This window comes from Mercenaria mercenaria, chromosome 1, assembly GCF_021730395.1.
Source record: "Mercenaria mercenaria strain notata chromosome 1, MADL_Memer_1, whole genome shotgun sequence".
Lineage (NCBI taxonomy): Eukaryota > Metazoa > Mollusca > Bivalvia > Venerida > Veneridae > Mercenaria > Mercenaria mercenaria.
Genome location: NC_069361.1, coordinates 32103709 through 32244961, shown reverse-complemented (window position 1 = coordinate 32244961; position 141253 = coordinate 32103709). Strand labels below are relative to the sequence as shown.

At 35.3% G+C, this 141253-nt stretch overlaps 5 protein-coding genes across 8 annotated transcripts; 2 read left to right on the top strand and 3 right to left on the bottom strand.

Annotated features, from left to right (window-relative positions):
- Positions 1–43423: 43423 nt before the first annotated feature.
- LOC123545684 (uncharacterized) lies at positions 43424–59100 on the bottom strand. The gene is made up of 7 exons (XM_045332000.2): positions 58966–59100; positions 57092–57195; positions 48503–48743; positions 48193–48263; positions 47623–47887; positions 46366–46581; positions 43424–43749 (listed from the first exon to the last, which is right to left on the bottom strand). The coding sequence occupies exons 2-7, from the start codon at positions 57191–57193 to the stop codon at positions 43544–43546; spliced, it is 1101 nt and encodes a 366-aa protein (XP_045187935.2). The 5' UTR covers positions 57194–57195; positions 58966–59100; the 3' UTR covers positions 43424–43543.
- Positions 49840–56583, top strand: LOC123551831 (uncharacterized). 3 transcript variants are annotated; one of them, XM_045341041.2, is made up of 3 exons: positions 49840–50073; positions 51475–51948; positions 54136–56583. In XM_045341041.2, the coding sequence occupies exons 2-3, from the start codon at positions 51477–51479 to the stop codon at positions 55125–55127; spliced, it is 1464 nt and encodes a 487-aa protein (XP_045196976.2). In that variant the 5' UTR covers positions 49840–50073; positions 51475–51476; the 3' UTR covers positions 55128–56583. The 3 variants fall into 3 exon arrangements, with proteins under 3 accessions (XP_045196976.2, XP_045196975.2, XP_053399678.1); XM_045341040.2 differs by having other exon boundaries at positions 49840–50097; XM_053543703.1 differs by having other exon boundaries at positions 49841–51948.
- A 1186-nt stretch (positions 59101–60286) lies between the features above and the next one.
- LOC123541889 (tyrosyl-DNA phosphodiesterase 1-like) lies at positions 60287–99622 on the top strand. The gene is made up of 16 exons (XM_045327514.2): positions 60287–60429; positions 66893–66996; positions 68840–69640; positions 71154–71582; positions 75946–75989; positions 77119–77174; positions 77729–77825; positions 86025–86059; positions 87011–87103; positions 87637–87804; positions 90133–90394; positions 91494–91609; positions 92376–92483; positions 93165–93267; positions 93935–94040; positions 98850–99622. The coding sequence occupies exons 2-16, from the start codon at positions 66894–66896 to the stop codon at positions 98927–98929; spliced, it is 2601 nt and encodes an 866-aa protein (XP_045183449.2). The 5' UTR covers positions 60287–60429; position 66893; the 3' UTR covers positions 98930–99622.
- A 3063-nt stretch (positions 99623–102685) lies between these two features.
- Positions 102686–114439, bottom strand: LOC123541899 (retinol dehydrogenase 14-like). 2 transcript variants are annotated; one of them, XM_045327523.2, is made up of 7 exons: positions 114284–114439; positions 110207–110347; positions 109502–109693; positions 107979–108137; positions 107373–107492; positions 106808–107024; positions 102686–102813 (listed from the first exon to the last, which is right to left on the bottom strand). In XM_045327523.2, exons 1-7 carry the CDS (start codon positions 114366–114368, stop codon positions 102720–102722), a joined length of 1008 nt encoding a protein of 335 aa, XP_045183458.2. In that variant the 5' UTR covers positions 114369–114439; the 3' UTR covers positions 102686–102719. The 2 variants fall into 2 exon arrangements, with proteins under 2 accessions (XP_045183458.2, XP_053399669.1); XM_053543694.1 differs by lacking the exon at positions 114284–114439 and adding an exon at positions 110502–110831.
- A 4963-nt stretch (positions 114440–119402) lies between these two features.
- LOC123523576 (retinol dehydrogenase 13-like) lies at positions 119403–139738 on the bottom strand. The gene is made up of 7 exons (XM_053543676.1): positions 139601–139738; positions 136146–136286; positions 135563–135754; positions 133801–133959; positions 130299–130418; positions 129669–129870; positions 119403–125343 (listed from the first exon to the last, which is right to left on the bottom strand). Exons 1-7 carry the CDS (start codon positions 139683–139685, stop codon positions 125238–125240), a joined length of 1005 nt encoding a protein of 334 aa, XP_053399651.1. The 5' UTR covers positions 139686–139738; the 3' UTR covers positions 119403–125237.
- Positions 139739–141253: the final 1515 nt, after the last annotated feature.

Below are 141253 nucleotides of genomic sequence, written 5' to 3'. Positions count from 1 at the left end.
ATCTATGTAAAATCAAGTGACCCCTGGGGCGGGGTCATGATTTGAACAAATTTAGTAGAGGTCCACTAGGCAATGCTACATGTCAAATAACTAAGCTCTAGGGCTTCTGGTTTCTGAGAAGAAGATTTTTTAAGATTTTCCTATGTAAAATCAAGTGACCCCTGGGGCAGGGTCAATTTTGACCCCGGGGTCATGATTTGAACAAATTTGGTAGAGGTCCACTAGGCAATGCTTCACACCAAATATCTAAGCTCTAGAGCTTCTGGTTTTTGAGAAGAAGATTTTTAAAGTTTTTCCTTTTGGTTGCCATGGCAACCAGAGTTCTGCATGGAATTCAATTCTTTGAACAATTTTGTAGAGATTCACCCAAGGAACATTCCTGTGAAGTTTGGATGAAATTGGCCTAGCGGTTTATGAGGAAATGTCGTTTAAAGTAAAAGTTTACGGACGGACAACGGACGACGGACGACGGACGCCGGACGGTGAACGATCAGAATAGCTCACCCTGAGCCTTTGGCTCTGGTGAGCTAATAATATCGTTATACAGTTTTTAGTAGATAATACTTTAATATTTGATAAACACACTGCCAAAAATTATTAGATTCTGTTGAAAAAATCCATATTTGATCGGGACCGTAGCAAACTCATCGTAACCAGTTTCTTGGTCAGTAAAAGTGACCCTTTTTGCTATCAACAGACTAAAGATATTCTACAGGACCCAAAGACATAAGAATGAATTTGGACATTTGTCTCAAAACACCAGCAGTTGATTGGTTGTTTTAGAGAACAAACTTGAAATTAACCAATGACAAGGCTGCTTTCTGAGAAAATGGTCCTCAACTCAGTTTTGCATTATTGAATCATTCACTTTTCTATTTGTTACTATGGATATTTCGTGTGTTTGGCCTAAAACAAAAATATTGTTTCCGGTTTCCTGGCCTACCATAAAGATTTGGCCCGACCCTAAATGTTTTATGGCCTTGGATATTTTTTTGTAACTTTGTAACAAAAAGTTGCAACACTGCACTTTTTATCTTTTAAACATAGTCAGTGGTGTTCGAAATCAACTTATTGATGCTCGAAAGGCATAGCCCCCTTATTTGTATTCATATTTTGACAGAAATAGTTTCCAAAATAAATTCCAAAAACAAGAAGAGAATTACCGACCTATGTACTATACTTTATTCAGCATGTTACCGGAAACAAACATTCTTGTTAGGCCTAATGTGAAGACATGCATATTTTTTTTTTCAGAGAACATTATTTTATTGTAGGGATAACGCATGTTTTTTTCGTTTTATAACATCTGGAGAATCCCGAGGGATTCTGAAGATGTTATAACACGAAAAGAACATGCGCTAACGCTATTCTAGCATAAAACGCGTAAAAACCAAGTAAATGAATATATTATCACTCAACGTCATTAAATTTCCATGAAATGCGCGGTAAACTCTACGTTGTTTTTTCACAGCGCGTGAGCGCGAGAATCTCTCTGTTAACACACGTTTTCTCTTCTGTTACAAGGCAGTCTGAAAGACAGCTAAATCCCCCGCCACTGCTATGGATAGTGAAAGGGTAAACCTTTGATTTTAGCTGTGACCTTGACCTTGAACTGACATGGCTGACTCATGAATTCTGCACAACGTCTTGATGAGGTGATCATTTGACCCAAGTTTCATGAAAATCCTTCAAGGGGTTTATGAGATACAGAGCTCAAACCTTTGACCTTCAGTTGTGACCTTGACCTTGAGTTGACATGGCTGACTCTGAGTTCTTGATGAGGTGATAATTTGACCCAAGTTTGATAAAATCCTTCAAGGGGTTTAGGAGATACAGAGTGGACACCAAATGGAAGGCTTTAACCTTCGACCCTTAGTTGTGAACTTGACCTTGAGCTGGCATGGTTGACTCATAATTTCTGCACATTGTTCTGATGAGGTAATCATTTGACCCAAGTTTTATAAAATTCCTTCAAGGGGTTTAGGAGATATAGAGCGGACACGAAATGGAAGACTCAAACCTTTGACCTTCAGTTGTGACCTTGACCTTAAGCCGACATGGCTGACTCATAAGTTCTGCACATCACCTTGATGAGGTGATCGTTTGACCCAAGTTTGATGAAAATCCTTCAAGGGGTTTAGGAGATATAGAGCGGACACGAAATGGAAGGCTCAAACCTTTGACCCTAAGTTGTGACCTTGACCTTGAGCCGGCATGACTGATTCATGGGTTCTGCACATTGTCTTGATGAGGTGATCATTTGACCCAAGTTTTATAAAATTCCTTCAAGGGGTTTAAGAGATATAGAGCGGACACAAAATGGAAGGCTCAAACCTTTGACCCTGAGTTGTGACCTTGACCTTGAGCTGGCATGGCTAACTCATAAGTTCTGCACATCGTCTTGATGAGGTGATCTTTTGACCCAAGTTTTATAAAATTCCTTCAAGGGGTTTAGGAGATATAGAGCGGACACAAAATGGCAGGCTCAAACCTTTGACCTTGAGTTGTGACCTTGACCTTGAACCGACAAGGCTGACTTATGGGTTCTGCACAACGTCTTGATGAAGTGATCATTTGACCCACGTTTGATGAAAATCCTTCAAGGGGTTTAGGAGATATGGAGCGGACACGAAAGTTTTACGGACGGAGGAACGGACGGAAGGACGGACGCAGACGATTCCTATAATCCCTCCGCCACGGCGGGGGATTAAAAACACCCCAGAAAAGGGACAAAAACAGCAGTTTTATGCTAGAATATATAAATAATGAGAAAAACAGTATGATTGCTTAGATGTTTTTCTTATAATGTGGCTACTTGTATCTAACCTATTTATATCAAACTGCATTTTCCCGGTTAAATGATATACTATGCTAATCTGTCGTATGACTGTAGACAAAATATTTACAAATGTACTTTTACACAGGTTTCAAAGTCAACAAAGTACATTACTATTTGACAGGCTACCTTATTAGTACATGTTAAATTTGATTCTGCATTATAAACGATAAGCCTATGTACAATTGCTTTGACGTTACGTAAAGGCGGAACAATAGCGGTATGGTAAATGTGTATGTTACCGGATGTGACCACTGGGAAAACCGCATTGTGACACGACAGTAAAACGTAGATATACGTCATCGTTGTGGTTTAGAAATTTATATTTTGGTATGAAACACATGGTTTTGTTTAAAGTGCGTGTGAAGACTATAAACTAAACACGCCCATATGCTTCATACCCAAATTTGAACTATTAAACCACAGTCTATTTCTTAATGAAAGGGAATGTAAGGTGGACATAAGCATTTTTACACCACTTAGTACTCTTAAACGATTGCATTTGATGAAATGAAATGACAGAAGTTAATTGGCTTTTCCAAAACGGGGCTACAAATATCACAACGTTTGGATGTACGATTGCTTACAGACTTTTAGATTACACCGGACATTAGTCATAAGACACTTTCATGATGATGCATGCTGTTATAAATATATGCCGTAAGTTAAAAAGTTTATCGTAAAAACGTTTAAGTAATGCAAAACTGAATCGAATCAGTGTAAACAATGTTAAAGAAAGTCCAAACAAAAATGTATTTATATGATATAAATAGCGGTTTAGCAGTTTCCATTTAGTATCAACAGTACTAAGTCGCGATTTATTTCTTAAGTAAACAAACTGCGTTTATATCTGACAAATGAATATTTTTAGACTGAAAGAAAATTGACATTAGAACATGATTTAATCACACAAAACATGAAAAAGTCTTACAGAGTAATTATTGACCTATCATCCCAAAGGTCTATGACCATGGTGTAAATAAAAATCAGCTCAGAAAAAAAACATATTCGGTCACAATCTGTGTTGGCTTATAGTTTGATTTGTTATTTGAATATAAATCTTTTATTACGTTAGTTTGCAAAAATATACAGAATGATACACACACATGACGTTACAAAGAGTAAAACAGCTTTGTTAGATTTATAGATACATTTCACTTAAAATATTACACTCAATGTCTTTATAAAAATCACATTGTTTAAGATATCGCATCTTATTAAATATATATTAAAACATTTTGGTTCAATTCCTACACATCTGAGCTCTGAACCGTGGTAAATTAGGTGAAAAACCACTCGAAGTCCTTATTTATTTTTATTCTTACAATGTCATTGAAATGTTTTGATAAAATTTTGCTGGGCTTCATTTATCCAAGTAGTAATGAACCGGACGTCATGCGACCATTTCACGTCATACTAGTATTGGACTTCATAATGCTCTCTTACCGGTCCGCGCGTCAACCGTTGTTTATTACAGATTCTAACATGATCTAAGTCATTTTCCGAGCTGAATATTTTGTATTATTATACAACAATACATTTTCCTGACGTCACAATTATTACGTCAAAACGTTAGACGGCATACAATCGCGCAGGAAAAGAAATCAACAGAAAATAGGTAAATACGAGTATTTGATGGATGCCGTCAAGGATGTACTTAAAAGTCCTTCGTAACGTGTTAGAATCGAAATAATATATCTCATTTAGTGATTTGCTTTTGAATAAAGTCATTGTTTGTCGTTCTGATGCGTATTATTATATCACTCGAGCTACGCCCCTGTGATATGATTCCTTATTTCTTAAATGTACAGAGATTGACTACTTTCTTCTTTGTTTAACTAGCTATGTTAGAATGTGCAAATTATTCGATGGTAAATCGCTCATTTTTTATGAGATCGATTTATTGAATGCAAGTATACTAGTACGACTTTGTGAAAACATGAACGATATAATAATAATAAATGTATTTTTCTATGAATGATTCCACTCAATTATTTTTTGTGACCACGAACCTTTTAATCTAATTACCTAAGCGCCTGGATACTTGTAACCCAATATAATAACACATTAATCACAGTAATGCGACAAATATGCACAATCTATTTCCATGTACCGATCACCTCCCTTTTAATTGCGCTAACTGACATTTATTCAGAAAAATGATATATTCGATTGCGGATAATGCCACAAAAGTGTACAAAGTGTTGTCTTATTAAAAAATGAATATTACACACATTTAACGGTAATTTTGATAAAAAAGGAAGGATCGATAGCTGTATATAAACCACAATGAATATTTTTCTCTTTTTTTTTGTGAAATATATTATTTATTTATATTATTTCAATTTTGCATTCCTATAAAGATAAATCATATAACAATTTTGTCAGGTTTCATTAAAAAATTGTAACTGCTAAGAGCATTTTTATCAAAATAACGGAAGTCGTTGTGCATGAATAAACTTGAGAGCAAACCTGCTATTGTTACTATAAATTGATAGATATTAACACAAAACACTTAAATCCCAAAAATCTTAAAATTCTATGAAAAATGGAGCGAAATCTGACGACTAAAAGGAAATTTGCTGAAAATATTCTTTATATGAGTTGTCTGCCCCTGACAAGAGAAGGTGCGAAAAGTCAGTGTTCCATATCCAGATCTGTATTTGACATAACCTTCAATCATTTTATGTTCCTGGCTTGTTTCTACTAAAAAGTGCAAGATCGAATGACTTATAAGCTTAGCTATAAACAGTAACCTTAAGTTTTATTTTGATTTTCTATCTTCTGACTGGAAGTCATTTCTTAATTAAAATCATCTAGTAATGTGTCTATCTAATAGCTTAAAAATCCATACGCCACAATGCATTTACAGCTTATTTGGCAATATGAATTGAAATAACTCAGTTTTTAAAATCTTTAACATATCAAAATAAAAGAAGAAGAAATACAAATTTCTGTGAAGTTTCCATTTTTTCTATTTTCCTTATGTTTTAACTTCCGCGTAATACTAAGCATAATTAAATAATTTCAACTTACTGCCAAGTGAAATTTTATCCGAAGTTCAGTTGCAAGTTGCAACCAGTTCTCACCAAGCAAACGTTAGGCCTATGGTACATTAATATATGCTATATTGCCGTTGAAAGAAACCAATAGATAACCATCTCCTTGACGATCTGATTCAATAACATTCCTTACCTTCTGCCTTAATCCTCAATTTAAGTGCAAAAATCTAAAATCCTTTCCAAAAGCCCTGTATGACTCCGCTTCCGTTTGTATGAGCGATTCCGTGATAAAAACTTCTTTGCACAATTGTTAGAGTCTCGCGTACATAATAAAATTTCTTTTATAAAAATCGTTGCATAAATATGTCTTTTGTAGATGTTCTCAAAATACAAGATGGCGTCGTTTTGAAAAAAATGTCCAAAAAGAAGTCCGGCAAAAATTTATTTCGTCAATGGCCTAATAATGCAAAGTCTATTATTAACCTAAATATGCCTGTTATTTCGTATGAAGTTAGGGTAAATATCTCTATACTAATCGAAACCTCTAACTTCATAGTACTTTTCATACTATTTAGACCGCTACCAGTGGATCAATTTAGAAAGACTATTAGTTACGCTGCTTGCATCTTATCACTAACAAACTGTGTAAAGATTTTATCTTGCTGACTATCCTTTACTTCCATGCTATAGTCGACACATTTTGTAAATTTACAATGCTACTTTCAGTACAGACTGGAATCCTGCAATCATTTGTTTGGTCATAATGTTTTGTTTATAATTGATTTACACCAGCCATAAAATGCACAATGACCTGTATTTTGACTGAATCACTAAACACAAAAGTTCATTTATACAGGTTATGAACTGGTTTTGAATCATTTCTGTTCTATACTTTCGAAAATCATCAGATTTTACGATGTCAGAAATGTCTTAAAACTTCGGCTTTCATCCTATTTCCTTTTGCATTTAGGTAAAATGATCCTACAACAAACTGCTGGATAAACAAATAAATATAAAGATAGATAATATAAATGTATATATATGAATTAACATGGTAGTGGTTGATGCTGCTGCTGATGATGATGATTATGATGATGATGATGATTATTATTATTATGTTTAACAAAATGGCAAAGGCTATAGTTGAATAAGTGTACATTTTATGCATAAGAATGAATTTTTAGAACTGCTGTTTGTAAAGATGATGATGATGATGATAAATTACAGGCACACATTTTGTAGTGAATAATTATACAAGCATAATTATGAATACGTATACAATAAAATTGTTGCTTGATGGTGATGATGAAGATGATGATGATACTATGGTAGTATTTGATAATAATGATTGTGTGATGGATATAAGTACAAATAAATATATATAAATAATAGATAAATATAAATGTATACATAGATATATTTATATAATAAAAACTGCAGTGGTTGTTGTTGTTGTTGTTGATGATGATGATGATGATGATAATTATATGGTAGTGTTTGATGATGATGCTGATGATGATGATGTTCACAAACATGATAAAGGCTAAAGTTGAATAAGTGTACATTTTATACATAAGAATGAATTTTTTAAAATGTTGTTTGTAAAGATGATGATGATGATGTTTACAAACATGATAAAGGCTATAGTTGAATAAGTGTACATTTTATACATAAGAATGAATTTTTTGAAATGCTGTTTGTAAAGATTATGATGATGATGTTTACAAACATGATAAAGGCTATAGTTGAATAAGTGTACATTTTATACATAAGGATGAATTTTTTAAAATGTTGTTTGTAAAGATGATGATGATGAAGTTTACAAACATGATAAAGGCTATAGTTGAATAGGTGTACATTTTATACATAAGAATGAATTTTTTGAAATGCTGTTTGTAAAGATGATGATGAGTGTGATGATAATTATGATAATGAATAATTATACATGCATAATTACGTATATGTATACCAAACAATGTTGTTTGATGATGACGATGATGATGTTGATGCTGATGAAAATAACATGATTAATTCAGATAATAATACCGAGAATAAATGTATATGCTTTAATATTCATATATAATTATATATCAGAAAATTGTTGTTTGTATTGATGATGGTGGTGATGATGATGATGATATTGGTAAAAACCTACAGGCACATAGTTTGTAGTGAATAAGTATACATGCCTACATGTTAATAAAAAGAATTTACTACTGGTAGTGATAATTATGATGACATTAATAATGATGTTAAATATCATAAATTTAATAAAATACTCTCCATTTGTGTAAATGATTCTGAATTACAGTTTGATAATAAAAGTGAATCGTTATATTTAGAAGAAACTCATTATTACACATTAACAATGCATCTAAAGCTACACTGTTTAGACAAAATTAAAATTATACATATAAATTATTCTCACTTATGCTACATATCATCTGTAAATACTTCTATAAGAGTAGCCAGGTGCTTCATTGTTTGCATTTGAATTTTTATATTGACTTGAAATTTTAAAAAGAAGAGAATTTATTGCCATCTGTGGGTATATCATCTGCAGAAAAGTTAATGTTGTTGTTGATGATGTTGTTGTTGTTGTTGTTGTTGTGTACTTTTAATTATATCATGTCAAAATAAAATTTATATATACTTAAATTTTATCCATGGTAAAATTTATCCATACATGGAAATATTTCAAGATAACCATATCATTGTGGGAAATCATTTTGAAAATTAATACACATAAATCAATAAACACAAATAAGGAGACCAAAATAATGATAAAATAAGTTCACTTCAAGTGTTAATTTATTATGACAATATGAAACTTACAAATATGAACTAGGTTTATCTATGTTCCATATCATCTATAGATTTTAATACTTTTTAAGAATATCCATGTCCATCTCTATTTGTATTTGAATATCTATATTAACTTGAAATTTAAAAAGCAAGTAATTATTTTATTGTTATTTATGAGTATCATCTGAAAAAAAATCATGTTGTTGTTGTTGTTGTTTTTGTGTACTTTTAGCTTCCATCATGACAACATGAAATTTACATATACTTAAATTTTATCTATGGGAAATATCACCTATGTATAGATCTAAACAAATCACACCAGGATTTTACTTCTTAAAGTATGAATTTAATCCATTTTAAACTTACAGACATAAATAAAGATCATCTCTGAACAAAATAATTAGAAACTGATATTTGTTTTGTGAAAAAACCATGTCACTTTTGTACCATATAGTAGCATGCAAATTATTATTTTGTGTATATTCTAATCATGTGGATACTTGATAGACATGGAACTATATTAATTTGTATACTAGCTTTATATTCTAAATGTTGTTGATGCGGTGTACTTTTTGTTACATCATGCATGAAACTTATATATAGATTGTATCTATGAGATATCATCCATGTAAATCTATAGATCAAACAACAATATACCATGATTTTACTTCTACTACTTTACCATACTGCAGCATGAACACTATTATTTTTGTGTATATTCTAATAAAGTATTATACTTAATACATATGAAACTATGTTAATTGGTAAACTTGCTTTATATTCTATATAGTAGTCTCAGGCTAGAATTCTATATACTGAGAGAGCAGAAAACGTTATTCAAGTTCACTTCAAGCTTTTTTGAAGAATATGTATATTTAGGATCACAAACAATGCTTGTGGTTGTAATTTGTTCATTTAAAATGGTTGTAAGATTTAAAAAGTAATTTTAAAAAAGACATGTTACACATGCTGTCTCAATAATTGCATTTACAATTTAGAACATGCAATTTATTTTAATATTCTAACACATTTTACTTACTAAACAATATATTGTAGCTTATCTGTCCATGATCTGGGAACCACCTTGGCAAATCAATTCTTCCACAATATATATCTCTACTAGTCTATTATCCAGTTCCTAACAATATATCTTTGCTTTATATTCTCATACCCTTTAATGAATTCAGAAAGGCTAGCCAACATCAAAGTGAAAAACACCTGTATTTTTCATTTTTCAGCACTGTTCTGGGAATGCACAATTAATATCCCGAATAATTATTTTGTAACTGTAGGACTAGTGCATATTTTCTACGTGAAATGTAAATGTAATACCTTTCAAATGCATTTCTAAGTCACAATTTAGTCCTAACTAGAAGGTGTTTTTGTCTCCCCCTATGTATACCTTTAGCTCTGGCGGCTATTTTGTGCACCGAAGTGGAACGTGTCGGCGATATGCACAACTAGGCTTGGTACTGATTACTCCTGTGCAGTTTCGTCGAAATCACGTCCAGAGTGTAAGGCAGACTTTAACAACTATGTCAAGAACCTGGTAGATAAAAAAAACCCAAAGACCACCCGAAGAAATGTCGGACTTACTAGTATATTAATAGTAAGAAATGCGATAGTAGCGGCGTGGCACCTCTGAAGTCTACAGATAACATTATCTACTCTGACAACCAAACAAAGGCGAACCTCGTGAACGATCAGTTTAGCTCAGTCTTTAACAAGAATGAATCCAAGACCTCACTCAAAGACAAGGGACCTAGCCCATACCCTGCTATGCCCAAGATCAACATTACACCAGCTGGTGATGAAAAAATACTCCTGGACCTTAAACCATTCAAGGCAACAGGACAGGACCAACTACCTACACGGCTACTGAGAGAACTTGTGCATGAACTTACACCTGTGTTCATCAAGTTTTTTCCAGACATCAGTTGACAGTAGCACCATACCTGAGGACTGGAAGACACGAATGTGGTTCCCATCTTCAAGAAGGGTGAGAAGTTCAAACCATCTAACTATCGCCCAGTATCTTTAACCTCCGTCACTTGTAAAGTTCTTGAACATATCATTTCAAGCACTATAATGAAACATCTAGATCTCAACAAAATTCTCAACGAAGATCCTGCGAGTCCCAACTGATACTTACTATACAAGACCTTGCCAAAAACAACGACAACAAAGAACAAACAGACATAATACTACTAGATTTCTCTAAAGCTTTCGACAAGGTCCTTCATTTTCGACTACTACACAAACTGGACTTTTATGGCATCCGGGGTACTACTCACCAGTGGATTGGTGACTTACTATGCTGTAGGACCCAGCAAGTCATCCTTGAAGGGTCAGTTCCAGCACAGCCCCAGTTCTTTCTGGTGTTTCTCAAGGAAGCGAGCTAGGTCCTTTGCTGTTCCTTTTATTCATCAATGACCTGCCTGACTTCATATCCAACCAATCTACTGCACGCCAAGTCTCTGCAATTTGACCTGGATAAATTGCAAGAGTGGGAATCGGATTGGATGATGGAATTCCAGCCCCAGAAGTGCCAGGTCATCCACATTTCAAACAGAAGAAACATTATAGAAATGCCATATAACATCCATGGTAACACTTTAGAATCAGTCGACTCAGCAAAATATCCTGGACTCTACATACACAAATCTCTGAGCTGGAGCAACCATATTAACTCCCTGTGAAGAAAGCAAACAACACCAGAGCCTTCGTCTCTAGAAATACTTACCAGTGCCCGAAAGCAACAAAAGACCTTTGCTACAAGACATTTGTTCGTCCAATAGTTGAATATGGAAGTGTTATCTGGGACCCATACACCAAAGACAACATAAACAAACTTGAAATGGTCCAGCGAAGATCAACAAGGTATGTGACTGGGGACTACCACAGATCAAGTAGCGTGACAGAGATGCTTCAGAAACTGCAGTGGCCTACACTACTAGAACGGCAAGCGCAGTCCAGCGTTTTAACAGCACTGTAAAATATATGTTTTTAACTAGCACAGGACGTTCTTGTTTCACCCATGTAAATAACACGGTACGACGATACGCCAGAGAGCGGTTATGTACCTAACTGGAAGAAGAAGAAGACATCTGTCCAGCAGTTTGACCTGTGAAAGCCGGACAATATTTTTCTATTTTTAACTCTGGTGGCCATTCTGTGCAGCGAAGCACAACGTGCCAGCGATATGCACAACTAGACTTAGTACTGATCACTCCTGTGAAGTATCGTCGAAATCAAGCCAGCAGTTTGACCTGTGAAAGCCGGAAAAGATTTTTCTAATTTTAGCACTTGCGGCCATTTTGTGCAGTGAAGCGAAACGTGCCGGCGATATGCACAACTAGGATTGGTACTGATCACTTCTGTGAAGTTTCGACGAAATCCGGCCAACAGTTTGGCCTGTGAAAGCCGGGCAAGATTTTTCTATTTTTAGCTTTTACGGCCATTTTATGCAGCGAAGCGGAACGTGCCGGTAGGTTTAGTACTGATCATTCCAGCGAAGTTTCGTCGGCCAGCAGTTTGACCTGTGTAGGCCGGCCGGACGGACGGACGGACGGACAGACAGATGGCGAAGTCCAAAACAGTATGTCTCCCCCGCTATGGGGAAGATATAATTACACTTAACTAATCTATTCCATTCATAAACACATGTTGTAAACAGTAACAATACAATCGCTTCCGTTATGTAAATCATGAAAGCCAATGAAATACACATGTATTTTGCCAGCCCAATCAAATAACCAATCATAATTCGCTATGTTTCACCACTGTCAATCAAAGTCCATTTGTACACATTGGCGATATAGCACTAACTTGTTTACCATACAGTATCAAAATGAAAAGGTCAATCTTGTCGTGAAGTTCACATCACAATAAAATGCGCACTTGCGATCTAATTATCTTACTAATCATTACTTTTCTTTTCAAACCTTTACTCCTACTTTCTTTTCTTTCCTTTTCTATAGGTCACTAGGTTGCCTCACCCTACAGTATATTCAATCCAGGTATTACTTAATGTCTATAACTTAATCTTATATAGGGCGAGGGTAGGACCTTTTGTTGGATGAAGATAAAGGGTCTAAGACGCTTCACAACTTTTGAGCTGATAACCTGGATGGTTTTGATTCTTCTTCTAGTGGGCGATGTTCACTAGAACCCAGAACCTGGCTCAAACGGTAGTCCACCTTTTCTTAATCGTCGTTTTGATATCAATGATGGTTTTAAGAAGTCATTATCTTAGGTACATTATAATGTTCAGAGTTTTTTTCCATAAACGAGATATATTACAAGGAGAACTCCAGCATTCCGATGTAATCTCTTTTACTAAAACTTGGTAGTAATTATACTGAGTCTGACTCTATATGTTTGATAATTATGCAGCACTTTTCAGAAATTACAGACCAGGAGAATTTATGTTAAATGTCATACCGGTATCCCAGCTATCAGGAGACCTGATCTACAGATTGCTGTTATTCTTTATGGTACATTTTATCGCCCTCCAAACTATCCCCCTCTTCTTTTGTCAAATTTAGAAATACTTTATGGCCTTGCCTTTGACACAAACATAAATAGTGTAACCGTCAAAGGTGACTTTAATTGAGATAATTATGTTAACCCTTACCCTGCTAAATTTCTATAATGAATTTGTCCATCGTTCAATTTGGACAGTACCATTAACTGTTAAAAGGTGTTAAAAAGATACTGACTGGATGGCGAACAGTGCAGATCTTTATCAGACTGCACGGATGTGCATGCTGGTCATGATCTACACTTATCGCAAAGGCAGAATCAGTCGTGTTCAGCGTGATAAGGGTTAAAACCGGCAACACATAGAAAACTAAACGACCTAGCACCACAAAACAACATGAAACAGATCATAAATGAGCCAACTCATATCACTGAAACATCTCACTCTGTTATTGACCTTTTTCTGATATCCTCTCTGTATGTAGTGTTTACACATCTAGAGTAGGAGATCCTTGTCTTGACATCTTAGATTCAATTGCTTCGTTTATTGTTGTCTTAATTGCTCCAAACCTAACTCAATAAAGTATAAACGCAATATATGGAAATTCGACCAGGGGGACCATGACAACCTGAGACGAGAAGAGCATCTATTAATTAAGACTCCCTGGCTGATGATTGTATTGGTACATATGTAGAAAATATTACTGATACATTTCTATCCATATCTAAAAAGCACATTCCAAACAAGATAGTAACAATAAGACATTCAGACCCTACATGGATGCATAACGACATAAGAAAACATATAAGAAAGGGAAAGAGAGCATATGACAAGGCCAAACGAAGCCAAAATGAACACTTACAAACAAATAAGAAACAAAACTACACAATTATCACGAAACGCAAAACACAACTTTCAGAAAAATGATCAATTAAACTACAGACAAAAAATCTTAAAACATCCGACTATTGGAAGTTACTAAAACAATTCATATCACCATCCAAAACACATCAGTTCCACTTTTATATGACAGTGGTATTCCAGTTAAAAGAGTTAAAAGAGATACAGATAAAGCAAACTTGCTTAACAATTTCTTTCAGTCTCAAACATTACTTTACGACAATAACAAAATACGGCAACACATGCAAATAAATACAACCCATCCAAAACTTGGACTAATTATCATCACCGAGAAAGAAGTAACAGAAACACTCTAATCGCTCTCAGTATATAAAGCTGCAGGGCCTGAAAACGTGAACAACAGAAACCCGATGGAACTCTCACAGGAGCTTGTAAGACCACTTTGTCAGCTTTTTACCATATCCATTTACACTGGTCGAATGCCATCCGAATGAAAATTGGCACATGTATGTGTTGTTTATAAGAAAAGTGACCCACAGCTAGTTTCCAGCTACAGACAAATATCGTTTCTAAGCACAATCAGCAAAGTACTAGAAAAATTATTCATAACGATAGTGTAACTTCTTTTACAGCAAATAACACTAGGTATCTCAGCACTTCAATCTGGATTTGTTCCCAATGACTCAACTACCAACCAACTTGTTTCTATATATAATACTTTTTGCCAAGCATTAGATGAAGATAAAGAAGTCTGTACAGTCGTCTGTGATATATCTAAAGCTTATGACTTCGTATGGCACAGTGGTCCTTTGTTCAAGCTGGAATCTGCCGGTGTATCTAGATGCCTGTTATATTGGTTTCGTGACTATTTATCTGAGAGAAAGCAGAAAATGGTTCTTTCTGGAGGTTCTTCTTAAACGGTTTATATCTCAGCAGGTGTGCCAACCCCTATTCTTGGTCCTCTTCTTTTCATCGTCTTTATTAATGACGTTGTTCTCAATATCAGTTCAACTAACAACCTCTTTGCTGATGATACTAGCTTGAACATTGTTGTTGACAACCCGATCACTGCAGCCGAAACCCTAAATTCAGACGTTATGAAAATAGACGAGTGGGCAAATGAGTGGCTTGTCGACTTCAACCCTAAAAAACAGAATTTCTTCTCATTTCTTGTAAAATTAACAAACCCTACATCCTTCTTTGTATATGCATGGTTTTCCAATCAATGAGATGACGTCTCACAAGCATCTTGGAGTTGTATTTTTAAACGACGAAAACTGGCACGAACATATAGACAGTATCAAAGAAAAGGCATGGAAACGAATCAACATAATGAGAACCTTTAATTTTATTCTTGACCGCAAGTCTCTTGTCTTTTATACGACTTCTTCTGGAGTATTCTGATGTCATTTGGGATAACATAATCCAGCACGATAAATTTTAACTAGCGAAAATCAAACTTGAAGCATGCAGAATTGTCACAGGAGCCACAAAACTTGTTTCCTTTGCCAATCTTTACAAAGAGACTGGCTTCCAACCCCTTAAAGTCAGAAGACAAAAACACAAACTCACCCTATTTGTACAAAATGAAAAATCATTTAACTCCAGAGTATCTTTCTTAATTGTACCTGAAACTGTTGCACAAACATCCGTAAACAATCTTAGAAATACCAGTGATTCCAGAAACATGCTTTGTTACACTCAGTTCTTTGCTTATTCTTTTCTATCATCAACTGTCAGTGACTGAAACCAACTACCGTTAGAACACAGAAATTCTCCAACATTAAGTATCTTCAAAGAACGGCTTTATTCTGGTGTATTGAAAGTCCCAAGTCATTATTATGTAGGTGGTCGTAAATTCCAGATCCTTCATGGCAGACGTAGGGCACACTGTAGCTCTCTTAATGGACATTTATTTTCAAAACATATTGTAAACAGCCCATTGTTTGTATGTGGTGAGGTAGAAAATACTTATCATTTCTTTTTCAGCTGTCCCAATTATCGGTTTATTTTATTTATTGTGTTGAGTTTAACGTCGCACCGACACAATTTTAGGTCATATGGCGACTTTTTAGCTTTGATGGTTGAGGAAGACCCCAGGTGCCCCTCCGTGCATTATTTCATCACGAGCGGTAACCTTGGTAGAACCACCGACCTTCCGTAAGCCAGCTGGATGGCTTTGTCACATGAAGAATTCAACGCCCCGGTGAGGCTTGAACCAACATTGATGGGGGGCAAGTGATTTGAAGTCAGCGACCTTAACCACTCGGCCACGAAGGCACCCAATTATCAAAGAGAGCGCACAGAACGTCAAAACTATATTATAATAACCACTGTTACACTAAATACGCTGTTACATTGCGATTCCTCAGTTACAAGCACATTAAATAATACAATTTTTCTACATGTACATAAGTATATACAAAAGACAAAGAGATTTGATATGTAGTTTTTGAGTCGGCTAAAGGCTGAAAGCCTTTTGACGAGTCCTTGCTGTTCAGCGATTCTCTAAATGGACCGAATAACACGTGAAGGGATGTAGTTCCATTAGATTTCTCAAACTTCAAACAGTTCACTGCATGAATGAAGTTAAGTTGTGTCAATTCCCTTTGCTATGACCAATATACGATGTAATCTGTTATATTTATGACTTGTAATTGTGCAATACTCGAATGTAACTCATTAAGCATAAATGTGCATTTTAAGAATTGCGCAGGCTTACAAAGCTTGGGTAACATCAAACGAAAGACAAAAAATACTTCCACAGGGCTCCAGATAAGATGCGTATTAGCGTAAATTACGTATAGAAATAATGCAAATACGCATGTCTAATAAATTCTAAGCGTATAAAAACGTAGATAAAATTACAGAAACGCACACAATGCTTTTTTAAAAACAAAATCTGAATCGTCTGGATGCGTTAGGTAACATAGCCGATCAGCCTTAATTCTCCCACATTGAACGTAAACACGCATCGTATGATTTCTATAAACTTTGAGTGGGTTGAATTTTGCAGTCAGTAAACGGATAAATTATCGGAAGAAGAAGCTCTTACTGGTTTGTTTAGTTACTACTGATATTAAAAATGATTTTAATTCTTATTTTTCGAGAAATAAACAAATCGGCGAAACATTAAATTGTATTTTCTTGTAGTTTTTGAAATCGAAAGTAGATCGTCTATGTTTGGCTGCTTTCACGAAACGAAACAACTTTTTATGAAAAGATTTAAATAAGAGGTAATTTAACCGTAAACTTCAATGTCAGATACTGCCAATTGTTGCTAAATGTCTTCGTATCATCACAATTTGTAAAATATATTGGTGAAACTGGAGAAAAGTGTAATCGTATCCGGATATAATATTTTGGGTAAATATCAAGCTGTGTTATGAAATTTTAAGAAAAAAAATAAAAACAAACTGAAACTGGTAGACTATACTGTCAGTACATCAATCATTAGCCGACTCAGGCCCTTCAGGCCTTTGATTATTTATTCATTTCTTGAACACTTACAGCTGTAATAATGGCTTTTTGTATTCGAGGTTCTTTGTCAGTTTAGCCCTTCTTCATAGCTTTAACGAAGTCCTAAAACTCCGCATTCCTGACCTATCAACCTCATTTCGTCTATTTCGCTTCCTTCTTTCCTATCCTATCTTCTTAGAAATCATTACATACTAAAGTTTTACAGTTTAGATTCAGTTCATATAAACATTTCAATATTTTATCCAAAAATGAAAAAAAAATGTCAGTCTATTTTAAAATATCAAAAACCATTATATAAACGAAGAAACTGCAAGCAGAACATGTATGCTGGATTAATTATTTTGTTACCATTGAAATTACATTATGTATATTGTGAGTTTCTAAAAAAAGCTTATAGCTTCCTACTCAATCCTTTATGTTTGTATATTTGTAAAACTGTAACAATTATAACTATATCAATAAATACTCTTTAAACCAACTGCTGAGCAACAAATGTTTTAATTCATTTGCTTTAAGATGATTTAATTTGAAACAAGATTTCAACGGCTGTGTCTCCCACACAGGCACTTGGTTGCGCTGATAGTATTTTTCCTAAATCGGCCTGTACCTACTGTGTGTTTAAATACGTGCACCAGTACTCCCTGTATTCAAAACGTTGACTTACTGTAAGAGAATCCCCTTTTTAAATATTGTTAAACATTTATGTGTTGGTATATTAGTCAAATATAAGGTAACACAGTGGAGGCCATTTTAGGTAACAGAACTACAGCTGACTAGCTTGACAGGTTTCGCAAACGGTAGTAAGCCACTAATTTAACGTGGTGCGATTGGTGTACATGTCGATTTTGCTTCCACAGCAAGAACGACTACATTGACACGTTGACAGGGATTGTACAAGAACTGTCATTACATTTTTCCCCAGACATCATGTTGGATCTCCAAAAATGGTAATGACTGATTTAGTCTGTTGTTGTACATATTGTTTTTCTATTGCTTTTGTTGTTGGATTTTACGTCGCACCGACACAATTTAGGTCATGTGTCGACTTTCCAGCTTTGATAATGGAGGAAGACCAAAAGTGTCCCTCCGTGCATAATTTCACCTGGGTAGAACCACTGACCTTGCGTAAGCAAGCTGGATGGCTTCCTCACATGAAGAATTCAACACCCCAAATGAGGCTCGAAACTACATCGATGAAGCGCAGGTGATTTGAAGTCAGCGACCTTAACCATTAGGCCATGGGGGCCCCTTTTACTATCGAAAAAGAATGTCTCTTGAAATGGACATTACCCTAATTTTGTATTTACGCATGTATATTGAGTGACACTGCCTAAGAAATTTTCTTTTTCATTGTGCTGCGAGTCACATTCACAAAATTAAAGTGCTGTTGGTATTTTTCTAACTTCTGATGTTGTTGGAGGAATACGTACCGTGTGGCTCTAGGTATTATCTCATCATATACCTGGGTAGAACCACCTACATTGAGACACATGGGTAGAACCACCCACCTTCCATTTACAAGGAGGGATTCCTCGCGTGAAAGATTTCTACACCAAAGCAGGGCTAGTAATCCACAACGGTGAAGAGCATGTAAATATAACCCTTCAGCTATTGAGTCTGTCATTTTTACTTACCAGTAATATCTAGAGTAATGGCATAACTTTTTTAGGTTTGACTGGATTACAAGACCACAAACACTAGTACATTGTACCACTCTATTTCGTTTTCAAAGTTTTACTAATTTCTACCTGTTTCTGTATAACCACGTGTATACATACTTCCAACAGGTTTATGTTGCTACTTCTTCCATGATATAGAATTTTGGACTTCTACACAATACCATGCAATTACAATGTATCTGCGCCATATTACAGAACTTGGAAGATAACCAGAAAAATAAAATAAAAAATGATCGTAATATTTTACTGCTGTTCGAATGTGGCTATGGTTTCTTCTATGGGTGCTGACTTCAATCCACGGCTTAGGCGTATGTTCTTTTTGACGATTTAATGAAAGAGATTGTGTCTGAAATCATTTGTCCTCAAACACTGATTCATATGTGGAAGTTGGCAGTTACTTGTGAAAACAGGTTTATACTGGTTAAAAATGAATGGTAAGGTTTCAACTACCCTTTCCTTTTATCTTTTACCTAATGGAAATTCTGTTGAAAAAAATGCTATACAAAACCACAAAAAATAAACAAGCAAACTGCAACTTGCATTTCAGTAAATGTAGTGTATCTTGTATGATAGGGGTAATCATTGATAAATTTACATGGAACTGCATTTTATGCATAACAACTTAGACTATTATTATTATACCAGATTATACCAGATTTGCTAATTACTGGCACAAGGTATGTAAATTAAGTATGGAAATGAGATAAAATTGACTGTATCTTATAACCCATTGCTTTAAACTTTTGTGACAAAATAAACAAATACCAACAATACACTTAATAAAATTATGCCATTTTAAATATTGCCGTTAAGTCAGTTAACACAATATGGAACAAAGAAGAAATGTGCATAAATACATTTACAATATATAGTTAAACAAGAGGGCCATGAAGGCCTTATATCGGCCACCATAGTTTCACACCTGGTATGATCAATTTTGCTGGAACACTCTGGTGAAATTTTAAAATTGTGCTATCAGTTTCTAAGAATACTTTATACATTTTCCACAATTATTGCTTTAAGGATGTAGACATGTTCCTTGCAGAAATGTTTCTAAGAAATATCTCAGAAACTATAGGGTCATCCAACCAACATTACTGTGAACATAATAATTATTATGAATGAAAGCTATTGCTTTCACAATACATTTTCGAATTTTCGATAATGCCATATATAGAAACTATCCAGGGAAAAATAGTGATAATATTTGAAATACATTATCAAGTTCATCTACGTATGCTATACACTGATATGCAACATTTTATTTTGATGGAACAAGAGTACTAAATAGGTAATCAAGCAGCACTTCCGGAGCGAAAAGAATAAATACTCAATTTTTTCCCAGTTAAAGGGTAATTTTCATGTTTTATGTAAGCCAGTATTGATATTTTGGTAGCATTTTCAACTTGGAAGATAACCAGTAAAATTTAAAAAAAAATATTTTACTGCTTATGGTTTCTCCTGTAGGCTTAAAACAACCAAACTCTAGCCCCCCATCCCCCACCCTGCTTAGCTCAGTAGGGAGAGCACAGATATACAGATCGCGGGGCCCTGATTTCTATCCATGGCTAAGGCATATGTTCTTTTTGACGATTTGATGGAAGAGGTTGTGTCTGAAATCATTTGTCCTCAAACACTGATTCATATGTGCAAAAGGTTGGCAGTTACTTGTGAAAAACAGGTTTGTACAAGTTCAAAATGAGCGCTGGTAAGGTTAACTACCCTTGGATATTTACTATGATGGAACAAGAGTACTAAATTGGTATATAGAACATATAGTAAATTTATTTACTACTGTACAGCCTATGGAAATAAATTAGTGGTTCACAACCGTTTGCAAAACCAGTAGAACTCGCCACAGCAGTTCCGTTAAGAGAATGACCTGAAATTTTACTTATATACCAAAACATAAAATTTTAAGATTATTTATAAAAGGGATTTTCTAACAGTAAATCAACTTTTTGAATACAGGGAGTACTGGAGCACGTATTAAAACCACCAAACAGTAGGTTCATGCCAATTTAGGAATACCATCAGTGCAACCAAGTGCCTTTGGTCTCCAATACAGTTATTTTTCTTCTATTTCCGCTTCTTACGGCTAACTTCACGAGCCTAAAATAAGTGTCACGTGTACCGAGCGTTACTAATTATTAAACTGTATATAATTTTTCTCAAGCTATCTGCTTTTGATTACTATAAAACGTGTATAATGAATTTTTATTAAGCTGCCTTGCTTCTGATTAGTTTGACCAATGATTTGTAAATAATTGTTTGAAACATAAATCAACTAAAATCAAACAGATAATCAATTCAATCCGTGGTCCTTATTGTTCACTTACTGGTATCAAACAGCCTATATTTCTGACATTTTCCACAACCCACCTAGGTCCAAACCTTAAAACTATTTCAAACGAAATGTTTCAAACACCTAACAATTTTGTCCTAAACCAATGTTTTAAACCTTGTCTCAGACCTACCAAGGTTCAGCACTATAACCTTAAACCATCAGTTTATACTGCGACCCGGACCAATAAGATAATATTGCTATCAAGAGGACCCAGCGAGGATGAGCCTAAGCTGCAAATATGAGGGTGCCTCGCCTAAATTATTTATTACCAAAGTCCCAGTAATAATTATGGCTTATTTATTATTTTTCTCCAATTTGTCTTCGATCTGCACTCTCCAAGTTCTGTCGACGATCTGCCCAAACTGGATGTGCAGTGTGTATTTATATGACCATATGACGTCACTTGCATACGGACATACCTCTGACTTTTACATAGACCAAATACAAATACAAATACATGGCATTTATATAGCGCAAAAATTATAAAATATTCTATTGCGCTTTACAATTACATAACACACATTTAACATATATACATACAAAATATGAACAGGATTCTAGAACTTAGATTTAAAGATTTGGACATGTATAAATACTATTTTACACCACTTCTGATATTTTGTATTTTAACAAGACTACACTCATTGTTCATGAAACTGCCTAAATAAATGTGTTTTCAGTTTTGATCTAAAGCTGGCTTCAGACTGAATGTTTTTCAGATAGCTAGGCAGATCGTTCCACCATTTGGGACCAACGACTGCCATAGATCTGTCTGCTAATTTTGTTCGCCGTCTAGGGATGTTAAAGTTAGTGTCACTTTGTGAGCGAAGTCTGTATCGTTGTCGAGGAGGTACAAACATTTCCCTCAGATATACTGGAGCTGTACCATTGATGACACGGAAGAATATTACTAAAACTTTGAACATGACTCTAGCCTTAACTGGAAGCCAGTGTAATTCTTTCAGAAGTTCGGTACTTGGTTTTTCATAGGAAGCATTCTTGACTACTCTAGCGGCATGATTTTGGACTCGCTGTAGTTTATTGATTTGGTAGGCTGGAATTTCTGTAAATAAACTGTTGCAGAAGTCAATGTGAGAATGAACCAATCCATGCACTAATGATTCAGTTGACTTTTGTGTGAGATGTTTCCGTATTGCCCTAAGGTTTCGTAACTGTACATGAGCTATCTGACATTTTTTCTGAATGTGATGGTCAAAGTTGAGTGTATTGGTCATAGTTACACCTAGGTCTCTGACGTGATCGACGCATTTTACGTCACACCCACCAACGTTTACACTTGTGATGTTCAATTTCGCTAACTGTTGTCTTGTTCCATACATAATAATTTCAGTTTTAGATTGATTCATTTTCAGTTTGAAGGTTGTCATCCATTTTATGATTTCATTGAGACAACTGTCGAGTTGTTGAAGAACAGTTGTCTCATTTTGAGAATTTCCCGCTTGAATTTTTAACGCAATCTTGTGGTCGTCTGCGTATCCATAGAGATCAGCTGGATATTTCTGCACCACTCGGTTGAGAGCCGATATAGAAGAGGAAGAAGAAGAAGAATGTTTATTTGTACTAAAACCCTCAAAAGGGTCATTGACAAAGCATCAATATAACATAGTGATGAAAAACATTGCAAAGCATGACAAGATGGCGAGATAGCATGTGTATTTGCGCAAGGTACTCTTTAGTAGGATTTATGATTTCTATAGGTTGTCGAAATGAGGCAACATTTAAAGAGAATAAAACATAAATTCGAAGCACACTTTCACATGATATCTCGTTAGGGAGAGGCAGTGTAATGCAAAATAGTACAATAAAATAAAACATTATATATTATTCTCTACTATAGCAATGACTTTACGCTGGTGAAAACTCCCAAATATATTTAAAATAACCATAGAGGGATTTGCTCTTTAACAGAAAGAACATACACCCCGATCCGTCAAAATCTTATGTAAATGTACCATCAACAAGAGCGCGCGTGTCCTACCGAAACGAAAATGTAGAGCACAGCTTGGTGATAAGTACTTAAGCAATAATATTTAACAAACAGCTTAGGACTTTTCAGCAACGTAATCATTCTCAGAAACAATTAATCCATTACAATACTAACTAACATGTAAATTGCCAAAACATTCCATATCAAGAAACAATCGTGACAGTAAATATACCTACATGTACAGCCGCATTAGTTTATAATGAGATCTATAACATCTATAACACCTATAGTGCACTGTGCAGCTCTTGGCGTTTTTTGAAACCATGATATGCAAACAAACTTAGATTTCGTATTTCTGATACATTTTCAGATGTCATTAAAGCAATAAATTTAAAATTACTAGGATGGTTCCAATAGTATTTCTTGATATATTTAACACGCAGTTCTTTGAATATGTTACATTCAAGTACAAAATGGTACTCGTCCTCTAGAACGTTACAAAGTGGGCATATACGTTCATTAAAAGGGACACAAACCGGCTTTCTCCATCTACCAGATTCAACAGCTAATCTATGAGATGACATTCGTAAACGTGATAAAGCTATTCTATATTTACGAATAGTGATAACATCTAAGTATTTGCTAAAACTAAAGCTAACTATTTTTCTAAAGAATATAGCTCTTGTCGATTCTTCCAATCTGTTATTAAAATCAATCAGTCATAGGTCTCTTATTCTTTGCCTTAGAATGAAAATAAAATATTCTTTGTTTTCGACACCTTGATTCAGCCATACATGTTCAAAACCTAGCTTTACAAGTATTCGCTTAACATTTGCTACCCAGTTTGTTATGTTTGGGTCATTAACAGTGTCTTTTTTTAACATTAAGTATGTTTGCTTAATATATTTAGATTCTGTGCATGTGCATATTTTTAACCAATATTTTATAATATTGAAAATCCTATATGAAACTATGCTTTGTCTTCCAAGTTCGCCATATACAAAGTCATTTTGTGTTGCTGTTTTAACACCCAATAGTCTTTTACAAAAACTAAGATAAGTTCTTTCTACCTGCGGTGCTTTGTAGAAACCCCACACCTCTGAAGAATACGTTAAAATTGGCATAATTAATTTGTCGAACAGATCTAATGTGTGTCTAGGTGACAAGTCTGTAAACTTATATAAATACTTATTCATTTTGAATATCGCCTTTAAAGCTTGTCCAGCTAACAGTTTGTCATGCTCGTAGTATGAGCCACCTGAGGTAAATAGCACACCCAGATATTTGAAGCTTGATACAATCTCTAATTTTTTATCGTTATACATAAAACATAAGTTCTGTGGCAATCTGCCTGTATTTCTAAACACCATCATTTTTGTTTTCTTTGTGTTTACTAATAATTTCCATCTTTGACAATATTCTGCTAAGATATTTAACGAATCCTGTAATTCAGTTGCGCTTTTTGCAAATAAAATGATATCATCGGCATATAACAACAAACATATTTTTATCATACCAACATCAATACCCTCTATACCTTTATCATTAAATGTTTGTTCTAAATCATTCAAATACATACTAAAGAGAAAGGGCGAAAGACTTTCACCCTGTCGTACCCCTAAACTGCAGGAAAACGCATCACTTACATTATTATAGCTTTTCATTCGTGACCTGACATTATTATACATAGATTTTATAACATTTAATATATTTCCTGTTACACCATATTGCAATAATTTATACCATAAGACCTCCCTAACAACAAAGTCGAAAGTCTTTTGAAAATCAACAAAAGCACAGTACAAATTATCCTTATTATTTAAACAATGATTTATCAGACCATTTAGAACAAAAATATTATCAGTTGTGCCCATGTGTTTCCTAAATCCAGCCTGGGCTTCAACGTAGATGGAATAGTTTTCAGCCCAGCGATCAAGTCTGTTATTTAAAATAAGGCTAAACAGTTATATACAGGGTAAAGATCACTGGTCCGGCACAAGAACCCTGCGGGACACCAAACCTCAGTGGCTCCGTGTCAGATGCTGACTGTTCAACTAAAACTTTCATTGTTCTGTTCGTGAGATAAGATTCTATCCATTTCAAGGGAGTGCTATGTATACCAAATTCATCTTGAAGGATTTGAATCAGTATCGGGATATCGATGGTATCGAACGCTGCACTCAAGTCGATCATGACCACGATTGTTATTTGATTTTCATCTATGGTTTCCAAAAGATCATTATACATTTTGACCATTGCTGTTTCAACCCCATGACATTTTCTATAGGCACTTTGGTAAGCTGGGAGGAGATTGTTAGCTTCAATATGCTTGTTGATTTGATTTAGTGCAGCTTTTTCAAGAATTTTGGAGAGGAATGTTAAATTTGACACTTGGCGATAGTTTTGCAGTTCAAGTGGGAGACCTTTCTTCTTCAACAAAGGTTTTATCACAGCACTTTTCCATTCCTCAGGGAACACACCAGATAGCAGTGATCGATTTACAATTTCTGTCACAACGGGAGCAAGTTGTGAAAAATGCTCCTTTAATTTCTTAGTTGGTATCACATCAAGTTCACAAGTTGTAGATTTTGATGCATATACAAGTTTCAAAATATCGTTTTCGGAAAGTGGTTTGAACGCAGTAAATGTATTCATAATCACAGGTGGATTTGAGTAGGAAGAATTACCATTGGGTGTTTCAGTTGATATGTTGTCAAGATTATTTCTCAACTTGATTATTTTATCAGCAAAGTATCGTAGAAAGTCATTTGCCAAAGATACTGCACTTGTGTGTAATGGGAGCGGATTGTCCTTCGACCTTCCCAGTAAATCGGATGTTACAGCATATAGCTTTTTGATGTTTCCTTCAGCTTCTCCAATCTTGTTATGGTAGTACTCATCCTTGGCCCTAAAAAGTTCAGCACTATATACATTTCTTACACCACTATACACTTTCTTTGAAAGGTCAGATTTGTCATTCATAAAGATTTTGTCTATTGATCGTTTGTATTGTTTCAGCTGTTTTAGGTATCCAGAGTACCAAGGAACTGTCGGTCTACAGAGAATAGTTCTTTCCTTTAGAGGGGCATGTTTCTGAACAATGTCGGACGTGATTCTAGTGAACTCAGACACAAGATCATTGACATTGGACGAGTTCACTACAATGTTATTTAATTGACCGAATTCTGATTGTAATATGTCACTGGATACAGATTTCCAATTTCGAGATTTGATTTTTTTCCTGGTCAAGGGAGGGCGACACTGTTCGATGTTACAACTTACAAAGCAGTGGTCAGAGATGTAATAGTCTGGCAAAGGTTCTGAGACATTCACACGTTTGTCTTCTAGCTTTGTGATCATCAGGTCAAGAATATGACCACCAGAATGAGTAGGAGCATTGACATGTTGAACCAGTCCAAAAGATCTCAAACACTGCTGAAATTGTTTTGTGTAGCAGTCTGACTTATTATCCATGTGGATGTTAAAGTCACCTAACAGCACCAGAGACTCGGATCTTGTCGTTATTTGTTCAAGAAACTCACTGAATTCTGTCATAAACATAGCCTGAGTTACTGGGTGTCTCTCCGAATATGGCGGTCTATATATACCAAAGATGTAGAGGATGAATGACTGACTACGTACTTTCCATTCAGCACATTCAAAGGACTGAAAGGTTTCTGCTGTGTATACCAATTGTTTCAAATACAATTTACCGATATATACTTACATCTGGACTTTGTCATTTGTATCGAGGTAAGACTACCAATTTCTTATGATATTTCAATGATAAACAACTTACATTTTACAAGAGTTCGCTGGCCAAAGCCTTCAATGATTGCAAATTATCTTGACACTGAAGCATTAGCCAGTCAGATGCTTTACAATCACAAAATAAAAAAACATCAGAAAAGCTGATTCCGAATGTTTATAAAAGTAACATTTTTGCATATTCAGGCATTACATGTACTTATAAAAATGATGAAAGAAAGAGACATGGTTATTAGCCCCTTAACAATATTAGTAAAATACGAGACGCTAAAAAGTAAGTAGGGAATGGATACTTTATTCTCTGTACCTCTGCAGGCATCGGCGCCTTCATAAATTACATCCATTTTCACACCGGTAAATGTTAAAGAAATGATAAAAAAGAGAAATCAAACATTTTCACTAGTTGAAATCCTACAGGTATGTTATGTTTCGTTTACTACGCATACTGTGTACACGTATAATATGACCAGCCTTTCAGTTGTTCCTCTAATATGATACTGTTATGGTTATAACCATCATCGCCTGGACAAAATGGCATAAATAAGATATTATAAAAATGATTTATTACAAGTATTGCAATCATTTCTTTGTGTGCTGGAGAAGCATTAAGTATATACGTAAATGCTAATACTAATTACTTACAAAGGATCTTTCATTACTGAATGTTTGTAAAGATGTGGGTCCTGTTACATTTTTCGTTATAGAAATTGGGGTTGTTTTCACAAAAATGCTATAATGTTTTCCTTTGCACGAAATATGAAGGCGTCTAATTAATGTTTCCATAATAGATGTTAAGAACATAGTATCGTCATTTCTACGATAAGAACATGAAAGAAACTTATTATGTTGTTGTTACGAATAAACATTTTAAGAATGTAGTTTTTTTCTACAATTAGGATTTTTTTTCATACTCTGTGAGCTTGAATAACATTAGTTTCTAAGAGAAATAAGAGCAGGAAAAGCACAGGTCATCGCACTTGTTTTTATTTTATAGGTCATTTTCTTCACACACTGTTTAAGCATTTCCGAAATTAAGTAAAATTGAAAAAAATGGGGGTACTTTATAAATCGTAATAGGACATAAGGCAGTGCCTCAATCGGGGATCGTTACAGTCCATTAGCTTGCCCAGAAATATGCGTTTGTATCAATTTAAAGGTAGATTTTGGAATAAAAAACAATACTGCACATATTTGTACTGACTTGCAAGACGTTGCGGTTCGGACAAGTTATGTGGACGCTTATTACGCTCAAGGAAAAGCGTATTCTTGCAAAAAATCCAAAGTCAGACGCTCTGTGCACGTGCCGGAAGACCACATTTTTTAATTCGATAGTATATCTCATTCGGTATATATTGCATGTTACCGTAGAGGATCGATCCCAATTTTCGTTGCTTCGCGACGAAAATCGGTAGGATCGATTCCCTATTATATCACATTTAATGTTATATCGGATTTCTGGCTACTATGAATGCTAGGTGATATCAGTAATATGAAAAAGGCAAAGCCTCTGAGCGAGCGTAGCTTAAACGACAAAGAAACTATTCACTGCTTAAAACTATTCCGAGAACCTATTCACTTGAAAAGAAACAAAACTTTAGTGTCATTATAACCGTAACAGTGGATATCATACGTTGCAAAATTTATGGAAAGCCGGTGTCATGGTGACGTCATTACCTGTTTGCGGCGTTCATATGGCTTTATGCTTATTAATGACATTTTAACCCATTTTCTGGCCAATGCTTAATCTTTTAAAAGAAAATTATATTTTTTTCTACCAACTGGAAATCTTTCTTGCATTATTTTTGAGTGATGGATAATATTCAGCAATCAAATGAAGTTCTGTATTCACTGCCAACAAAGCATTTCCTGTGAGCACCTGTCCTCTAGGGGCATGCACTTCGTAAAATAAAAGCAAAATTGAAATTATTTCCTTAACATATTCTTTTTTTTTAAAGACACCTAATGAACATAGAGATTGTAACTCAAATATAAAATGAAATTTTTTTTAAAAAATCCCGACTTTGACGCAAGTAGAACAAAATGGCGGCGCCCAGACGCGAAGAAAATTTTTCAGCTACATCACTTTTCCCCATTCGGCACACCTTTGTTATATTCACCTACACATTGCCGTAAGGCGAGCTACGCGCTCGCTATTATATAAGCATAAATATCACTAATAAATTTCTTTTATTTTTACATGCTGACTTAATTATCCTACTTACACTTTTTCAATGGAGAAAAAAAACGTTGTATTTAAATCTAATATATCTATTTGAAACACGCTATGAAAAGCGAGCTCAAAGAAATCGGATTTAGCTAAAAATAGTATGCATCATTTATTTGTCACAAAGAAACTATTCACTAGTCACAAGAATTCAGGAGAACCTATTCACTTGAAAAAGTCTACATTTAGTGTCACCATGCCTATAACAGTGAATGTCATACGTTGCAAAATTTATGGGAAGCCGGTGTCACGGTGACGTCATTACCGCGTTTCCCGTTTCTTTCTGCTTATTAATGACATTTTTTCCATTTTCTGGCCGATGCTTGATCTTTTAAATGAAAATAATATTTTTTTTCAAACAACTGGAAATCATTCTTTCATTATTGTTGATGAATAATTTTTAGCAATTGAATGAAGTTCTGTATTCACTCCGGAAAGAAGTATTTCCTGTGAGCACCTGTCCGCTAGGGTGCGCTTTTTAAGAACTTCCGACGAAACTTTTCAAATCCATCACCAAGTGTGAAAGTATACTTGCGTTACCGTAAAGCTCGATTCTCGAGCTCTTCGAGCTCGCTATAAAAAAAATGTTAAAATTTTAAATATATTTTGCTGCTCTTCCAAAATGGAAAGGAAAAGAGATGGGGTCATCGTGCATCTAAGAGATATATTTAGAGAAAAAGTTAAAAACCTGGAGAACTTTGATATTTTTAGTACTTTTTGTTTAAGAACGCTCGCTACAGTTTCGTAATGTTTTTCCCAATAATAGATTTTGATGAAATGTTCTGTATTACAAGATCATGTTATGATGTATTGAAAAATGAAATAAAAATACTAGGTCACCAGCTTTGTTTCAATTTTATTTGCCTCTAGATATGATGCTATTTTTAACATTTTTTCAAAATTTCTATACTCCTAAAATATATTTCAGTAAAGTACAATAACCGGCATAAATTTGATATCTTAGCATTTTTATAACGGAAAACAATATATCCATTTGAAACATGCTCAGAGAAATCAAAAGAAAATGATTTTGTTAAAAAAAAGGAATACTTGTTGAACAGACCCAAGGGGTATTTTTGCATATTTTTGGCAATTTTAAGTTGGTATTTCTGCTATTTTATCGAGTTTCACATAATAAAATTAAATCAAACTATGCACATACATTTGGTCATGTCTACCTAATCTAAAACAAAAAAGAAAATTGATAGGTCACCATATAAGATATGGCTTAAATCAAATTACAACGAGGTGGGGTGTGGCGGGCATTTATACAACGCAGGTTGGTAGGAAATACGTCATCAATTTTTATTTCAAACAAGGGCATATATTCAGCCAAACTCTTGACAGTATTCTGTATTTGTCCACAGCTTAAGGCAAAGACATTTAACAAAAGGATCAAATGACACAAGGTCGCTCACCTCAGAAACATTTGGAATAAACTCGCTGAAAGTATGACTGTAGAAACTTTTTTTCTGTATTTCTATAGGAAGAAATCATTTCGGCTGCCGCATCCTTTACCTTTAACATATTGATCTTAAAAGCAGTAGGTGTTATCCACTCCATTTAGCCATTCATTTCACTAGGTTTGAAGAGTGCAGGTTAAAGGCTTCTGGACAAATGCTACGGAAACTCTTTCAGTGTTTTAGCAAATGACTTATAGATATATCAAATTATCAAACGGCAAATTTCTTAATAAGATGATTTTAACATGTTTCTGAAGTATTTTGATGTCATAGAATGATGTAAGTTTCCGCCTTTCTCCGAACAAAACCCATCGTTTACGAATACGGATGTACGGTATGGGTACGGTACGGGATTAGAAACGGCTGTGACTAAAAACAGAGAATGTTTCTCATTGCAGAGTTGGTGCAGCCGTTCTGCGCCTGCGCGGAATTATTATCAAATGGAACGCATGGCAAAAATACTCATTTTTTTGCATGTCCGCACGCATTTAGTGTATAATGTGCATAATATACTGACTAAAGGTTAGGGTTAGAATCACCATGGTTACAAAATATATACATTTAAGGTATTTTTGTTCAAATTTAGTTAATCCGGTATATACCGGAGTCTGTAATATATAACGGGCGCACCAACTCTGTATTTAGTCACAGCCAAAAACAGAACTGGTGCGCCTGTGATATAGTACAGACTCCGGTATATACCCGATTAACCAAATTTGAACGAAAATATCTTAAATGTATATATTTTTAACCATGGTGATACTAACCCTAACATTTAGTCAGTATATTATGCATATTGTACACAAAATTGCGTAATTTTTCCGTGCGCGGCTAATTAACAATCATTCCGGGCATGCGCAGAACGGCTGCACAAGCTCTGTCATGAGAAACATCGATTAGGTAGCAAGGTACACTTAGATGCGAAAATTTTGGGCACGGACGGTCTTACATGTAGCGAGTCGCAATATTGCACTTCCCCTATGAGCAAAATTTGGGTGGCTATTTTATAAATTGCGTGCATGTTTTGTGCTTTTAATTAATGGCAAGATCAGGATTCTCATACAAGAATAAAGAAAGTTATCAAAGCGAAAGGTTTACATCATCCATGAAAAATAGCGTGCCAAAATCATCAATTTTGCACCTTTTGAACAGTCTACAATGATCCCGCTGCAAGAACACTGTCCAATTTTATTGCATTTCTTAATTTAATAGTCCTTACTGAACGTCAGGACATAAACGGAATGGGGGCCCATCCAGCTCGTTTTTTTCGGAAAATAACGAAAATGTTCCTAAATATCAATCAACAAGCACAGAACCCTTCCGTGAATTGAATTTTTCCGCGAAATGGTGTCTCATTGATCATACAAAGCTACCAGCAGTTAGTTTTCCAACTGACATCAGAATTTTACATGTATCGGCTGTATAAATTTTCTAAAGAATTAATAATCATTATCTCTCATCTTAATTTACAGACATCCAAAATCACGATGTTCTCTTTATAACAAATATTGACGGGGGTCAAAATTCGAAAGTGTACCCTGCTACCTTAGAAACAACCAAATTGGCACGGTGTTGGGGTCAATATCGACCCGTCCGGAAAAACTGTCGCGAGCGCCTTTAAATTTATACTTCCTTGATAAGATATGTTTAAAACTTTTATTCTAACTGTAGATTATCACTGTATATATCGGTCAGAAAAATATCAGAACCAAACCTGATCTACTTAAATAGTATTTGAAATTACCTACCTCTACCTCATTATCATCTTACATCAGATTATAGCAAATGCCGGTCAAAATAAAGGTCATTTATTTTTCGCAACAAGTAGAATCTGTTTGTTTGAATTGTTCAGTTGTTAGCCATATTTTGATGATTTAGCATTTATTTTTAGCATTAATTTTGTAAGAAAGAAATATTCAAAGAAACATTTTTTCAAAATGGCGGATACCCTGAAAAAAATCGCTCGTACATTCTTAAGAAAGTATTTTTCATCTGTCTTTAATTCAGGCACTGTTTGTTTTGGATTTAGCCCGCTTTTTTCAATAGTATTTTAGTCATGTAACGGCGGTCGGTTAACCTTCTTATGGTGGAGGACGAAATAACTCCTGACAGAATGTCTATTATCTAATCGTCATTTTAACAGAAAATATGAAAAAAATCTTGTATATTAATTTTATACTTCATTCATTTTCGATCGTAGTCTTCTTTCTCAAAACATACAATATTTACACTTTCGTAGACTTTCCTCAAACAGTGTTCAATAAATCATAATTCTTTTTATTGCCAGTGCAAAGTTTAAATTCAAATTTTATTACTGACTGAAATGCAATAAATGCATTTGCAGTGTCATTTTGTAATCACATATGAATACAGGCATCATTTTGCTATCATTAATACGTAAGAAGTACGTATTCTAAAGTTCAGTTTTGACCTTTGACCTGTCTTTGACATTGAAAGTTACCTTGAAATGACTATTGGATATTACAGTACCAAAATATTTTTTGCAGTTGACCCATATATAAATATTAGCATATGTCATGCATTGTCATCTGAGGTCAGTTTTTCAGATATGAAGACAGATTTCAATAAAAATATAAATAAGCATGGAAATAATTTTTCTAGATACTTTTATCAATTTTATCAATAAAATACTCAAATGCGTTGAAACACAATACTTTAACCAATTTAGGGAGTACTGAGAAATCATAGAAGGCGACAGCCCCTTTTAAATTTCATGTTTGGTCCTAAGGACCACTTTTATATTAATATCCGAGCACTGATGAAGAGTGCCATCAGAAGTCACATTTTCTTCAGATATTGGCAAACACATTAGGCCAACCTGCTATGCCTAAGCCAATATGACAATTCAAGAAAACCCAATATTGGTCTAGTGATTTTACTGTAAATAATGCTAATCAGGCCTGGTACAATTTTAAAAATATTTTTACCAAGGTGATGGAGTCTATTGCTCCTGTAAAGTAAAATCGTCTAGCAACGGTCAGAACCATGGATGGATTCTGAAATTATTTCCTTAATTACTTTAATTAATGAAAGGGATAAAAGCCTGTACAATTTTAACAAGAGGGCCAAAATGGCCCTAGGTCGCTCACCTGAGTAACACACCATAACAGTGTAAACATGTTTTACCTAGTGATTTCATGGAGACAAATATTCTGACCAATTTTCATTAAGATTGGACCAAAAAAACGTGGCCTCTTGAGTGTGAACAAGCATTTTCTTTGATTTGACCTAGTGACCTAGTTTTCACCCCACATGACCCAGGTTCGAACTTGTCCAAAATTTCATAAAAAACAAACATTCTGACAAAGTTTCGAGAAGATTGGAGAAAAAAAGTGGCCTCTAGAGTGTATACAAGCTTTTCCTTTGATTTGACCTAGTGCCCTAGTTGTTGACCTTACGAGACCCAGATTTGAAATCAACCAAGACTTCATAATAACAAACATTCTGACTGAGTTTTATGAAGATAAAATCAAAAATGTGCCCCCTAGGGTGTAAACAAGCTTATTCTTTGATTTGACCTAGTGACCTAGTGTTTGACCGCACATGACCAAGATTAATTCATCCGATATATTATGCAAACAAACATTCTGACCAAGTTTCATGCGCATCAAATGAACAAGAGTGTAAACAAGTTTTTCCTTTTGATTTGACCTGGTGACCTAGTTTTCGACCCCGAATGACCCAGTTCCGGACTTGGCCTAGAAATCATCAAGATAAAAATTCTGACCAAGTTTCATGAAGATAGGGTCCTCTATATGGCCTCTAGGTTGTTAACAAGCTTTTCCTTTGATTTGACCTGATGACCTTGTTTTTGACCCGACATGACCCAGTCTTGATCCAGGACTACAGATCATCAAGATAATCATTCTGCGCAAGTTTGTGTAAAAGCAAAGCATAAATGAAACCTCTATATGGCTGAAAGTGACAAAATAAAAATTGTCTCTAAAAACTCTAGAACACACGATGGAATATAGTCGGTTTTCAAAAGGAACCGAGATCTTATTGTGACTTAAGTTGTATGTAAGTGTGGTTAAAATCAAATATAATATGTCACTTCTATCGTGTTCACAAGGTAAAAAATAACAAATTTTAGCTCTTTCAGGGGTCAGTCAGGGACCGTAACTCCGGAACCTACAATTGGATCTGACAGATTCATCATGGAATCCAAGATTTATTGTTGTTGAAAATATTTTGCAAGTTTGTATCAAATTAAACCATAAATGAAGTCTATATATATCTGCAAAAGCCAAAATAGCAAATTTTGGACATTTAAGGGGCCATGATGAGATCTGGCCAATTTTCGAAAGGAACTGAGGTATTATGCCAATACAAGTTATGTGCAAGTTTGATTAAAGTTGGTTTCAAAATGTGGTCTCTATCGTGTTCACAAGCCAAAAATAGCAAATTTTGGCCATTTAAGGGGCAATAACTCTTAAACCCATGACTGTATCTAATCAGTTTTCGAAAGGATCCGAGATATTATGCCAATACAAGTTGTATGCAAGTTTGATTAAAGTTGATTGCAAAATGTGGTCTCTATCGTGTTCACAAGCCAAAAATAGCAAATTTTGGCCATTTAAGGGACAATAACTCTGGAACCCATGATGGGATCTGGCCAGTTTTTGAAAGGAACTGAGCTATTATGCCATTACAAGTTGTGTGCATGTTTGATTAAAGTTGACTGCAAAATGTGGTCTCTATCGTGTTCACAAGCCAAAAATAGCAAAGTTTGGCCCTTTAAGGGGGCCATAGCTCTAGAACACATGATGGGATCTAGCCAGTTTTCAAAAGAAACTGAGATATCATGCCAATACAAGTTGTGTGCAAGTTTGATTAAAATTGATTGCAATATGTGGTCTCGTCGTGTTCACAAGAAATTTGGACGGACGGACGGACGACGGACGAAGGGCAATCACAGAAGCTCACCTGTCACTGTCACTACGTGACAAGCTAAAAAGCACAAAAGCACTGCTTTTTAAAAACAGTTTTGTTATTTTAGAAACAATGTGCAAGATACCGTGTAACAGGCAAAAGCTGACTACATAACCAGTAAATTAAAAGAAGAAAAAAATAGTCCTAAAACGTTGTGGCAACAACTTAAAAATTTGTGGTACAGTAACAAAACAAAAAACTGTCCAAATGTTTTCAAAATTAAAAATGTTTTTTCCTATGATGCAAAACAAATTGCCTCTCAATCTTCGCAGAACAAATTACCGGTAAATAACATTTAGAATTGGTGTATAGTCTTTTTACATCATAGTTTACTCATCATAATATTTAGAATAAAGGAATTAAAACAGTTTTTCACCGACTCAGCATGAAACTATTGTGATTGCTTGTTTCTTTATATAGAGTTACAATGGCTGTGCACTGAGGCGGCGATTTATTATTATTATCACTATTATTGTTGGTGTTGTTGTTGTTTTTGTTACAATAACTATGCACAGATGTGATTTGTTATCTTTATTGTTATTATTTTTATAAGTAGTAGTTTATTAGGCATTTTTTTTTCATCAAGAGTATTACACCACCTTAGATAGGTTGCTTTTAACTCATGGTGTATTACTTTAGTCAAAAATTGTAATCATGTTTGTAAAACACTAAATTAAACAAAATATATTGACGATTAAAATCTTATCTACATTGTTAAAATATGAATGTCAGGTGTCAAACGGATACTTTTATAGAAACATGTGAATTCATCTCCATGATCACTTAGAACTATGGTGGCTAATTCAGGACATTTCGCAGTGGCATGCGCGTAGTTTTAGTAGCACATTTTGTTGTGTCGTCCTGCCGCCCGCGCTAACGCACCATAAGGAAATTTTGAAAGCGGCATGAAACAAAAAATGCAACAGAACAAAACATTTCATTTTGAGTGGGTGTGCGCGACATATGTTAAGATTTTGTTTGTCGCGTTGGCGCGCGCCCCAAAACGACACTGAAAACTTTTTAAAGTTTCATTATGGCACGTGCACACCAAGATGTAAAAGATTTGGAAATGTGCTACATAAACAGCGTACACGCTAACGCGACAAGTCCTAAATCATATATCATATAACACAACACAACAGAACAGAAGTTCCAATGCACACCTGCAAAATGAATTAATTATCGCACCGATTAAATACTGAACAATAACTATTTATCTCTAAATGTTAGCCGTGAACAACGTAATAGCAAGCCAGGGAAGATAACACATTTCAGATGTTGATAATTGTCCTGCAAAACCAGAAATAGCAAACCCTTTAGCTTTCATTATCTTTGATACATACATGTCATAGCAAACGCCAACACACGGCTACTAAACGCTAGCGCCACCACCAAATTGTGGTGATAAGGAAAAGAGCTATCGGCATTTCCGTGGTGCAGCTATCGCCCGTTTTTACTTGTAAACAAGTGAGTAAAATTTATATTTTATCTTATATTTTCATTGATAAAACGTTTTTCGAAAATCAGAGAATGTAGTTCCGTGTAACAACACTTTTACAACAGGTTGGCTGTAATTTCATTAAAATATTATGCAAATTGTGGTGCCAGGAGCTTTTCTCCCGAATTTGACAGTGGCATATTTTCATATCGGCCAGTATTCGAACATCATTCCGATGATTAGACACACTGTAAGAACATACCTGCGCATGCAAATGGTGTAGAAATGAATTACACTTATTCCCATACACAAAAGAATTACGAAACATACAGTAAAAAATTACAACATGACTATTTTTGGAAGTGGTGGCGCTATCATTCAAGTGGTGGCGCTATACAGTAGTGGTGGCGCTGTTATATATAATTAGTGGCTGATATATTCAATTTTAATACATGAAAATGTCTGTCTGCAATCCACGGAAATTTTTACAATAATGGATGTTATCAACCTATCCCACACTACACCCAAATTACGTTACTCAACAAAATACATGTAGTAACCTCTACATGATCGCAAAATAATCTACATGTATATGGATTTGACAGATTGTACATCTAAGCTCTATTGATTAATCATATTCAATCGATTGGAACTGAAAATGCACTGTACTCACTTTTCAGAAATAATTGTGACAGTAAGGTCTTTTGTTTACAATGACATGCAAACGACGTATAAAAACAAAGGGAAGTAACATTCAGAATCTTAATATAACAAATAAATTCTACACTATCTTCAGATTATTTCCTGGACACAAATCTTTCTTTGAAATAAAAGTATTGCTGCTATTTTTCTTGACCTGAATTTAAAGTACACTTAGGTTTGTATTTAAGTAGAATATTTAAAGGTTAGAAATAATTCTACATTTAGTAACGCTTTAAACAATGGAAAATATTTACTTTGACTACAAGAGTCCCAAGGGTCTGTGAGTATTTTGTTCTCTTTTTTTTTCTTAGATAGAGAATGTTTCATCAAGGTATATAAACTATGATCGTGTTTTTCTTTCTTTAATAACATAATTCCTTGCAGGAAAATTATCAGTTAGAGAATGTTGGTGTTTGTTTTGTTCCGGATGCGTTAGCAGTTCGTATTATTGTATGCCGTAACAGCGCCACCACTACTGTATAGCGCCATCACTAGAGTAATAGCGCCACCACTTTTAAAAATCCTGGTATATTTCTTCTAACCTGAGATTCTATTATTCATGGTGTGTGCTTATATAGTTATTTATCACTTCTACACCATTTGCATGCGCAGGTATGTTCTTACAGTGTGTCTATACATCAGAATGATGTTCGAATACTGGCCGATATGAAAATGTGCCACTGTCAGATTCGGGAGAAAAGCTCCTGACACCACAATTTGCATATTATTTTAATGAAATCACAGCCAACCTGTAGTAAAAGTGTTGTTACACGGAACTACATTCTCTGATTTTCGAAAAAAGTTCTATCAATAAAAATAGAAGATAAAATATAAATTTTACTCACGTGTTTACAAGTAGAAACGGGCGATAGCTGCACCACGGAAATGTCGATAGCTCTTTTCGTTATCACCACAATTTGGTGGTGGCGCTAGCGTTTAGTAGCCGTGCAACAGTAACTAGCTTTTCTGTAATCTTAAGTACGTACTCTCCTGGATAGAATGCGACACCATTGGTCATAGTAACACTACCGTCGCTACATGGTGATTCCTTAAGTAGCACCATTTCACAAAACTGAATGTTACTCATTGCTAGAGCAGGAGTGCAACCAGATGGTAATCTATTATTGTATAGTATTTGGTGTAGAAAACCAGAAACAAGCACATATGTGTATTCTATTTTGTCAGATATTTCTACACTAAGAGGAACCTCATCAAGCGTTGTTCGTTTGTTAAAGTCTACTGTCTTATCTGTAAACAACTTGTAATCGTCATACTGAGAGGTAGGTTGTCTAACATATTTTATAAAATTTAACCTAAGTACGAAGTAATTGTCTTCAACAGCCATACCGAGCACTTCTTCAGAACATAGGTCGGCACTAGTCTCATTATTGTGCAAAACTAAATGACGGACAGTTGCAATAATCTCATCTTCCGATGGAAGCTTGGACCCGGCTGTTTGGTAAAGGATTTTCAACCTGTAATCGAAGCGGGTACCATTCACTTTTGAAATCACTGACTGGCAAGAGTCACCCACTCTGATATATGTCCCTGGGTATACTTTCAAAACGCATTCTCTCTGTGAAAAGGTATTTTTAGATTAAATTTACTGTGTGTAAACGTAATATTTTATATAACATGCATATTAAAACTTCTTAACAAATGAAAGAAATTTGAAGAGATTTATTAATGTTAATCTAGAGATATTCTTCTTTGATATTCCCCTGAAACGAAGAGCATATACATAGATGTAGGAAAATACTTTACGTTTGATGTAAATTGTGTATGGTAGTATCCCAACAGTTAGTTTAAACATATTTATTTCTAAAATAGAGTACATATATTGGTACATATGTCATAAAATGGTGAAGGCAAAACAGGAAAAGATAAGAATGAAAGACAAGTCTTATAATCAAAACAGTTGACACATGGTTCGAGTCTCCGTTTTACAATAAATAAATCATAACACGTAATTTTAGATGATTCCAAAACTGTCAAATCAATATGTTTGTTTCTGGAAATAAACTGTCAGATCGATGAAAATGTTATGCTCATATAGCAATATTTTAATTATGTATGTGAGATACAATAACAACATTGTATGAAAAAGGTTATTTTGCATTTACATTTAGAAAATTAATAGAAAATTAAATAAAATTTTAATTGATCTTACCAGCAAATTATCGTAGACCATTCCGTGCTGACACTTTTCCTTTTTATCTCCTGATCCATGCTGTTGTTTCGTACTCAAAACTTCTGATTTTAGCACCATTGAAAACTTCTCCACATTTCTGATATCATTTTGCCTTGCAAAACAAGATTCGTGGTCCTCGTTGCAAGCTAGGCAGAAGACATTCCTATACACTCCTATATTACCTCTGACAGGAGCATAAGTTTTGCGACATTTGTTTTCGTAGTCATGGTAACCTACGGGACAAGACGATATGAGACTGCTGTTGTCAATATAAGGTTGGGCGGCCCCGGAAGTGACTTTCCATTTCAGCATACATCTGTTTCCAAGGGTACTTCTTATCCTATTTAACAGGAGCTTCCCTCCCCTTGAAGGAGAGGGGATAAGAAAACTCGCCAAAAGAACAGATTCACAAATTAAATGAGTTTCCCACAGATTAGCATTTACAAAATCATTGTTACATTTCGCGCAATAAATGTTCCTATAGTTTCGCCTTGTGGTGTGACTGTATACTGGAATGATTTCATCTAGCTGATCATTGTTTGGCTTTAAGCATTTTGTTCTTATTTCATCGTTTTTGTTCTGCCTTTCCTTACTAGGACAATTCTGTACTAATGAATACCTGTCCATATCGTTGACAAATAAAGATGATTTTGAATATCCTGTAGACGTTTTGACACAGTCACTCATTAAAATATCGTTTTCTTTGCTTCCAGTGAAGTTTCCAGTTTCTGTTCCAGCACCTATGCAGCAACTTCCGGTAGCACGGCAGGTGTTCGCGCAGTCACAGGGAATACAGCACCTATTTAACAGATGGCTTGTATATCCATCAGTTTCATTGGTTGAGCAAGTCGCGACAGGGCAAAATGTCTTAATCGTTTTCAGTGGCGCATTTATATGAGCCGTGCCATGACAAAACCAACATAGTGGGTTTTCGACCAGCATGGATCCAGACCAGCCTGCGCACCCGCGCAGTCTGGCCAGGCTCCATGCTGTTCACTTTTAAAGCCTATTGGAATTGGAAAAACTGTTAGCGAACAGCATGGATCCTGACCAGACTACGCGGATGCGCAGGCTGGTCTAGATCCATGCTGGTCGCAAAGCCTCTATGTTGGTTTTCCCATGGCACGGCTCATATCAAGTATGAAACTGGTATTAGCAGATGTCATTCGACCATTAACATTACCACCAAGTCGAAGAGTTGTCACGCCGTTCATTCTTGAAATTACTAAACAAGTAAATACAAATGTTTCTTGCATACCAGACGGGGATTTCCGGTATTTTTACCGGTGCTGGAAAACTCCATCTTACACCCCGGGGTGTAAGATGACTCTCGTGCTGTAAATGACGTATTACGAACTACATATATGTAGAAGATTTATGTAGTAATTGATATTTTATTTATAAAACGGAATAAAAATTCAATACCTTGACTGTTCCTATTAGTTCCTGATAGTATATTTCTCGATTCAAATCACGTTATTTTATCAAAAATTCATAACGTTACGCTGCAAATGATAAAACAAAACCGGAACTAAACATTGTTATTTGTTTTGAAACGTCATGACGTCTTTCCTGTTTACGGACGTTGGTTTCCCGCGCTTTGTTTAAATACACTGCTATAAGAAATAGTTCTAAAAGGAAAGCCGTTCGATTGATTTTATTTTTATTATTATTTCTTGAAATCGGTATGCAAGAAAAAGAATCAATCACTGGTCGCGGGTAAAGATGGGAATATCCGGCACGAGGGTAACTGTTTAGGCGGTAACTCGGCTGGAAAGCCTCGTTACCGCCTAAACAGTTACCCTCGTGCCGGATATTCCCATCTTTACCCGCGACCAGTGAAAGATTATTATAATCTATGAAAGAACACATCATTATTTGCTGATATTTGATCTAAAGTTTAAGAGCAGTTCTGTATCAAACAACTGCAATATCTGAAACTTTTGTCCACATCATTTGAGGTTCACATATATATAACGGTCTTATGATACCACATTGCTGTAGTTTTATACAGTATTTAAAGTAAATGCAGTACACACAACTTATCTTAAATAATATAAACCAATGTAGATTTTCCTGAAAATAATCACATGTAGCTCAAAGAATGCTGTTTTATAACGACAAACAAAGGAATGAATTAAAATCACAAGAAAGCTGTGAAGCGCTAAACAATGGCTTGAGAAATAAATTTATTCGCTTCTTTGTTACATTGTTATATTGGTCTGTGACAGTATCAAGTTTTCCCGACAACTACCCTCCGCTAAAACGTACACTAAAGTGAAAAGCTGTTTAATTTTTAGATACCACTTATAGGTAAAGTGACAGAAATCATTAGAAGTATTAAACACATGCTGATTTGACATAGAATTACATACTAGTTATGAAAGGTGAAATTCATTAGTATACGCTTAACAGGGAGATAGCTTTTTTCTCACATATGTCAGCCACTCTTTAGAAAACGTATTCATAAATAGCTCATGCCGTAGAATAAGTGATGGGATATTAATTTCTTAATTGTGATTTGACGGCTCTGTTTCGGTTGTGTGTGTATCTCGTAAACCTATTTAGAAGTATTAAGAATGACTTGGAAATGGTATTGTGGTTGCAAATATACCCGAGGTCGTGATAAGTAGCTTTTTTCGTTGAGAATATCAAATTTCGCTTCTAAAATATATGATTTAGAAATATATTAGGGGCACTTTGTATAAAAATGTGAAAAAAATGTCGTAAAGATGTGTCATCTAATACTTAACTTTGCTTTGTTTAAGTATAAGCTGTGTCCATATGACCAGATTAGTCGGATTCGGTTGCTATATATGCATACAATAGGTACTATATTTACCGAAACCAATTACAATGTCTTATTTTGAGTTCTTCTGTAAAATATTGACTTTTTTCTATTGTTCTTATCTATGCAGAACTCGGAAGTTCTCCTTTCTTTAGGGTTTGTTTGATATAAATTCATTTCTGCATAAAGTTGTGTATGTTTTATAGGATCAATGATAAGTATAGAATTATTATTTGGAAAGAAGTAATGAAACAATGAAGAAAATCTAGATTCTACACTGGACAAGTTTTACAAAGTTTCCGCTATGTATATATTTTTCAATGTTAGAAGAACATTTTATACCAACCTCTGCATAGGAAGATTTTCACATTCTTACCCTCTTACAAGAGTATTCAGTTCAATAGACGAAGCGGGTTATTTTTTCAACTTATACTCACATTTATTACAACAACCAGACATCCTGTCAAATAAAGATAATACAAACAATTTTCCTTTTTAAAAGCATTTGTTTTATCAAAAGATAACAAAAGAAATTACTCAAACATAACAATATCAGGATTAAAAAGATTTCAAATTTAATATATTCTTCTTCTTTTGTTTTGCTGTACTTTCTTTTCGACATCTCTCTGGTCAAGTCTTCTCCGCTTTCTACAATTACCCTTTGCATTTCTTACACTTGTAACTTTATTCTTTGGCACTCCCTTAAAAATGTCGTCTGCTACCAACAACACTGGCAATACTCCTCCATCGTTGTCAATATCCATCTTTTCTTCGTCACGTGCTGAAATGGATGAGATAAAATCTATAAATAGATCCTTTGAAAGAATGGAACGTAATAATGGCTTGAGTGTGGGATAACACAAAAGAACTCACGTCCCCTGGCATCGATTTAATCTAAACTCAGTTACACATAAATTGAATGGACTCAATTTCCACAGGTACACAACACTCGAAGACGTCTGTCGAAACTATGAAAAAATATATACCAGACCCATGCTTTAATATATCGAAACAAAGGTTAGAAGAGGCTATACGCCTGCAGAATAAATTTCATGAGGGCTAGCCCGAGTGACTTACTTATGCACGTTGCGTATAACCGAATTATATTGCTGGTATATGTTAAAACATGGTTCTGCTATATATTACTTCGATTCTATAATGTTATGTAAACAAGCAGATGAAATAGGGAAGCACTATTCCATAGCCTATGTATGACACCAAATATAGTAGTTGACGCTAACGCATAAACGTGCTTAAACAGTTTAACGTCCCGCGGAATTACTTTGGAGAGCTTAGATGTCTAGTGAGTTACTGTAATTACTAATTATCAATGCAGTGTATATGAATTGAGTGTAACACAATTCTGTTATTCCATTTTGATTCTGATAACGTCCTCTACATAAGATAGTAGATCAAAGTACTGTTCCTGGACTCCTGTACGGCGTCTAGGTATATGTTGACGATGTAACTCATTGCAGACTTGGAGCGGTCTTCTGCGCATGCCCGAAAGTGATTATCAGTTGTAGCGCACGGCAAAAATATGCATATTTTTGCATGTCCGCATGCATTTAGTGTACAATATGCATAAAATACTGACTAAAGGTTAGGGTTAGAATCACCATGGTTACAAAATATATACATTTAAGATATTTTCGTTCAAATTTAGTTAATCCGGTATGTACCGGAGTCTGTAATTTATACCGGCGCTCCAAGTCTGCATTGTCATATGTTGACGTGACGTCAGTATTGCCGTGTTTATACGAAACTGTGTATTGATATTTCATGTTAGAATCTTTATTCTAATATATTTGCCTCTGTTAAAACACGCTTAATCTATCATGACGTCACGTTAACTTGCGGTGACGTCAATGTTTTTGTTGCGAACAAAAAAGACCGCTACAATATTTTATCTACTGTTTTAGATTAATTAAGGCTATATTTCTTAAATAAATTCTGGAAAAAAACGGCTTGTGTTTCACAAGTAAATATGAACAAGTAGAAAAAAATCCGTATTGTACCTTTTGTATTGTAAGTAAGTAATCTTTATTAAAGTCTCATCAGTGTCATAGTTGTTCAAAGTATATACAAATATAACAGATCAGCATAAGTACATTGCTACTCCTATGCGGAGTTATAAGAGACTACAGTATTGAAATGTATAATAATATATGAAACGGAAACATCAATTATCTAAAAGGCTGAAAATATCTTTGCTAATCTGTTTATTAAAAACTGCCATAAAATGAAAAGTGTAAGAAACTGGTACAGGAAATAAATACTAATGCACGCTAGTAAGGAAATAATGGTATGAAAACTGTATGCCCTCTGATCAGATCAGGGAGAACTTGATTAGCAAGGAGCAAAGATCTTTCAGCACGTACATAATACTCTATATGAACTAAAACATCAGTACATTATTTACAAGGTATGAATTATTTTCAAATTAAAAGATGCCTCCGCTGCAAAATAGGAAAACTGGTTTTGGCACAAAGTCTTACTAAATTAGAGTTAGAAAATTAAAAAAAAAAACTTTTTTTCTTCTTCTGACAATACGTGAATATTTAACAGCTTTCTGAAAAAGAGGTACTCTTAAGTCGTTATAAGTGTTGCACTGTAAAAATACATGATGTTCATTTTCTGCAGCATTACAAATTAGACATTTTCTGAGACCTTCTGTTAAACCTTCATAACGACCAGTTTCAATGCGGATACGGGAAACTCCGCACCTAAATATACAAAAAGCCAACCGATGTGTACCCGGTAAACATAATTTTACTATAGTGCTCAGCTTCATATTTTGTCTTGAAACGTTTATATGACCTAAGCTTATTTTTCCCTCTTCCAGATGAACCAATAACATTATTAACTCTGTTAGACCATTTATTTGAAAAAAATCGTCAGTAAGTGCATTCTGAATCTGTTTCACAAAAGCTACAGGAACTGCTTCATAACAAACAAAAAGGTAGAGGTATATAATAAAAGGGTCATTATAACAGTAGCTAGATCTGGGATTTTGTATTCGGCTCTCGTGGATTTTGCAAGGTCGAGTCACACTCTCGTGAGATTCGATCTGGCAAAAATCCACTCGAGCCTAATACAGCATCCCAGATCGAAATCCTGTTATAATAACCCTATTATATCTATTGAAATCTAGTAAAACTTACATTCTAACAATCTTGGTATTGTTAAACCAAAGCGCTATATATGTATTTTATACTTCTTTGGTTAACCAGTCAAATTTTTCAGGCCAACTAAATTAAAATACTTTATATGTTATTGTGATTATTGATTTCTACATCTTCAATTTCTTTGTTTTATATGTCACATGATCTAAATAATCCATGGCTTTGAAATAAAATTTTGAAACCAAATATATTTCCCTTATCTTTTTTCTCACCTCTTTGGCTGCCAAATCCGGCGAAAGGGCAGTTAGAACGCCTGCCAGTTAACATTGTATCGCCAGATCCAGTCAGCATTGTATCGCAAAATCCAGTCAGCATTGTGTCGCCACATCCAGACAACATTGTATAGCCAAATCCTATACCATGGGCGTCATATCCAATCTCCATTGGCTCAGTAATTTCAACAGTATCCATGGGAGAGTGTGGTCGACCTTAAAGAAGTTTTTCATTCAGTCGGATAATGTTCAATATAAGCATTTATTTACAACAGTATGCAGATTATATATGAACGTACATGTATTGATTATAAGGATCTTAATGACTGCCTGACATGGTTTCCCTTAATTCGAGGGACAGCGTGGTATGGAAAACCGGGCGCTAGCAAGTTTTTTATTATGCATGCTGTCCCGAGAGTTTGAAATACACCGGCCTCACTCTGGCAAACATTTTAGATCATTCTTTTTGCCTATCATTATTGTTATTGCAACATTTTCTAAGATGTTGTAAATTAAAAACCGCTCATAGTTATACACCATGTTGTCATAACATAGCATCAACTTATGGCAATAATATGCGCACGTGTAGCTTATCTTTTCCTAAAGATGATCCCTTATCTGTCCACTCTAGGTACTCACGAATAATATATGTTTATTTCTATATGTTTTTAATGTTGTGAAACAATGTGTCTTCTAACAAAAGAGGCAAGAAAATACATTTGAACCGCTCCATGAGGAAACCAACATAGTGCGTTTCCGACCAGCATGGATCCCGACCAGCCAAGATCCATGCTGTTCGCTTTCAAAGCCTATTGCAATTAGAGAAACCGTTAGCGAACAACTTGATCCTAAACAGACTGCGCGGATGCTTTTCACATGGCGCGGCTCATTTAAGGTTGTGGACAATTTCAGTGCAAATATACACGGCGTTTCGGTATTCTTTGGACGATAACGTAGCTCATACGAGCACCTGACTGTACTCTCATACTACAGAATGGCGAAATTGTATACAGAGAATACATGAAAATTACCGAATACGGGTCCACTACCTTAAATCTAAAGTATGTCCCAGTCTTAGTCTCCAGAAACTAACACATATATTGAACTGGTCTGAAGTCTGTTTGTCAATCTATAAAAATAACACTTGAGATTTTAAAGGGATTTTGATAAAATTCGTGTTTCCTCAGTGATCTATAAAGGTAGCCAAATTCTTTTGATATAATCCGTAAATAGAAAAGAACCTAGGTAGGTAATCACCTCTTGCATCCTTCATGAGAGGTAACCCTAACATCACAGTCGCACAGTCATCGTTTGTATCCATCGCAGAATAAACACTTGGCGATGTATTCAAGACGGTGGACTTTTTGTAGGCACCATCTCCTCTATCATACTGAGGAAAAGGTGATGGCACCGAAGGAGAGCCTCTGTCTGAGGAATTAAATGAAGGTTCTGGAGAAGCGATGTGTGTCGAACTGTTTCTAGCTGTGATCACAGGAGCAGAAAATGTTGAGATCTTGCAGTCCTGAAAAATAAGTCAGCAGTAACATTCAGATATTTCTGCAAGTATCTATGACCTTGAGTTCAAGAAAAGATTGACAGGGTGAGCCGAATGAGAAACGAAAATAAAGTTAAGATACAGAGAATGGACATGAAAGCATTATCAGAATCATTGCTATAGATAAGGGAGAGAATAAACTTTGATAACAAATGAGTTAGATGTAAAATGAAATGTACGGTGGAATGAAATACAAATGTACAAGGAAATCACACTTTAAAATGGAGAGGAAATTATTGAAATTTGAAATGTATAGAAGTATAAAAGGATACCTTAAAGTCAGGTGAAAATATTGAAGAAGAAGGTGTAGGCGTAGAGACAAATGATCTATTTGTAGTAAAGACTGAAAGCAATAGACAAAAGAAAGTCAGACAAAATGATAGTTTAACAATACAGACTGAGAATATCCTTGTAATCTGGTAAAAAGAAATGACTTAAACATTTCTTTACGTGTAAGTTAAGGAAAATTAGTTGGGTGACTTTAACAATGACAAAGTAAAATGCATATTACAAGTCAAAGATGTACGTCTTGTTAAAGAACCTGTCGTGTGAAAAGTAACAGTGCCTAACATATCGTTTTACCTTGGTTTGTAGCACTTTGTCCAGCTGTATTGTCGTCTGTATCATCTAAGGTGAGGTCAATAACTGCTGCTGCCGGGGTATCGACTGCTGCAGCTTGTCTCACTTCAGATGCGCTCTTCAAGTTTGCAATGCGCAACGATGTGCTGTTTGAACTCGCCTGAGAGGTATCTGAGGATGCGGGGAAGGCGGTATTACTTGAACTTGCTAGGTCCAAGCTGCCTTTTGATTTTCGCAGAAGACTCTGTTTAATAATAAGATTGGCCTTTGAAAATAAAACATGTTTCAACTTCATTTTACACGTTTTGTTTGAACTTTCGGACATAGAATCCGCTTTTACAAATCCTTCGTATAATATTCTATTAAAGGAATTGTCCCTAAAGTTATTTTTATATATAATTTAGGAAAACACAGGTAAAAAAAGGGTAGATGAAAAATTAAAGTCCTTAAACTCAATGTAGAAGTAACGTTCTCACATTTTGCTGACATGCTTAGTTAAAATAGACACATGTGCATGGTTTCTTACTTTGACAGTGTGTATAAGTTAACTAACCTGACCTACGTATGCCAGGTTAGGATAACACCTATTATTACATACTCGTTTCTATACCCCGTTAAGTTACACTGGTACCGGAAACGTCAATATTTTTCCATACACTGACGCCTGAATTTCATATCGGGTGCGTGATGTAATTCTGTGTGTGTTGTTGCACTATTTTTTTTCTATTTAGTTCAGTATTGCTAGTCTCATTCAGGCTATTGAACAAATTTATGATATTTACATTATATCTGTACTTGTAGATGCGTATGTAATAAAAAGGTTATTATCTTTGCATCGGGAAATATGCACTCGTTCTTCAGCGGAAGAATATTGCGCTCCTCCTAAAGTCGCGCAATATTTCCACTGAAGACCTCGTGCATATTTCCCGATACAAAGCTAATAACCTATAAATACTTGCTATAAAATGCCACAATTTCACCTTTCTTTATTGACGTTACTCGTTTTTGTCACGGACAAGGTATGATAATTGGAGTTTGAGGGTCAAATTCTTGACAGAATGATTATTCATATAATTTCGAGACCTCGCATATAGTCATAGCGATTACAACAGCAAGATTTAGTTCGACAAATGGATTCTTTCTGTTTCATTTAATTTATTTCGTAAATCAGAATAGATAAAGCATGAATCTATTTCATGACAAAATGCCTGAGTAACCCTCATTATTGGAGGTTGGGGTGAAAGAAAGTATGAAATATTTCAATTAAATTATTGTGAAAACAACACTGAAATATCCAATTTTGTGTTTCGTTGTTTTTAACTTGAATGTGAATAAATGTGATTTGAACGTAGTGAAATTTATTTGAGTCACTCTAGTCACTTCGCTTAGGTCCCAGTCTAGAAGGTGGCATCTCGGACGACAACGATCTTTCTATCGATTCGTTGGTATTCATAATTAGCGTGGGTGCATCACGTGATCGCCCACTGCTGATAACGGAAACATTGCCGCAGCTATTTAATTTTGAACAAGAATTTGTGTTTTTTGGGACAGTTATCGTCAGGATACATAAAGCAGCTGAGTATTTGTTTCATTAAAGGGTAACGGTGTGACTTGGCACTGGTGACTGGGTCCATTCTTGCGAGGAGGCGGTGTATTCAGGTACTTTGGTGTGTAAACAAAGGAAGTCGGGCTCCGACTCGGAGAACAAAGAACACGATATGGCCCTATCAGTGGCAATTTTTGGCCACAGTTTTGTAGCACGGCTTCAGAAAATGATTGACAAAGGCACGATGCCGCATAATTTAGGTCTTGATGATAAATATTCTATATGGTGCAAGGGAATCGGGGGCCTTTCTTTACGGCGCCGCATTCAGTTGCACTCGCAGGATAGCTTCCTTGCAGGGAGGGACCTAGTCATTATCGACATTGGCTCGAACGATATATCATTTCCTCATTTGTCAGTAAATCAATTTGCAATTAACTTGACAAGTTTTGCAGCATATTTGATACAAGGTCTTGACGTGAAAAAAGTGGCTGTATGTCAAATTATTCGGAGGGACGCTGAACCTTTCAGTGGGTATAATGACCGTGTCATTAATGCAAACATTGCAATTGAGGCAGCCATTAAAACGACAGGTCTGCCAATTGTTTTATGGAAACACCGGTGTGGTTTATGGAATCCATCTGGGGATATTTTTGAGTCTGACGGCATCCATTTATCCAAGTCAGTTGGGTATCCAAAATATTTGAGGAGCATCCGGGACTGTATTATTAGGGTGTCGGCATGGAAATTGTAATGTCATCATACTGTGTAAATGTGCGTAATTGGGTTGTGCATTTATACTGCAAAATTGTTGACCGTCATTTTTGCACAACAATAGCTTTTGTATATGTAATAATTATGCTTTTGTTATTGAGAGATAGCTGATTGCTATTTTATTGGGGCATGTTAGCTATGCCTTTATATACATTATAGCTGATTGCTATTTTACGTGCATAACTGAGTTATGCGCTTATATTTTAGATATAGCTGATGGCTATTTTGATGTACATAACCGAGTTATGTTTTTTCATTGTGATATAGCTGATGGCTATTTTTAGGTACACAACTGAGTTGTGTGTTTTTAGTACATTTTAATTGTGCATAATTTTAGTGGGATTCTTGTCGATTTCGGGCGAAAAGGAAAGGAAAAAAGAACAAAATAATAAATAACATATAGTTTTGAAATAATTCAAGGGGAACAATCCAAAAAGCTTAACTACAATAAAGCTGTTGCAGTTATTTCCCTTGCAAATTTTTTTTTTTTTTTTTTTTTTTTTCTCCGTATGTGAGCAGCCAGGCTGTTTGCACATGCAGCAAGAATATGCATGTATTCCTGATCTTATAGAAAATGAATAAGTAAATGAACTAGGTACATAAATAATTCTACAGGAGGCTCACACTATGTTGCTATTTATTGTTTATTTTATTTTAGACATGGCGAGTTCAGCTAAGAAAAGACGTGAAGAGAGGGAGCAGAACCTTGTACAGTCAACAGTAACGGCTGTATTAAAAGCACTGAAAGAACAGGGGATTGTTCCTGAAAAAGCAGATAATCAGAACAATGAAAAACAAACAAGCAAAAAGGCTGCTCAAAAACAAACACAAAAACCAAGCAACAAACATGCGCATCCTCCTGTTAGTGAAGTGGTATCAAATGAAACCATTGATTATGCCGATGACAATAACACACATGATACACAGCCAAACAATCATATTGATATTGAAATAGACAGTGACACACTGGATATACAGAGAGTCAAAAACACACAGGAAGTCACAGTTCAAACTATTAACAATGTCAACGCAAATTCTTCGAGTCAGGGTAAACAGACAGGGGAAGGCGATATCCGTGAAGACATTACAGCCCTACTGACAGGCGGTGGCAATATACATCTTCCCTCCCCAGGTATTGTGCCGCAAACGGATTTGTTTGCTTGTGGTGCCGCTCTTGGGTCATTAGTGCCTCTAAAACTTAAACAAGCAATTTGGAACAATGACTTTGTAGAAATGTCTGACATTCTCTCAAAGAAAGAAAATAGAGATCTGAACCTTAAAGTGTCTCCCCAAGGTAGACTGTCACTGGAAGCCCCGGCACCAAAGTCCCAGAACCTTAACATTACACAATGGATAACAGCATTTTTAACATTTATAGATGTTTATGTTCAAAAGCATCCAGCCGAAATTTCTGGTTTATTGGTATATGTTAATTTAATAAGAGACCTGGAGCGGGTATATGGAGGTGAGGTAGCAAATTTCTATGACCGCAATTTTAGGGCATACCGCCAACATCAAAATTTACCCTGGGGTCATCTGCAACAAGAACTATGGCTGAAGGCTACCACCTTGATTGCTAGACAAGACGGTCAAATAAGAGCGCTAAAACCAACCAGACCTTGCTTCAAATATAATAAACAAACTGGTTGTTTTGACAAAAACTGCATGCATCCACACATTTGTTCTTTTTGTAGAAAATCACACCCTGAGTACAATTGTTTTGCCAAACAAAGAAGCATGCGTTCTCCACCTCCACCTCCATCTACAAACTCCGGTCCAGTAGCTGTTGGGGTTAAAACTAGTAATTTTCGTCCCAACACCGGTAAAAAGTAATATTTTAGATATCTATTTGGTTGGCTACCCGGATCAGGAAAAATCATTTCTTATAGATGGTTTCAAAGAAGGCTTTAAGATTCCATTTCAAACAGGAAAACTACCCGTACCAAAATCTTGTAAGAACCACCCTTCAGCCCTTCAAAATGAAGAAATAACTACACAGAAAATATTACAAGAACTTCAAAATAAAAGAATTTTGGGGCCTTTCGAATCTCGCCCAGAAAATTTGATCTGCTCTCCATTAGCCCTTGTTCCAAAATCTGAACAGGGTAAATTTAGGCTCATACATGATCTTTCTTTCCCAAAAAATAAAGCAGTAAATGATTGCATAGATAGACAGTTTACGGAAGTTAGTTACGATTCGATTGATACAGTGGTAGAAAACGTTAAAAAATGTGGTAGACATTGTCTAATGGCGAAAACTGACATTGAAAATGCATTTCGTTTGGTACCTATTCACAAAGAATCACAATTTTTGCTAGGATTTTCTTGGAAATTGGGTAATAAAAACTATTACTTTATTGACTGCTGTTTAGCAATGGGCCTAAATATTTCTTGTCAAATTTTTACAAGATTTAGTAATGCCTTACAATGGGTGATGGAGTCAAAATTCAATGCCACTATGAGCCACATAATAGATGATTTTTTCTTTGTCGGTCCAGCCAATACAGAAGTATGTCACAACAGTTTGTCAACATTTTTAGAAATGTGTAAACATATCAATATTCCTATAAAACAGGAAAAAACGGTTCTACCAACCACTTGTTTAACCATTTATGGAATAGAGGTGGATTCAGATGCTATGGAAATCAGACTACCCGAAGATAAAATTGTAAAAATTAAATCACAACTTCAGTCTATTAAACAACATCGTAAGGTCACCCTAAAACAATTTCAGTCTGTTTTAGGTTTGCTAAACTTTGCCTGTGGCTGTGTAGTCCCTGGACGTGCATTTCTTCGCAGATTGTATGACTTAACAAGGGGGATATTGAATCCACATCATTTCATAAGGTTAAACACAGAAGCAAGGGCAGACATTTCCATGTGGTGTAACTTCATAGATTCATTTAATGGTCGTTGTATGTTTTTGAGGGATGAATGGATTAATTCGGATGTATTGCATCTAAGTACGGATGCAGCATCAACAGTAGGGTGTGCGGCAGTTTTTGGGTCAGAATGGGTAGCAGAAAGGTGGCCAGATCATTTTCATTCTCATCACATTAACATTTTAGAACTTGTTCCTATTGTTATTGCAGTAGAGCTTTGGGGTGTTAAAATGGCTAACCACAAAATAATATTTCATTCTGATAATGAAGCTACCGTTCATGTGATAAACAAAATGACTTCTAAAGACAAGATAATGATGAACTGGGTTCGCCATTTAGTTCTTTTATCAATGAAGCACAATATCATTTGTAGGGCATTGCATGTACCGGGCCGAAACAATTTGGTAGCTGATAGTCTTTCTCGTTTTGAATTTCAGAAAGCTTTCCAATTGGCCCCACACCTGAAGCGCAATCCCATTCCAATCCCAGAACATCTGTGGGAAATTTGACTGCTCAGGCCAAAAGCATACTGTCGCACGCCATTAGTGAAAGAACAAAGAAACTTTATCTATTATATTGGAAACGTTATGTTAGTTTTTGTGAAGACAACAATACGCTACACCACCTGCCAGTATCAGTATCAAATTTGTTGAATTTTTTGGCTAGCCTCATTTATAAAGGGTACAAAAATAATACTGTTGCCGCACATTCGTCAGCTTTAGCGTATATAAATAAAGCTTTTGGGTATGATGACTTCAGTGGCTCATTCTTGGTGAAGCAATTCTTCAAAGGGGCAAAAGATTTTAGGGATTCTGAGATAGGCGACTCTCGTTTACCAATTACCTATGAAATTTTGCGTCAGCTTGTTACAGCCTTACCTAAGGTGATACCAAACCTGTATGCACGGGTTGCTTTTGCAACGATGTGTATACTAGCATTTCATGGGTTTTTGAGAATTGGGGAGATTTGTGTGAAACCAGGTAAAATAGAAGACTCTGTCTTACAATTTTCTGATGTCAAATTAGTCGACATTGATGGGATAACGGTTGGTGTGGAACTGCGGTTACGGAAGTTCAAACATAGTAAACAGGCGGTTACTTTGTTTTTGCCTGTGTACAAGCGCAAGTCATGTGTATGTCCGGTAGCTGCCACACAACTTTATTTGTCAGTTGCTAAGCATGTAACGGGACCTTTTTTTCAATTAGAAAGTGGGACAGCGATAACTTATCGTTTTTTCAATGATTACCTGAAAGCGGCGATAGGATTTATAGGTTTAGAAACATCAAAATACAAAGCACACTCCTTCAGGATTGGTGCTGCCACTCATTGTGCTATTCAAGGCTTTCATGAAGATGCAATCAAAAGAATGGGCCGCTGGAAGTCTAGTGCATTACAGAATTACGTTAGATTACCTACCTTAAGTCTATAAAGCTGAACTGTATGTCTCTGGCTATTCTGAAGGAGGGCAGTACAAGACTGCTCCTGCATGACTAGGTTTTGATGTATAGTTGTATTATGTTCATACCAAGAAGTTATGGTGCTTTATTTTGGAATATGCAGAATGATTGATATGCATATAGTTTTCGTTAATGGATAAGGAACGGGGGCCAGTATAAGACTGCTCCATAGGAATGATTACTTATTATAACAGTTAGTTTGTATTGAGGAGGCCAGCATAAGACTGCTCCTTAAGATAGTTTGTATTATCAATTTGTTAGTTTAAAGGAGGACAGTAAAAGACTGCTCCTTAAGAAATTATTTATTATGAAAAATTCTATGTTGAAAAAGGCCAGTACTGGATTGTTTCCACACAGGAAATTATATGGAACAGAAGAAACTGTCGAGTATGATTGTCACTGATTGTTCAAGTTATCCTGTTTGTTATACCATAATAGAAATCCTAGTCTTTTTTCATGTTAGTATAGAATTACAAGAGGTCAGCAGAAGTCTGCTCTTGTTTTGGGAACCTAAATGAGATTATTATGAGCTTTTCGCACGGCGTAATTTTACCTTGTTTTTTATATATACATAGTACTTTTATCCTGCAATTTAGTTAGAAATTTGTTATAATTGACCTACATAAACTAGTCTGGTTTCTGGGGTGGGGGCAACTTGCATTTGCAATCACAAGTTGTTGTGGCGGTTTGGACCCCACCTATGTGTGTTGTTTATATGCAGACATATGTCCGGTGTATATTTTCTATATTTTCGTCATATAAAATAAATGACATTTCCACTGAATATGCCTTGTGTTGATTATATCACACATATGAACCAGTAACCAGACTAGTGCCTTGTCTTATTTGAAGGTGGTGGTATCTGTGACAGGAAGGGATTCAAATGTGATTTGAACGTAGTGAAATTTATTTGAGTCACTCTAGTCACTTCGCTTAGGTCCCAGTCTAGAAGGTGGCATCTCGGACGACAACGATCTTTCTATCGATTCGTTGGTATTCATAATTAGCGTGGGTGCATCACGTGATCGCCCACTGCTGATAACGGAAACATTGCCGCAGCTATTTAATTTTGAACAAGAATTTGTCCTTCCTCCTCCCAGCCACCACCTTAAAACTGGCAAAATGTTAAGATTATTGTGTCTTAGTCTTGTGTTATATTCTGCTCGAGCGTAGGCTTACATGCCACGCCTTAAGAGTTTACTTTTAGTCTAGTCGTTTATTTACTTGATGGTAGTATAATATGAGTTTACATTGTCTAGTCTCCTTATTTCCTTGATTTTTGATAACATGTTATACTTTTACATTGCTGTGGCGGTTTGGACCCCACCTATTTGGACCCCACCTATGTGTGTTGTTTATATGCAGACATATGTCCGGTGTATATTTTCTATATTTTCGTCATATAAAATAAATGACATTTCCACTGAATATGCCTTGTGTTGATTATATCACACATATGAACCAGTAACCAGACTAGTGCCTTGTCTTATTTGAAGGTGGTGGTATCTGTGACAGGAAGGGATTCAAAAATCTAGCACGTACGTCAATGACGTTAAATTTCAACAAGTATGACTGTATTGAAATTAACAGCATGGAGTACATCCATTTTTTAATATAAAAGAGTTCCACTAAAGCCGGTGCTAGCGGGGGCGAAGAGGTGTTGCACATTTCATTGCATCTGATAAACAAATTCAGTCAAACCGTGTCTGCTATTATGCTGCTTGGTGGCGCTTTATGCTTCCAAAGGATCTTTTCACAATTTTTATTATCACTTCTTGGAAGTTTAAAATGGCTACTGAAGCCCTTTTATTCCATTCATAACCCTTTATTATGATTGACTCTACGATCAAATATCTCTGTAGATAGGCCTCACATAAAAATGGTAGATGATCATTGACATATTTCTGCATAAAAGGGAAGGGAGGACGATACTTACATGAGAATCTTCGGAATCGCTGTCATCATCCTCACTGTCAGAAATAACGATCACAAAGGGTTTGGGAGGCCCTTCTGGGGAAATACTCTGTCCAGAATGCATATCTGTTTTCAATATATTAAATAAAATGTTCATATTTCTCATCATCATTATCATTGTTTTCGTCGTCATCGTAGGATAATTGCATTCGGAAAAAATGTTTCAAAAAGTATTGCCTGTGTGCTTATAAACTTACAATATTATATAAATGATAAGTAAGTATATAGATATACATGAATTCCACTAGTTTTTTTATAGAGAGGGCCACCGTCAAATCCTTGACAGTAACGTGTATTTCACAGCAAGCCGGGAACACTGAGACTGTGTTAGTCTACGTGAGGCTGTCGTCGGTACATCGACTCAAATTGTTATATGCATTCGAAATTGCTAATGGATCTTCTATATACCGACGGAAAACTTTCTTCAAAGAAGGCCTAAATCAGTGTTCTAGTAAAATATTGATCTCTTGCATGATATACAATACAACTCGCTATGGGTCAAAGCGTGCATGACCTTTATGACATTCCCCGTAAAGTTGTTCTTTGAGATGGCAACAGAGGTTCAAGACGGTAAAGACGGTTATGTGTATTTTTTGCATTTATCAGGGGTCGAACCACTAAAACCTCTTTCTTTGACTGCATAGAACAAGTAGCAAGGGTGGTCCTATCATAGGCTAGAGTTTTACACCTGAAAAGACACTACTTTGGCATTTTCACAGATATCTCAAAATTTTCATGTCCTGTGAACATCTCAAGAGACCTTTATAATGTTTCATAGTGAATCTTGTATAATAAAGTGAAAAACCTTGTTATGGATTTGGTGGATAAAAACATGTATATTAAAGAGGGCGAACATACTTTCAATGTTTTTTTTACTTATTCTCATGTTTGTTTTTCGTTCCGTTCCGTCTATCAGTTCATCTGCCCGTATTATTATTATCATTATTATTACTATTATTATTATTATTATTATTTTATTATTATTATTATTATTATTATTATTATATTATTATTCTCCTTATCATTCATAAAATGGTTTACATAATCATGTCGATGCTAATGTTAAATAGAACCTCGTGCTTTATACATGACCCTCGCGTAATTTTCCAACACTAGGACTGTTTTCCAGTGGAACACCGTGCCATCTCATGTAATCATTATCATCATCATCACCATTCAGAGTAAGGATTATATCCCAGTCGGAATGCCAAATACACTGTGAGTGCCTAGTCCCTACGAATGCCTGGTATCTTGTAATCAGCGCTTTCTCTGCCGGTGTTCAACCCAAAAGACTGTCACACAATTTTCTGTATCATGTATTCCCCTCTGAACCAAAATAAATATGTGTAGATATAGCACTTTTATGCCAAATTGATCCTGGTTAGACTGAGTAAATTTGAAGACTTGGTTTCTTTCTGACACCTTTAATCTCAATGCATGGCGAAAATGTATCAGTACTGAACGTTAGCAGTTGTATTTGAAGAAGTAGAAATGAATTGTTCTAATAAAATTAATTGATTATTTGTCTATTTTATTTCAACGTATTTATTTACTTATCTATACACCCATTTATTTGATTATTTGAGTGCGGACTACTTTTTATTTTCATAACTTTGTCAAAAACTGTAGTAGTTAGCCTGTAAAGTTGAAAAATTTAGGCATCAACACATGAAAATTTCAATAACCATCAGGTGGAACCGCATACATGGTACAAACAAATTTTCCTCTTTACTTTACCGAAAACAAATGAGTAATGACGTTTCAAATGAACATCAGATACTGCAAGTGTAAAATTAACGATTTTTTTTTATATCTATTTCAATAAATTAAACTTACCGAATAATCCAGTCGATTAACAGTCTTATGCAAGATATCCAAACACTATAAGGTCTGTCACCATATATTGCTTAGCGACCGCACAGTGAATTTATTACGTCGAACGTCACTGACATACATCTGCGACGTCAAAAGGCGACGTCAACAGACGTCATTGATTTATTTCATAAACTGTGTTTACTGCCAAAGATAATGAAAACGTAGCTGGTTAAATTAAAACTTTCTACATGTAGTTTGTATATCTGTAATAACGAATGTGAAATTATACGTGAATATGTATGCATTTTAGAATAAAGCGACGGCCATACTAGTCTTAATTGATAGTTCAAATCTATGAAATTTGGGGTTGAAAAAATGGCATCAAAATTGAATAGAATGAAGACACTTTATGTGATATGCTGTCTATGCGCTCAAAACATTGTCGTTTGCAATTTTGAAATGATAATTCAGTAAAATATCTTTTTACTATATTGTTATTTGTCAGCATATGTCAAGGGCAAACATACATAGGTGTAACTGAAACTTGCCATAGGCTCTGAAAATGTACACCTCTGAGACCGGACACGAACTCGGTACCATTGAATACCATGCCAGCCCTCTTTTGAGAAAACTACATAGACTGTCAGCAAAAGGTCGTCTAAAAATGGAATGCAAGTGAGTTGAAATCTGTCAACCGTGTTTTCTTCAGAAGAAAATTGTGTATGGCATTTCCCGAGGAATACATAGTTACGGTCCTTTCCAGGAACACTTTCAGCTTCGCCAAGTTATTCACGATTCGTCTTGGTGTAAGGGCTTCAGATGATGGAAGCATATTCCAGCAGGGGCTGGACTATGGTCTTGTATGCCAGTTATTTTATTTATTCGTGATTGCCATGGTATTGTTTTGCGTAATGAATTCATGGGTTTTATTGGCAATTGTTGTTTTTCTTAAGATGTGAGTCTTAATGTTTAGGTCGGGAAAAAGATCAATATTTGGCATGAGGTGCAGGTTCCAAGTCAGGCCATGAGGATAGTCACTGCATTATATTTTGTGACTTTTCTTTATTTTTTGAAATGCTAAATTCCGTGTCACTATTTATCTTGATCTTGCTGTAACATCTTTGACCGTGCATTACAAATTCATCTAATTTGTTTGTTTGTTCGTTTGTTGTTTGTTTTGTTATTGTTGTTTAGCTTTTCTTTATTTGTGTGTTTGTTCAAAGAAGTATTTATTTTTATAGCTCTTTGGTTTGTTCTGACTGTCTGTTGTTGTTTTTTCTTCTTTCTTTGTCATCCTGACGGGACAGCGAAAGTCTAAAGTTACCACGCTCGAAATATCCTATTATTTGGAATGCCTACGCGGAATGTACCGGATACCGGGTTTTCGGGTTAGGATACTTTCGCGGATTTCAGAGTTACTTCCCTTTATTGTAATTTTATGTCTTTTCAGCTTTTCTGTCTGGCGGTAGACAGATAAAAATTTAGGTATGATATGGTTGTTCTTAAATGATAGGAACTTTTCTTTGGATATTTCATGTCATGATGATCAATTTGCTTCACAGAAAATATATAATTTTATTTGAAACCAACGACTATGATTCGTGACCACACGTTTTCAGTGACATATGTTTCATTTGTGATTCTATGTACAGGTTTTCTTTTGAAGAACTGCAAACTCTAGGTGTTTTGGTAATATAATTCATGTGACATTATATTTCTTATGTCCAGATTTTTTTTTTCTATCTGACATGACAATGATTTCTTCTGTATCCAGTAAATTTGGATGTTGCAAATTATATTGGTACATCATGATTAAAAATCTGCAGATAATATGCAGTCTGTAAGGCCTAAAAAAATATTCTTTGTTTTCGGTAACATGCTAAAAAAAATTAGGGTAGATCTAGGTAGGTCAGAAAATTTTTTGGGGGGATTTTTTTTTTTTTATTAAGGGACACTTCGGAAATTATTTTTGTGTCAAAAAATGAATACAAATAAGCCCAGTGGGCACAAGACGTCATTTCAACGTTGAAATATGGTCAGGTCATAAAACAACGTTGATTCAACGTTGATTCAACGTCAGACCCTCAACGAAGAGATGCTTTCGAAAATCAACGTTGTTTCAACGTTGAAATAAGGTTGATCTTTCAACGTTGAAATAATGGTCGAAATTACAACGTTGTTTCAACGTTGAAAAATCGTTGATATCTGCATGACCAGTGTCAGAGATATAAACTATATATATAATATGCATTGTCTTGCCGATTCTTTTAGTTGAAACAAAACAATTCAGATAGCATCTACAAATACCTATGTAGTATAAGAAATCTACCTTAATTTTCTGCGAAAAAATGAACATGTATCTAAACTGTTGGGGAAAAATATGATATTAGATAGATATGCTGGTTCAAAAGATTGATAATTTCCTTAGTTCATTATAGAACTGACAGGTAAATTTTTTTATCTTATTTTCAAAATACAATGTATTTATTAGCGTTCCAAAATTCATGAAAATGGACTTAAACTTGTAGATGATATTTTTGCACTTCCTGAAAAATGTTCCTCTTTTTTATTGTTATTTGTGTGTTGTCTAGCTCTTTTCGAAATGGTTTAATTACTTTTAATAATAATATTCATACATTTTAAAATATTCGGGATGATTATACTGGGATTTGTTGGGAAAATTTATAACACGTTTGTAACCATGGTAACCAAAGGTCCATCTCTCTCTACACATGTTATCTATTAGTCATGCCTGTATCCTGGTATTAGTTTACACATTAATTCAGTTAGTCTGATAGAGGTTTAAGCTAGCTGTTTATACATCATGTACAAAAGAATAGTGCAGAGGAAGTGAGTAAAATACTTTAAACAGTATTATAACTTAGTAATTATATTCACCAATAATATTATGTTTAAAAGACTGACGTGTATGTACTTTAATATCATTAGTTTTTTTTTTAATCTGCATTTTCTTTAAAGGTCCAATACTAAGGAAAGTGAACATTTTAATTTCTTTTAAAAAGCACAGAAACTATTTCATTTTGTTGGAAAATGAAAGTTGGTATGTAGAAATTCGAAATAAATCGCAGTATATGTACAATTATTTTTCTATGAAGTATGAAGAAATTTAAAAAGACCTGGGGGGTCATTCTGTCAATTCATTGAAATTTCAACATAATACACATACATTTCTTTGAGTTCCAAAGACATTCTGTAAATTTTGACCTGCCAATCTTCATTATTTAGTGTCTTGCAGAAGTCTATGCACTGGCTATGAAAAAAATTGACAACTCACTTTCCCTAAGTACTGGACCTTTAAAATCGACTCATACTTAAAAACTTGGAGGGGATATAGCTTAATCAGAAAATGTTGATGATATTTTAAATGCATCCATTAACTGTTTTATCAGCACGTTATTCATCATCACTGTTTTTGCATTTTTATTTAATTTACATGAAAATTTTAAATGATAATTGTAAAACACTCAAATCCTTTTATACAAATTTTCAGGTGATACCAGGTCCAGTTGTTTTGCCGTGATGAAGATTTTGAGAACTAAGCTATTAATGGACTTACTTTGTGATTTAGATAAAAGACGATCACAGATCTATGAAATAAAGATCAGAAAATATACATGCTGATTACAAGTGCTAAATAAATGAAAAAAACAATGCCTAAAATACCAGTTCTTTTATATTCGTTGGATTATGGTTGGAATTCACATTTAAAACAGACAGTAATGCCTTATTTTATCTTGTCATAAAGACATCATTATAATGCATCACAAAAATGTCTTTTAAGATACGTTGAAAAACCGTCGGGATTTCAACCATATTTCAACCACCAACCGTCAGGATTTCAACCATATTTCAATGTTGAAATATGGTTGAAATCCTGACGTTGTTTCAACGTTGAGATTTCAACGTCATTTCACCTTTCAAATCCAACTATATTTCAATGTTGTTTCAACGTTGAAGTCTGACGTTGTTTCAACGTTGTTGTGCCCGCTGGGAGGAAGTTATGCGTTTAGAGTGTCAGTAAGTTGATTTCTAACATCACTGGCCATGTTTAAAGCATAAAAAGTGCACTTTTGCAACTTTTTGTTAAAAAGTTTAAAAAAATATTCTCCAAAGCCATAAAAACATTGATTTTAGGGTCGGGCCGAAAATTTAGGGTAAGTCGGGATACCGTAAACAAACAATTTTTTTGCACCAAAAAGATAAAACCTGCATGAAAATGCATAGATGTTTTAACAGGTTAAAGATATGAATGATCAAATATATAAATGTCTCCAGGTGAGATACAAGCCTTACTTGTCCGGTTTAATTGGATGGCTTATTTTATGATCTGATATTTTATAGTTGCCATCCCTCTGCTGGGTGCCGACCAGTCACAGGACAGAAATCGGGATTTTTCCTTTGCTATTTTATGAAAACTGAATACAAAAGACGTGTAATTTGCCCCGAAATCTTCAGCTCATTTGCTATCTGAAAATTAAAAAACTCAAACAGTCGATCATGAAACATATTGGATATTTTGAGGCTCAAAAGGGGTAATTAAACACACTTCATTAATCAACATGGCAGAATAGTCACCGGACACATATTTGGAAGACTGATAATCCTATTTCACGATGACATTTTTACCGAAAAAACGTTGATTATGTCATTCTTTCCTCTGCGCCTTCTAAAAACATGTTTTCATACATGTGCAAAGGGTTAAACAATACTCAGGGTTGAACTACGTAACAGCAGTGTTTTACCCGTGTCACTATTTTAAATGAAATTCTATCTGCAGAAAATATCTCGGAGCTTATTCCACCATACTGAGCCAACAAAATCAAATCTATTTCAGTTTGTGCTGTTTTCAGAAAACCAAAAAAGCTATAAATATGTTTTAATACAATTGAGGCTTGAAGTGGGGGTAAATACATATAAATCGATCGTGTTTTCTGGCCACTAGTCACCCCTATTGCCGTATTCAACACATGGCTAAGCAAATGCAGACATTGATAGTATTTTTACCAATATATGAACCAACATTTCTTTTGCCTGTAAGGAATGAATAAAAAAGAAACTGTCGCCTGCAGTTCTAGGGATCTGTGCTATAATTGTTTGAGACCCACTTGATGCCCCTGAAAATAATGAATATTGTGCATGGGCACTGCCATTCCAGTGCCCAAAGGTCAGAGGACAGCAGTTTTGTAAGCAGAGGTGATATTTGGTACGATATACTTTGTTAATACGTACTTGTCAGGTCAATGATGATATTTGACAGTCAAAACAAAATGCCGAATGTTTTCGATTGGCTGATAACTCAGATATAATCAAAATAAAGCAATAATTACATTTGTCCGGTATATATATTCCATTCCAGTGACTGGTCGGCACCCAGTAAGCCTTAACCATATTTGCATTTTACTGTTAGGAAATCAAAGACATTCAAAAAATTTAGAAAGTCAACACGTCTTGCTTCATTGAATTCAACACTAATATTTGTGTAGAAACTTCAGATGAGTCCAATATAACATGTATAATTTAAATAACAGACTGTAAATATGTGAACAGTTGCAAGGGGATATCTACCCCAACACTGGTTTCAATACGCAGCAGACTGCCAATGACACTAAATTTCAGAAACAAAACACAAAATACACATTCAAAAAAAGGTCATCGAGGTAATTTCATGCTTAAATGTCTACATAATTTCATTATCAGAGATGTAATCATTACAAATACATCGTCCATATATACCACAAAACAAAAGAGATTTCATTGCTGATTTCCTCACAGAAATATGAAGAATAAGTTTGGAGGTGACAGGACAGCGACAGTCAAAAGTTACCATGCTGTTCTGAAACATCATATTATTTGGACTAGGTGAGATACATGTGCAGCCAGACTCAGGGCCCATGCTGTTGTTTGCCACTTTAGCCATTTTGCGAATTTAAGATCAAAGTGGTGAATAAAAATTGCGAGTGGCGAAAATGGAAATTTCTACATCTTTTTTATTCTAAATCGTAACCCCTGAATTTTGAATACTTTCGATAATTTACTTATGATTTGGATGATAAAACCACTATACTGATATGCAGTCTAGGAGTGTAACGACATGTTAATCTCATGATATAATACATATCAGGATACAGATGCAACAATACGGTACATATCACAATACAAATTGAGTACCATAAGTTAGCATTCATGTGACAAAATGAGAAAAAGATCAATGTTCCTAGTTCCTACACCTGGAAATTACTTGAAATTTTGCTTAAAAGTTAAAGAAACTGTTATAAATAATACATATCTTTAGTTACTATCTTTAACACTGATTGTATAAAAGTTTTCATTCAATGTTTCTACTTTTCACTGTATCGTTTCTGTATCGTAAAACAGGCCTTAGTATGAAACAATACGCATATTGCCAGACTAATGTATTGTGATACAGTGAATTTTGATATATTGTTACACCCTTAATGCAGTCTGCATTGTGTTAATACAAGAAAAAGGGTAGGAAAAATAATTCAGCTTCAGAGATGTTTATATACTGTTTTGCATCTTTGAGCTGAAACAAACTCTGTATAGAAACCTACCTAGGAATTACACTTGAAATTTGTCACACTATAATTTCATCATTTCAAATGCTATGGACTAACCTTTTGCTTCATATGTTTTTAAGCCATTTTGTTTTCGGTCTGACATTAAAAAAACATCGCAACTCATTTTGAAGACATTGGTTCTACATAGAAATGGGTGAATAGAATCACTTTTTTTGTGGATTTTTTTTACTTGAATATTTTACAGTATGCTTTTATGAGTTTTATGGCATAGATCCAACAGAAACAAAAAAATGTTTGGCTTTAGATACATAAATTAATTCTTAAAATTCATAATTGACATACTGCTAATCATATGCTAGCAAACTTTGCCAAAATTAAGTAAAAAATTAGACAGGGCCAAAAATAGGGACAAAATCATAGATTTTAAACATCAAGGAAGTTTGAATAACCAAAATTGGACAGTCTGACTGTAAACTGTAATTACACCCCAACACAAGTGATGGCACTGGGTGAGAAAAATGTGCAGCCTGACAGGGACTTGAACCTGCAGACTCTGAATACCTTTTTTGTTACTCGTTTGACTGTACTTGAGGGCAGCATAAAAGTTCTCTCCTGACATTATAACTCCAAGTCCCAAGCCATATAAGGTTTTTTTTTCAGAGTTTATTGTCATTATTAGGGCATTTTCCCTGTTGAAAAATAGGTATCTCTTTCTCTCCAAATCAGTCAGAAATTTCATATTTTACCCTGCTAAAACATTATGGTAAAATATAATTATTTAGTGCAAAAAGTTCAGCAAAATTAATAAGAAAGGTCATCAAAAAGCAAATTGTTGTTAAGAAACAAGTGTCTGTTTGCTAATATTATGATGTGGTTTTTATAATGATATTTATAATAGGTGGAGTACTGAATTGTGTTCCTAATTTTAACCAAAATTCGGCTTGTATTCCCAAAGCAAAGATATTGGTCATCTTCCCAAATTAATAAACAAACATATGACCATAACATGGCTGCAACCGCCTTGGTAGCCTGGTGGTAGAGCGCCAGCTTAGAGTGCAGGAGGTTGTGGGTTCGATCCCTGGCCGCGTCATACCAAAGAAGTAAAAAATGGTACTAGCAGCTTCCTCACTTGGCGCTCAGCATTAAGAGGATAGCACTAGGACTGGTCAGCCCGGTGCCAGTATAATGTGACTGGGTGGGGTATCATGGCATGTGTCTACGGCATGATATTCCAGTGAGGCAGCGCTATAATGTTGGACATTGCGCTCATTGCCACAAGTAGACACCGTCATTTATATGACTGAAAAAGTGTTGAAAAAGACGTTAAACCAGAATACACACATACATAACATAGGTATTTCATTTTAAAAATGGTGTTTTCTGTACAGAATGTCAGATTCAGATGAAACAGTTGGTCCAGACTCGGATGAGACTCTTCCACCTGAAGACGAGGATGACAGGTGTTACTCTCCCGATCTGTTTGATGATCAAGGTCAGATATAAGTATAAGTGTTTTCTTTCAGCATATATTAATAATCCACCCCTCAGAGAGGGGGTGCATTGTTCTGCTTATGTTGATTGGTTGGTACTTTCGTTTCACTTCCATTTCTGAATAATAGTTAGAGAGCGACTTGGCCTACAATGGTCAAACTTCAAAGGATGTTTGCCTGAGGCAAGTAGACCTATATTGTGTTTTGAGTCTGAAGGTGAAAGATTCAGATTGCAGTGACCTTAAGACTGAAAACTGTGTCTGATCAATAATTGGAAACCGCTTCGGCTTAATACTGTAGTCAAACGTCATAGGCTGATTGTGTGGTCACTAGATACCTTTATTGTTCGTGGGAACAGTATGTCATATGTCAAGGTCACAGTGACTTGGAGATTGAAAATGGTTTCCAGCAAAAAAAAATGGAGAATGCTTTACACTAAGGTTATCAAATTTCATAGGATGATTCCTGTCCATATTGTTTTGTGGGGTCAGTATGTCAAAGGTCAAGAGGCTAAAATACTATTTGATCAATAGCTATAGAAGGCTAGGATCTACCACCATCCTAACTTCATTGTCTATTGTCAGTTGATGTCCACTATAGCTTTCTATTCTAGAGGTCAAGGTCACAATGATCCTGAGACTAAATAAGACTAAATATGATTATGGTTTAGGATATCTAGCTCAAAAATGCCTCGGCCTACAGCAATTGAACTGTGAATTTGTGTTCATCTATGGTCAGGAGATGTCCCATATTTTTGGGGTCATTAGACCAAATGTCAAGGTTACAGCATGCTTTAGACTGAAAACTACACACCCATTTACCTCCAACAGGTCCTTACGGGGGCATGTGTATTTTTAAAACACCACTAGTTTCTACAAAATTTAACATAGATAATATTTTCCATTGTTTGATTTTTGTTACTATTCAGAAGTGGTGTGACTTGCTAATGCATAAAAATTGTTCAGGGTAACCTTGCTTTACATTGTTGAAGCTGCCTGCCAGTTCTTTTCCAGTTCTGTAACAATTTGGAAAACAAAGAAAGGAATCAACAATGATAAAATCTGCAATAAACAATGGTTGAAAAGAAGACTGGTGATAGCAGTTATGATGATAAGATGCAGCATGATATTTAGTTTGTTACAACTCGTATACATGAAGTATAATTGTTATCATAACATTCCAATGAACATATATTTTAAAATGAAAATTAACAAGGCTTTCTTGTGGTTTATTGCCAGATTTAACATGGTGCTTGACTGTTTACCCACATTGGCTAACACCCTCATGGTTCAGTTCCTCTTCATCCTGTAACTGAAATGATAAACTGTGCAAAGGCCTTGAATATTTGATGAATATAAAATTGCAATGATCTTCAATTTTTTTCTTTGTGTTGTATTCATTGTTGGTGTAATTCCTAGTGTGAGCAGGCCCTAAGTGTATAAAAATGCTACCTTGCTATTGGACAATTTAAATGTGAGATTAGAATCGGCCAATAAAATGCTTGCTTGAGTTTTGTGTGACTGGTCTACAAACTCAGTTTTATAATCCTGTATCTAGTCTCATAACAGCAGCATCTGATTGGTTGTATCTGAGCACACCTTTGAAATTGACCAATGACAAGGCTCTATTCTAAGACTGGTCTTCAAATTGAATTTAATAACTACAAATCTGATCTGAAAAAATAACTTACTGGTGCTCAGGGTAAAAATGGATTTTTATACATCATATGTTAAAAAGAAGATTCAGCTTCTAAGATAAGATCATGATTTTAGTCAGCTATCTTGACTATTTCTTTTTCTGCTAATGTAGATTCATTAATGCAAGAGAAATATTTTCTGTTTTCAGTTAGCAAAAAGTCAGAAATGAAACCAAAATTTAGCACAGTTCCAGACAAGAAAAGTTACAGTAAGACACATGATATTTCTGATAGTGAGTCGGACTCAGAGAGCAGAGCAAGGGAAAAGAATAACAGAAGTAACCATAACCAGTTTTCAAAGGGAGGTAATTCTCAGAAAAAAATTAACAAAGAGTCAAATGGTTATAATAGAACTCAAAGTGAAAACACACCAGAAAAAGTGAGGACAGTGGAAAAAGTAGACAATGAAGCAAAGTCAGATAGAAAGAAATTTATGAATGAATTTTTAAACATGACAGATAGTGAATCAGATTCTGACTATGAACAAAATAAGAAAAGAATACAAGCAATGAAAGATGAACAGAAGAACAAATCAAAGGTTTCTAAATCATCTTCAGATTTCGGTAAAGAAAGTGCTACAGATAGGCAGGAAAAATCCAAGTCAGCCAAAGATTCAGACCATGTAGATAAGCACCATTTCTCACAGAAACCACATAAAAAGGACTACAGTAAACCGTTCCATAAAGATCAGTCAAGTCCTCAACAGTCCAGTGACATTAAATCATTCTTGAAGAGAAAAGACTCAAAGGAGAAATCTGAAAGTTCGCCATCTAGTCTAAAGAGAAAGCATTCAAGATCGCCAGTGCCACAAGAATTGCGTAAAGCTGTTACAGAGATCATGAACGAGAATACTTGCAATAGTGCTAAAAAGAAGAAAGTTCCGTGTCAGTATGGACTGAAATGCTACAGGAAAAATCCATCACACTTTGAAGAATACAGTCATCCACAAGGTATATTAATTGATTCATTTATATTGCCCAAGTCATTCAGTGAATTGTGTCCCAAAAATGGTGTCCCAATTCATGTGAATTGAAATTATTATAAGGCATAAAATGGCTGGTAAAAACTGGTGAATATTTCTTTTATATTTGCACCCTAAGAATTGCCAGAATTCCATATCAAAATGCCCATCATAGTTCTATATCACATGACTTACTATATTAATGAATGGTAGAGGGTGTCCTGTAGTAGCATAAAACTTTAAGGGCATTGGGTCAAGGCAGTCTTTAGCAGGAATTGTAAAGAAAAGAGGGATTGATTTTCTGTGAAATTTTTCTTAGTCAAAAGATAACTATAGTGTATAGTATAAAACCCAGTAAATATTTTTGCATGATTCATTTATGATATTAACTAAGCCAGGGTGATGTAGTATGTAACAGTGATACTAGTCTGTCCATCTGTCTGTTAGCAATTTAGTTTCTACACAATAACTTAAGAATGTTTTGACCTCTAAACCTCAAACTTAATGGACACTTGCTTACAAATACAAGTGAATAATGGATGACTCCTATGAAGTTTTTAGGTCAATGGGTCAACGGTCAAGTTCTCAGTGACTGTTGGTATAAAAATAGGTTCCATTCGAAGTATTGAGAATGCTTTCACCTACGATCTTCCAACTTAGTGGGCACATTGCTTATAGGCAGAGGATTACCCAAGTTGAATTTAAATTCAGTGATTCCAAGGTGTCTAGGTCACAGTGACTGTTAGTTCAAAAAGCATTTCCGCTCAGTGTCTTGAGAACTCCTCAAACATAAAAGGAACATTGCTCGAAGATAGTGATGGAAGATTAATGATCCCTATTGATTTTGAGGCCAGTAGGTCAAAGGTCATGATCACTATGAATTATAGTACTAAAAATATTTCCACTCAGTATCTTGCAAATGCCTCAATCTATAAACTTTGCTCGTGTTTGTCCTTGAGCTATGATGGCTCACTGATCTTTTTGATGTTAGTGAGTCAAAGATCAAGGTCACAGTAACTGTTAATGCAAAAACAATAACAAAAATTTCTGCTAATGTCTTTAGAACTCCTTACCTACAGTCCTCAAACTTTGCACACATATTGACCACAAGCAGTGAATGACTCATGTTGACTTTGAAGATTTGTTTTTTCACAGGTCAAGGTCACAGTGAATGTCAGTGCAAAAAGTATATTCTCCATGTTCACCTCTTAGTTTTTAGGTTTTCTTGGTTAAGGGTCATAGTTACTGTCATGTTAAATGGTCAGATTGATGTATTATGTTAAGAAGTGATAGTGATTTATTTTCAGAATGTTTTGACCTATGATCCTCAAACTTGACAGGCACATTGCTTCATGGCGTTTTTTTCCCTGCCTTGCTAGCTCTTGTCTAGCCATAGATAATAGATTTCTATGCAGAACCAGTTGTTCCACTTAGTATTGAAATTTTTTAACTGTAAAAGGATATATTTTCTGTAACAGATTTTTATCTAAATTTCATTTCAGATGAAACTTACACACCAGCTTCCAAAAAAGCAAAACTAGAATCCTCTGCTGCATCAGCTTCAAAGTCAAAAGACAAACTTCAGATTCCATTATCAACAAAGGTCAGGTCAGAGTCACCTTCAATGTCTAAGGTCAGATCAAGGTCACCTACAAGTTCAAAGGTCAAGTCAGAATTACCCTCAACATCAAAGGTGAAGTCAAGGTCACCATCAGCTTCAAGAGGTTCATCAGAATTACCTTCAACTTCAAAGGTGAAAACACATTCACCGACCTCTGATTGTAAGGTCAAGAAAAGGTCAGGGTCGCCATGCAGAAATCCAAAGACAGTAGAAGGGAAGTTGCAGCTTGCCCAGCCATACAGTTTATTTCTCACCAAAGTTGCAGGAATTGCAGATAAATATAACACCACATATGCCATGGATATTAAAGGTATGCAATTACAACTAGGTCTGGAAAATTACATAAAATAATGGGTAACTGTTTTTATTTTAAGTTTCAAGTGATTCAGATGCACAATAAACGAATTTTAGCATGACTGTGAAAAACACTCTAGAGGTAGAACTGTTGCACTTATCAGTTCGTTAGTATCAGTGTCAGTGGCCACAGGAATTTTGGTTAAGTTTTTATATGTAAGCTGGTATCTCAGTAACTACTGGTAGGAATAAATTGAAACTGTGCACACTTGTTCACTATGATGATCTGACTTTCAATACACAGGTCTTAACTTTATTTTACATTTTTACACAATTATGCCAATCTTTGTCATTTTAGTAAATTAAATGCTTTTTTATCTGTTAACTGGTACCTCAGTAACCACTTGAGTAAATAGGCTGATACTTCACACTCTTGTTCACTGTTATTGTCGTACATACACTGTACAGGTTCCATAACTCTGTCTTGCTTTTATAAGTTATGCTGAGCAGCTCCTTTTTCACTTCAGTTATTTATTCATTTAAAGAGAATTCCTATAGTTTTTTTCCTTTCATAGAATTTTTTTAAATTCACATATATGATATGAAATTTTGTGCTGAAAACAATGAACAAATAAAAACAATAGGTCACCAGGCTCGTTTTTGTGAAAAATTGTTTTGAACACACCCACTGTTGCTGAAACTGCCCGCGATTTTTCAACATTTTCATAATTTTCTGCTTTTTTATAAATACCAACCAAAATATACATCAAGACAGCACAATAAGGTTTTTCTTTTTACAAATTTTATTATATACTTTTTTGATATTATAGCCATATTTGTAATATTCTATCCATACAGTAATTGGTACAAATGAAAAAAAATATTGTTTCATATTTACTTTTGTGAACTTTTTTCAATGAAAAATACCCATAGTGAAGAATATTTTTTTAAATTTGAAAAAACTCTTTCTTAGAATTTTTTCCTGTTTTTCTTGTGTATAGATAATTGTATTGTGAACATAAAAATGGCTAAAAATGTATGGGTCACCAGGCTAAATTTTATGTTAAGACCGCTAGAACACAACACCTGTTAGGACGGAAAGTGGCGCGAACCTGGCCAAATTGATTACATGTATGTGCGCTAGAAGTTAAAAAAAGTTTTAAAAATTCTTAATTCTTTCTATAATTGAAGACTAAATAATCTGAAAGGTGATATTGACTTATCAGTACTAAGTCAATTATCTTACATTATATGAACAACACCGTCTTTTTACTAAAATGCGATGTGAAACACAACCACAAAAATAGCAAGATATCTGTCAGGCATGATACTTGTCAATACAACATAAACCAGTATCAACATTTGATTACTGATAAAACTTATCAAAAAATGTTATTTCATTCAAGAAACCTCATATTTAAGATTGTCTGTAACATGTTTCGACAAATGTTGACTTCAGTTCAGTTTTCCATAGAAAGTGTCCGCTGCGCAGAAAGATGTGCATAAAAAAACTATAGGAATTCCCTTTAACTGTTTTTAGTGACAAGACTTTTGAATTGTTGAAGATGCTGGCTCATGCAGCTCTTGTTTCTGTAATTCTCTTTCACCCATTTTAGATTCTTACTGTTGTAAGCTTCCTGTCTTGTATTTAAAGTAACATACATTAGTGGATTGTTTAGACAGTTACTGGTGTGGAGAAACGCAAAAGGTTTATGTACATGCAGTAAACAAAGTAAGAATAGCAGTGTCATCTCCCTAGGTATTGCTTTATTTCTACCAGTTGTTTGACAGGAAGTTAAAGAATGCAAAGGGGAGCGGTGGTCTAGTGGATAAGGTGTCGACCGCTTAATCAAGGGGTTGTGGGTTCGGGCCCCAATGACTTCTCATGTGACACCAGTACTGGTTTTTCCAGGAAGCAGACTTGTGAGTGGTTCCAATAAGCTTGAAGCTTTCATCACAATCGAGCTAAAACAAATTAGTATACAGTCTAACCCGTCTTAAGCAGACAGCCAGGGCAAGCAGACAATTTGGCCGCTTAAGCCAGGTGACCGCTGATCGGAGGTGCAGCCAGTGTATGTATTTTTAGCTCACATGTCACAAAGTGACAGTGTGAGCTTTTGTGATCACGCAGCGTCCGTGCGTCCGTCCGTGCATAAACTTTTGCTTGTGACCTCTCTAGAGGTCACATTTTTCATGGGATCTTTATGAAAATCGGTCAGAATGTTCATCTTAATGATATCTAGGTCAAGTTCGAAACTGGGTCACGTGCGGTCAAAAACTAGGTCAGTAGGTCTAAAAATAGAAAAACCTTGTGACCTCTCTAGAGGCCATATTTTTCACAAGATCTTCATGAAAATTGGTCAGAATGTTCACCTTGATAATATCTAGGTCAAGTTTGAAACTGGGTCACCTGCCATCAAAAACTAGGTCAGTAGGTCAAATAATAGAAAACCTTGTGACCTCTCTAGAGGCCATATTTTTCATGGGATCTGTATGAAAGTTGGTCTGAATGTTCATCTTGATGATATCTAGGTAAAGTTTGATACTGGGTCAGCTGCGGTCAAAAAATAGGTCATTAGGTCTAAAAATAGAAAAACCTTGTGACCTCTCTAGAGGTCATACTTTTGAATGGATCTTCATGAAAATTGGTCAGAATGTTCACCTTGGTAATATCTAGGTCAGGTTCGAAACTGGGTCACGTGCCATCAATAACTAGGTCAGTAGGTCAAATAATGAAAAAACCTTGTGACCTCTCTAGAGGCCATATTATTCATGGGATCTGTATGAAGGTTGGTCTGAATGTTTATCTTGATGATATCTAGGCCAAGTTCGAAACTGGGTCAACTGTGATTAAAAACTAGGTCAGTAGGTCTAAATATAGAAAAACCTTGTGACCTCTCTAGAAGCCATATTTTTCACAAGATCTTCATGAAAATTGGTCAGAATGTTCACCTTGATGATATCTACGTCAAGTTCGAAACTGGGTCATGTGCCTTCAAAAACTAGGTCAGTAGGTCAAATAATAGAAAAACCTTGTGACCTCTCTAGAGGCCATATTTTACATGGGATCTGTATGAAAGTTGGTCTGAATGTTCATCTTGATGATACCTAGATCAGTTTCGAAACTGGGTCAGCTGCGGTCAAAAACTAGGTCATTAGATCTAAAAATAGAAAAACCTTGTGACCTCTCTTAGAGGCCATACTTTTGAATGGATCTTCATGAAAATTGGTCAGAATGTTCACTTGGTGATATCTAGGTCAAATTTGAAACTGGGTCACGTGCCATCAGTAACTAGGTCAGTAGGTCAAATAATGAAAAATCATTGTGACCTCTCTAGAGGCCATATTTTTCATGGGATCTGTATGAAAGTTGGTCTGAATGTTCATCTTGATGATATCTAGGTCAGATTCAAAACTGGGTCACATGAGCTCAAAAACTAGGTCACTATGTCAAATAATAGAAAAAAAAACAACGTCATACTCAGTTCAAAACTGGGTCATGTTTGGACAGGTGAGCGATTCAGGACCATCATGGTCCTCTTGTTGAGACTTCTGACCAGTTTAGCCTTTAGGCCCATTTCTTTTTCGGTTTTCTATTGTTATTTTACCAGGATACAATGACGTGCATTTGCCTTCACAATACGAATGGTCTTCTTAGCAATCTAAAACTCCGGTATGGTGTTTTTACAACAAAAATTGTTACAGACAATTTTCCAGCTTCAAAACAAGTTTGTTTACAATTTTTGCCATCTTGGTAAGGGAAGCTATTCTCCGCTCATTGTCTACGCTAAAATCTAAGATTGCCGTTACGTTCCGTAAAAGATAGAGTGGTTTATATTTTTTTTCAAACACAATTAATTTCATATATATTTAATAGTATTTTGATGACAGAAGTATAAAAAAAATCACAAATATTATGCTACTAATTAGTTATCGAGTATTTTCTTTAACCGACATCAAACTGTGAACAACAAAAGTGACACGCTAATTGCCGATAATTACTGGCCATTTGATCATAACAAGAATGGGATTACACCTTTGGTTATCAGTTTTAATTGAGAAGCTCATGTCATTTTGTCGTTCTTTTGGTGAAGTCACACGAAACTTAGCAATCACGTGCTTCTCAAAAATCCGATATCTTCAGTGATTATTGCCTAAAACTAATTGGTTTTGGAAGAAAAATGGCTGCTGAAAGGGGTCAAATGCGGTGGTCGGGAGGCAATTTCGGTGGCCGCTGGCCGCTGACGGCAGGTGGCCACTAAATAAAGTGATAAAATAGAGGAAAATCCGTCGGGGCGTCATAAAATGACTGCTGATCGGAGGTTACCGTTAGTACAGGTTAGACTGTAAACTAAAGAATGTTTTGTTGTTTGTTTCAGATATTTTGTGTGAGGATATGGGAAATCTTACAGCATCCTGCCAGGTAAAGTGCAGTGCAAGATGATTGTAATTAATCATGTCTCCCCATATATGCAGAGATGTATTGATTTTGAGCTGTCTGTCTGTTCTTCTCTGTCTGACAATCAGTCAGTCTCTCTGGTGGACTATTCCCTGAAGCTGCAAGTCTGATTTCATCAGAAGTTTGCAGACAGGTTCAGTACAGTGGAAAGTAATGCAGATCATTGGCTTTGGTTAAATTGGTTTTTGGCAGTGTTATGGCCCCTAAGTTTGTCCAAACTATTTCTCCTAGATTACTGATGAGATTTGAATGAAATTATAGGATTGATCAGTGCTGTGCCTAGTAGCGTATATTTTATGGGTTTGTTTTTTTTTTCAGTTGAATGATTTTTGTTGGGAGTTAGGGCCTTTGAACTAAAAAGTGATATATTTCACTGTGTTTATATTCTAGTACTATCATTTCTCCAACAGTCCTGTACATATTTACACATAATGTATTTATCTATTACATCTGGTTTAAAATGTATAATTGGCCAGATCTGAGTTGTTTATCAGGAGTTATTGGTGTATGAATTGATATATAGATGTGTTGTACATGGGTTGGTCTTTGTGATCTTGACCTTTAGTCAAGAGTAATGGTGCTCAGGAGAGTGATATAGGTCCAACAGGGCCTTCATGTTTGCTTTTGTTGGGATGTTATGGTTGCATCCACTTTTAAGGATTTTGCTTGCTGTTTCCACTAAAAATTTGCTTGTGTCACAATCAATGTCCAACTTGACTTTACTTTTGTCTTTCTTCAAATAGATATCATTGTGTTATACCCAGATATTGCATAGCCGTTCATTCAGCCATTTAAATGAAGTGGTATGGGCTATGGGGAGACATGCATTTTTTTCAAAAGAAATCTCTAATTGTTGGTTTTAAAAATTCTGGATGAAATTTCTGACATGGAAAACTTTTTTGTTTTAAGCTGAAGAGAAAACAAAAGATTGTTCTTAAAGTGAAATCTGTAGCACAAAATCTCATTTTATATTTATGAAAATACATTGTATCTGCAAAGCACATTACTTTGTTTTCTTAATGAGTTCAGTTGAAATGGTAGTCAGATAATCAACAATTTATGCAGTTATGTGCATAATGATTTATTGTTTCAGTTCAATTACATGTTTGATATACAGTGGCTTATGAAGCAGTACCCCCAGAAGTTCAGGTAAAGGCATGTTTTGTTTATATTTTTAGCTCACTTTTGCGTTTTCTCAACAACTACTTGTCTGAAGTTTTAAAAACCTCTTTGGTAGCTTCACTACTATGACAAAATATGCCCAATAAATGAATTCTGCTATTCTGCTTTTGGCCTTTTAATAACCATACATTGTGGAGCTTCCATCAGTTAAAAGCTTTGACATCAATGTGATTAAAGTATAAGAGACGTTGGTCAAATTGACTTGTTTATAGAAAGTAGAAATTTTGATGTTTCAGCAGGAAAAGCAGACATGTGATAAAAAGGACTTTCCACATTGAATTTATAAAACTCGTTGAAAAACATTGATAAAATGCTCAGCAGAGCCTCACATTTTATTATTTCATTCAACTTGTTTAATAACTTCAATATGAAAAGACACTCGTGTAATATCCTCTATGTTCATTAGGCCATCCAGTTTAAGAAAATGTAAATTCAAAGTAAAAAATTTATGAATGTCCTTTAATACTCATTCATTTACTGATAGCTCCAGCTAAGAGCACAAGACATTTCTTTTATTTCAGGTCAAAACCACTGCTGATTGTTCATGGTGAACATGGTTCAAGTATGGCAGCCTTACAGGCCCAGGCTATGTCATATACCAATATCAGATTCTGCCAGGTAAATTTGGTTTGTTATGTACAAAAAGAGTATATATCAATAAGCCAGGTTCATATTTTTGCATAACTGTTCTGGTAACAGCTCTTATATAGATGTTTTTAAAAATGCTTGATGGTATTTATAGGTAGTCTATGTTATCAGGATGTGTCTGCATTTAGAATTTCTGTCTGTATTGGGAGCTTTCTCTTGTTTTGTCCCTGTTGTCAGATCACTCTGTATCTGTACTGGTGGAGGAAGAATTTGCTCTCTGAGGTACCTCTGAACTTGTACCACAAAAACGGAGCTATATAAAAAAAAATCCATTTGCTATATAATTTGGTATAGGGTCCTCCAAGGCCGAGTAGTTAAGGTCGCTGACTTGGAATCACTTGCCCCTCATCAATGTAGGTTCAAGCCTTGTTTGGATCGTTGAATTCTTCATGTGAAAAAGCCATCTAGCTGGCTTACAATAGGTCGGTGGTTCCCACCCCCTCCTGTGATAAAATAATGCACGGAGGGGTACCTGGGGTCTTACTCTACCATCTAAAGCTGGTAGATCACCACATTACCTATAATTGTGTCAGTGTGATGTTAAAACCAACAAAAAAATATATATAGTTTGGTATATTAATAGTAGCAGTTCATTTGTTTGTAGCTCAGCTATAAGCATTGACATCTGCTTATGTATCCGCACGATGATTAAAGTTTTGATGCACTTATACTTTATCTCTGTTACTACTTGATAGATTTGCTGCAAGCTTAAAAAAGAAATTCCTCATCATTACCCACACAGGGGCACAACTCTTGCACCAATCTTCATGGATTATCCCCACATTTTACTTAGAATTTCAGGTTAAAGTTTGGTGCACTTTCCCTCTGTCTCTGTTATTACTAAATGGATTTTATTCCATCTTAAAATAGTTGTTCTACATCATCACCTACATCATGTGACACTAGGTCGATAAATATGGCACACATTTTTAGCTTACAAACCTCACTGGGTCAAGTCCCATAACTCTGACATGTATTTTGGCCAAATTTTGCCTCTTTTGGACTTTTTAAATTCCTGGTTAAAGTTTTACATGCAAGTTACTGTCTCCAAAACTAATGCAGATATTGAATTGAAACTTCACATGTGTCTTCGGGGTCATAAAACTAGGTGATAGCATCAAGAACCATAACTCTGACATGCATTTTGGCCAAATTGTGCCCCCTTTTGGACTTAGAAGATTCTGGTTAAAGTTTTGCGTGCAAGTACATACATCTATCATTTAAAGGCATATAGCGTTTGAACTGATTTTTTCTCTTTTCTAGATCAATTACCAACCTCACTGGGTCAAGTCCCATAACACTGACATGTATTTTGGCCAAATTTTGCCCCCTTTTGGACTTAGAAAATCCTAGTTAAAGTTTTACATGCAAGTCATTATCTCCAAAACTAATGCAGATATTGAATTGAAACTTCACATGTGTCTTCAGGTCATAAAATTAGGTGATAGCATCAAGAGCCATAACTCTTGACATGCATTTTGGCCAAATTATGCCCCCTTTTTGACTTAGAAAATCTTGGTTAAAGTTTTGCATTCAAGTACATTCAAGTACATATAGCTATAACTTAAAGGCATATAGCTCTGTAACTTATTTTCTCTTTTCTAGGTCAATTACCAACCTCACTGGGTCATGTCCTAAAACTCTGACATGTATTTTTGGCAAATTATGCCTCCTTCTGGACTTAGAAAATCCTGGTTTAAGTTTTGCATGCAAGTTACTGTCTCCAAATCAAATGCTGATATTGAATTGAAACTTTACTGTATCTTCAGGGTTATAAAACTAGGTTATACCATCAAGTCCCATAACTCTGACATACATTTTTGCCAAATTATGTCCCCTGTGAACTTAAAACTTCTGGTTGAAGTTTTGCATGCAATTTACTATCTCCAAAACTAATGCAGATACTGGATTGAAACTCTATAGATACTCTAACATTAAGGGTAATATTCCTGCTTCTGGGACAACAATTCGAATAGTCCAACATTTGCTGTCTTACGGACAGTTCTTGTTCATGAATTATGCCCCCTTTTTACTTAATTTTGATGCATATTACCATATCTCTGTTATATCAGAAGGGATTTGATTCAAACTTAAAGTGTGTTCCATGTCATTATCCGCATCATATGACACAAGGGCCATAACTCTTGCTCCAATATTTTATGAATTATGCCCCATTTTTACTAACAATTTCAAGTTACTAAATGAATTTGATCCAAACTTAAAATAGTTCTTGCACATCACTGTCCTCATCATATGACTCGAAGTCCTAAACTCTGGCACAAACATTTCATGAATTATGTCCCCTTTTCCTTAGAACTACAGTTTAAGTTTGATGGTTTTTCAGCATATCTCTTTTGTTACTTGATGGATTTGTTTCTAACTTAATGCAGTAGTTCTACATTATCACCCAATTGTCAGATGACACAAGGTCCAAAGTCTGGCAACTGCATTTTATAAATTCATGTCCCATTTTTACTTAGAATTTCAGGCTAAAGTTGTGATGCACTTTTGGTCTATCTCAGCAAAGAGCTATAAAAATAAAAAATTTTAAATTTTATACTTCTTTGATCTCAGTTATTACTAAATGGATTTGATTCAAACCTAAATAAGTTGTACCAGTTTATTAGTGACATGATATGGCAGTTGATGCATTACTCTTGCAGAAATATTTCATGAATTGTGTCCCTTTTGTACTTAGTTAGTGTTTTTATACACTTTCACTGTATCTCTGTTATTATGAAATACATTTGTGTAAGACTTCAATCTATTGTCAAATATTGTCATCCACATTGTAGTCATTAAATCCTCTAGTGGCAGCACTAGCTTCGTCAGATGTACCCAATATCACTATCGAGCATTGAAATAGTCCAGCGTGCTGTCTCCTGTGACAGCTCTAGTTAGGATGACTGACAGCAGTCTGTAGATGACCCTGGGTGGTTTTGGGCCCAGTAGGTCTAAGGTTAGGGTGATCTTGAGACTTAAAACAGCTTCCAATCATTAAGTGAAGAACACAAGCCTAGGGCTGCCAAGCTTCGTAAGGTGACTCTGTTAGTAACTTAGTTTTGGAGTCACATGTTCATTTGTCAAGGTCAGAATGAGGCTTAGTTTAAAACAAAGAGCTATAAAAATAAATAGATTGGCAACTTGAAAGGCATATAGAGCAAATCTCGCCAACCTCCCGTGACAAAAAAACGAGATCTCGTTTACCGGAAGTGGCCCTTTCTCCACGCGCCATTTTGTATGCGAAAGCAATTATTCATTGGTAAAATAATTATCACCGTATGACCACGCTTCTTTCGATGGCAAAAAAAACGTGTACTTTGTGTCTTAAGACCATTTCAAATTAAACTAGTTTTGCTTTAGAAGCTAACATGTATTTTAAATGTAGTTTTAAAGGTACAAATTGTAACTCCATGCTCGCCAATGTTTGTTTTTAGTAAGTTAACGCCGAATCACGCTCTGACACGAGCTCACGCGAGATTACAGCCAGTTGCCATTCTGTGTATTTTATACTTCTTTGTTTAAAAGTAGTTTATTATCAATAAGCAAAGAAAATTTGAGCCTGTGGTAATCAAACTTCATATTATTGTGATTGCTGATTGTCAATGGTCAGAAGGTGATCAACATTATTTCTTAATTCAGAAGGTCAAAGAGCAAGGTCAAAGTGACTGTGACTGTGAAGTCACTTTTATCATGCTGGACACGATTGATTCTGCCTTTGCAACCAGAGCAGATCATGATCAACCTGCACATCCGTGTATTCTGATCATGACCTGCACCGTTCGCCATTCAGTCAGTCATCTGTGCCTGAAATAATCCTAGATCTTCCTCCAACCTTACAGGCTTTGAAATCTTCATACATGTTTGACCTATAATTTGTGTCAGTGTGATGGTAAATCTAACATAAAAAAGAATGCAAGACTTATTTATTACATATTTCAAAGATTTGCATTCACAATTTTATGTTTAGCAGAAATTCATATGAAATGCGAGACTGCAAAAGTATTATTACCTCCCTCAGTCTTGGTTTTATACAAACAGGATAGATTGGAAAAAATACTAATTCTGAAACTACAAGCAATTCTAATACTTGCCTTTTCATTTAGTATATTTAAGAAATAATTTATAGCAACAGAGTGTTTTAACAATATTTATGCACGATGGGCAGTTATACGTCGGGCGTAATAATTTAAATTATTTGTACAATGTATTACCGCCCAAGTGTATAGTGTTGAAACACGGTTTTGCTATAAATTATTTTGATTCTAATATGCCTTTAATATGAAACAGTAGATAAAATATAGTAGCGCTCTTTCTTGGTTGACACAAAAGCTTTGACGTCACCGCACGTTAAGGTGACGTTATTCTAGCGTAAACATGTTTTAACAGAGACAAGCAGTTTAGAATGAAATGTAATACCTGAAACTGTTTTGAAATCAAGAATGGACAGCTTTTTAAAATAGTTTCATATTAAAGGGACATAATAATTATACTAATTCTTATAAAAGTCAATAAAGTGTACATTTCTGATTAGGTTCTAGCTCTTTTAATGGACTATTTTGTTCCTTAAAGCAGTATCTATCAGAATGTATGAAAAATGAAAAAAAATCTTGAATGTTTTCTTAAATAAATTAAGGTCTGAAAACACTAATTAGCAACACCAATATTTTGCTTACTTTACTTTTACAAGACTGAATGTACTATTTCTAGACTACTGGACTACTTTAGTTTCTAGTACATGACCTAAAAAATCTTTGCTTTGTACTGAATGTTTAAAACCTCTTACAAAATCTTCCTTTACTTAAAGTTATAAACATGTAAGAAGTTACTGTCCATTTTTGCTTGTATGAAGAGCATTCTGTTATGATATGCCATTCCACAGGGGTTATTTAGTCCATCTTTACTGCATAAAATCACACCCAAATCCTCTCCGCTAGGGGACAACTGATGCACAGTGTCTGTTTCATACTCAACCACATAAATATTGTCATCTTCATCTGATGTTATATTCCTGGGATCTCGTAATGCCTTACGATCTTTACAGATGAAATTTATTCCTCCGTCAACATCGATGCTTGAAATGGTACCTGACCCTGCATCAGAAATAAGGAGATGCCGTCCCTTCTTGATGGATGCCAGATACCATGTTGATAACAATTTAAGTCGACCTTCAAAGCGGTCCTCAATATTTCTATGAATGTTTCCAAACTGATCCAGCAATTTTACAGAGAATCTTCCTTCATCTTTAACACTAACAGCCACGCCACCTTTCCAGCTTGTTATTCCGAAACATTCTCCATTGACTTTCACAGTAAATACATACTGGACTTCTTTACCTACTTTAAATTGATGGATACCTCTGACCCTGTTCTCAGTCACATACAAATCTTGGTCTACATTTATGGCCTTACACATGTCCCATGGCTCCTGTTTCATATGGAAAACAAACAGGTTGTTAAAATGCTTGTTGAACAGTTTTAGGCATTTGTTGTTTGCATCAGCCAAGACTATTTTTCCATCAGTGTAAACCACGCAGGCGCAGATAAAGCATTTCCTGACATCTGTTCCCAAACGTATTTTTGCCTCTTTAACCAGGTCAGTATCTCTAGTCTCGGGGCTCTCCTTCCTAAAGTTGATCTTGCCAGTTTCCGAACCTACATACTGGAAGGAAACACGACCATCCGCCACCATGTCCAGATAATTCCGGCTCACAGATCTTCCCTGTTTTTTGTCTTTCCGCATTGCATGATGATATCGTTCCATCATTTCATCACCAGTGATAATTCCATGATTTAACGTGAGCAGTGTACCTTCATGTTTATTGACACAGCTATGGCACAAGAAATCCATGCACACTTTGCAGAACCCATAAGCTTCAGTAACAAGACTGTTCTTCAAACATTTGGAACAGAATAGCTCTGTGCTAGGTTTGAATTTCTCTTTAGCTATTTGATAGTCTCTGTAGCTGACTGGCTCATTCCGTCGCACTCCTTTTGATGGAACAGGTGTCGGTACACTAAAAGCCATGTTTTACTGACTTAAATCATAACTGTATGAATTGTTATTATTTATTTGTTTAGGCTAAAATGACATTTTTTTCAGATATAAAAACCTCTGCTTAAGCTCTACATCATTTTTGCAAGAATTGAAATCAGTTCACATCATGTTTCGACAAATTGTGTCTGTTTATATTATTATTTTCATCAACAATAATCAGTCCACATATTTTTTTTTTTTTGTATCAGCTGTAATCAGTCCACCTTCATCTTAAATAATCTTTAATGTGTATATGTTAAATCTACAGATTTATTTTGTAGATGATAAGAGTAAGAAATGAATTCATAAAACTTGATATTTATACCTTCAAATGTTTAAAAAATATTTGTGTAAGTTTTAATCCTTTTTCACAGAGTTTACACTCAGTCTTTTGCAACTAATATATACTATTTGCTGCACAAAGATAGCAAAGGACAAGGTTGAAAAATCTTTTGAATTCTAAAAAGGATTTTTTGCTATTTTGAAACAGTTCCAACCTTGAGAAGTGTTGCATTATTGGTTTTTAATGGGGGAAATCAGATCATCTTTACAACGGAATTGGAGCGTCTAATCTCTTCTCTTTATTCAGTTGTGAACAGGTGGAATTTACTTTTGGCAGATTTTCCTATCTTAAAACTTATTGACACTTAATTATCTCTTCTATCAATCTTTTTAAAAAATTAATCAAGCATGATGTACCTTTAATTTTGTTATAGTTGATATAAGCAATTTGGTATTGATTTAAGTGGCACTTAGCAATTTAATTTCATTGCAGACGATTATTTGAACAATGATATTATTGTAATTTATTAATTACCACATAAATGTATATGAAAGCTAAGTTTATAAAGTAAAGCCTCTGCAAACACCACCTGTGAATAAGGACCACCTGGCTCTAAAGACTGCCTGTGTATAGGGCCCACCTTGCTTTAAACATCACCTGTGAATAGGAATCACCTTACTCTAAATACCACCTGTGAATAGGAACCGCTTTGAATACCACCTGTGAATTGGGACCAAATTGCACTAAACACCTCCTGTAAATAGGAATCACTTTACTCTAAACACCACCTGTGAATAGGGACCACCTTGCTTTAAACACCACCTGTGAATAGGAGTCACCTTTCTCGAAACACCACCTGTGAATAGGAATCACCTTACTCTAAACACCACCTGTGAATAGCAACCTCTTTGAATACCACTTGTGAATTGGGACCAACTTGCACTAAACACCACCTGTGAATAGGAATCACCTTACTCTAAACACCACCTGTGAATAGGAGCCGCTTTGAATACCACCTATGAATAGGGGCCATGTTACCTTAAACACCACTATTATCATTTCCTAACACTTTGCAATTTATTATGTCTCCCACACCACTGTATGGTGGGAGACATATTGATTTACTCCTGTCTGTGTGTGTGTCCGTCTGTCCATCTGTCACAAATCTTGTCCGCACTCTAAGTTGAACATTTCTCATCCGATCTTCACCAAACTTGAACAAAATGTGTTTGCCATTAAGTCCTCGGCCAAGTTTGATAACTAGCCAAATCGGCCCAGGCACTTATGGCCCTTAAATTACCAATAGGCCACTTACTACAAAACTTACTCCAAAACTATTAAAGGTATATTTTCTGTGAGTAAACAGTGTATAAAGACAGACTTACTATTCAGATGATTAGGCGGTTCTAGGAGACATACGCTTTTCTCAAACCTGTGAATAAAGACCAGCAAAGAAAGACTAATATTTGGTTCTGCCTAGGCTTGTCTTCAGAGAAAGGATCAGCTATGTTGCTTTAATGAAAACAAGTTTTAGCTGAACTAAAACTGTTTAAACTGCAAGTTTAATGTTTATGAAGTTGCAAGAAGTACAGGCAGAAATTATAAAAGAACATATTGGTAAAGTCAAGGACTTTCTATATTCTTATTTTTTCTTCTAATCTATCCTCTTTTAAATGAGAGAGAAAGTCCTGTGTATTGTTTTAACCCATGTGTTTTTTAAAAAAAATATTTATTTATTGTTTCATTTTGCATTAAAGAATGGTTTCCATTGTTCATTTCTTTATCCTGCAAAATTTTTTTAACATTATATTCATTGGAAAATACAATTTTGTTTGTTTTTTCTTCATCAGGCAAAGCTAGAAATGATGTATGGGACACATCATACGTAAGTGAACTTAAGAATATTGATTTTTTCTAAGAACATTGTCTGGCTATGTCAGACTGTTTGGGGAATTTGTCTAGATACATCTGTTTCATAAATGAGCCGCGCTATAAGAAAACCAACATAGTGGCTTTGCGACCAGCATGGATCCAGACCAGCCTGCACATCCGCACAGTCTGGTCTGGATCCATGCTGTTCGCTTTCAAAGCCTATTGCAATTAGAGAACCCGTTAGTGAACAGCATGGATCCTGACCAGACTGCACAGATGTGTGGGCTGGTCTGGATCCATGCTGGTCGCAAAGCCACTATGTTGGTTTTCTCATGGCGCGGCTCAAATAATAAGATGCTGAATTCTTTGTATGTCTAATAAACCGTAATTACAGTTTTTGAAAAGAAAGAAATCATTGATTAAGGACAACTGGCTACAGTGAATTTTTTGTAACACTTACAGTCAATCATCTTTGGAAAAGTCACTTTAAGGCATCAGGTCCACAAATAAGCAGGTTCTATATAACAGTGCTATTAAAATATATCAAATATTGATGCCTGGTAAGGTCATATAATTTTGCTTTCATTCGAAAATGTATTGTCTACTGAAAAAGAAAATATAAATGACATGACGAAATATGTTATAAAATTTGTATTTTTTCACTTTATAGTTTTCAGTGATACTTCAACAGAAATCCAGTTATTAAAGTGTAAAATTTATCATTTCACAGTCAAAAAACATGACTGTAGTGATTTGTGAGTATTATTATGGTCATCTTATTCCTTGTTCAGAAGACACAACTTTTTCATTCAAATGATACAAAAGCATGGGGTCACCATGCATCAAAATGTTATCTATTTGTGAATCGGATCCGATACCTTAATATAAGTTGAAGATGAGAACAAAAGGTTCAAATAAGCATATATAATGTATGTAAAAATATATTTATTTTTTCTGTGTATAGGAAGATGATGTTGTTACTGTATGAAGATGGACTACGTGTTGTTATCCACACATCTAACATTATACAGCAGGACTGGTACCAGAAAACACAAGGGTATGTGCAGTGGATTTTGATTTAACATGTGGTAAATGTTCTCTATAACATATAAAAGTGATGGGCACAAGTTCCATGCTTGAAGCTCCAAGTTTTTAAATAATAAATCTATATCTTATGAGCAAAATGTCCATAGGCGTGGGACATTGGTATCTCTTACAATTTTGTATTGGTTTAATGCAGCAGTCCTGAAAAATTCTATGTCATTGTGAAATTATTTTAATTTTGTAGGCATGAAATTTCATGGTTTTACGCTAAAACAGTTATTTTCATGGGGGTATGAATAGATGGATTTCAACTTTTAAACATAAAACTAAAAAGAACTAATAATTTTCCACCTACATTAATGGTGGGGAAGGAATTACCTAGTACTGTCATTGTCAGTCTGACTTTATGGAAACTTAAGCCTTACCAGAGATTCAAATCTGACCTTGTATTTGGAATTCTTCTGAGTACTAAGACAATGGAGGTTGATGAAGGTATTTGTGAAGTTAAATCATTCAGTTTATATTACTATTACTTTCCATTTACAGGATGTGGATAAGTCCATTGTTTCCAAGGTTACCAGAGGCTGGTAAAGATAAAGGTGATAGTCCTACACATTTCAAGAGAGATCTTATAGACTACTTACAAGCCTACAAGGCTTATCAGCTCAAAGACTGGATTGATTATATATCACAACATGACATGTCTACAGCAAAGTAAGTCTCATATGTACAATTTCTATTTTGATTGATAATCAGTTAATCTGTACCCTGCTAAATTTCTAAAATGGACTGGTCCATCATTCAATTTGTGCAGTGCCACTTATTATTCAAAGGGGTGTTCACTGAAAATTTACTGACTGAATAGTGAACAGTGCAGACTAAGATCAGCCTGCACAGATGTGCAGACTGATCTTGGTCTGCACTGGCTGCAAAGGCAGAATCGCTTGCCTCCAGCAGGCTAAATGTTAAAGAGAATTCCTATAGTTTTTTTCCTTTCATATAATTTTTTTAAATTCACATAATTATATGATAGGAAAATGTGTTCTGAAAACAATGAACAAATAAAAACAATAGGTCACCAGGCTTGTTTTTGTGAAAAATTGCTTTGAACACACCCACTGTTGCTGAAACTGCCAGCGATTTTTCAACATTTTCATAATTTTCTGCTTTTTTATAAATACCAACCAAAATATACATCCAGGCAGCACAATACGGTTTTTTTCTTATTACAGATTTTATCATATACTTACTTGATATCATAGTCATATTTGTAATACTCTATCCTTACAATGATGGGTACCAATGAAAAAAAATATTGTTTCATATTTACTTTTGTGAACTTTTTTCAGTGAAAAATACCCATAGTGAAGAATATTTTTTTAAATTTTGAAAAAACTCTTTCATAGAATTTTTTCCTTTTTTTTCTTGTGTATAGATAATTGTATTGTGAGCATAAAAATGGTTAAAAATGTATGGGTCACCAGGCTAAATTTTATGTTAAGACCGCTAGAATACAACACCTGTTCAGACGGAAATGGCGCGAACCTGCCCAAATTGATTACATGTATGTCTGCTAAAAGTTTAAAAAAAGTTTTAAAAATTCTTAATTCTTTCTATAATTGCATACTAAATAATCTGAAAGGTGATATTGTCTTATCAGTACTAAGTCAATTATCTTACATTATATGAACAACACTGTCTTTATACTAAAATGCGATGTGAAAACACAACCACAAAAATAGCAAGATACCTGTCAGGCATGATACATGTCAATACAACATAAACCAGTATCAACATTTGATTACTGATATAACTTATCAAAAATGTTATTTCATTCAAGATTCCTCATATTTAAGATTGTCTGTAACATGTTTCAACAAATGTTGACTTCAGTTCAGTTTTCCATAGAAAGTGTCGGCTGCGCAGGAAGATGCGCATAAAAAACTATAGGAATTCCCTTTAAGGAAATTTAATACAGAGTCATTAAGCCAAGCAAAAAGAATACTGAAAATTATTCAGTTAGTCTAGTAAACAGAAATTGTTTGGATCAATAAACTTGTTTGTCCATTATTTTAGAATTTTTATGAGACAAGTTTCAAACTGTAGCTTCTGATTGGTTGATTCTGACTTCAGTCTTGAAATTGACCAGTCATAAGGTTGTATTTAGAGACTGGTCTCCAGTCTCAGTTTTATAATCATGGAAACAAGGCTCACATAGACTGCTGCTGTATCAGAGTCATTGAAGCAGTCACACAGTGAAAAATAGTGAAAACTGAAACTTGTTTGTTGTACACAGATATTGTTCTCAAGATGTAACTTTATTAAAATATTTGTTCAACTAGGAAGTGTATTTGTAGAAAAGGTATTTTTTTATCAAAGTTTGTCAGTAATAGAGGTTATGATGTATTTTTATCTTATAATGTTAACACTGATCTGCCTACTGTAATATCATTCATTTCATAAGGGACTAATTTTTGCAATTTTCATGGTTTAGTCAAAACACAAAATTGAATTCCAGGAAACAAATAAAATTGCCATTCATTTTATATTTAGAATTTGTAATTTAGAAATTCATATCCTCACAAAATATTCATTTTAGGCAAAAGCACAAAATGTCATGCTCCTGGAATTAATTGATTCCACAGTATATGATAAATTAATTCACTTTGACTTCTAACTGGTATATTATCAGGATTTTGGAACCACATTTTCTTGAGGTCCCATACTGCTTTATATGTTATGTAAAAATGGATTAAACAGTCATTCAAATATAGATAGTGCAGATAATTCCACGGTTAGAAAAACACGACATGAACTTTCAGGTGCATACTCACTGCAGTAAAACGGGTTAAGCAGAAACAATAGGTTAAATGAAACACAATTTGCAAATATCTAAAAAAAAGTATAAACAAAAAGCTGACACTATCATAAAATGAATGCATTTTAAGTTTATCTTCCAAATTTAATACAGCCTTGTAAACAAAATAAATTATGATTGAGCCTTAAACATTGCCGTATACTTGTTACTGTTGGTATTTTCAGAGTTGTGATTATAGGATCAGTACCAGGGAGACATATAGGGGACAAGGCAAAGTCTATGTGGGGTCACCTGAAACTTAGGAAAGTTCTACAGGAGCATGGTCCCAGTCAGGGGACAGTGAAAGCCTGGCCAGTGATTGGTCAGTTCTCTAGTATAGGGTCTATGGGACCCAGTAAGGAGAACTGGCTATGTGGGGAATGGCAACAGTCATTGTCAGCAACAAAATCGGGAGCTGGACCACAGAGTAATACCAGGTTACAGCTGGTGAGTTGTTATTGTGGACTCTAGTGAAATACCTTGCTTAAACTTAGACTTGCATGTTAAGTACTGCAGGTGAGCTACTGTGATCACCCTGTGTCTGTCATCATGTATTCAACAATTTGACTGTTAACTCTCTAGTCACAATTTTAGCCAAATCTTAATAAATGAAACTTATATGTATTCAGAATATTACTTTTGATAAAATCTTAACATCTAACGTCAGCAACTAGGTCACTAGATCAGTTAGATAAGGAAAACCTTGTTAACATTCTAGAAGCCACATTTTCTGTTTGACCTGTCAAAAATCAAACTGCATAAATTTGTGTCTGCTGCATGTCTTCTTGACTGCTTGAAGGATTTTCATAAAACTAGCTTTTGTTGTTAATCTCATCAAGATGACTTGTTAAGTGTATAACTCAGGTAACTAAGACCAAGGTCAAAGTCACATTTGAAGGTAGAAAGTCATGGTCAGTACATATTGCTTTCTCAGCATCAAAGTGGTGTCTGAGGGAATTAAACACCTTTAGTTTTAGGTCTAGTTTCATTTTGTCTATTTACCTAAATGTCTGTCTTTATTTCAGTCATTGCTTCAGATAGGACACTCTGTGGTGGAGTGGTTATGGTCACTTGCTTGCCCTTCACTGATGTAGAATTCTTTTAGTGAGCAAGGAATCCAGCTGTCTTGTGGAAGGTTGGTGGTTCTACTCAGCTGCCCAGCTGTGATGAAATAATGCTCAGAAGGGCACCTAGGGTCTTCCTTCTCCATAAAAAGCTGGAAATGTTGCCATGTGATCTATATTGTATTGGTTTGACTCTAAACCCCTCAAAAAAAAATGGTTCATCTTGTTATAATGCTATAAGTACAAGAGATATATTCATGAAAATGGTAGGCAGTTTAGAGAATATGCAGGATTTGTTATTGGGTGTCAGTGATTATTTTGCTACATTAAAATGGCTGTTACAGCAATGAAATGTATTCCTTTAAGGAACTTCATTCGCTTAGCAATATTAATTTTTATTTCTCAAAGTTCTTTTATTAATTCAAGCTTGGTGTTACCTCAGATATTTATCTTTATTTCAGAAAAATATTTTCTAATTCTAGATATTTCCCAGTCGGCATAATGTACGTCTGTCGTTAGAGGGCTATCCTGCTGGTGGAAGTATACCATACAGTGCAAACACTGCCAAGAAGCAACAGTTTCTGCATGATTTCTTTCAGTAAGGAGACCCAGTTATTTTTATCAAAAAAAGATATCTGTTTGTTTCCATGTAAGGTCCAAATATCTTCACTGAGTGAATACCATATGAATTATTTTCTCAGATGGAATTACCATCAGATAAGATGTAAGAATTGATGTTCACAAGTGAAAAATAATATTTTGAACTTATATGTAAAGCAAACATTTTCATTCTTATTTTCAATGGTTTTTATCAAAATCGCATTTTGATTAGTATGAATATACATGTATCATCAGTATTCATTTTGGTGGTACATTTTCCACTGGAAATTTAAGCATTTTTCACATTCTTTTTAATTGCATTTTGACTCAATTAGTCAGTAGATTCTTATAAAATTTGCATGATATTTCAGCTAGCAGAAATGTGGAATAAAAGCTGCATATATTCAGAACTTTTTGTGAGTTTTGAAAAAGAATATATCAGAATTTTCATGGGCTTATATTTTGCACATAGATTTTCCTATGAAAAGTTATTTGGCTATAAAGATAAAATTATTAAAGATGCTTTCAAATTTGATAAAGTTCCAACTTCAGCACCTAGAGATATATAGAATGATGTATGTATATAATTTACTTATGCAAAATTTACTGGCAAAATTTAGAAGAATTTACTGAAAACCCTTTACAGAATTGATGTGTTGAACATTAAATAAACTTTACTCATTGACTGTGAACAGTTTTATGGTAGTTTACAGTAGTTTAATATATATGTGAGTTAGAAACCCAGTAAATGACTATTTTTTCAGTGTGTGGAAGTCTGAAGGTAGAGGAAGAAGTAGAGCTATGCCACATATCAAATCTTACGCAAGACCCATGCAGGACGGATCTAAAGCTGCTTGGTTTCTTGTTACAAGGTAACATATCTAACTGACATATTTATATGTAATCTCTTCATTAGATACTGGCCCTCTCTGCTGTGGGTTCAAAACTCGCTCGGGGTGTAGAATTCTTTCATTTGAGGAAGACATCCAGCTGACTTACAAAAGGTCTTCTGCCAAAATGAAAGTATGTACTGAAATGGGGTTGATATGATGTTAAATCTTGCAAAAAAGTCTCTGCCATCATTGCCCTTTTCACACATTCTAACTTCTGTTGATTTCAGATACTTTTATATATTTTGTGTGCTTAATGAGATGGCCAATGATTCCAGCAGTGTTTTTATTTATATTTTTTTTGTAGGTGTGGTGGTGGGATGCCAAATTAAATTTCATGTTTTTAATTTTTATTCATTGAGATACATTTCATAGGCACAAACTTTTTATGGTTTAGACCAAAACAGCTGTTTCTTGAGGATATAAATACCAGGATTTCCAGTTTTGAACATAAAATGAATGGTATTTTATTTGTTTATTAGAATAAAAAATTTTGCAATGATGCAAAAAAAATCACGAAAATTAGTCCCCTGCATAATATTATATCAGTAATTTCATAAGATGTACCCATAATGTGGATTATATTTAATACTTTTAATGTAAGGCACTCCTGTAAGGTAGACAAATTCCAAAAAACGCACTAAAATTATGTTTTTATTTCAGTGCTAACTTATCAAAGGCAGCTTGGGGAGCCCTGGAGAAGAAAGGGGCACAACTCATGATCAGATCATATGAAATTGGAGTACTGTTCCTGCCAAAGTTCTTTGTAAGTTGGTCTGACACATTTATCTTATAATAAGATACTTTAATATCCATTTTAGCTCTACTACTCGAAGAATATGTAGAGCTATTGGACTTGCCTGTGAACCGGCATCGGCATTTGCTTCGGCGTCACAAGTTGTACTGAATTATTTTGTTTCATATGGAAGTACATTTTGTATTATATTACATTTTGCCGCTATAGTGGTATTGACAATGCTTTAGAAATAGTAGATAAATATTGTTCATGTTCATGTTCTGAAATCTGAAAATTAAATTTTCACAGGCAGTATGTTTATACTTCATGTTTATAATATCATATTTGCAAATTTCAACAAAAATAAGGACAGAAATAAAGATATTAGAGCACTTCACTACAGTGAAATTCTTATTGCCATAGATATTTTGTGGTTTTGCCCCCAAAAAATGTGAAAATTTGAATTCGTGGGTTTATCTTTTTGAAAATAAAATGAATGGGCATTTTGTTTGTTGCTTTTTGATATAATAATTGAAGGAATCACTAAATCTACAAAATATTTGTGCTCATCCTCCATCCCCTTGTCAATACAAATGATTTCTCAGTACACTATATTTATTGTCAGAACTAAGTCTGAAAACTAACTGTCCACACTGAACTTTCAGTGCTGTTTGAAATATTCAGTCTTATCTTGCAGGGTGAAGGTGAGATATTCCCAATCACATCTGATCCAGAGTCAGCTGCCACCACTAATAGATTTCTTCTTCCGTATGATCTACCTCCAACAATATATGACAAGAAAGGTATTTTAATTATGGAATATTTGCCAGAAATATTGCTAACTACAGTATAAATCTTTGAAACTTTCAACTTTTTAATGTTATCAGTTTTCCGAGTACCTTGATCACCAATACACAGTTAAATCAACTTTTTTTATTGAGATAAAATTCTTTGATGTAGTTAGAATGTCTATAGCCCCAGGTGTTTTACAAATATCTGAAACATTTTTATTCTGCAAAATAGCAGACTGTATAACACCTGTTATCTTTAGACCTAGAAGGTATATACAGTTGAAATAGCGGACTTTTTTAAAAACTTTTATAGAAACTATAGTCACATATTTAGTTAAAAAGATCTTTGATGCTTAATTTTCTAATCTACTAATGCAATTTACAGCATAAGAAGCAATGTATTAAATTCATTTCCTTTTTTGTGTTTTTAGCTCACCTGTCACATAGTGACAAGGTGAGCTTTCGTGATCACCCTTCGTCCGTCGTCAGTCCGTCCGTGTGTGCATCCTTCCGTCCGTCAGTCTGTCAACAATTTCTTGTCTGCACGATAGTGGTTTCATTTATGATTTTATTTTAACCAAACTTGCACACAACTTGTATCACCATAAGATCTCAGTTCCTTTCTTGAACTGGCCAGATTCCATTATGGGTTCCAGAGTTATGGCCCCTGAAAGGGCCAAAATTAGCTATTTTGACCTTGTCTGCACAATAGCAGCTTTATTTATTATTGGATTTTTACCAAACTGGCACACAACTTGTATCACCATAAGATCTGGGTTCCTTTGTTGAACTGGCCAGATTCCATTATGGGTTACAGAGTTATGGCCCCTGAAATGGCCAAAATTAGCTATTTTGACCTTGTCTGCACAATAGCAGCTTCATTTATGATTTGATTTTAACCAAACTTGCACACAACTTGTATCACAATAAGACCTTGGTTCCTTCCTTGAACTGGCGAGATTCCGTTAAGGGTTCCGGAGTTATGGCCCCTGAAAGGGCCAGAATTAGCTATTTTGACCTTGTCTGCACAATAGCAGCTTCATTTATGATTTGAATTTAATCAAACTTGCACAAAACTTGTGTCACCATAAGATCTTGATTCCTTAGTTGAACCGGCCAGATCCCATAATGGGTTCCAGAGTTATGGCCCCTTAAAGGACCAAAATTAGCTATTTTGACCTTGTCTGCACAATAGCAGCTTCATTTATGACTCGATTTTAACCAAACTTGCACACAACTTGTATCACCACAAGATATTGGTTCCTTGAACTGGCCAGATTTCTTCATGGGTTCCAGAGTTATGGCCCCTTAAAGGTCCAAAATTGGCTATTTTGGCTTTTGCAGCCATATAGAGACTTCATTTATGGTTTTATTTGATACAAACTTCCAAAATAACTTCAACAACAATAATTCTTGGATTCCATAACAAATCAGATCCAAGGGTAGGTTCAGTGTTATTTTATATCTGATTACCTCCCCTGATTGTAATCAAAATGGATTTATATCAGTAAGTACTTATAGGACTTATTTGAAATTTCATTATTGTCATTAGTTGGACTGAGCCAGTCAGGGTAGATAACTATGGACTGATTTTATGTCAAATTACCTCCCTTTATTTCAAATTAAAATGGGTATATCTTCGTAACTAATGATACTGATCTTAAATTTCATTTATATCAACAGATTTATTTGGCAGATCCTTCTTTTGTTCACTTACAATAATTCTTTTTTTTTTAATTACTTTCCTTTTAGGTTACTATAAATAGCTTATATTTAGTAACTTTTTAGCCCACCATCATCAGATGGTGGGCTATTCAAATCACTCTGCGTCCGTGGTCCGTCGTCCTTCCGTCCGTCCGTCCGTCATTCCGTCCGTCCTTCCGTTAACAATTTCTCGTTATGGCATCTCCTCAGAAACTACCAGGGAAATTTTGACCAAACTTTGTCAGAATGATGTATTGGTACCCTAGTTGTGTCCCCCTGAAAATCAGACTGGTTCAACAAATTTTTAGTAAGTTATGGCCCTTTGTTTATTTCTATAATTTACATAGATTTATATAGGGAAAAACTTTGAAAATCTTCTTACCCCAAACCACAGAGCCTAGGGCTTTGATATTTGGTATGAAGCATCATCTAGTGGTCTTCTACCAATATGATTCAAATTATTTCCCTGGGGTGTAATATGGCCCCGCCCCGGGGGTCACATGGTTTATATAGACTTATATAGGGAAAAACTTTGAAAAACCTCTTGTCCAAAACCACAGGGCCTAGGGCTTTGATATTTTGTATGTGACATCATCTAGTGGTCTTCAACTAAGATTGTTCAAATTATCCCCCTAGGGTCAAATATGGCCCCGCCCCGGGGGTCATATGGTTTACATAGACTTATATAGGGAAAAACTTTGAAAATCTTCTTGTCCAAACCACAGAGCCTAGGGCTTTGATATTTGTAATGTAGCATCGTCTAGTGGTTCTCTACCAAGTTTGTTAAAATTATCCCCCTAGGGTCAGATGTGGCCCCGCCCTGGGGGTAACATGGTTCATATAGACTTATATAGGGAAAAGCTTATAAAAACTTCTTGTCAATAACCTACAACATTCAGATTTGGACCACATGTATGGTTTTGAGTGGCAAGATGAACCTTGACATGAGTTGACCTTGATTTTGACCTAGTGACCTACTTTCACGTTTCTGTAGCTACAACCTTCAAATTTGGACCACATGCATAGTTTTGTGCACTGAAATAAACTTTGACCTTGACATTGACCTAGTGACCTACTTTCACATTTTTGAAGGTACAGGCTTCAAATTTGGACCACATGCATAATTTCGTGTTCCGAAATGAAATTTGACCTTGATTTTGACCCAGTGACCTACTTTCACATTTCTCAAGCTACAGCCTTCAAATTTGGACCACCTGCATGGTAATTCTACCGAAACAAACTTTGACCTCTACATCGACCTAGTGACCTACTTTCACATTTTTGAAGGTACAGGCTTCAAATTTGGACCACATGCATAGTTCTGTATTCCGAAATAAAATTTGACCTTGATTTTGACCTAGTGACCTACTTTCACATTTCTCAAGCTACAGCCTTCAAATTTGGACCACATGCATGGTTTTGTGTTCCGAAACAAACTTTGACCTTTACATTGACCTAGTGACCTACTTTCACATTTTTGAAGGTACAGGCTTCAAATTTGGACCACATGCATAGTTTTGTATTCTAAAATAAAATTTGACCTTGATTTTGACCTAGTGACCTACTTTCACATTTCTCAAGCTACAGCCTTCAAATTTGGACCACTTGCATAGTTTTGTGTACCGAAATGAACTTTGACCTTAAGATTGACCTAGTGACCTACTTTCAGATTTTTGTAGCTATAGGCTTCAAATTTAGACCACATGAATAGGATTGTGTACCGAAACAAACTTTGACCTTGATATTGACCTAGTGACCTACGTTCACATTTTTGAAGGAACAGGCTTCAAATTTGGACCACATGCATAGATTTGTGTTGTGAAGTGAAATTTGACCTTGATTTTGACCTAGTGACCTACTTTCTCATTTCTCAAGCTACAGCCTTCAAATTTGGACCACTTGCATAGTTTTGTGTACCGAAATAAACTTTGACCTTAAGATTGACCTAGTGACCTACTTTCAAATTTCTCAAACTACAGTCTTCAAAATTGATGCACATGCATAGTTTTGTGTACAAAGAACTTTGTCCTTGAAATTGATCTAGTGACCTACTTTCACATTTCTCAAGTTACAGCTTTCGAATTTAGACGACATGCACAGTGTTGTGTACGGAAATGAAATTTGACCTTGAGCTAGTCAGTAAGTCTTGAAATTTGGAACACACAAAAACGACACATTGGTGGGCGCCAAGATCACTCTGTGATCTCTTGTTTATAATTGGCCGTAGGGAAAAACCGAGACCACTTTTCTGTGGTACAACATGGATGGTTCCTCCAATTTTTAGGTGTATTTTGACATATCTGTACCTTGTAAGAATTTTTTTTTCTTTTTGGTTAAATTTCTTCCCTTTGTTGTTACTGTCCTTTAGACTTAGATATTTTTTCTGAGGACCTTCTTGTCCTCAAGTGCAATGATAACAGGTGAGCGATATAGGGCCTTCATGGCCCTCTTGTTTTATTTTCTTTTTACATGATGCATAATTTCTCTCAATTTCTTTGAAAAACAGTACAAGAACTTAGTGATAAACTTGATAAAGTTTTAATCGGGAAATTCAATAGTGACAGCGGGATATGTAAAACATTAGTTTCATGGGGCCTCCATGGCTGAGTGGTTAAGGCCCTGACTTCAAATCACTTGCCCCTCATTGATGTGGGTTCGAGCCTCACTCGGGGCGTTGAATTCTTCATGTGAGGAAGCCATCCAGCGGGTATACAGAAGGTCGGTGGTTCTACCCAGATGCCCGCTCATGACGAAATAATGCAAAGGGAGGCACCTGGGGTCTTCCTCCACCAACAAAGCTGGAAAGTCTCCATATGACCTATAATTGGGTTGATGCGATGTTAAAACCTAACAAAGTATACATCAGTTTCTAAACGTTAGCAGCTTTTAGAGGATTGACCTCACTTTTAGATATTTTGTGAAATTATGGCAAACAAAATGAAGATTTTATATACACTTTCAGTATTAGAATAATGCCAAAAAAGAGCTGTTTAAAGCTGAACGAAAGATGTAAGGTGGAATATCAGCCATTGCAGAGTGTAACACTTTCTTCACTACATGTATTATCTTCCTATATCTTAAAACAGGTATGCACTCATTTTTGTGTATTGTTTTCAGATCGTCCATGGATGTGGGATATACCATATATGGACTTACCAGACACAAATGGAAATGTATGGTGTCCTTTCTCAAAGTGAAGAGATCCTATTCTATACATCTTGGATTTGAAGATAGCCAGCCAGAATAGAATCCTGTGACACACACATAGTTTATATGATGAAGATGCTTTGAAAAGCTGTCAGATGAGCTAATCATTTAGACTGTAGAATTATAAAAAATCAAATGAAGACATGCCAATGCTTAGAAACAAGAAATCGGCTGATCAAATTGGAGACTGTTTACAAGAAAAGCGTTATAGTTTCTAACCTAATCATTTAAATGGTAATATTTATGTTAAGTGGTTAGTAAATGACAACAATATAATGGATAATGTTATGGTGTGCAGTATACATTTATAAGATATCTTGGCTTTTAACTCTTGCCCTGCTAAATTACCCTATAATGAACTTGTCCATCTTTCAATTTGGACAGTACCATTAACTGTTGTAAGGGATGCTTACCAAAAAGATTCAGACTGAATTGCAAACAGTGTAGATCTTGATCAGACTGCATGGATGTGCAGGCTGATAATGATCTACACTAGTCGCAAAAGCAGAATCAATTGTGTCTGGCATGATAAGGGCGAACAATGAAGTCTTCCCAACATACTTGCTTTTAAAAAAAACAGCTCTAATTAACAAAATGTTCATTGCTTTTTTGATTTTTCTTTTGCTTAAAACTGATGAATTTGAAATTGTGCTTTACATGAAATAAACATTATGATCAAAGTACTTTTATTGTATGGAATTAATTTGCATAGCATCGTTATCTATTAGACCAAAAGGCAGTGTCTCTTCATGACTTAAAGACCTGCTCCAGTCCTACCTTTTAACCTTAAATTGTCACTGAAAAAGCATGAAAATCCTGACTATGAACAGTGACGCCTGTCAAAATAAGAGTCCGTTTTATATGAAATTCTATATAAAATACCTCTTGTTTTGCATGCTAAAGTGTGGCTTGTGGTCGTTAACTGTTACCAATTGTAATCATGGGTTGCGTACACACAATAGAATTTGAATAGCCATGGAGTAGGGCTTTAACAAACATGGTTAATCATATAAATAATCTAAAAAGATGAGGTAGATGTTTTATCTCCAAATTACATACCAGAAAAGTTTTACAGTTAAAATTTTTCAGGAGGAATTTACACCTGGCCTGCAAGTTTAGGGTCGAAAACGAATTTTTCTGTTGACTAAAGGGTTCAGAAACAAGAGAATGAGTTATTTATATCAATCTGTTGTGTAATCTGTCAGCATCAACCTAAGATCAAACTGATGACCGCTATCTAGATTGGTAGCCTTTAGCTCTGCGTACTGATATACCTGGAAAAACAAACCTACATATAACAATTACAGGCTAATTCATGTGCTCTATGGTCTCTCGTAATCTGTAGAAAATTTCTGAAGGAGCACTAGACAAATCCATTAAGATGATGTGTTTATATCGTAGAAGAATAATAATATATAAATTCAACCACTCCTCTGTCATTTGTAATTGAACTAACAAGCAAATTCTAGGTAAAAGGTGCCATTACTCTGCCAAAAATTGAAGATTTGTTACAGAAGTCAAACTAAAATATCCTGCATTTTATAATTATAAATCTGTGTACCAAAAAATGAATTCAGTCAATTCACTTTTTCATGAGGTTATCGACTGGACATAACATTTTGCAGAATTTTAGTTTTAAAGGACCCTCAACTCTGCTAATATTAGTGGATTGTGATAAAAATCTTCTTAGCCTGCATTTTATAATCATGAACCTGTCTATAAAAATTAATGCAATCTATTCATCCTTTCAAGAGTTATTTAAATTTATGGATATTGAGATTTTGCTGAAATTCAAGTTGAATGGATGGATGGACACACACACACACTCGCCAACATTGCGACTCCAGTACACAGTAATTGTGCAGATACATGCACATGATAAAACATCCCCACAAGTATGAACTGGAGAAGGAATTGTATTGAGTTGAAATGATGTTTAACTTCTGATTGTCTTGATTATTTTCAAACTTTTAACCTGATTCTTTCAGCAGCATTTTCAAACCAAAATGGGTTTTAAAAATTTTATTAGTGATTTACCAAAGGAACATTTCTGTGGAATTATTTCATAATCTGACCAGTGGTTTAGGAGAAGATGACATTTGAACTTTTAGCTCCAGAAGCAAAGTTTTTTTGACAAATTATTACAATCTTGGTAGACGTTCACCAAAAGAACATTTATGTCTAGCTATTTCAGAATAGCACAAACAGAATTTGACAAGAAAACTTCCAACATGGTTGTCATATTTTTGACAAATCAGAATAATCTTAACAATGGTCACCAAAAAACATTCTTATGAAATTATTTCAAAATTAACCCAGCATAAACTGTTTTTAACAAGAACATACTTTTATTGCCCACTATATATATAAGCATAATGAATAATGCCATCTGGCTGCCATGATATTTTATAAATTGAGCTAGAATTGTGTCCATAGGACACAGATGTCCCCACATACTGCGCCATTCTCTAGCAGTTTTTATCAAGAAAGGGCCATAATTCTAGAAAATATACCCACAGAAAGAAGTATTATTTATGGTCATCTTCACATGAAGGTCCTTCAGCTGTGAAACTTTCAAGCATATCCTTTCCATAGTGTTTTCAGAGTTGGACACAAGATTTTTCTCTACATGTTTATTATATAGCAAAACTATCAAAGGGTCATAACTGCAGTAAAATAATTACAGAAAAAAATGCCTTTCTTTACGGTCGTCTGCATATCAAGGTTGTTCACCTGTGAAAGTTTGAAGCAAATCGGGCTAATAGTGTGGGAGGAGTTTGCCACACAAGATTTTTCTCTATATTCATATAGCAAAACTAACAAAGGGCCATAATTGTGGTAAAAATAGTCACAGAAAAAATTCCTTCCAGTATGGTCATCTGCACATCAAGGTTGTTAAATGCCCCCTTATAAATGTTTGGGGGCATAAAAAGTTTTGTAAGGAACATTTCTGTGACTTTATTTTATAATTTGACCAGTCGGTACAACGTTAAACCCAACAAAATAAATAAATAAATAATTTGACCACTGCTGTAGGAGGATCATTTGTATCACTTATGTTTAATCTCCTGGGTAAAATTCTATTTCATCCGAGTAAGGAGCATTCTTTTGGACATACATTTGTAACAGACTGAAAACCGGGAATAAATAACCCGAGACCTCTAACACTTAAGGCTGACATTCTACCATGTCGCTATAAAAGCTAACACAAGGAAGCAGAAGTGCACGCTTGTACTCATCCCTACTGCACACTGATTTTTATATTATTTTTGTTAAAAGTATGAGATAAAATACTGTTAAATTCCATCTGTTTTCGCTTTGTAAACCGTGATGCTTATTTCACTAAATCACTTCGCCGTAACTTTTTAATCAATAAAACTCGTAAAAATATGCACTTTCCGAAGTTTTCTCACGAAAACAGAACCTATTTAACAATGTTCTAATTTACAGAAAAATAATCAAACTTTACCTGCTAGACCCCGTAATAAGCATATTCTTTCATGGCGAGAACACTATACGGATTTTGCGAGCAAAAGTGTTGATCTCCAAGCTTGCATTCTATAAATCAATTGGAATAACTGATAACAACTAATCATGATATTTTTCTTTATTATTTAGTTGACACGGAATGTTTTTTTAATTTATAAAAACAAAATTTATCAACTTCAATTGTAATTCTTTGACTTCTGTATGCTTTCGGGAATTCCCATCCCTCCCCCCCCCCCTGCCCCCCAAAAAAAACACACACACACACCTCCTTTTAAATTACTATGGTTTCAGTCATAGCCTAACCATTTCTTCTGACACTTTCCATAATTTTGCTGAAACTTCATTGTCCAGGGCTTGTGGCACTTCCTTCTTCATAGCGCAGTCGCTGAAATGTATGTTTATTATATACCGAAATAAATTTTGTAAAAATCGTCTTGTAGTTCACAATTAAATATGAACAGGCAGATAAAAATTCCGTATTGTACCTTTTAAATTCCATATTGTACCTTACCGTATTGTATGCTGCCGTACTACTTCGATTAATATGAATTACCTGACACGGTTCTAAAAATAGCGCACAAAAAGCTCACTTAGTTCCATTTTAATATCGATCAACATTGAAACAAAACAACAAACAAAAAGGTAGAGGTATAATAAAAGAGTCATTATAACAGTGGCTAGATCTGGATTGCGCGCCTCGTGAGATCCGATCTGGCAAAAATCCAGTTGCCGAATACATCCCAGATCGAGCTACTGTTATAATAACCCTGTTATATTGAATAGGATACATGGGTGTTGTTGACAAATATATAATGGACAAATTCTTTTCAGATAGCACGTGGTCGCTATGAATAGACTAGTTAGATAAGAAAAAATCAAAGCCTTGAGACGTCTGGTACTGGCGAGTTTTGGTAGATTTACTTTCTGTTTGATGGCATATTTTGTGTACCCCAATGCCTTTCATTAACAAGCACAGACCTTCTGAATTTACATTTTTAGCTCACCTGTCACAAAGTGACAAGGTGAGCTTTTGTGATCGTGTGGCGTCCGTCCGTCCGTCCGTAAACTTTTGCTTATGACCACTCTAGAGGTCACATTTTTCATGGGATCTTTATGAAAGTTGGTCAGAATGTTCAGCTTGGTGATATCTAGGTCAAGTTCGAAACTGGGTCACGTGCGGTCGAAAACTAGGTCAGTAGGTCTAAAAATAGAAAAACCTTGTGACCTCTCTAGAGGCCATACTTTAAAATGGATCTTCATGAAAATTTGTCTGAATGTACACCTTGATGATATCTAGATAAGTTTGAAACTGGGTCACATGTGGTCAAAACTAGGTCAGTAGGTATAAAAATAGAAAAACCTTGTGACCTCTCTAGAGGCCATACTCTTCATGAGATCTTCATGAAAATTGGTGAGAATGTTCACCTTGATAATATCTAGGTCAAGTTCAAAACTGGGTCATGTGCCTTCAAAAAGTAGGTCAGTAGGTCAAATAATAGAAAAACCTTGTTACCTCTCTAGAAGCCATATTTTTTCAATGGATCTTAGTGAAAATCGGGTCATGTGGAGACAGGTGAGCGATTCAGGACCATCATGGTCCTCTTGTTACTATTAAATTTGTCATGTCACTTGTACAAAATGTAACTTTATGAAGCAAGAAAATATCGGTAAAACCAGTGCTCCCCGAAATATATTATTACATATAAAAAGAACAAAGATGGAATTCACTGACGATGATGGCGCTATAGTTTACTAATGATGACTAATCAAAGGGCAGTAACTCAGTGTAAATCATCTGAACGAAACGAAGATGATATGCGCTTCTCCTATTAGAAATGAAGTTTCCTATAAAGTTTCAGTGAATTTCAACCAGTGGTTGCTGGGGAATACTCCGGACAAGAAATAGTAATATAGTATACATGTGCTCAATATTAAAAGGACAGCCACTCTTCCAACCAGAACAAAAAGACAATGTGCGCAGCTCCTTTTATGATTTAGGCTTCCCATGAAGTTTTGATGAATTCCAGAAAGTGGTTGCTGAGGAATACTCCGCACAATAAATTGTACTACAGTATACTAAATGGTTGGTGTTCAAGGGGCAAGAGTGAAAAATCATTCAACCGAAACACAAAGGTAATATGCGCATCTCCTCTTGATAGTGAAGCCATTTATGAAGTTCGGCTAAATTCCAACCAGTGGTTGCTGCAAGAACTGTTCCATAGTACACTAATGTTGAATAATCAAAGGACAACAACTAGGTTAAAAATCATCCGACCAGGACAAGAAGACAATATATTGTACTCATTTCTTCTGAATAGTGAAGCTTCCAATGAAATTTAACTGAAATCCAACCAGTGGTTGCTGAGAAATACTATGTGCAAAAACTGTACTATTGTAAAGTATTGTTGGAAAAATCAAAGGGCAATAAGTCTGTGAAAAAATTAATAATCCGACCGGAACATGAAGATGATATGCATACCTCCGCTTGATGATGAACCATTCTATGAAGTACGGCTAAACTCAATGCAGTGGTTGCTGAGAAATACTCCGGACAAGAATTGTACTATAGTATGTTATATATAAATTGCCAGCTGTAAATCAGTGATGTAAGCATGGGCGGGAATACCTTATCATTGATAGATCTTATATAATCTAAACTGATGGTCAGTGCGAATGAATACAGGTTAAATTTGAACTGCTTGATCATTGAAAATTCATCCGCAATGTTCATGAATAGGACTATTTTGTGTTGCACATGAACATGCTTTTGGTGTGATTAGGAATAAAATAAAGATAGTACTTTGGTAGTGGGGTTAACCCGCCACCAAAAATGATAAAAACAATTCTGGTAAAAGGGTATGGTTCCTTTCTGATAACAATCGGTGAAATGTATGTGCATGTTGGTATTTATAAATATTAAATAAGTTAGGTAAAAGGATATAATTGTTGAAACAGATATATATATATAGACTGCCATAAACAAATCCAATAAAAAGTTGGGTTTTTTTCTTCCTGGTAGCACACACACAGATATTTGTGCATATTGATAGAGCTTCGATCTTTTCTTTCTGATATCACAGACACAAAAATTAATATTTGTTTAAATTAATTAAAATGATTTATTTCGCATAATACAGAAATATTTGAGTATATTTCCCTTACGGAAATATTATAGTTTACCGCGAACACTTGTTGCGATCATGCCGCGAACACTTGATACAATTGATATAATGTTCGTGGGATGTTCGTTTGGTGTTCGATTTTCACATGCAAATTAGTTTTGCCGCAAACAAGTTGCCGCGAGCTTCCCGCGAACAAGTTGCTGCGAACATCCCGCGAACTAGCTGAAAACCATGACTATATATACTAAGCAAAACCTGGCCAGAAATTGTGCAGAAAAAGTGCAAAAACAAATAAATTAATAGGAATCTTGGATATAAATTTATTGAATAAACTTGAGCACTGAGGCTGTAACAAATTCAAATTGTCAGTGTCTGAGCTTTTTCATATCCTTTTTGGTGCATTCTGAACACTGTTAATTGTATTTATTCAATAACAACTAGTGTCTCAGTGCATGTATTCATTTCATTCAATTGTTTTTTCTTCACACTGCTTATAAGTTATATGTATGACTACAAATCTGTCATAGTTTTACATGTTAATTATCAAACTTATGAAGCTCATAATTAGTTCTATATTATTTTTAGATAATCTGTTACAGCTCAGCAAAAGTTTTTAAGCATTTATTTTATTTTCAAAATTCCTCATGTTTATTTAGATATATGAGTATAGATATTAAACGTAAATTTTCATATTTACCACAAATACGAATATATTCCTGTTATCCTATAATCCTTTAAGAATGATCATTCACTTATAAATGAATAACGTCTGTAATTCATTAAGATTTCCCTCTAAACATATATCCAAAATATCTGGTCGTAATTACCTTTTCAGACTCATACTGTGACCTTACAGATAATGTTACAAAGATCTACAGTTACCTGCTCTTATCAAATCCCTTCATTAACAGTTTACCAAAAGGTTATACTCTTCCAAGTTCTTCTCGCTAACATACCGCGATCATTGGTCTTCCTGTGAATATCCCGCGAACTAGTATCAAATCAATCGCGGCATGATCGCGGGTAGCAGCGAATATCCCGTGAATACTTCCTGCGAATAGGTATGTTCGCGGCATGTTCGCGGCATGTTCGCAGCTTTTTGACCATTTCGTAAGGGTTATGTAAGAGGGATCAAATAAAAGCCTTCAGTTTTTCTGCACATTCACTGACCATATGTGTATATTCACCTATGTAAAGAAAATCTGCCAAAGCTTTTGGTTTAGTATAATGCTTTCTTCAATATTTCATAAACTATACCTGAAATATTTTCCAGAAACATTATCTAGGTCAGGGTCCACAGCACAATATATAGTGGTCTGAGCTCCCTGGACTGCACTTTTCATAATATACTTGAAGAAGCCGTAATAAACCACGTTCAGGAAGATTCTCATCGCAAAACCGCAATTATCTTTGAATCCAATCATCCCTGTATCTACAACTCCGGGATGTAAATAATTTGCTGTCACGTTCGTTCCTGTAAAATATTCAGCATTTCGTACGATTGGTCTCTAGCATCAGAGTATTCTAAATGAAAAATATAATATATAAAATAAGTTAAAACCAGCATCTGATATTTGATCACATATGATGTTACATTCTGAATTAATCCTTACCATGCTGAACAAGATTGGTTCTGCCTTTGTGACCAGCGTGGGTCATGATTTACACTGTTCACTATTCAGCCAGTATCGTTTTTGGTAAGCACCCTTTTTAACAGTCAATGGTACTGTCCAAATGGGAAGATGGACAAGTTCATAATAGAAATTTAGCAGGATAAGTGTTAAAATTTGGCCTCTTCTACTCTGTTGGGCAGGATACTAACCTTGTAAGCGTTTGTTCAGTTCACGTGTGAAGAGGACATTGGCAAGTTTACTCTGCTCATATGCTCCGTTAAAGGAATAATTCTTCTCACCATTTAAATTTTCAAAATCTATCTGCGCTCCTGAAATGTGGGGAAAAATAGTTTTATGTGATTTATCATAATTTAAGTGTAATATCGTATGCTAATAGAATGTAAGACTGGTCAGCCTGGTGTCAGTATACTATATCATGTCGTGCTATTCCAGTTAGGCAGCACTATAAAGTTGAGCACTGTGCTCACACCTTCGTTTATATAAGTTAAAAATGTGTTGCTCTTGCACTATTTTCGTAAATGATTCTTGGCCAAAGAAATGCATATCCAAACACAGTATCCAATTTCTCTAAACGACACGCACTTTACCAATATACCATTTCGATGGAACAGATATTGAAAAAAAGTTCACAATAGTTTTAAAGCATGTTGATTCTGTTTATCGAATTAAATATTTATGGAAAATAATTTGTAAGCCTTCGTGATATTTATAAAAAATAATAAAGACATGCATTTCAGTAATTAGGATGGTTTGAAAAGGAAAGTATGGAATACAAGCTAAATCGGCAACTTTACTTTCATGTCCACGTGAAGACACATTGACGATTTTGCTTGGTGCCGATTTCTTCAGAAGATCCAGTAAGAGATTTGTAAATAAGAAAGTTCCAAGATGATTTGTTCCAAAGTGCATTTCAAAACCGTCCTCAGTCTTTCTGCGCGGTGCCCCAAATACACCTATAATAATATAACTTCGTGAACACAAATTTCGGGGGACAGCAGTTCAGGTATGGAGATACTAACAAGGACTAGAGTCACATTGCCTTTCTACTAGAGATATGAAAGTTGTTTTTATTTATAATGTATATTCCACACATATGAGACAAAAACATCAGTATCAAATTGATACAAAAGTTCTCACAAAAGAAGTGTTAAAAAGCAAGAGAAATAGGCGGTAACAATGTCTATGATACAAACTAAAAATAATACAAGAAGAAATCAATGTGACAGACCCATGTTATCTGTCATTCTAGCAGAAAGTTTGTTTTTGTTGTTGTTTTTTGTTATAAATAACTTAATTTGCTTGAAAGAAACCAGGTAATGTTTCATAACTTTTGTAAACTTGTCAAGATAATGACGCTATAAACATTGCGGTTGGCATTACGAAATATCTACATTTATATTGGCTATCAGAATAAGTACTATGGAAATATTTTTGGCAAAACATTGCCAGGACCTATATTCGAATTTAAAATTATGAAGTTTAAGAAAAAATATTTTCTTATATGTTTTAATTTGGCGCGACTGCGAAATTCCCGATTCAACAGTGAGAGAAATCAAACTTAGTGCTCCTTTTATTCATATGATGTATACCTGGCAATCAAGATAAGTGCATTTGCCTATGTTTAGTTTAAACATATTTTATTGCCAATATATACATATATAAACAGATAACTACGTCAATTGTACATATAATAGGCAAAAGGGTCGACCCACAAGTTCTCGCAACATTAGTAACGGGTCTTCCCTAATGCAAATATTTACATATTTAATTTACAACAATGACAACTAATCAGGTACATGTGTGGTAAAAAATAATAGCTACAAAAAAGGAAAGAAGGAATGCCTATGTTTTGATTACCTTCAAATTAGCATTAGTTGGAGAATTCATTTCGGGATAATTCTCAGGGAAAAATGTCCAGGTTTAGGAGCATATCATCAAACCCCAGAAATATTTGGTAAACAAACAACATCTTTACCAACAGTCAGCCTGTCCATTACGTTGTTCTACCATACTATCCCGTACGACTGGATACTTAATATATTCTCAAAAAGTTTCGTGGAAGTTAATGATAAACGCTTGTTCTTTCCAAAAAAATATAATATAAATATAATAACGGATTCTCTAATTGCAGTAGGCTTTGAAAGCGAACAGCATGGATCATGACCAGACTGCGCAGGCTGGTCTGGATCCATGCTGGTCGCAAATGCATTATGTTGGTTTTTTATGGTGCGGCTCATATATAATGAATGTAAATATTATGCAATAAGTGTATTTCTATCAACGAAGAGAATATAAAATATAAGATGAACCACTTTACCCGCATTATTGATAAGAACATCAAGCTTGGGCTCCTTTGACAGAACTTCATTTGCACACTGACGGATGGACTTCAAAGAAGCAAGGTCAAGGATGTACACAACTACATTTTTATTGCCGGTCGACTTCCGAATATCTTCAGCTGCTCTGTCTGCTTTTGACTTATCACGACATGCTAGTAAAACTCGTGCACCTGAAAATGCAGTATTTCGCCATAAAAACAACGATTAATGGAATATCTGTGTTGAAATGCTTTTTTGTGCGACCGATACATCGTAAAAGAATGTCAACTTCGTGAAACATTCTATTTACTTTTTGATCCTACTTTTCCGTAAGAAAGTTTTACCCGATTTCTCTTTAAATATTAGACATCATTAATATTTCGCATCATTCCAAAGAACTCCGAGGATTGTGATATGAATTTTTTAAAATTTTCTATTATCTTAATTAGTTCTGTTTTTGTCGTCAAACTCGATTGGATATTTTCCAAGTTTTGGCGGGCTATTCAGTTGAAAACAAACGATATGTACATGCTTAAGCTACAGAAACGTAGGACATGTGCAACAGCAAAAGAAAGAACATTCAGCGGCTTCCTGGTGGTAGGAGGGTTGTCGAAGATGCTAAGATATTGTGACTACAGTTGTCTTAAAAAAAACTGTTGTACAATAAGCCTACATAGATTGTCTGGTTGTATATTATCCCTTACCTCTGCGTGCCAGATCTTTAGCTGTCTCCTTGCCTATGCCTGCATTAGCTCCAGTTATAAGCACTGTTTTGCCATTCATGCGAGCCTTGCTCCTGCATACACCGCCAGCCATATACCTTTTTAACGCATATATACTGCATGCTGGAAAATATATGTTACCGTATAAGATTCTTTCACTGGTTGTAGGTGCAGATGGGAATTTCCGGCCTCGATGGTAACTGTTTAGGCGGTAACGAGGTTCCTACCGAGTTACCGCCTAAACAGTTACACGAGAGCCGGATATTCCCATCTGCACCTATAGCAGCGTATTTAAACAAAGCGCGGGAAAGCAACGTCCGTAAACAGGAAAGACGTTATGACGTTTCAAAGACAAATAACAATGTTTAGTTCTGGTTTTGTTTGATCAATTGCAGAGTGACGTTATGGATTTTTGATAAAATAACGTGTTTTGAATCGAGAAATATACTATCAGGAATAAAGAGGAACTGTCAAGGTACTGGATTTTTATTCCGTTTTTCGAAATAAAATATAAATAACTACATAAATCTTCTACATATATGTAGTTCGTAATACGTCATTTAAAGCACGAGAGTCATCTTACACCCCGGGGTGTAAGATAGATTTTTCCAGCACCGGTAAAGATACCGGAAATCCCCGTCTGGTATGCAAGAATACAATCATATTTACTCATGTTTTAATTTCATTTTTCTCGCAAATATATTGATTAGAGCGGCTAATTTCTACCATCTTGTTAACTCGAAAACAGGCAAAGACAACAGTTTATCGTCCTGGTGTGTTGTCTTTGTCATCCCGATGAGTAGCAAACAGGTCAAATTCGCAGTTTTTGGCGTTCCGCTAGAGCAACATAACCTATAGATTGCATAATAATCGCGATGATTTTGTTTTCGCTAATATTCGCGGATCAGGCTGCCATCCACGACGTCGCTAGATAATTCTTGCATACCAGACGGGGATTTCCGGTATTTTTACCGGTGCTGGAAAAATCCATCTTACACCCCGGGGTGTAAGATGACTCTCGTGCTTTAAATGACGTATTACGAACTACATATATGTAGAAGATTTATGTAGTTATTTATATTTTATTTCGAAAAACGGAATAAAAATCCAGTACCTTGACAGTTCCTCTTTATTCCTGATAGTATATTTCTCGATTCAAAACACGTTATTTTATCAAAAATCCAAAACATTACTCTGCAACTGATCAAACAAAACCAGAACTAAACATTGTTATTTGTCTTTGAAACGTCATGACGTCTTTCCTGTTTACGGACGTTGCTTTCCCGCGCTTTGTTTAAATACGCTGCTATAAGAAATAGTTCTAAAAAGAAAGCTGTTCGACTGATTTTATTTTTATTATTATATCTTGATATCGGTATGCAAGAAAAAGATTCTGTCACTGGTTATAGGTGCAGATGGGAATATCCGGCTCTCGGGTAACTGTTTAGGCGGTAACTCGGTAGGAACCTCGTTACCGCCTAAACAGTTACCCTCGAGGCCGGAAATTCCCATCTGCACCTACAACCAGTGAAAGAATCTTATAATCCTAAGTAACTTATTTGTCGTATTGGCGCTCTTGTTTGCCGCTCTTGCGTGTCGGTGCCCTTCAAATGCACCAACATATCAGAACGAAAAAACTATTTTGTTTTTGTTCGCGCCCCAAACCCATCCCATCCTGCAACCCCGAAAAGCCAGGAAAAAAACAAGTTAGGCTACTGACTTGGTATGTTGGTGGCCGCCCAGTGCGACAAATATCTCATATTTCCTACCTGGTGTGTTGGCGCGTTTAGAAGGAAAGAGATGGCACAACACAGCCACCATTACTAAAAATGATAGGTTTATTGAACTGGATCACATTGACAAGGGACCCCCACCGCAAGTTTTGAATGAAGAAAATCAAAGGGGCGGATTTTCTCCCCCCTTATGGAGGATTTCGTGCGGGGTTGTTGTGGGGGTGGATTTTGTCAATGTTTGCATTGGCAAACATATCTCGGAAAATAATAATGACTCTCTCTAGATATACACGAGATGAATTTAACTTATTCATAACGCAATGATCAGGACTACTGGCTCTAAAGAGTTGTTTTAAAGTATCTTAAATTGGGAAAAAAGAATCAGAACATTCAGACTGGGGACAAGGACGGTGATATTAGGAAATACATATAATTGTTTTAGATATTCTGTTTTTAGGCTATAAAACAGTGTAGAGATAAATTCAAATGAAAATCATGAATAATTTTAATTAAGATTCTGCAGCATAAATATGTTTCTTTTTGTTTTAAAATATTTAACTCTATAGTCCACTCGTTTTAAACATGTAGAAGTTCAGGAGTAAGTTAACAATTTTTATTTAAAATTTTGCAAATGTTAAATTACGACTGTTATAGTTAATTCATATTTGGATAGCAGATATAATCACATCTTTACGACTTTTAAAATACATATTGTGTTAGTTGCTGTTATAATTGTTCTGTGTGATATTCATGTAAAAATAAATGAAAATGCAGTCTGAAAAAACTATTTAACAACCAACTCTAGGGAAGTTAGAATGTGAGTGCATAAATTTACCCTATTACCTAGTTGATATTTGTTTTATCATGTATGTGACCCGGACAACTCCGTAACGAAACTATGTCTCGATCTACTACAAACATTCCAAATACCAGATTGATCATGATAAATAGTGAATGTAATAAAATAGTGAATATCGTAATCAGTTTTAAAATTTAAAAATAAAATATTAAAATTAATTATAATGCATGTAAATAACATCACTACACGACATCCTGCGTTAATGAATGAATACATATACCAGTAACACTGGCACATATGCCAGTCCCGGCATGTTATTGACATACTTCCGGTCCTTGTCTGAACATCTGCGCGTTCTAACGCCGAAAACTTATAGTATTGTATATAATAAAATTGGGGTGTACCTTATGGCCACAGTGGTACAACTAGTTTCACAATGGCTCTCGGACCATTATTGCACTAAATCTATTGTACTATTTAATTGACCTGTCAAAATATGTTCCCGGCTTTCACGTTAAGGCATCGCCACAGTCACAACTCAGTATCAGTTCATATTTTCAGGCCGAGTATTTTTCTCTTGAAAATTGCAATAAAGCCTTAACAGCTGGTCAAATTATCATCAACATAAGGAGCATATGATGATTTATAGTACATATGCCGCTTGTAAAATATTTGAGTCTCGTTTAGACAGAAAATTTACCCCAAAATATTGAAATTTTATGTGCAGTAGAACTCCAATATAAAAGATATTACAAAGACAAAATTTAGTTAATTTCATAGTACAATATGTATACTGCAAACTCCTACGGATTTTTGTCGAAATTGTTCCTGGTTATTGCATTAGACACAAAAAGACAACCCCATGTTAATTTAATTTAAAATGTTGTTTGTACATGCATTACTGACCACAGGTAGCCAGGTAAACCTATCCATAATCCTATAATATCACCTGTTTATATACATGTAAATTATGTGTGAACAGATAACACAAATTGGATAAATTGATTGTGTTGGGATTTTTGTGTATAATTCAGTAATCAGGTAAAATTTCAAAATAATTTCTGAAGACTTTATTCTTCACGGTCTGCTTTACAATTGGCTGTAATTATCTTTGAAATGTATTGAATATATATCGAGTTTGACTGCAGATAAAATTGCAAAATTTTGTCATAAAAAATATCGAATAAAGGCATAATACAGGTAGTGAAATGCACATCCTTCTACTTGCATATGTTCACATAGATATTTAAAACATAATTATGACAAATTTATTGACTTTATAGTTACCACTTAGTCATCTTTTATTTTTATGAAAATTTGCATGTAAAATTTTGAGTCAAATGGCTGCCACTGTAGGCGATGCCTTAATCTTATATAGGCTCGAACAGAATATAATGAAAGCCGGGTCCATTTTTTGACAGGTCAAATAAATTTGACAAATAATACATGACGACCAGTGGGCACAAAGCAGCCGTGTATTAGTAAAACAGACAGCATACAGTTAAATAAAAAAAATATATGTCTTACCTGACGTACAAATACATGCTACTGCAAGACTATGATCTTCTATAAATACGTATACATTTTTTAAAATGATTGAAACATTCTCCATAATTTAGCGTTACCTGAAACAACTGACTGACTGGTCAAGAGTGTACGCAATGAGGCGCGGATAACAGTTTCGCTTAATCATAGGCGCAGACAGGTTATCATAATAGGAGGGGATGCACATCAAGCCGTGAAACACCGAGTGGTGAGTATATAAGGGTCCTCCACCCACTGTTAACCCTATCCCATGAAAAAAAATAATATCATGTATGTACTTTGTACGTTTGAGGTATTATACTGACGGATGGAAGTACATTTATTTATTTTCAATTTTAAAAAAAAACACACACACAAAAAACAACATTATCTTAATTAGCACAATGTTGCAACATCACACTGGCCATAGCTTTATCAGATCAAGTGGTTCCAACGTTGTTTGAGCGGTGAATTTTACGCCGATCAGATGGAGAAATATGGCCGATACTACAAATTTCCGGAATTGTAAGTATGAGTTAAAGGAATTTCTACCCGTTAGATAACGAATCAAATGAAACCGATGGGTGCACCTGGAGCGCAAATGTGTCTATATTTTAGCACATGTGTCTATTTAGCTGAGATTTGTGCCGTTTATTCAAACACTTCTGTACAGTCCGGCGGGGGAAGGAGATTTTTGACAGTTTTTGACAATATCGCCTCAAATATAGTGTTTTTCGGGAGCAAGTAACTGTTAAAACACTTTTTATGTAAAGGGCTACCTCTTAAAACAAAGCGTGTGTATTTTCATAGAATTTTTCAGGGTTGTTTCTGAACAATTGGCCGAAAACCTAATGCAACGCCGTTTCGAGTGGGTCGCTATGCAACGCAGTCAAGTGGATACTGTTCTGTGTCTTACTTGCGAAGTCTTATTCGTCTTAAAAACAGTCATTATTTTCAAAGCCTCACAATGAATAAATTAATTTGGAGAGTTTCATATCATCATAATGATCCCGCCATTTCTAATATATTGTACTTTTACATTTTTATGCTCACTTAACATTTCACATATTTTTGCGGACATTGTCAAAAAAACATCAACACATTTATAAACATAAAGCAAGGATGAACATCGAACAATATCATTAAGTAAATAATAGTATTAGTTCGTTAAAACAAGAACCAGTTCACGGATATTTTTCTCCTCCACGAATGGTACTGAACAGCATGCCGAAATCGGGTTGACTCTTTAAATCAGTATAGTTACAGTTGGTTACTTTTAATCCCTTACAACCAATACATTGTGATTTCATTACTGATTTGTTGTGCATTTAAGCTGTTCATACAAAATAAATAAAGTTTGGTCCATGATAAAAGTATTGATCAGTTGTTTGTATATATTTTCATTCATATTCCTGGTGAAACGTTCATTTATTTTCAGAGAGATAAATCACAGAGACCGTTAAAATTGGCCAGGGAAAAGGCAAGATTTTATTTGTCCTCCATAAAACAGAAACGATGTAATAAAACTCTATGGCCGCCGTTTAAAAATGAAAATACAAATGAAATTCAGACACCAATGAAACAAAAAGTTTTGTTGGAGACAGTTAAATAGTACAACTGTAACACGTCTCTCTTAGTATTGCTAGTCCGTTTATTTTCTTTCATTGGTGTCTGTATTTCATTTGTACATTTATACATTGATACCACACCCATTAAATTCCGTTCACTTTAGCTGTGTCTATCCCTCGCTAACATTGCCTACTCGTATATACTAATACAAAAATGGTTGGAAGGAGGTCAGCGTACGCCGTTGAAATACGGTCCTATATTAAGAATCGTTGTACTCTTGGCATAGTGTGTAAAGACATTTTTGATGATATATGTTCTGTTTATGGGCATAATGAAATATCTTTTTCGACAGTTATTCGTTGGTTTAAGAAATTCAAATGTGGGTTGGTTTCAACAGAAGATGAACCACATGGCCGTCGGCCGAAAACAGCAACGTTTGCCAAGATGGTTGCTAGAGTGAAAGAAATAGTTGCTACTGATGCAAGATACTCCGCTAGGCAAATAGCTAGTATGATTGGCATCTCATAAGAGCAGCTCATACAATTCTGAAACGTAATTTAAAAATGAGGAAGATTCCCCTTCTGTTGACAAATGAGCAGAAAAAAGGCACGCGTGCAATGCGCAAACTTGTTGCTTAAATAGTTTCCAAATTACAATGCACGATCTTTCGCAAATGTCGTCACTGGTGACGAGACATGAATTTACTTTTTCGAGCCCAAACGAAAGATCCAGAACAAAAAATATGGGCAACAAAGTCTGGCAAAAGACCATGCATTGCAAAGCGGACCATGAGTGTCAAGAAGGTAATGTATGCCATATACTTCACAACTCTGGGTCCTGCCATTCAGGTTGCTGTTCCTAAGGCAAATGCGTAAATTCGAAGTTTAACAAGACTAAAGTTTTCCGAAAACTGAAGAAATATTTCAAAACTCGAAGACCCGCAACTGGTTTGGCCAATGTCAGATTGCTACATGAAAATGCGTCATCGCACAAGGCGTCTATTGTACAAGACTTTCTGAAGCAGGAAAAGGTTGTTGTTCTCCCTTCATCACCCTCCTTATTCGCCTGACCTTGCCCCGTGTGGCTTCTTTTGTTCCTAAGGCACAAGAATACCTTTCTGGTCGAAACTTTGTGCAGCGCAAACACCTCGGTTCTGCAATATTCCAGTGTCTTCATAGTATACCTAGAAAATACTACGAGAAAGGCTTCAGGGATTGGATTAGAAGACTGAAATTTTGCAAATCTGTTGGAGGTGAATACTTTGAGGGGACCAAATAAAATTGTCATTGAAATCTATCAAGGATACATTTTTATGTGCTCAGATGCATTCATATTTGAACAATCCTCATAAAGAGTCAACCCGCTTTTGGCATGCTGTTCAGTATACCATTCGTGGAGGAGATAAATGTCCTCGAACTGGTTCTTGTTTTTACAAACTATTACTATCATTTACTTAATGATATTGTTCGATGTTCACCCTTGCTTTATGTTTTTGTGTTGATTTTTTTGACAATGTCCGCAAAAATATGTTAAATGTTAAGCGAGCATAAAAATGTATTATATATATTTAGTACAAGATATTAGAAATGGCGGGATCATTATAATGATATAAAACTCACTAAATTTATTCATTGTTAGGCTTTAATGACTGTTTTTAAGACGGATAAGACTTTGCAAATAAGACACAGAACAGTATCCACTTGATTGCGTTGCATAGCGACCCACTCGAAACGGCGTTGCATTAGGTTTTCGGCCAATTGTTCAGAAACAACCCTGAAAAATTCTATGAAAATACACACGCTTTGTTTTAAGAGGTAGCCCTTTACATAAAAAGTGTTTTAACAGTTACTTGCTCCCGATAAACACTATATTTGAGGCGATATTGTCAAAAACTGTCAAAAATCTCCTTCCCCCGCCGGACTGTACAGAAGTGTTTGAATAAACGGCACAAATCTCAGCTAAATAGACACATGTGCTAAAATATAGACACATTTGCGCTCCAGGTGCACCCATCGGTTTCATTTGATTCGTTATCTAACGGGTAGAAATTCCTTTAACTCATACTTACAATGCCGGAAATTTGTAGTATCGGCCATATTTCTCCATCTGATCAGCGTAAAATTCACCGCTCAAACAACGTTGGAACCACTTGATCTGATAAAGCTATGGCCAGTGTGAACATAAAGGCCTGCATTAAATTCATGCATATATGAGCGAGCTGGAAAAATACATAAACGAAAGCAGCATAAAATATCTAATAGAATGAAAATGTAAAATTCTTTGACAAAGGGCCATAACTCTGATCCTGCAGAGTGAAATCGAAAACAAAACTCAGAGCACAAACTCGCATGCTAAATAATATTCCTTCATGGTTTCATGACACAATTTTTAAGATGCATGCAACATAATTTTTTAATCACTTTGCATGTATTTTTCACAAAGTCAAGGAACGTAACTATATTCCGAATGAAATCCAAAACAGAATACCAAGTGCACAATTTCACAAGCTATATAACAATTCTCTATTGATTTATGACTTGAAGTGACTTTTGAGAGACAGGCAATATGAACTTCACTAGTGCACAACTTAACATGCTGAATCATGACCCTGCGTCAAAACATTTTAAGATTCGTGTAACAGGAACTATGCATATTTTTGACTAAGTCAAGGGCCATAACTCTGGTCTTGCTGAGTGAAAAACCCCTGGAGCACAACTTCACGTACTAAATATTTTTATGTCCCATAATCCCAAGTCAAATACTTTTTGAGATAGGCCTACATGCGACACAAACTTAAAGGCCCTTTTTATGCATATTTTCGACTAAGTTAAGGGCCGTAACTCTGGTCTGGCTGTGTAAAATCCCAATTAAACACCAGTTGCACAACTTCACATGCTGAATGACAACCCTTCGGGGTTTGATGACTCTAGGTCAAATACTTTTCAAGATATGAACAACACAAATTCGGACGGACATATTTTGACTAAGTAAAGGGCTATATCTCTGGTATGGCCGAGATCCTAATTAAAACACCAGATGCACAACTTCACATGCTGAATGACAATCCTGTGGGGTTTGAGGACTCTGGGTCCAGTACTTTTCCTGATTTGCACAACACAAATTCGGACGGACAGACATATTTTTTACTTAAAAGGCTATAACTCCGGTATTGCTGTGTGAAATCCCAATTAAAACACCAAGTGCACAACCTACAACCTCAAATGCTGAATTACATTCTTGTTGGGTAGGATGGCTCTGGATCAAATACTTCTAGAAACATGCACAACTCAAACTCGGACGGATGGATGGACAAGGGCAGCCCCCCCCCCCCCCCCCCCCAAAAAAAAAAAGCAACATACAATTATCTTTATTCATGTGAGACTATTATCACTTTCATATCTGAAAGCACATAACCACTCAGTTGAGGCCCTGTGGGTGTATTTCTTGTATCTTTACTCTGTAATCACTACAACTAAAGAATTACTTACTTACTTAATATCACTCATTTATTGTATGAGAACGGGATTCTATTTAAACAAGGCAAGTAAAACAATGATTTTTCACACTTTTAATCTCAAACAAAACACAAAATGTATAATTTAAATATCAAAGCAATTCAATAACATAAATGATAGTCTAAAAAAGCCCCTAAGATTTTAAAAAAGGAAGTTTAAAATACTGTTATTTGAGAAAAACAAGAATTCTTTTTCACTTTCATTACAAGTTAATCAAAGAAAATTTGAGCCGTGCCATGAGAAAACCAACATAGTGGCTTTGCGACCAGCATGGATCCAGACCAGCCTGCGCATCCGCGCAGTCTGGTCAGGATCCATGCTGTTCGCTAACAGTTTCTCCAATTCCAATAGGCTTTAAAAACGAACAGCATGGAGCCTGACCAGACTGCGCGGATGCGCAGGCTGGTCTGGATCCATGCTGGTCGCAAACCCACTATGTTGGTTTTCTTATGGTGCGGCTCATTTCTTCCAGAACACTTTGAATTATAATGAGGACTGAAGTCGCTATTTAAATGTACCCTGTCAAGTAAACATATCTTATAAATCGGAATTTGTAAAAAGTAAACATACACGTATAATGCATTCCTTTATAATGTGCATAGTAACAGTGCATATTCATTGCAAGTTGTGTAGATATATACATACTATAAATGACATCAGCAGTTTTAAAGATATCCAATGCAGATCTAATATTTCATTAAAATAGTTTATTTGTCGTTACTAACATAAAATGTAGAAAATCATCATCAAACAAATTTAACTTGACTACATAATATAAATTATCTGTGTTCGTAGCAATAAAATCACAATTAAATTTTTATGTGCAACAGTCATTTGTTCAAAAAACTTCCAGTGTTTTAGTGGAAGTACATATTTATACTGTACTTAGCTATACATTTATTACATGTGGATTATTTGAAACTGAACACAGTACTGTTTACACACACAATGATGTTAATTTCATGTTTACATAGATAATATGAAGTTACTGTATATAGTTTCAAATATGAATTTTGGTCTTGTATACTTTTAACACATTTATAACGCAACTTCCCTAAAGTTTTGTTGAAACTTAAGTAATTTAATTTACAACAGTTGTGAGGAAAATATACACATGAACTACGCTTGATAACAGCTTCTTGCAATTCTGAGTAGCACCCATAAGAGATTTTAAAACAGCAGACCAATTCTGCTCAAACCGGTATTGGGGCAAGGAGTCCAACACTTATCATACATCACCAGGCAATTTTTTAATTTGTTCAATACTGCATTCTGCATGACTTTTGAGATAGGATGGGGTTTGCGCATGAGACCCCTTCTCATTGAGGTAAACATTCATGCCAAATATAAACAAGATTGGTCCATGCATGTCAAAGTTATGATCCGGACAAAATCGGACGCATGCAAGCACATACACCGACCCTCCAAAAGTGACGACTATATCGAGCTCACCGCAAGCGGGCTCGACAAAAATGATATGTCTTGCACAGTACATCTGCCAGTGTTAAGCAAGTATTTTATAAAATAAATATATATCATCTATTAAAAAGTAACAAAGGATTATTAAATAGAAGAAAAATTGGTATAATAATATATACAAAACAACCTTTAAATATATTTCTATAAAATAAAAGATATATAAATATTCCCAGTGCTGGAGGCCTCCTAGATCTGAGATTCTTAAGTCAATAAGAAAGGTCAGTAATTGTTAATGTTCACCAAGTTTGCATACAGGTCAATAAATTTTAACAATGCTTGCACAAGGTCTGAACAAGTTCATGTTTACAATGTTTGCATACAGGTCAGTAAATTTTAACAATTCTTGCTACAAGGTCCATACATGTTCATTTTCACAATGTTTGCATACAGGTCAATAAATTTTAACAATGCTTGCTACAAGGGTCATACATGTTCATTTTCAAAATGTTTGCATACAGGTCAGTAAATTTTAACAATTCTTGCTACAAGGTCCATACATGTTCGTTTTCACAATGTTTGCATACAGGTCAATAAATTTTAAAAATTCTTGCTACAAGGTCCATACATGTTCGTTTTCACAATGTTTGCATACAGGTCAATAAATTTTAAAAATTCTTGCTACAAGGTCCATACATGTTCTTTTTCACAATGTATGCATACAGGTCAATAAATTTTAAAAATTCTTGCTACAAGGTCCATACATGTTCTTTTTCACAATGTATGCATACAGGTCAATAAATTTTAAAAATTCTTGCTACAAGGTCCATACATGCTCATTTTCACAATGTTTGCATACAGGTCAGTAAATTTTAAAAATTCTTGCTACAAGGTCCATATATGTTCATTTTCGCAATGTTTGCATACAGGTCAGTAAATTTTAACAATTCTTGCTACAAGGTCCATACATGTTCATTTTCACAATATTTGCATACAGGTCAGTAAATTTTAACAATTCTTGCTACAAGGTCCATACATGTTCATTTTCACAATGTTTGCATACAGGTCAATAAATTTTAACAATTCTTGCTGCAAGGTCCATACATGTTCATTTTCACAACGTTTGCATACAGGTCAATACATTTTAACAATTCTTACTGCAAGGTCCATACATGTTCATTTTCACAACATTTGCATACAGGTCAATAAATTTTAACAATTCTTACTGCAAGGTCCATACATGTTCATTTTCACAACGTTTGCATACAGGTCAATAAATTTTAACAATTCTTAATGCAAGGTCCTTAAAAGTTCATGTTTACAAGATCTGAATATACAGATACATATATATGTGATATGATTTTAATATCATGTGGTATATTACTGCTGTATACAGATATACTGGTGACATACAGTTCCGTTGGGTCGGGAAGTTGTGTTAAACTGATTATTAAAACAAGAGTGCCAAAATGTCACAATATACGCCCGTCACAGCAAATTTCTTTACCCTAGCACCTGTATTTGCAAATGGAATTTTAATTTTGTGGTTGTTTAGTAATCATTGTAAGTCATTTGTTTTTCTAAGTCCACAAAAAAACTCCTTACCAGGTAGAGATACCTTAAAATACATCTAAAATTTGAAAGTAACATCTATGTTGTACCACAGAAAAGTGGTCTTGTTTTTTCCCTACGGTCAATTAAAAGTTACAATATAAGTTATTTATAGTAACAACTAAGGGAAGATAATCTTAAAAAAAAAAAAAAAAAAAAAAAATCCAAAAAAAATTTGTAAGTCCACACAAAAATCTTTACCAGGTAGAGATTGGTCAAAATAAACCTCATAATTGGATGTAGCATGCATGTTGTACTACAGAAAAGTGGTCTCGATTTTTCTCTACGACTAGTAATGAAAAAGTTACAATATAAGCTATTTACAGTAACAACAAGGGGAAGTAATTCTAAAGAAGGGAACTGCGCATGACACTTCGTCTCATGATGGTGTATAATTGTGCCAAGTTACATCAAAATCCCTCCATGCATGAAGAAGAAATGCTTCGGACAAAGTCATTCTTGTATCTGACCTTTGGCCTAAGTGTGACCTTGACCTTTGACCTAGGGACCTGGTTCTTGCGCATGACACTCCGCCTCGTGGTGGTGAACATTTGTGCAAAGTTATATCAAAATCCCTCTATGCATGAAGAAGAAATGCTCTGGACAAGGCTTTCATTCTTGTATCCTTTGACCTCTAAGTGTGACCTTGACCTTTGACCTAGGGACCTGGTTCTTGCGCATGACACTTCGCCTCGTGGTGGTGAACATTTGTGCCAAGTTATACCAAAATCCCTCTATGCATGAAGAAGATATGCTCCGGACAAAGTTTTCATTCTTGTATCCTTTGACCTCTAAGTGTGACCTTGACCTTAGACCTAGGGACCTGGTTCTTGCGCATGACACTCCGTCTCATGATGATGAACAATTGTGCCAACTTTCATCAAAATCCCTCCATGCATGAAGAAGATATGCTCCGGACAGTCATTCTTGAATTTGACCTTTGACCTCTAAGTGTGACCTTGACCTTAGACCTAGGGACCTGGTTTTTGTTCATGACACTCCGTCTCATGATGGTGAACAACTGTGCCAAGTTTCATCAAAATCCCTTCATGCATGTAGAAGATATGCTCTGGACAAAGTCTGTGGACGCCGCCCGCCCGCCAGGGGCGTTCCCATAATACGTCCCGTTTTTCAAACGTATAAGCGTATAAAAAATACGATTTGTTAAAAGTTAAACATATGTCACTAAAAATCCTGAATTTTTAAATAATTCAGAAGTTATATAATTTTTAAATGTTACTACATGTACAACACTAAACACATTAAAACGCCAACTGAACAAAGTATAGCATTATATTTGTTTTACTTTGATATCTTAGACAGATTTTTACAACACAATCAAAAGTGATGAACCATCTTATGAATTTTAATGAAAATACCTAAATAACATCATGTAAATTTCTGTATGTTGGTTATACAAAACAATACAGTCACTATAAAATGACCTTTTGGTTTTCATTTTTATCAACATACTTACAAATTATATGTATTAGTTCCTAAATGCATTTTTACTCAAGTCAAGGGACATTACTCCAGTCTTACTGAGTAAAATATCAAATAAATCCTCAGGTGCACAACTTCACATGCTGGATAAAAATCCTGTCATGTTTAGTGAGTTTAGGTTAAATACTTGACACAAATTGGGAAGGATATATCTTAGGAACACATCTAGCTTTAATCAATTTAAAAGCTTAATTTTACACTGGAATGGTCAAGACTGCAAATGTTCAATGTGCAAACATACTTAGCAGCTTGTTCTGCAGGACCGGACGACATCTCTTTTCATTACACCCAACCAGTTTAATTCTATGCTTGTACTTTCATTGTGGTCTTTTGCTTTTTTATTTTAGATATTCTTATTTTGATCTGCTTGGTAGTTTTTGCTTTGTTTAGCTGTTTTTGTTGTATGCCTTGTCCCTCATAGTTTGCTACAATTAGTATGTGTACTTTGCTTTCCTTGTGTAGTTGACATAGTTTTATGCTTTTTTCTCCATGTTTAGCTGTTTTAGTTATTTACTGTGCTTTTTGCATTGTGTTGTCAATACTTGTCTTGCTTTGCACGCTTTAGCTACTTTTGTATACCTTGTTTCCCTGTGTAGACGACAAGGATCTATGCCTTGTTCTCCATGTTTCGCTGCTTTAGCTAGTTTCTTTGTTTAGTTGCTTTAGTTGCACACTTTTCTTTCTATTATTTTTATGTAACAATTTGCATGGATTTTATGTTCTCTATGTGCTATTGTCATTATTACATCTTATTTTCATGCTATGTTTTATGTGCTACTGTGAAGGAGCTGCTGCTTCTGATCTGAGGTGATATTCTCGTTTAGCATATTTTTTATTCAGCTTTTTGCCCCAGTTTTGCCTTTCAGTTTTTTATTTCATGTTTATCTTAAGTAGTTCTTAGGCTTTTGGCCAAGAGCAGCAGGTCTTTCACAGGTTTAACTTCATGTTGTACTGCTACATGTAACTTTTGTATAACCCTATCTCTTATTTTACAGCTTGCTTACTATATGTTCTGTTTATCTTTGTTATATATAGTCGGTTAAAAAGCGCTTGTCGCTTATGTTGTATTGTTTCTCTGTCTTACAGACTTAAAATAAAATTTATCTTATCTTATCTTATCTTATCTTAAGGAACAACATCCGAGCTGACCAAGACAAAGCTAAGTGCCCTACCAAAACATTTGGGCAGCACAAGAAAAAAAACATCCCTAAGGCACTGTTTCCATGCCATATAACAACATTCTCAATTGACATCTATCTTATATCTGCCTTTCCGCACATCTTTGAAGTCTTCTACTTGTAACATCAAAATACTGTTTATAATAGCTTCTAATGATTTCCTGATCAAGATCTCTGTGTCAGCCCAACCATTTCTTCAGAGACTTTCCACAATCTTGCAGCAGCTTCATCATCTTGAGCTTGTGGGGCTTCTTCCTTGATAGCACAGTCACTGAAATAAATAATAGGGATTTTTTAGAAGAATACGCTTTTTCCTTGCGCCTAATAAGTGTCCACATAACTTGTTCGAACCGCAACATCTTGCACATCAGTACAGATATTGGCAGTGTTGTTTTTATTCCAAAATCTACCTTTAAAATGATACAGAATCGATGTTGTCATTAGACAGTTCTTTTCTAATCTTATGGGATGAGTTAAAGTGGGATCGATTCCTGATTGAGGCATTGCCTTATTTCATATTATTAACCCTTAGTCAGCTGGCGGCAAGTGATTCTGCCTTTGCGACCAGTGCAGACCAAGATCAGCCTGCACGGATCAGCCTGCACATCCGTGCAGTCTGATCATGGTCTGCATTGTTCATCATTCTGTCAGTATCTCATTGTTAAGCACCCCTTTTAACAGTTTATGGTACTGTCCAAATTGAAAGATGGACAAGTTCATTATAGGAATTAAGCAGGGTAAGGTTTAATATACATCAAAGTAAAAATAATATACGTGTATCATAAAATAGGCAAATTTGATATAAGTGAGGACTTCCTAACTGATAATAAATTTGCCCATTTGATAACATAGTTACTGAAATATAAGTGCATCACAGTATAGTTAAACCTTCCCCAGTTACTGTAATATACTTTTTATTATATTGAAAAGATAGGTAAAAGTGAGGAATTTCTGTCCGATAGCACAGTCACAGAAATAGATCTGTATGTGTATATCAGCTGCAATTTTCTCTGTCAAACAAATATTTGTCAGTTTAGTGATGTCAGCTGACTTTAGGGAAGAGTAGGGCTGTCATCGATAGAAACGATATCGATGTATCAACGATATTTTTTTGTCGATTGATTATCGATTCCCATTTTCAAAAATCGATATTTTACAGAGAGAAAAACTACCCAAATAAACACACAGACCCTAAAAAACAACTAAAGTTCACAAAGTTGTAAATTTGGATAAATGCAAAAAAGGAGTGAAGGCAAAATGAAAGATGTTATTAATTTTTATGTATTTCTTTTATTTCATAAATACAAATACAACACAATCAAACAGAAATATGGAAAGTAGGCAATAAAACTTAAAACAGCATTTACAGGAAGGTATATAGTATGCATATGAACAAATAGGTCGTTAATCTAACTTAATAACCAATATATCGATGTATCGTCGATATTTGTCTTCTGATATATCGGTATCGTCGATACGCCTAAGACCCAATCAATGACAGCCCTAGGGAAGAGATATTCCATATACGGTTTTAATAACCCAGGTATTGTGAAGGTGTGGTTGTTCTGATTTGCCATGAGCATTGACCTTGCCCTTTGCTGCATCTTGAGTCATGTTGTCTTGATGGGAAAAACAGTCCCCACAAGGTTACCTAACTAATGACTCTCAAATGTTGGTCTGAAAACCTACAAGGGATATAGTGTTCTTCCATGATTTACAGAGCTTATTCGGGGGTTCTATCCATAAGCTTGAACCTGAGGTCTTTCTCAATCACTAAAAGCGGGAATATTGCCATATGACCTTAATTTTGTCAGTAGGATTTAAAACCTGTCTGTACAAACAAATAAAACTCTAATTACATCAATATCGTTCAAGAGATTTAAAACATATGGACCAGACAAGAAATCTAAGGCTAGAATATCTTACCTTCGCCTTGGGCAGAGCTCCAGATAAGCTTTTGGTGCAAATGGGTATTTACCCATCACTTTTAGTGTGAATTGGGTATTCGAAATTTGAATTGGGTAAAAATAATATCATTACCCAGCCTTTTAAGAAGTAATTGGGTATTTGCTAAACCCAATTGGGTATTTTACCAAACGGGCACTAACAATTGTGTATTTTTTGCTTACAGTACACATGGTATATATCATTGAACAGGATTGACTAAGTAGCTAAGTACTTTAATGGCGCCCTTCAATGTTTAATACAAAAATGTATTTAAAATTGTAATGAATGTTCCATACTGTTGCTTTCTTTTTCACTTTTAATGAAGTCGGAGATCAGTTCATCCACAATATCCCGAACGATGTGGTCACCACAATATGCATTCTCCCAAAAGATATCATCCAGTATTGGTGACACTACATTGTCACAAACAGATAACTGTCACTGTTGAACAGCAAAATATCCCACTAATTAGTTTGTGCTGCAACAATGTTTATTCTTCATTTCTTTTACATTTTATCGGCGTAAAATTGTTTACAAAGTACAGTAAAATTCCGCTATTAAGACCACCCATGGTTCTTTGTAAAACTGGTCTTATTAGCGGTCTGGTCTGATTAGTGGACAAGGCTGTACGGGAAAGGTCTGGCAGACTTTCCGTTTTCGTTTTTCCATGACTATGTTAGTATCAGATACGAAAGAAGACTGATAAAGATAAGCATTTCATTAGCCTTTAATACTTGATCACTGTGTTAATCAAAGAATTACGGATCAAACTGTGTATTAATTAAGGACGCACTTCACTGATAATGATTTGAATTTTGACCAATTAAAAACAATTACAACAATATCAAACCTTTTTAAACTTCATTCTCTGCTGAAATCCCAAACGTATTTACATTAATAATAACAAACAAAAACCGTTTACATCTAATTAAATCCGTTTTAATCTGGTCAATTCGATCAGCGGGCGATCAGCGGGCATTCGTCTAATTACAAATGAATTAGTTATTTCAACAATTTCTTAACATGTTAAATAGCGATGCAAAACACCAAACATCTTTAAACAATTTCAGACAATCAAACAGTTTGATACGTTGTTTTGATAACATTTAAAAGACTTGTTAGCAATTAACACAATGTACACGCTTAACGTGTTAACACGATGTCGCACGTGTTAATTCTCGTGGCGATTCGCGGTAACATACAGAAAAATTTGAGTGGTCGTAACTGCGGTGATTAATTAAGTGTGAAAAAGTCAAACAGTTTTGAAATTGGTGGTCGCATTAGTGGATTAGCGGTCTGGTCGACCATTGGTTTTAAGAAGGAAATATTCCGTTCTTTGCAAAATCGGTCGTATTAGCGGTGCGGTCGTAATTTCGGCGTGGTCGTAAGTAGGAATTTTACTGTATCCAAATAACATCGATCAGCCGACTGAATGGTCCTGTGATTTTTCCGATAAATTGCAACCTGTTCTGCAGTAACGTATAACCAGTCAGTCAAATCTAGCATTAAAGTCTCGTACCCGTTCTAGTAATAAGGAAAATGCGATACGCGATTTTTTATGAACTGGGTATTAGGAATTTTACTTGCGTTTCATTACGCACACTGTATGAATTCAACTGGGTTTTCTGCAATTTTAATTGCGTAAATACGCAAATACGCAGCTTATCTGGAGCTCTGCCTTGGATCTGTGCAACTTGAACATGAATTCATCATCTTGACATAGTTTACTAAAAATGATGTTCCTTCCAAGTTTCATAAATACATCAAATAACTAGAAGGTATTTTTGTCACAAAAACATGTCTCCACCCTATGTATACCTTTAGCTCTGACGGCCATTGTGTTAAGCGAAGCGAACCGTGTCGGTGATATGCACAACTAGGCTCGATACTGATCACTCCTGTAAATTTTCGTCGAAATCTGTCCAGCCGTTTAACCTGTGAAAGCCGGACAAGATTTTTATATTTTTAGCTCTGGTGGCCATTCTGTACAATGAAGCAGAACATGCCAGTGATATGTAAAACTTGGACTGGTACTGATCACTCCTGTGAAGTTTTCATCGAAATCCAGCCAGCAGCTTGACCCGTGAAAGCTGGACAAGACTGTTCTATCTTTAGCTCTGTCAACCATTTTGTGCAGCAAAGCGGAATTTGTCAGCAATATGCACAACTAGGCTTGGTACTGATCAATCCTGTGAAGTTTCATCAAAATCCGGCCAGCAGTTTGACCTGTGAAAGCTGGATAAGATTTTTCTATTGTTAGCTCTTGTGGCTATTTTGTGCAGCAAAGCAGAACGCAATGGCGATATGCACAATTAGGCTTGGTACTGATAACTCCTGTGAAGTTTCGTTGAAATCTGGCCAGCAGTTTGACCTGTGAAAGCCGGACAAGCTTAATGCGGACAGACAGCGAAGGCAAAAACAATATGTCTCACCTATGTCCTAAGACAGATATGATGGACAGAAAAATAGTCTTAAAAACTTTCCCTCTGCTAAGGCTAGTAATGAATAGCCAAAATGCTCGGCCTGGTTTAAAAACATTGATTCAATCTGAAGTTAAACTGTTTTATTTGTACTGATAACCACAAGATTAATTGGCCTGTTCTATCCCTACAGGGCTTTCTAAGGTAGCTATCGAAAATAAAGCATTACCTGAAATATTTCCCCGACACTCCATCAAGTTCCTGAGAAACAGCACAATGAATGGTAGTCTGTGCTCCTTGTATAGGATTTTTTATAATTAACAAAAAGAAAGGCATGAGAAGAATTTTACGCCACCATGTTATTCCCATGTAGCGGCCAAGTTCCGTTTTTATAATCCCTGGATGAAGGGAATTGACTGTAACACCTGTGCCTACAATGAGAAAACATTCCTACCTTAGGTATACCACATGTGACTGAGATCTATTTATCATTGACGATCTCCAATTAAGATGCTGACATGCAATTTTGGCCATTTCAAGATGTTTTCCTTATTAAATGCGAAAATTCACATCAAATATTTGGACAAATCTACAATTCTATCAGAAAAGCCTCATTTGTTCATATGATGATATATCAAATCATGATCTCTGAGAAAGGAAGAACATGTGGATCAATAAACCTGCAAACAAAGTTTCAACTTCACAGCACTGCAGAGAAGGCTTTGCTAAAGTAAAGGAGGATTAACAAATTTCGTGAGCATAAAATGTTTTTTCCCTATTTTCAACTTACCGAATTATTCAGAGCATTTAAACATTTTTTGTTTCAACATATGTGTTTAAAAAATTAACAAAAATTTACCTTGTAAACGTTTACTCAGTTCCCTTGTGAAGAGAACATTGGCAAGTTTACTCTGATTGTATGCTTCACTACGAGAATAGTTCTTCTCACTGTTTAAATCATCAAAATTAATTTTTCCTCCTGAAATATATAATAACAATAGGGCCATGATGGCACTTTGTTGCTTAACAGCTAACAAAAATTTGTAACAGTGTTTAGGGACATTTTATTCACAAGGCATATTGCATGCCAACTTAACACCTTCTTCTAAGTAATTGGGTAACATAGTAAATACAAATATGAGCCGTGCCATGGGAAAACCAACATAGTGGGTGTGCGACCAGCATGGATCCAGACCAGCCTGCGCATCCGCGCAGTCTGGTCTGGCTCCATGCTGTTCGCTTTTAAAGCCTATTGGAATTGGAGAAACTGTTAGCGAACAGCATGGATCCTGACCAGACTGCGCAGATGCGCAGGCTGGTCTGGATCCATGCTGGTCGCACACCCACTATGTTGGTTTTCCCATGGCACGGCTCATATATGTTTATAAATCAAAACTATATACAATGGATTTCGGATATTTGAATAACCTATTTGTCAGGACAAAACATTCAAATAATGGGAGTATTTTAATATCTGAATGCTAAATTTTCAACTTTTTTAGTACAAATCACACCTGATTGTAAATGTAGAAGTTGTTGGTTGTAGACAGTTACCAATTTTAATGATATGTAATGATAAATTTATTAAATCTGAAAAAACAACAGCTGTCACAATTGGTGACAAATGCCCCCAAAGTATGCCCAAGAATGCCACAGTTGTATTCGTTAAAAAATCACATATCATTTTGTGACCTTGACCTAAGAGGCCTCGGTCATAAGTGTGACACATCTTCTCAATATGGTTAACATTTGTGTCAAATTATTTTCAAATAGTCGGAAAACTGATATAAAAACACATGTATTGTACTTTATCATATAAAAAGGAGGTAATCTCATGTACAAAAAAAGAAAGTTAACTTTGGGTGCCTGTGACCTGGACCTTTGCACATGACACAATCTCTTGTAAAAGCGAATGTTTATGCAAATTATTTGAATATGCATCAATGTATAAAAAAGCTACAGACCAGACAAAAAAAACACACCAAAAATGTTCTCCAAAGGTGACCTTGACCTTGAGCTAGGAGTCTGGGTCTTGCGCATGACACATCAACTCATTATAGGGAACATTTGTGCCAAGTAATTTTAAAATCCCTTGATGAAAGGCAGAGTAATTGACTGGACAAGAAACAGACCATGTTAACCTTCAACCTCTAAATGTGACCTTGACCTTAAGAGCTAGGGGTCCGGGTTTTGCGCATGACATGTCGTCTCATTATGGGAAACATTTATGCCAAGTAATTTCAAAATCCCTTGACAAATGGCAGAGTTATGGACCGGACACAAAACAGGCCCAGGCCTGTTAATCTTTGACCTCTAAGTGTTACCTTGACCTTGCAGAAAACATGACCCACAGTTTGCTTTTGATTTACATGATTGAAAATATTCTTCAAGAAAATGTAAATCACAGACACTAAACAAGAGCACCGCCTTGTGGGTGCAGACGCTCATCTGATTTTTGTCTCTGTAAAATAGAAATATTGTCCTACCCATAATTTTCTAAGTCCAAAAGGGGCCATAATTCTTGCAAAAAGCAATGAAGAGTTATGGTACTTGATATGCAGAGTAAGCTTTAAATGGCAAATAACTGCTCCAAGTTTTAAAGCAATAAAAGTTCACCTAAACGCAAAACTTAAACAAGAGCACCGCCTTGCGGGTGCTGACGCTCATCTGATTTTTTTTGTATAATAGAAATATTGTCCTACCCATGATTTTCTAAGTCTAAAAAGGGCCATCATTCTTGCAAAAAGCAGGATAGAGTTATGTTTCTTGATGTACAGTGTCCACTTATGATGGTGAAAAAATGTTGCAAGTTTTAAAGCAATAGCTTTGATAGTTTATGAGAAAAGTATACTAAAACATAATACTCAACCAAGAAAATTATTTTCTAAGTCCAAAAGGGGCAATAATTATTGCAAAAAGCAGGATGGAGTTATGTTGCTTGCTTTACAAGGTCAGCTTATGATGGTGAACAAGTGTTGCAAGTTTCAAAGCAATAGCTTTGATAGTTTAAGAGAAAAAGTTCACCTAAACATGAAACTTAACCAAGAAATCTGATATTTTCTAAGTCCAAAAGGGGCCATAAATCTTGCAAAAAGCAGGATGGAGTTATGTTTCTTGATGTACAGGGTCAGCTTATGATGGTGAACAAGTGTTGCAAGTTTTAAAGCAAAAGCTTTGATAGTTTAGGATAAAAGCTGACCTAAACATAAAACTTAACCAAGAAAACTGATTTTCTAAGTCCAAAAGGGGCAATAATTCTTGCAAAAAGCAAGATGGAGTTATGTTTCTTGATGTACATGGTCTGCTTATGATGGTAAACAAGTATTCCAAGTTTCAAAGCAATAGCTCTGATAGTTTAGGAGAAAAGTTGACCTAAACATAAAACTTAACCAAGAAATCTGATATTTTCTAAGTACAAAAGGGGCCATAAATCTTGCAAAAAGCAAGGTGGAGTTATGTTTCTTGCTATACAGGGTCAGCTTATGATGGTGAACAAGTATTCCAAGTTTCAAAGCAATAGCTTTGATAGTTTAGGAGAAAAGCTGACCTAAACATAAAACTTAACCAGGCAACGCCGACGCCGACGCCGACAACCGCTCAAGTGATGACAATAACTCATCATTTTTTTTCAAAAAATCAGATGAGCTAAAAAGGAATCTGATATTTTCTAAGTTCAAAGGGGCCATAATTCTTGCAAAAAGCATGATGGAGTGTTTCTTGCTGTACAGAGTCAGCTTTTGATGGTGAACAAGTGTTGCAAGTTTCAAAGCAACAGCTTTGATAGTATAGGAGAAAAGCTGACCTAAACATAAAACTTTACCATGAAATCTGATATTTTCTTAGTCTAAAAGGGGCCATAATTCTTGCAAAAAGCAGGATGGAGTTATGTTTCTTGCTGTACAGAGTCAGGTATTGATGGTGAACAAGTGTTGCAAGTTTTAAAGCAATAGCATTGACAGTTCAGGAGAAAAGCTGACCTAAACATAAAACTTAAACAGCCAACGCTGACGCCGATCAAGTGATGACCTTTTTTTCTCTCTCAAAAAATCATATGAGCTAAAAAGGGTCATGGTGTGTGCTGCAACCATTGTCTGTTTCTCAATTTAATACAGAATAAAGAATAACAGTTATTTAGCCATTTATGCCTCAATACCTAACCCTTTGTTTGCATATATGCTAGGCATTTTTTTCAATCCTGCAGAGCAGGCTCTTGCACATGAGCTTTGGGCAAAGAGTGACACAAATCTATACGTATATGAAAAAAAAAAACAATCAATTCAGAGAATTAAACTAATATCAAATTTTATACAGAAACAAAACTTGAGAACAGCAAAGGTATTTCTATACATTATAAACCTTACTTTCATGAGCACGGGAAGACACGTTGACAATTCTGCTTGGTGTTGATTTCTTAAGTAGATCCAGTAAGAGATTTGTAAATAAGAAATGTCCAAGATGATTTGTTCCAAACTGCATCTCAAAACCATCATCAGTCTTCCATTCTGGTGTCCACATTACACCTGAAATCATTTTGTATGCACCAAAACAAGCAAATTCAATGAATTGTTATTACCTGTGTAACACATTAGGGTAAATGCTTAAAAAAGCATTCCCAGACTATAAAAAGCAGACTGATTCTTCCAAAATGGATATAAGTTTACCGGTAGTCAAAATCTCATTCCTTACTAAAGTTTGGTAAAATATATCATTTATATCTGAGCAAAAACCATTTTTCTATCTTTAGTAACAACAACCTTGACCCTGATCTTCACTACCCAAATGCAATCAAGGGATGGCCTCTACACAAGCTTCCAAGGTACAAAATTTGGTATAAATGTCTAATTCAAATGAGTAATTCCCTCTTTCAATTTTTAGTAATGGTGATCGAAACCTTGACCAGAACAACCAATGCATTTGTACTTTCTCTATGCAAGCAAACCTATGCACAAAATTTGGTCCACAAACTTATTTCTTACTTCCTTGTAACTGAATGTGAAAAAACATCTTTTTATTTCTAGTAATGGAGATCTAAGCATTGACCAAGCAATTCAAAATATATTAGAAATGTGCTCTCTATGTAAGCTATTTCATTCCTTACTAAAATCATTCAGCCAGATTTTTTTCCCATTCTAAGTTAAAGTAATGGTGACCTTGACCCAAGCAATGTACAATACAATTGAACCCTGTCTCTATGCAAGCTAACTATTTGTTACGTTTGGCTGAAATGCCTCATTCCTAACTGAAATGAACAAGTAGAAACTATTTTTCTATTTTTAGTAACACTGAACTTGACCTAGACAAAAGTGAACAGAATGCACAAAAGAAAGCTGCATATGTGCCAGGCTTGGTAACAACATCTTACTTCTAAATGAAGTTATTGAGCAGAAATGGAACAACATTGTTTGATAGGAAATAGTCTATAAATAATGGTAAAGGCCATTAACATACTAATAGGCCTTTAAGGGTCATAGCTATTGTATTTTCAGGCAATCTGACTAAAACTTCCAGGGTCACATTTCCCTACAGTATGTTTAAAAGTTTTATTCAGGAACTTCAAACCAGGTTGAAGACATGGTTCTTAATAGAAGAAAGGACAGAGTCAGAACAATTCAAAACTATATCCCTTCCACTTCCAGTAAAATGGGGATTAGCTCTCTTCAAACTTTATGCATGGTTTGCTTGCATGGAGATCAAAGAACAAGAAAAAAATATTTTTTATCTTTCTAGAATTGTATTTCAAATGTTATCAGATTTTTTTCTAAACCCAAATGGGCAAAGTTGTTCACATCAAGAGAGATCCATCAGGCATTTTGCTGATGATGAAAACTTCTGTATTTTTAAAGAAAGCTGACTTTATAAACAAGTTTCCTTCTGTTAACTCAATGCAAAACAAAGAAACAAAGGCCCTACTTTGAATAAACTTGGTTGAGAACCACTGTTCAATACTCCTGTAAAAAAGCTTACCTCTAAAAGGCCAGAGCTATGCTGGACACAGCAAGATCACAATAGTTCACCTTTAAGCCTTGGGCTTAGGTGAGCTGTAAGCATGTAAAACAGATTAGCTTCCAATTTGAGCCAAAATGCAAGAATTTTCTATCTTTGTTGCCAACCTTTAAATTTCACCTGCATTATTAATAAGAACATCCACTCTGGTTTCCTTCCTTATGACTTCATTTGCACACTGACGTACAGACTTTAGTGAGGCAAGGTCAAGAATATACACAACTACGTTTTTGTTTCCAGTTGTTTTTCGGATATCTTCAGCTGCCCTTTCAGCTTTTGTTATATCACGACATGCTAGTAAAACTCGGGCACCTGAAAAATTGTGTAAAAAAAATGATAAAAAATATTAGATATAATATAAAGTAAAAAAAGAAAAATGGGGATCATCTCGAAGTAACTAAAATAAAATATCATATTAAGAGACAGTATCAAGAAAGACAAATAACCAAAAGTAAAAGGAACTTGAGGAGGGTGTATAATCACTGATGAGTAATAAGTAATTGAGATATGAGTTTGCTGACAATCACTAACAAGGTACTCACAGGATCGGTACTCACAGGATCGCAATAACTAGTGAGCTAAAAAGACAAATAATACATGCAAATGGAGTTTACAAGAAGTAATGCCAATTTTATATAATTCTCAAATGTAAAGAAATCATACAATAACATGGAGCATTTTTACTGCGATTACTGCCATTTACCTCTGCGTGCCAGGTCTTTAGCTGTCTCCTTGCCGATGCCAGTATTAGCTCCAGTTATAAGAACAGTTTTGCCATTCATATGAGCCTTGCTCCTACATACACCACCAGCCATATACTTTTTTAATGCCAGTAATCCACATGCTGAAATAATTCAAACACGGTGCAAAAATTGAGCATATTAAAAGAATCAATGAATAATTAAAAGGCACAGAGTAAGGGCTTCTTTCGAAAATGTGCTATCAAAGTCAAATAAAGAGATGCCTGACTGGCTGAGATTAACAGAATGAAAATGGGGAATAACCGAATACACTTAATTTTCAAAAGGCCAGTTTTATCAACTGTCTTTTGAACTTGACCTAGATTTCATAGACAAACATTTTGACAAAGATTTATGATGACCAAGTTGAAAAAAGTTAGTGGCCACTAAAGTGTTAACAAAGTTTTTCTATAACTTGACCTAGTGACCTTGTTTTTTCTCAAGTGGCTAGTAACAAATTTATCTTAGATTGTAAACGAACATTTATATCAAGTCTCATGAAGATCAGACAGACAATGTGAACTTCTAAGTGTTAACAATGTTCTACGATTTGACTGAGTGACCTCATTTTTGACCTAGATAATCCAGTTTCATACTGGATTTAGGTTTCATAGAGACAAATATTCTGACAAAGTTTTAAAAGAACAAACAGAAGATGTGGCCTCTGGAGTGTCTAAAAGGTTTTTTCTATGGTTTGACCTTATGATCTAAATTTCATAGTCAAACATTCTGACAAAATTTAAAAAAGATCAAATGGAAAATGTGGCCTCTAGAGTGATAACAAGGTTTTTTTATGATCTGATCTAGTGATCTAGTTTTTAACCACTGGTATTCCAGTTTTAAACTTGACCTAGATTTCATACAAACATTCTGACAAAGTATAAAGAAGATTAAACAGAAAATGTGGCCTCTACAGTGTTAACAAGGTTTTCTAATAAATGACCTAGTGACCTAGTTTTTCACCTCAGATGACCCAGTGATGAATTTGTCTCAGACTTTATTGACGATAATATTGTGAACAGGCTGCATTAATACTGGGTTTAAATTGTGACCTCTAGAGTGTTAACAAGTCAAATTTTTGACGATGCATACCTCATGACACACGCTAGGGTGATCACAATAGCTCACCTTGAGCACTTTGTGCTAAGGTGAGTTAAAACACACACACATGTTAGACCATCATGCATTTATTTCAAATTATGCGAATTATGAGTATAACTGATGTGGCTGCTTTCGATGTGTCACTCAGTTAGTTGGCAAATGGTACATGTAAGTATAAATAATAGATGTCTGTTGTAATCCTAATAAGGACTGTAACAGTCTTCAATCAACCACTGAAGAAATGGAAATATTTCAATTGTTTAGAGTGCCATTGTGACCCTAAGTCTCTCATCTGACCTTGATTGTTTGTAGTGCTGTATAATGACTGGAATGATCAATACAATATTCATATCAATACAAAATGATCAATATGTATACGATATATAATATGATATTCCTATAATTAGAAGCATGTGTCACAATTTTTCATATGCATTTAAAAATAACGTGTTGTCTTGATTAGTTAAGAATTTTGATGTTACAGCATCAATATCAACAAAACAGCATGTACTGTAGATTTACTATAATAGCGGCTCCATCTAGGATGCTGTATTCTGCTTGAGTGGATTTTGCCAGATTGGATCTCACGAGGCGCGCAAGCATCGAGTGTGATCTGTCCTTGCAAAATCCAAGAGAGTCCAATGCAAAATCCCTAATCTAGTTCCTCAAGCTCGCTTTGAGGTTTTGCCTTATATTAAATGTATGTTTCATAGATGTGTATATCCAAATCAAAATAATCTGGATTTAACTGGTTTATAAACTAGAGCTGCTTTTGAGAAAAGCACATGTCTCCCACAACTGCCTAATCATCGAAACAGTAAGTCAGTCTTTATATACTGTTCACTTACTACAAATATACCTTTGAAAAGTAAAAAGGCCGATTTTGAGTAATTCAAGGGCCATAGTTCCGTAGTGCCTGGGCTGATTTGGCTAGTTATCGAACTTGTCCGAGGACTTATTGGCAAACAGTCATTTTGCTCAAGTTTGGTGAAGATCGGATGAGAAATGTTCGACTTAGAGGATGGACAAGAGTAAAAAGGCTGATTTACGGTAATTCAAGGGCCATAATTCTGAAGCCCCTGGGCCTATTTGGCTAGTTATGGGACTTGGCCGAAGGCTTAATTGTTAAACATATTTTGTTCAAGATTGGTGAAGATCTGATGAGAAATATTTTACTTAGAGCGCGGACAAGAGTAAAAAGGCAGATTTTCGGTAATTCAAGGGCTATAATTCCAAAGTGCCAGTGCTAGTTATTGAACATGGCCGAGGACTTACCATTTAACACATTTTGTTCTACTTTTGTGAAGACAGGGCTTTTCATCCTTATATAACAGAGGCCTATAAAAGGCCTCTTCCCAATCCAAAAATATACTATTTTTTCCCAACTGTGGCAGAGATATTTCCCAAAATGCAAGGTAAAATTTCCCCAAATCATGTAACAGATGGTTAAGATTTTGTTTACATTTTAACATTTCCAGAGGAAGCATTTGTCTGGTATTGATTTTTTGCCACACAATAGCCTATCAGCCCACAGAACCAGTTGTGACACATTGCCAGTCTAATACATTATGTTCCATGGCCTGGATTTTAGTCCAAGTTTCAGGGGAGATAAATTTGCTTCGTCTTTCGATGTTTACTTCCGGTTGATAATTTTTCCCAAAATGAACAATTATTGTGCATAAATTTCCCAACTTGAAAGGCCAAGGCCTCTTCCAAATTTCCTGATGAAAAGCCCTGGAAGATATCGGATGAGAAATATTCTACTTAAGAGCTCAGACAAGAATAAAAAGGCAGATTTTCAGTAATTCAAGGGCCATAATTCAGAAGTGCCTGGGCTGATTTGGGTAATCTAACCTGGCCGTGGTCTTATGGTCAAACATATTTTAAACTGGTCAAGATTGGTGAAGATCGGATGAGAAATGTAAAGTAAACCCTGGGAGAGAAAATACCAAGGTCCCTACTGGCCCAGTTGTAACTGGGGCTCGAACCCCGGACCTGGAGATCTGTAGGCGGACACTCAACCACGTCGCTAAAGGGTTAACCCAACAGCAAGGCTGTTGGAAGTGGCCTATAAACCTACAATCACTACATACTTAAAGAGTGCAAACAGGATTTGTGACAGACACACACACACACACATGCAGGAGTAAATCAATATGTCTCCAACACCACTGTGTAGTGGGAGACATAATAATGCAAAATAACGCAGTTAATTACAATTATCCGGAAATTGCATCTGTCCGAAATTAAGTTCTCAACCAGTAGCGTAGAAGTCAACATAAATGTATCGAAATAAGAAAATTTTAATATTACGAACCTGTAGTTACTGTGCATGCTACTGCAACTTTGTGACCTTTAATAAAATCACACGCAGACTGTGGTAAGTTTGAAATTTTCACCATCGTCGTATTTTTTTCTTCTTAGAGTGGTGTCCCTTCGATAGGATAAGTCTAAAACCCGGGATCAAAACCCGGAATCTAAACACCTGTTAGGTATAAAATATTTTCTAGTATCAAAGTATATAATATATCTTCTTCTTCTTCCTGGTAATACGCAGGGCTCACTCTGGAGCATCGTCGCGTATGAAAGACTATGTACAAGGTCATTGTGAGATGAGCACCAGTGCAGGATAAAAATAAAAGCAGTTAAAATCCTGTACATAGAGCTAGCGGCGACAACTGGCAAGCCTGCCTTTGAAAGTGTCCAAGGTATGGCTGCGACGACGTGCTCTGGCAGGCGGTTCCACAATCGGATTTCCGCTGAAAGAAGGAGTGTCTGTAATTCAGTCCTACAGAAGGCAGTGCATATCGCAAGTGTGACCACGTGTGGATAGTGCTGTTTGTGGGAACAAGTCTTTATGTATGTCTACTAGCCGTGTATGCGGACATCACACCAGTCTACTGTCTGATCTCTTTGTTGGTAAAGAATCCAGCCAAGGTTCGATATCATCTGGCTGGTGCTGCTGGGGTCCTGTAATCCCCATCACAAAACTGACTGCTCTGCGCTGAATTTTTCACAGAACTTTATTATTTCGTGTATAATATGAACAACCGACTTCACAAGCTCAGTTTTGGTACAAGGGTAGTAGAGGTGGGGTTGTCTTTGGTGTCTGGGGGTTGAAAAAGACCTTCCGGTGGGGGACTAGTGCATGTGTTTTGCATTTATTGCAAAAAATCTAACATATGAAATTGAAAAAGTACAGAGGGCAGTAGCCAGATATGTTCTCAACAACTATGACTTTAGATCAAGTGTCACTGAAATGTTATATGTACTAAACTGGCAAACTTTAGAAACAAGGAGAAAATTCACATCCCTCATTATGTTGCATAAAATCCATCACTCAATTGTCTGTGTAGATCACCAGTACCTAATAGAATCTAGGAGCCTTAACTTTCATATTCCCTTCTCTCGTACACAGTATTTCATGAATTCATTCTTTCCTAGAACCATTAGACTTTGGAACATCCTACCACATCATGTAAAATCCGGTGCTACTCTAAACGAGTTCAGGAATGGCCTGGAAGTACTGATGTTCTAACCTGAAATGAATGTTCATGGGGGGATCCAGGTGACACGCTGAATGGCTGTGATTGATACTGAAATCATAAGTACCACACTTCTTTGACAGTCACTGTTGACATTTGTGCTTTTTTCAACCTTGCCAAAGAAGAAGAAGACCTTCTATGTTGTCAACTGGACAAGTAGACTTGTTAGACATTCCAGTGTCAGTATAAGCATAGTTACCCGAGCTCTTTCAGAAACTGTGGTCTGCATTTTGTTTTAAAGTTTTATATATTATTCCTCTGCCTTTTATCCAGTCATGATTTAAATATTGGCAGTTGCTAGGGGTCCGATAACAGCTAGGCCCTCTAGATCATGGGTCTAGAAGTATGGGCTGTCCAGTGGTCTGGTAATCAATATGAATATTAAGAAAAATATTTACAGACAGGATACTATACTTAAATATCAA

Excerpts from the sequence above, each read along its gene's own strand:
- LOC123541889 (XM_045327514.2), top strand. The coding sequence starts at position 66,894 with ATGTCAGATTCAGATGAAACAGTTGGTCCAGACTCGGATGAGACTCTT. Across the intron at positions 87,104-87,636 it reads TGGTACCAGAAAACACAAGG|GATGTGGATAAGTCCATTGT; the intron begins GTATGTGCAGTG and ends TTCCATTTACAG. Across the intron at positions 87,805-90,132 it reads CATGACATGTCTACAGCAAA|AGTTGTGATTATAGGATCAG; the intron begins GTAAGTCTCATA and ends TGGTATTTTCAG.
- LOC123541899 (XM_045327523.2), bottom strand. The coding sequence starts at position 114,368 with ATGGAGAATGTTTCAATCATTTTAAAAAATGTATACGTATTTATAGAA. Across the intron at positions 107,493-107,978 it reads GTCTTCACGTGGACATGAAA|GAGCGCAGATAGATTTTGAA; the intron begins GTAAAGTTGCCG and ends CCCACATTTCAG. Across the intron at positions 107,025-107,372 it reads ACTGAACAAACGCTTACAAG|GAACGAACGTGACAGCAAAT; the intron begins GTTAGTATCCTG and ends AATATTTTACAG.
- LOC123551831 (XM_053543703.1), top strand. The coding sequence starts at position 51,444 with ATGTTGCTATTTATTGTTTATTTTATTTTAGACATGGCGAGTTCAGCT. Across the intron at positions 51,949-54,135 it reads TATACATCTTCCCTCCCCAG|AAAGCTTTCCAATTGGCCCC; the intron begins GTATTGTGCCGC and ends TTTGAATTTCAG.
- LOC123523576 (XM_053543676.1), bottom strand. The coding sequence starts at position 139,685 with ATGGTGAAAATTTCAAACTTACCACAGTCTGCGTGTGATTTTATTAAA. Across the intron at positions 133,960-135,562 it reads TGTTCTTATTAATAATGCAG|GTGTAATGTGGACACCAGAA; the intron begins GTGAAATTTAAA and ends AAATGATTTCAG. Across the intron at positions 130,419-133,800 it reads GTCTTCCCGTGCTCATGAAA|GAGGAAAAATTAATTTTGAT; the intron begins GTAAGGTTTATA and ends TATATATTTCAG.
- LOC123545684 (XM_045332000.2), bottom strand. The coding sequence starts at position 57,193 with ATGCATTCTGGACAGAGTATTTCCCCAGAAGGGCCTCCCAAACCCTTT. Across the intron at positions 46,582-47,622 it reads TCTCATGAAGGATGCAAGAG|GTCGACCACACTCTCCCATG; the intron begins GTGATTACCTAC and ends AACTTCTTTAAG. Across the intron at positions 43,750-46,365 it reads CGGATTTGGCAGCCAAAGAG|CACGTGACGAAGAAAAGATG; the intron begins GTGAGAAAAAAG and ends CATCCATTTCAG.